This window comes from Mauremys mutica, chromosome 1 (assembly GCF_020497125.1).
Source record: "Mauremys mutica isolate MM-2020 ecotype Southern chromosome 1, ASM2049712v1, whole genome shotgun sequence".
Classification (NCBI taxonomy): domain Eukaryota; kingdom Metazoa; phylum Chordata; order Testudines; family Geoemydidae; genus Mauremys; species Mauremys mutica.
The window spans coordinates 66,209,388-66,340,822 of NC_059072.1; the positions used below are offsets into that span (position 1 = coordinate 66,209,388).

Here is a 131,435-nt window from a genome sequence, read left to right on the forward strand (position 1 = left end):
TTCTTTGTGGTTGACAAAACTGACATTTTCTGAAGGTGCTTTGCTGGTTTCTCTCATCTTTCTCGTGTGCTCCTTCTTCCTTTATGTCTGGATTTTTTCTTCACTGCAAAATGACTGGCCAAGATAAATGAAAATCTTTAGCTTTGTCTTTTAATATATAGTATTACACTGCTTTGCAGAGAAGGGGAGAAAGTAAGGTTACAACAACAACCAGTACGTTGTGGTAACTCACTGTGAGAGAATTGTTTAAAGATAGTTATGTTCTATCCTCCACAAAGTCAGAAGTACGCAGTTCTGGTTTTAGGGCCTTCATTATCACTGTACATTTGTTTAATTTATGTTCTGCAATTTTCCATTACAAAATGTCAAAGAAACAAAAATGATAAAGTTCACCTAAATAAGGCATATATATGTATTGTTTTTCAACAAAATCTATCCATTGCCCATGAAATATATTTGCTTTGTTCTGTATGATATAAAATGGCCACTACAGTCCTGATAAAATTTATTCCAATGTTTAAAAAAAGGATTACAATTGTGTATATTTTTTCTGTCTTTTGGCTAAAATAAAGTTAAGGTTCAGATGAATATCTGATATGTCCTCTGTGTGACTATGTTTACCGTAATAGGGAAATAAATTTGAGCTAGTAGGCCATTTCTGTCCCTTTTATCCTATATTGCTCATTCTACTGTATCATGACTGTGTTGTATGTGGAATTAGCATGTGCTGTATATGATTATATATACGTGGAACAGGCAGGTTCATGTTTACATCTCCGAATAGTTAAATTGTAGGATATTTCATTCATCCAGGAGTTCTTCCAAATATCTTCCAAGTATCCCTTGGAATTTCTGCCATTTTAGCTTTAGTCTTGGCACCCTCAGCCTCAGACCATACTTCAGGCCAAAGAAGGATGGACACTGTTTTGTCCAGTACCTACTATCATCAGACTAGAGTGAGCAATAGAACAAGACCTAAAAATTTCAAAAGTGTTCACTAATTTGAGGTATCTGCATTTCTGGATGAGCATCTTGACCCTGATTTTCATAGCTGCACAGCTCAAATGGGTCCCATTGTCTTCATCTGATGTTGTAGATGTTCAACATTTCTGCAAATCAGGTCCTGGATGTCTCATGCTGGGCACCCAACATTAGTATACGCTTTTGAAAATGATGGGTTAAAACTTCGCCTATTGTTTAAAATGAGAATAATTATATTTACCTACTTTAGAAGGATTCTGTGATGATAAATTAATTTATCATTCTAAAGTATGTAATCTCAGATTAAAAGTACTATAGACATTCAAAGTAATAATGATAACTTAATTTCATGTATTGTCCATATTGCAAAACGAACTAGGGCTGAAAATGATTCAGAATTATACTTTAGTATCTACTTTCTGGTCTATCTATGTCTCAGTGTTAATTAGTCCTAAAATAACCAACTATCCCCTGGTAAGAAAGTAAAACACCTGTCTTCGAATTAATAATTAAAAACATGAGTATAGAACATGATTTCCATTTGGACAAATTAAGGTGATTCTGAAGCATTCCAAGAGAATAGCCTTAAACAAAAAGAATTCATGATATAGCATATATCTTAATGAAAAACAAGATGGAGAGAGCAAGCTCATTATATAGGTTCTAAGTTTATATACCATTTAGGCTTGGCCAAGAGACCCACTTTTGCTGTCTTTAAAGCGAAACCCTCATACTGTAACAAACTTAATAACTGAGGGTCCAGTTGTGACCCATGGTACATGCCTAGGCAATGGACTAAGGGAGAGGGCAGTAAGATTTTTCCCTTTCATTTGGTGGGCTACCCGCATCCTGAGTCATAGTGCAGTGAGTCATCAAAGGTGACATGTGGGCCATGAAAGATAAATGGGGCACTGGACTAGAATTCTGGAGATCTTGGTTCTACTGCTGGTTTATCCACTGACCTATTGCATGACCTTGGGAAATCTCTGGGCCTGTGTTTCCTTTCCCACCCTTACTCAGTCTTGTCTATGTAGATTAAAATCTCATTGTGGTAGGAACTGTATGTTACTATGTGCATATGCAATGTGTAGCACAATAATGGTTCCAGCCTACAGGTATTCCCATAATATAAATAATATTATAGAGGGAGGCAAGTGAGTGGCCATGGCAAGGAATGGATGGAGCCTTGACTCTGTCTTCCCCACATGCCAGTGAACTCAGCTGTACCAGGTAAAGGACTGCCATAGTGAACCTTTCTCCCCGCACCCGCGGAGCAAAAGAGATTAGAGATCAAATTATGACTCTGAATTCCAATGCTTATTACAAAAGTTAATGTCTGAGTAAGAGCTTTTCCTTCCCAATCTCAGTTTTTAATTCTGCTTATCCATTGTGATGTAATTAGAGATGTGCCTGACCAAAATCCCATATATCAAAAAAATTCTTATATTTGGAGTTTCAAAGTTTGAGGTCTGAATGAGGCTCATCTGTTATAAGTGACCATATGGGGGATGGCTCAGGTTACTAAAAGTAGAAAATGATGTCTTTCACCTATAGGGTGCTAGTTCCAGTTAGACTAAGGTTAATAATGACCAAAAGTTACTAATACATCTGATAAGCAAGCATCTCAACCAGGTTATGAAGAGAAAGCAGAAAGCCTTCAAGGAATGGAAGATGGGGTGGATCTAGGGCCAACCCTAGACCAAATGGCACCCCAGGTGAGGAGTGTCTTTGGCACCCTCCCCCTCCATTTGTTAAATGTTTGAATACCTTCTTTTTTTTGCATTTGTAGCCTATTTCATTACTTTGATGCACAATTTGAATGCATGATTTATCCATGTCATATAAGACAATAAATTTGCATGCTAGGATCTGTAAATCTGTATTTATTCATGCCATATATAAGCAAATAAAAATTATTTTCCTCTAAGCTTATAGAAAGGTTTTAATTTTAAGAATAACTGAGATCTACTAACATCAAAAAATTTGAACTGTGCACCAGCATTGGATGGATCAGTATTAAATAGTGTTACAGTAGGTGATGCCTTAGAATGTTAACCCTGGTCCTTGCAAACTGAAGCACAGCGTCAGAGATCCAAAGACTGGCCAATGGCATTTTCAAGCAATAAAATAGCTAGAGATGTCAGTCTCTCATTGGCCATCGTAGATTGAAGATATGTTTTAATGAGCCTGAGCTTCGAAAAGCTGCACTCACCACTTGCGACTGTGACGGGCAGCAGAATCCTCAAAGCTATCCACACATTAGGAAACGCATCCAAGTGGAACAGAGAGGTCTACAGTCTAGATAAGGGAAATGTTATTGTGGCAAATGCAAATAGTGAGGAGGTTTTTCTGGCTAGTACAATAATGAAAATGTCACACCTTTAGCATCAGAGGATCCTGAATGGATCCACAGTGAGACAGGAGTCCATCCACTTGATAGCAAGGAGAAGCCCTGAAATCCTGCCCTACTGAGGGCTGATTCAGTTACCCTCATTGAAATCAAGTAGTACCTTTAAAAATATTTGAGTAGAAGAGTGGGAAAATAAATAAGCATGGATGGGAAAGGCATTCTGTTCCCTTCAGGAACTTTCTGGCTGACAGCTGCCATAATAGCCATTGGAAGGCCCTGAAAGGGGTCTTTGAAGAGGAAGGGAGGGAGATCTCCTTTCCTTTGGCCTGGGAGATAAGGGCTGGTTAATGAGGCTCTCAGAACCCCTGGTGATGTGTTGTTATATTCAAGATGAGGATTATATTCAGATTTGCTCCATTTCTAGCAGAACAGACCGGTGATTCAACCCACAAATCAATGAATCCCTGTGGATTTGTGCAAGGCAAGGAACTGTCATATAGAGGCCCCTGGCTTATACTCTGCCAGCCTTCCTGCTTCTCCAAGGAGCTTTGCTACCGGGAGCTCCTCTGACTGACTGTTGCTGTACTTGAACCTCCTTGATGGGGTTGAGGGGATATTCCACAGTGGGCAGAAGAAGAACCCATGCAAGCTACTGCTTAGTTTTCAGCAGTCGTTTGCCCTGTGAGAGCAAATGACAAGTTTTGAGGAGGGAATATGCCATGTGGAACAGAACACCCCTTGCCCACCTTTTCCCTACCTGTGGAAATGGATTCCTTTGGAGAATCTTCTATGGGGCTGAGGAGAATGGGAGAACATGCAGAAGAGCCACTTTTCTGCACCTTCCCTAACTAGATCCACAGGTTTCAGCACCACTCCAAATATAGTGTGCACCGGGGCTCTGAACTTTTTATCAGGTTCAGTGAAATATGTAACTTTTAAAACTTTCCTGACTAAAAATTGATGGCAAGCAATTTCTGATTAGCAGCCAGGAATACCTGAGTTCTAGTCCAAAGGCAGGCCACTAACTGACTTTGTTGCCTTGGGAAAATCAGTTTAATCTCTCTGGGCCTCAGTTTCCAACTCTAGAAAACATGAGCTTAATAATACTTACCAGCACCACAGCGGTGTATGAGGATTAATGCTGCACACATATTGACTAATTATCAATTTATGAAGAGCTACATGAGTACTAAGTATTTGTAATAAATCAGTTTGAGCTTCATATTAATTTCTTTAAAAATGGATGTAGTAACAAAAGATGGTTGCAAAAAATTGGTATATTTGGTTGTACCTGTTATATCCTTGGGGGCAGCCAGTTTAGGAAGAAATCACTTGAGGCCAGACAGCAGACAGCTAACAAAACTACCATTTTATTTACAGACACAGAGCTCACCCAACCGGCCGAAACAGGCTGGGCTATCCCCTAATAATCTAACTCAGTTGCCATAGCAACAAAAACCATGACAACCAAATACACAACATATTCCTCCCCCCCACAAAAAGAACATCCCCTAAATAAAACACACACTAGACTAGAGAAGGAGGGTAGACTGCCTCCATTCCCGGCTAAACCCTGGGGATTATTTTGCCCCATAACCGTGGGTTCGCCCTAGCTAAAGATCCAGCCGATGAGGAGGCCTTCTGTCTCTAGGTGGATTACGGCGAACTTCTGGTGTTGTTGCACCCGAAAGTACCATGGGCTCAGGGTCCGCAGCACGAACAGGTGAGGAGGTGGTATCAGCTCATGCTGGGCAAAGGGGTATCTCAGCCGCCGGCAGTAATGGAGGAGAACAGTCAGGAACAGGTGATTCGTGATTTGGTGTCTCACCAGAAGAGGTGAAGTCAGACCCCTCAACTGCAGATGTGTCCTGAGGACTGGCATGACCTGGCAACAGCTGATCTACATGTCGCCGCCAGGTAAGATTCTCTGCAGTCCGGACTGTGTAGGAAACAGGTCCTGTTTGAGTGATGATTGTGGCAGGGACCCATTTGGCTCTGGAAGTATAATTCCGAGCCAAAACTGGCTGTCCCGGGCTAAAGGTTCGGTCTTTTGCTCTGGGTGCCTGTCTGATGACTTGATATTGCTGCTGATGTTGCACAATTTGTCGGGGTTCAGAAGGTTTCAGCAGATCAAAGCAAGTGCGCAGCTGTCGTCCCATCATTAGAAAGGCCAGGGATGCCTGGGTCGTAGCATGAGGTGTGTTTCTGTAGGAAAGTAAGAAGGTATCCAGACGCTTTTGAATGGAGTGTTGTCCCCTTGCTGATTTCAAAGCGTGTTTCACTGTCTGCACAAATCTTTCAGCTAATCCGTTAGTGGATGGATGATATGGTGCTGAAGTGATGTGGTGTAACCCGTTTGCCTTCATAAAATTTTGAAACTCCTGAGAGACGAACTGCGGTCCGTTGTCGCTCACAAGTTGTTCTGGCAGACCAAAACGACTAAAGAGTCCTCGTAGTTTTTGGATAGTACTCTTTGCAGTAGTGGACTGCATTATAGAGACTTCTGGCCATTTAGAATGGGCATCTACTGCCACCAAGAACATGCTTCCTTCAAGGGGGCCAGCGAAGTCAACGTGAATACGTTGCCACGGGTTTTCAGGCCAGTCCCATGGGTATAGGGGTGCCCACTGGGGTGCATTCCTCACACCCTGACATGACATACAAGCTTTTGCCTTCTCTTCAATAGCACTGTCCAATCCAGGCCACCAAAAATAGCTTTGTGCAATTTCCTTCATGCGCACTATTCCACAGTGACCGGAATGTAGCTGTTCTAACATCTGTGATCTCAATGGTGGTGGAATAATGACAGGTCTCCCCCACAACAAACAACCAGATTGGACCGATAACTCCGTCCTCCTGGACATGTAGGTAACAAGGTCGGGTGAGACCGGAGAGGTTTGTTGAGATTTTCCATGCATCACCGGGCCCATAACTTGGGACAATACTGGGTCAACGCGGGTTGCCTTCTTTATCTGATTAGCAGTGATGGGTGTATTCTCTACCTGTTCAAAGTAGAAGATTTCCTTTTGGGCACTATCTTGATGTTTGACCGGCAAAGGCAACCTTGAGAGGCCATCTGCATTGCCGTGCAGAGTGGATTTCCGATATTTGATTTCATATGTGTGTGCTGAAAGTAACAATGCCCAACGTTGCATACGACTAGCAGCTAATGGGGGAATGCCTGTGTAGAGTCCAAAAATTGACATCAGAGGTCAATAGTCTGTGAGAAGAGTAAAGTTTCGCCCAAACAGGTACTGATGAAACCTCCGAATTCCAAAAACAATTCCTAATGCCTCACGTTCGATTTGGGCGTAGTTAGTTTCTGCTTTGCTTAGAGTGCGTGAAGCAAAAGCAATAGGTCTCTCTTCTCCCGAAGGCATAATATGTGACACGACTGCTCCCACTCCATAAGGGGAGGCATCGCAGGCCAATTGCAGGGGTAAGGATGGATCAAAGTGCGTTAGAACTTCAGAATTTAGCAATGCATCCTTAACTTTGTTAAATGCAACATCACAGGCTTCAGTCCACTTCCAGGGCTTGTTCTGCCCAAGGAGCTCATGAAGTGGTCTTAGCAGTGTGGCTAACTGTGAGATGAACTTTCCATAATAGTTCAGTAGTCCTAGAAATGAGCACAGCTGGCTTACATTTCGAGGTGGGGGAGCCTCCACAATAGCTTTAACTTTTGCAGGGGCCTTATGAAGACCTGCAGAATCAATGATGTGTCCCAAATATTCAACAGAGGGCTTGAAGAATTCACACTTGTCTTTGCGAACTCGTAGGCCATACTCTTCCAGTCTTTGTAGGGTAGCCTCTAAATTCTTTAAGTGATCCTCTTTATTTCTTCCAGTGACCAGGATATCATCCAGATAGCACTGAACTCCTGACAAGCCACACAAGATCTGGTCCATAGCCCTCTGGAACAGGGCGGGAGCAGACGTTATTCCGAAGGGTAGGCGACAGTATCGATAAAGCCCCTTATGAGTCACAATAGTCAACAGCTCTTGGGACTTTTCATCGATGTGCATCTGTAAATATGCTTGACTCAGATCAATCTTACTAAACTTTTGTCCCCCAGCCAGGCCTGCAAAGAGGTCATCGATGCGGGGAAGCGGGTATTGCTCTGCACACAACACTGGGTTGACAGTGACTTTAAAATCACCGCAAATCCAGACAGAGCCATCTTTCTTCACTATTGGAACGATAGGAGTGGCCCATGAGCTATGGGTAACTGGTATTAGGACTCCATTGGTGACCAGGCGCTCCAGGTCTGCTTCAACTTTTGGCCTGATGGCATATGGCACAGTTTGGGCTTTCAGATATTTTGGTGGACTGTCAGGTTTAATGTTCAATGTCACAGTGATTCCCTTCATACTTCCCAAATCATCTCCAAAAACAGCAGCATGTTTTCTTAGTATAGGGGTTAGACTGGTTTCTTCTTTAGTCATCCGGTGCACTTCTGCCCAGTTCAGTTGAATCTTCCTAAGCCAAGACCTACCCATTAAGGCTGGGTAGTTACCTCTCACCACAAACAGTGGCAATTTAGCAGCCTGTCCATTGAGCTCCACCTTAACATCAATAGTGCCCAACATGGGCACAGCTTCTCCTGTATACGTCTTCAGAACAGTTTTTGTTGCCTTAAGTGGAAGATGCTGTAGCTTTTCTTTATACACAGTCTCGGAGACCAGCGAGACGGCTGCACTGGTGTCCAGTTCCATGCGTATAGGTTTGCCATCCAACAACGGGGTTACCCAGTATTCATGTGAGCCCACTGCCAAAGACAAAACATGCAGTGGCACTTCCTCTTGCGATGAGGTGTCACCTTGATCATCCTGGGTCTGCTCTAGGGTATGCAGGGTTCCTCTTTTTGTCGGCCAGACCACAGGCCTCTTTTTCTTTTGTTTACAGGCACACTCAATGTGTCCCTTTTTGCCACAGTGTCGACACACCAGGTCTTTACACCAGCATTCTGATGCCTGGTGACCCAGCTTACCACAGCGGTAACATTCTTGACTCTGCACAGTTTTGTGGGTCGGTTCTTGTGACACTTTTTGCACCCTAGGGGATGCACCGATGTATTGCGCCTCCCTTGTAGCCAGTTCCATGGAGACAGCAGTATCAACAGCCTTCTGTAATGTAAGCTCAGCCTCTATCAGTAGGCGCTTCCGTATAGCTTCACTGTAGAGGCCACACACTAACCTGTCACGCAGGGCATCATTTAACATCTCTTTAAATTCACAGTGTTCTGCTAGCTTTTTTAAAATTGCTACAAATTGTACAACTGTTTCATCTTCCTTTTGGTCTCTTTTGTGGAACCTATATCTTTCAGCAATTACCAGTGGTTTGGGGGAAAAATGGGACCCCAGGATTTCCAGTGTCACTGTAAGATTTAGTCTCAGGCTTAACAGGGTATAGTAAGCTGCGTAGCAGGGAGTAGGTTTTAGCCCCTACAACACTTAAGAATATTGGCACCTTCTTCGCTTCTGTAATGTCATTTGCAATAACAAAAAGCTCAAAACGCTCAGTATATACATGCCACTGCTCTATATTCTCATCAAAAGATTCCAGTGGCCTGGTCAGAGTAGCCATGATTTTAGGTTTCACTTTCACAGTCAGTGCAAACAAGCAGGTTTTTTGTTTGTTTGTTCTTTACCTTGACTTCTACTTCCTTCTGTTACTGGAGCAGTACTGGAATCCCATCCATCGTCGCCACTTGTTATATCCTTGGGGGCAGCCGGTTTAGGAAGAAATCACTTGAGGCCAGACAGCAGACAGCTAACAAAACTACCATTTTATTTACAGACACAGAGCTCACCCAACCAGCCGAAAAAGGCTGGGCTATCCCCTAATAATCTAACTCAGTTGCCATAGCAACAAAAACCATGACAACCAAATACACAACAGTACCACACACACGCTGTTAATGAGGCACATGATCTCATTGGTGTGTGCTGTGGAATAAAACATCTGTAGTAAATTATTTGAAAAAGAGGCAGCAATCTCCCTGTGGTGGTTGCAAATGCCTATAGGGCATGGTCTTATCTGGAGAAACAATGTAGGAAGATGTGCATGTAAGAAACCAGTGTGGAGGAGTCTGTCACAAGGAGACATATGTTGTATGATCTTCCAGGAAAATCATGAGAACAGTAGAACTAACTTTACAAGTTGTGTGTGAAAGAAGCATAGCGGAAGAGGGAAAAGGCCTACTCAGTCACATCAGTGTGCAACACACATCACCAAAATAGAGGGAGACAAGGAGAAGCTGCTGAGGAGGTCAAGTTAAGATGGTCCAGAGTTTTAGTGGTATGAGTCTTTATGTGTAGATAAGAATGGTGCTGTTGGATACAATTATGTGGCACTTTTCCACCCATACTACTTCACATTCTACATCTTTCACTAGCCAGACAATGGCTTTAAAGATTCCTATCCCATGGCATGTTGCGGCACAAGTTTCCTTTCTTTATGCCATCACAGTTTCTGTTGCATCTCACCTTCTCCCTAAGCCTTTTGCACTACTTTTTGTGGGAGAGGAGCATATGGTCTAAATTATTATGATCCATATAAATCACAAAGACTAAAATTTCACTAAAATGGATCAACTATTTAGTTGTCCCACTTCAAGATAATAAATCACAGCAGCACCAGAAACCTTTGAAGGAATAAAAATTGTTGATTACAAAGCTATTGCTCACCTTGAGAAATCGGAAGAAATCTTCACAATGTCTACTAATGAAAAAAACTTAGAATGCACCAGGAAATAAACAGATCAACTTGCATAATATGTAGAGTCTTTCACAATAAGTAAAGTTACAGTATGAACTTTCAACCTAATGTTATTTATACCAGAATCAAAACAAGCATAACACATACTATATACCTATTATATGCAGTAAGCCTAATCACTAGAACAATTTTGAAAGGTTTACAAGATTACAAAGAGATAGAAATTCTCTTGAATATAAAAACACATCATGACGGGAGTCTTATTAAGACATCTTTGTTATGTCACAGGCCAAAGGAATGGAGATCCATTTCCCTGACTCTTCAAAGACCCTCTTCAGGGCTCTCCAGTTGCTACTGTGGCAGCTGTCAATCAGAAGGGCACAGATCCTCAAAAGTATTTAGGTGCCTATCCGTCTCGTTAGGAGCCTAAGTCCACTGTTTAGGCACCACTAACATTTTCAAAACCGCCACTCAGCTGCCACCTAACCCCATAGGTGCCTCAGTCTCCTAGGAGACTAAGTTTCTGCCAGTCGGCATTTGCTGTCACCTAAATCCTGACACTATCCCACAGTAATGAACAGCTCTGACCATTAGCCCATGCTAAAGCCCAGGAGATCCCTAAGTGGGATTCTCAAACTAGCCAGAGGATTGCCTATTTTGCAAGTGGGACCTGTTCCCATAGGCATGTTCTGACCAAGCCTAAGACCTGATGTCTGTCAAATCCTGCAGCAGGAGGAATGTAGGCCACCATTACGTAGGGGGGACAGCACAGCACTTGCACAAAAGGCTGAGCTGGGAGCACAGGAAAACATAGGACAAGCATGAGAGAAGTACTGAGCAGGAGACTGAGAAAGAGATGGTTTTGATGACTAGGGCAAGGGCCAGCCTGACTTGACTTAGGTGTCCAACTCCAGGAGAGGGTTTGCAGCTGAGGATCCTGAGTGGAGGGAGGTGCCTATTTTTGGCCCATCAGCCAAGTGCACCGGGCAAGCTGCCTAGGAGCCTATACCCTCTCTTCTTTCTCCTCAGAATTTCACTCCAGCTAGTTTGGCTGCTCCTCGTTCAGCTTGCTAGCTTCTGAGTATCTCTTTCCTAGGCACCCAACTCTCTCCATTCGTTGTATGGGGAGCCTGGGTGCCCAGCTTGGGGCTGAAGATTCCACTAGGTGGTGGGCCTCCTTGGCATTGGGTGTTACAATGCTGAGGGGAACAAACCTAAATACATTTGAGGCTCTGGGCCAGGTTCCTGAGGAGAGCAGAATGCCTTTCCCAGTTACATTTATTTCCCTGCTCTTCTAGTCAAATACCATTAAAATCGATACTGTACATAAAATTCTTAAAATACCAAAATGTATCCAAAATGCTTCACTAAACATTATCACAGCATCTGTGAAGAATTCTTGTCAATTCATTAGCTCAGCAAATGGTATATTTTCTGTACTTCTTCAGTCTCTCCAATTTGGCCAGATGGGCAAAAGTGTTAAAAAGAGTTGAAGTGCTTCACCTATTTCTTTATATGAGATATCAGACCAGTTCATCATCAAACAAAGAGAAATTACTTCAGTGCATTTGAATCTTAATACCTCAAGGGCTTCTTAAAACATAATGTGGCAAATCCTTCACTTTGCCCCTGCTACTTGGTCATCTCATATTTTAAGATGAGAATATGTCACTGCGACACTGCCGAGTAATTTTATTCTAATATGGCTCATGCAACTGCAGATCTCAATTTGTCATTTTTATCTGTGGTCACATATAATGCTGCTAGCCTCTAAATTTACTCAGCAGCCCACTGGACATGTTTTTAGGTCTCTAATTGTCTTTATCTATCTGCACAGGTGTCAACTTTGTCCTTTCCCTAGAGGGTTCTTCTTGACCCCCTGCTCTGCCTTTCAGACCTCGCCCCACCCCTGCTCCTTCCCACCCTGCCTCTTCCAGCCCTGTCCTTGCCTCTCCCACCCCATTTTGCCCCTGCCCTCTCTCCTCCCCTTCACCCCAGCACCTCCTGCATGCCACTAAACAGCTGATCCGCGGTGGGCGGGAGGCGCTGGGAGCAGGGCCAGCTCCAGGGGTTTTGCCGCCCCAAGCAGCCCAAAAAAAAAAAAAAAAAGCGGCCATCGCGATCTGCGGCAATTCAGCGGGAGGTCCTTCGCTCCGAGCAGGAGTGAGGGACCCTCCGCCAAATTGCCGCTGAATCCCTGAAAGTGCCGCCCCACTCCCGAGTTGCCGCCCCAAGCACCTGCTTGATAAGCTGGTGCCTGGAGCCGGCCCTGGCTGGGAGGGAGGGGGAGGTGCTGATCGGCAGGGCCTGCCGGTGGGCAGGAGGTGCTGGGGGGAAGGGGGTTTTCCAGTGGGTGCTCCAGCCCCGGAGCACCTACGGAGTTGGCACCTATGTCTATCTGTAAAGCCATATCTGTCAATTTTTTCCAGGTGAGGTTCTGAGCTCTTGGATGGGGTAGTGCTTCTGGAAGTTCCTATAAACAGGAAACTCTGGTATAGTTTAGATGGACTTGAAATATTTTAGCTGTTCCACTTAATATAAAAATTCCACAAGCTGGATAGCAGTCTAGAAATGAGGCTCTAGGAGCTGAACTCTAATGCAAGTAATGATCCAAAGATAGCTATTGACACTGCAACCATTTCTTTGAATCAATTTGATAGTAATACATGTCCTTTTGCTGTATAGAAGATCTTTGCAACAATGTCTTTAAAAATTTGTAGTGCAGCTTGAGGAACATCAACAATGAGTTTTTAGTAAGATTGTGAAAAGGAAAAAAATGAGCCTTTTTTCCCCCTTGATATGCAGCATAATATACATTTGCAAGGAGCTGCTGCATGTTCAATACCTTTGAAAATCAAGTCAACCTGGCAGCTTAAATGTGGGTTTAGGATCCTAAAATTAAGCAGGTGGGTTTGAAAATCTTGGATGCTCTCTTTAACATGAAGGTGGTTTGGGCAAAAATGACAGTTACTGGTATGTGAAGTTCCATCCTGATTTGAGTGGAGAATTCTTTACTTTGTGGTATTAACTTTGAACCTGTCATAGCAGAGAACTATACTAATGATAGTACGGAGTACGGAGGCAGGCTGGATCAAGATGGAGCACTGCAGGCTTCTTTGTGTCATTTCCACACCTGGCACTGTGCACTTGAACCTATTGTCTATGTAGCCCAGGTTGGGCAAACTTGTGCCCCTGCACTCAGGGGCTGCAGCTGGGACAATGTGAATGAGCGAGAAACACTGTATGACTGTAATGTCTAACTGGAACACTGTGAAATTCTCCCTCCTGAGAGAAGACAGAACCTATGACAAACAATCACCTCAGAGTGAGCCCCACAGGAGGTGATCCTATTACTTGCACAAAAGGGAAGCAACTGGTCTGTGGCCAATTCCCATTCCCTATTGGGGAAGGCTGGGAAGAGGCAGGCAGGGTGGCTCCAAGCCCCAGCACACCAAGCGCGTGCTTGGGGCGGCATGCCGCGGGGGGCGCTCTGCCGGTCGCCGGGAGGGCGGCAGGCAGGCCACCCTCAGCGGCATGCCTGCGGAGGGTCTGCTGGTCCCGCGGCTCTGGTGGACCTCCCGCAGGCGTGCCTGTGGAGGGTCCGCTGGTCCCGCGGCTTCGGTGGAGCCGCGGGACCAGCGGACCCTCCTCAGGCACGCCTGCGGGAGGTCCACCGGAGCCGTGAGACCGGCGACCGGCAGAGCGCCCCCTGCGGCATGCTTGGGGCGGCGAAATGTCTAGAGCCGCCCCTGGAGGCAGGCCTATGATAATGACTAGGCAGAGCACTAGTGAGGTTTACCATTATTTCTAATTTCCTTTAATAACATGTATTCAAAACATTAAATATCTTCAAACCAGTAAGTTCTGCATAGTTTCTTTGGTAACTTCCTACTTTACTCACCATTAACCTCCTCTTCGCTGCCCAATTTCCATTTTGTTTTTTGTTGTTGTTCTTGTTTTATGGTCTCATAGTACATTTGGTGTTATTCATAAAGCCTCAGCCCCTGGATACTTGTTGTTAAGTGAAACTCTCAGCCTTTTTTTTTTTTTTTAAGTGTAAGTTTTTCATTCTTATGGTTGCAGAGAAAGTCTTGAAAATGTGAATTTAGTATTGTCAGTCACAAACATCAAAGACTCATGAGTCTGGCCCCCCAAATTATGAAATTGTCTTAAAAATCATGTGATTTTAAAAAATGTAATAATAAATTTTAAATAAATAATATTTTTGTGTTCTTTTTATTTGCCTTGTTTTTGAGCCTTTATTGTTCACTTGTCACACTTTCATGCTTTTCTTTGTAATCACGAGGGCTAGAAACTTACTTTTTTAATGAAAGCAGAGTCTTGCATAATCACACTTGTCTCCAGGAACATAGGGCTTAAATTAAGCAAGACTGATAATAAAACCACGAGAGCTGGCAATACTGGGAATCCTAATGCCTCAAAAACCAGAAGACAGAAAGAATACAAAGGCCCAGATCCAATAAGGTATTTAAGCACCTAATTCCTTCTGAAATAATTGGATTTAGGCACTTAAATGCCTGTGAGGATCTGGGCCAAAATGTATTATTTTTAAAATCTTATGTTATTAAGACAAACTCATGATTTTTTTTAATGACATATGATATGTTAGAATGGGAAAAGGTATGAGAAGGGCAGCAAAAATGATGCGGGATATGGAACAGCTTCCATACAAGGAGACATTAAAAAGATTGGGACTATTTAGCTTAGAAAAGAAACCATTAACAGGGGATGGTATGGAGAATAGGGAAGTGTTATTTAGCCCTTCACATAAGAACTAGGGGTCATTCTATGAAATTAATAAGCATCAGATTTAAAACAAACATAAGGAAGTACTTCACACTATGTGGAATGTGGAATTCATTGCCGGGGACCTTGTCAAGGCCAAAAGTGTAACTGGGTTCAAAAAAGAGTAAGTTAAATTTATAGAGGATAGGTCCATCAATGGCTTAGCCAAGCTAGTCAGGGAGGCAAACCCCATGCTCCAGGTGTCCCTGAATTTCCAACTGCCAGATGCTGGGACTGGATGACCGGTGATGGGACGCATCACTCAAAATTGCCCTGTTCTTTACATTCCTTTGAAGCACCCGGACCATTGGTCTGATGCATAATGGCCATGCTTATGATTTTAGAATGCCTGATCATGGGCAATTTTATTCTGTCATATGGAGGTTCTTGTACCAGGCCTCATCACTATAGTATCTGAGCACCATCCAGATATGATGAGACTAATAGCTATCACATTTGATTCATTTGCTCTCTCATCCCCTGGCATACTCCTCCCGCCTTGTGTTTGACTGTAAGCACCGTTATTGCAACTGAATTCACACATGCCCACCCTAATGCAGGGCTCCTTGCAGACACTGGGTCCTGCCTGCGCCCAACCAGTTACACGAGTAGGACTTTAGATTCAGAGCTGTCTGGGGCAGGATCTGTCCCTGACCTGGAGTCTGGGCAGCCCTCCACCCCAATAGGGCGCCAGGCTAGGGCCTGCGAGCACTGCAGTATGATGCAGAATTCTGATTATAATGGGGTGGGTCACCAATCCCACCCCTCTGAGCAGGGCCGGCTTTAGGAAGTGCGGGGCCCAATCGAACAGTTTCGACAGGGCCCTGGCAGGGATAACTATATATTTAAAAAAAAAATGTAAAAAGCACACGGGGCTTGTACTCACCGGGCGGTGCTCCAAGTCTTCGGCGGCGGATCCTTCACTCGCTCCAGGTCTTCGGTGGCACTGAAGGACCCGCCGCCGAAGTGCCATTGAAGACCCAGAGCAAGCGAAGGACCCACCGCCGAAGTGCCGCCGAAGACCCGGAGCGCCGCTAGGTGAGTAAAAATTAAAAAGGCGCCTCTAGCCAGGGGCGGGATTCAAACTGGGCGCGGGGCCCGATCCGGGGGAATTGGCCTCAAGCCGGCCCTGCCTCCCAGAGTGGGGGAGCCTGGTTAGGGAACAAATCTCGAACCCGCGTGGGGTGACACACTCCCTGACTGGGGGGGGGGCGCTGAGAGAAACTCCCCGGCAGGCCTGCGTGACCCCCGAAGCCCGGCGCGGGCTCAGGCGCATCCTGTGGGGGCAGCAGCGGTAGCTGCTGCAGTAACCGGAAGTTCCCCGTCTCCTCCAGGAAGTGACGTTAGCTCCCCCTCCCCGGCGGCGGCGGCGGCGGCTCTAGACCCGGGCGCGGCGGTGACGGAGGCGGCGGCCCGAGGAGCGGGCGGGCGGGCGGGATCATGGCGGACGGCGTGGACCACATAGACATCTACGCCGATGTGGGCGAGGAGTTCAACCAGGTGCGCGCGGGCGGGACCGGTCCCTGCGCCGCCTGCAGGGCCGCGCGGCGGGGAGGAGGCGGCGCCGCCGCCGCCATTGTTGGTGTAGGCGCCCGGCCGTGGGTTTCCCGCGGAGCGCTAGGCCGCTAGCGCAGGCCGCATGCGCGGGGCCCGGCAGCGGGGGAGAGGGGAGGTCGCGCCGCTAACTCCGAGGGGGGGTGACGGGCCTCAGCCCGGAGAGCGAGAGCGGCCTGCACCGGGCGTCTGCCCCCCGCAGCCAGTCGGCCCGCTCCCTCATGGCGCCGCCCCCCTCCGCCTTGTGGGTGCGTGCGCGGGGGAGAGACCCTAACGCACCCAGCAGCAACCCCCCATCTCCGCACCCCGAGAGACCGTAACGCACCCAGCAGCAACCCCCCATCTCCCCACCCCGAGAGACCGTAACGCACCCAGCAGCAACCCCCCATCTCCCCACCCCGAGAGACCGTAACGCACCCAGCAGCAACCCCCCATCTCCCCACCCCGAGAGACCGTAACGCACCCAGCAACTGCCCCCCATCTCCCCACCCCGAGAGACCCTAACGCACCCAGCAACAACACCCCATCTCCCCACCCCGAGAGACCGTAACGCACCCAGCAGCAACACCCCCATCTCCCCACCCCGAGAGACCGTAACGCACCCAGCAGCAACCTCCCATCTCCCCACCCCGAGAGACCCTAACGCACCCAGCAGCAATACCCCTATCCCCGAGAGACCCTAACGCACCCAGCAGCAACCCCCATCTCCCCACCCCGAGAGACCCTAACGCACCCAGCAACAACACCCCCATCCCCGAGAGACCCTAACGCACCCAGCAACTGCCCCCCCATCCCCGAGAGACCCTAACGCACCCAGCAACAACACCCTCATCCCCGAGAGACCGCAACGCATCCAGCAACAACCCCCCCATCCCCGAGAGACCGTAACGCACCCAGGAACTGCCCCCCATCTCCCCACCCCGAGAGACCCTAACGCACCCAGCAGCAACACCCCCATCCCCGAGAGACCGTAACGCATCCAGCAACAACCCCCCATCCCCGAGAGACCGTAATGCACCCAGCAACTGCCCCCCATCTCCCCATCCCCGAGAGACCGTAACGCACCCAGCAACAACCTCCCCATCCCCGAGAGACCGTAACACACCCAGCAACAACCTCCCCATCCCCGAGAGACCGTAACGCACCCAGCAACAACATTTCCTTGAATGTTGCAGCAACAACACCCCCATCCCTGAGAGACTGTAACGCACCCAGCAGTAACCCCCCATCTCCCCACCCCGAGAGACCCTAACGCACCCAGCAACAACCCCCCATCCCCGAGAGACCGTAACGCACCCAGCAACTACCCCCCATCCCCGAGAGACCGTAATGCACCCAGCAACTGCCCCCCATCTCCCCATCCCCGAGAGACCCTAACACACCCAGCAACAACCCCCCCATCCCCAAGAGACCGTAACGCACCCAGCAACAACATCCCTGAGAGACCGTAACGCACCCAGCAACAACACCCCCATCCCCGAGAGACCGTAACGCACCCAGCAGTAACCCCCCATCTCCCCACCCCGAGAGACCCTAACGCACCCAGCAACAACCCCCCCATCCCCGAGAGACCGTAACGCACCCAGCAACTGCCCCCCACCCCGAGAGACCCTAACGCACCCAGCAACAACAACCCCCTCATCCCCGAGAGACCGTAACGCACCCAGCAACTGCCCCCCACCTCCCCACCCCGAGAGACCCTAACGCACCCAGCAACAACAATCCCCTCATCCCCGAGAGACCCTAATGCACCCAGCAACTGCCGCCCATCTCCCCACCCCGAGAGACCCTAACGCACCTAGCAACAACCCCCCCATCTCCCCACCCCGTGAGACCCTAACGCACCCAGCAACAACCCTCCCATCTCCCCAGCCCGAGAGACTGTAATGCACCCAGCAACAACTCTCCCATCTCCCCAGCCCGAGAGACTATAATGCACCCAGCAACAGCCCCCTATCTCCCCACCCCGAGAGACTGTAACGCACCCAGCAACAACCCCCCATCTCCCCACCCCGAGAGACCCTAACGCACCCAGCAACAACCTCCCATCTCCCTACCCCGAGAGACCGTAACGCACCCAGCAACAACCTCCCATCTTCCTACCCCGAGAGACCCTAACACACCCAGCAACTGCCCCCTCCCCAAGAGACTGTAACGCACCTAGCAACAACCACCCCATCTCCTCATCCCGAGAGACTGTAACGCACCCAGCAACAATCCCCCCATCTCCTCACCTCCGGGAGACCGTAACACACCCAGCAACACTTCCCTCATCTCCATATCTGCCTCCTGAGAAACTGTATTACACAACCAGCAACATGCTCCCACCTCTGTATCCCCCCAAAAGACTGTACACTGAGTAACAACCCCCCCATCTCTACATCCGCCCTGAGAGACTGTAGTGCACACACAGCAACTGTTCAATATCCCTAAAGAGAGAGAGAGACTGTATTATACACCCAGCAACAAATGCTCTCCCCCCCACCATCTCTATATCTCCTGCGACACTAACCCACACAGCATCCGGGGCGGTGGGGCTTGGGCTTTGGCCCTCTGGGGCGGTGGGGCTTGGGCCGGCTCAGGCTTCAGCCCTCCCCTCTCTTTCCCTCCCCTCCCCCTGGGGTAGTATAGAAGTTTTTGTCTTCAGAAGGGGGTTGTGGTGCAATGAAGTTTGAGAACCCCTGCTCTAGAGCAATACCCAACTCCTTTATCCCCATGGAAAGAGCAGCTGTAACACAGATGCAGAGCAATGTCCCATAGAGAGAGGTTGACACACACACACACACACCCACACACCCACCAATGCTTCCTGTATCCACAGAGAGAGAGCACAACTGTAACACACAGAGCAATGGCCTCCGGATATCCCCAGAAAGAGTAGCTTTAACACAGATATAACAGACAGAGAGAGTAATGCCCCCATATTCCTGTAGATCAGGGGTTCCCAAACTTGGTTCATGGTTTGTTCAGCATAAGCCCCTGGTGGGCCACGAGACACTTTGTTTATCTGAGCGTCTGCAGGTATGGCAACTCCCAGTGGCCACAGTTTGCCGTTCCTGGCCAGTGGGAGCTGCGAGAAGCGGGACGGGCCACTGCTTCCTGCAGCTCTCATTGGCCGGGAATGGTGAACCGCGGCCACTGGGAGCTGCGAGCAGCCGTACCTGCGGGGACACAGATAAACAGAGCGTCTCATGGCCCGCCTGGCGCTTACCCTGAACAAGCTGCGACCCAATTTTGGAACCCCTGCTGTAGAGTGATTGTAACACACAGAGCAACAGCCCCTGTGGGTTATTGAGAGACCAACTGTAACACACAGATCAATACCCCCCATCTCGATATAGAGAGAGGCTGTAAAAGACAGCAACACCCCCACCAACTCAACCTGAGAGAGACTGTAATATACACATAGCAACAACTCCCATCTCCATATCCCCAGAGAGAGACAGACAGAAACAGACACCCACCCACCCACCCACCCATCCTCAGAGAAACTGTAACACACAGCAAAATCTCTCCCATTTCCATATTGGAAATCCACTTATCCCTTGAAAGTCTGTAAAACACATGATTCCCACCAGCACCAAAGAGGGAGTAGAGATACTGTAACATATGCATGAAAATCCTTAGTCTGCAGATGGATAAAGAAACCATAAAACAAGCATGATTTCTTGCCTTATCCAAGGTCTTCTAGTAGGAGAGACTAAAATGTGGCAAATTTATCATCCAGAGGGAAGGAAACTGTAAAATATGCACTGCATTTTCTTGCACACTGCAAAAATTAATAAATATTAGGAGAGAGACTTGCACTAAGCAAAACTTGTCCAGTGAGTCTCGGGAAGGTGAGAGTTGGACCAGTCCCGAGACACTTGGGGTATATACGTTAACAACCCTTTTTGCCTCCTAATGATAGAGCTTTGTGCAAACACATCTACTTCTTTCCTGTATTACAGCCAGTTGATTTTCAGCTGTTTACTCTTATAGTTCTTGCTTTTTCTCCCTTTTCATTCATCTCAAAAAGTCTATTTGCCCTTACCAAAATTCATGTCATGTTCTTAACAGGTTTGCTGTAACCTAGTTACCATCTGTATTTACGTCAAATGGGCTCTGGCATTACCCTAGGTCATCATACCCCAGATTGCATTGTTTCTGCCCCAGAGCATGAGAAATTAAATAAAGTGGCCACCCTCCTGCAGACACTTGCAGACCCGCAGAGCTACTAATGCTCTGGCACTTGAGCACATCTTTTAGCAGGGGGAGGTTGATGTGGGTCAGAGAGGGAAATAGAGAAAATGGGGGATGATGGAGCAAGAGGGAAATAGGTGATTGTGTTGGGAAGAAGTTATGTTTTATTTGGGTGGTGGATAGAAAAGGAACAGAAGAGTGATTATCACAAATGTTTAAATAAACATTTAGACATTTGCGATTTCTTTAAATCAATTAGTCATTTTGGTGAGACTACATATTATGTAGGAGTGACATACAATAAAGTAAGCAGGCAATGGAGAAGAGTGGTTTGTTCTCTTAGGCCTTGTCTACATGGAAAAGTTGCACAGATATAACATAAGGTGTGAATTTGAACTGATGTAATGAAATCTGTGCAAAATTCTGTAGAAACACTCCAATTCCAGCACAAGAGTGCTTTCTTTGGTGTAGTTTAAGTTGGAACTGGTTTAAATTAAGCTGAAATACTCTTATGCCAAACAAAGGGTCCACACAGGGTTTGCACTTAGTTAACTAAGTCAATTTAATGAAACCAGTGCAAGCTTGTGTGTAGAGAAGCCCTCAAAGTGGGAACACTGTGGCTACAAATATGGTGCAGATACCACTTCCTTTCCACTGTGTGCTTCTGATCCCAATAAAGTGGCAAATGTCTAGAATGCTGTTTGATTTTATTCTGTCTTTTCTGGATAGTAGTACACCTCTACCCCGATATAATGCGACACGATATAACACGAATTCAGATATAACGTGGTAAAGCAGCGCTCGAAGGGGGGAGGGGGGTGTTGGTTGCGCTCTCCGGCAGATCAAAGCAAGTTCAATATAACGCGGTTTTACCTATAATGTGGTAGGACTTTTTGGCTCCCGAGGACAGCGTTATATTGGGGTAGAGGTGTACATATCCTCTCTTACGTTAGGAAAAGGTTACATACATAATTGCGTACTGCCTTTCTTTCTTAGCATCTAAATTGAGTCAACAGTGCTCTAATAGACACTAGCTACAAACAAATCTGCCAAATGAAAAACAAAGTATTAAAAAACAAAACAACCATCTCTGTTAAGTCTGAGGTTTCTTTTAATGTGGTAGTAATGCTGGAAATTTCTGCTGTGACTAATTAGATGTGGCTCTCAGGCTTCTGGCAAGCTGCCACATGGCCCAGGTTGTCTGTTTTCTCTTTGCTCCAAAAATACACACAAGCCATTGCTGCACAATTGCTCATGGGCCTACAGTAAATTCCGGAGATGTAGTGGGGTTCAGGTTGTTAACTCTCAGCTTCCGAAGACAGTCCCACGCACACAACTCCCTTAGCCAGCTGATAATCCTGTTAAGGATAAAGATCTGGTAAGCAAATGAAATTGAGATAATAAAGAAGTTCTCCCCAACAATGTTTAGTCATTTTGTCTTATATTGACTACTTAGCATAATCACACTGCAGAATACTAGGCCTTTTTGTGTCATTTTTCTCTAATCCCCATTTTTGGGGCTTTGTTCATCTCATTACAACTTTTAATTCATTCTTGTTTGCATTTTTTGACCTTGTCACAATGCTCATTTTACTTCCTCAGACTTTGCTTTTTTTTTTTTTAATCTTTCAGACTGCCTTTCTTATAAGGCACTTGAACAGTAATATTTTAAATTGCAAAGGTGCAAAGGAAAATACTGATCACTATCTTATTCACTTTTCCATTTCAGTTCTTCCAGATGTGAAGTACTTGTGATCATCATTCTTACTTCTACTACAGTAGTCCCTGGGTTGTCCTAATTGGGATTGTGTCCTCATTGTGCTAGGTGTTGTAGAAATTTATATGAGATGGTCTCTGACCCAAAAATCATACAAGTGGCATGATCAGGGTGATGACTGGAAAATCTGTTGCAGCCTCAATATGGTTAGCATTAATCAGATCTCCTTTGTAGTAAGCATTTTACACAGGAGCCAACTGCAAAGGGAACAGCTTGCTGTTGTATAAAGTGCTATGCTGCTGCTGTTGATTTAGATCACCTCAATGCTACAGGAGCCACTAGTTTAGGATGGGAACTGAGAAGTCCTGAAAGGGTTTATGAATCCATTAAGTAAAGGGCAACTCTACTTATACCCAAGTTATTACATACCTCTCATTTGTATCAGTGACAGTTGGTATTTTCACACAAGTTGGCAGGTTGAGGTAGAGACTATGTGGGAGTCTTGGGTTTATCTCGACCTGCTACCTTTTGTTAAAACTACAAACTGCCTTGTCTTCAATAGCATTTTGCCTCGGTTACCATGTGTTAGCCAACAAGAGTTAAGAACACATCTTTTCCCCTAGTGAAGGTAAGGCCCTTTACTCTGCCCTCTTCTGTTCTAGTAGAACTCACTCATCAGTTCCACCTGCTGATTGAATTATTTCCAGTTTCTCTCAAATCCCTTTATTAGCTTACCTTTGCTATATATGCATCATACTCTAACTCCCTGCCCTTGCAGTTAAGGCTCTTCCCAATATATTTTTTATGATTTCTATTATCATTACGCCTAGGAGCCCCCCAGGACCCCATACTGCCAGACACTGTTCAAACACAGAAGGAAAAGACAGTCACTGCCCCCAAATTGCTTAAAGTCTAAATATTAGACGAGACAGCAGATGGAAACAGACCAATTGTGGGGGACCACAAGGAAACAATGAAGATAATATTAATCAGTATGATAGGCTGTGGTCTAGCTCCCATCAGTCTTTCTGCTCTTCCCTCCTTTCACTTGGCCAAAACTGCCTACACATGTCATTTTGTTCCAACTCAACGCATTTTCTTAAATGTTATCCTCTGTGCCTGACTCCGTCCACCTTCAAGTTTCTCTTGAAAACAGATTTCTTCAAGAAGGCTTATAAACCCTAGCCTTCGCCTCTAAATTAAAAATAAAAAGTAATCCACAAGAAGCACGCATTCACTTAATAAAGGCTCTAAGAAAGTAGTGAATTTTTGTTGTTGTTCAGAAGTTGTGGCCACAGTTTAAGTTGCGGTTTTGATGCTGTCAGTTCAAGTACCATAATAAAACAAACAGGAAGAATAAAGACCTCCCATCTGAATGCCCCTACAAGGAGTCCAGTCCTGGGTGTACACCCACACATAAGCTCCAGCCACATTTGAATGAGTGGCTTTGCCACCTGTTGCGCAAGGTGCAACATCACTCAAATTTGGCCCTACTGATGAGCAGATGCAGGTTTTTGTAGAGGTGTCCACAAGGTAGCATGTGGTGGGGTTAGAGGGTAAAGGTGCCATCAGGACAGAGTTGTTAGTAGTGTCTTTTACTCTCCAACATCGGTTGGATAGCCCCTCTTCCCCAAGCCTTCAGTCCAGGGTGTGTGTGGGGCCTGAGCCTCTGTGCCCTGAGCTGGCCACAACTTGGAGACCCTTAGAAGCCCTGTGAAGGGACTGGCACCGCTGGGGCTCCCCTGTCCTGGCATCGAGCTCTTTGGAAGGCATAAGTCCCAGCTCCTACCTAGCTCCACTTACTGGGGCCTCCCCAAACTGGTTTCCCAGCACAGTTGTGCTGCTGAAGAAGGCAAAGTCTTTGAAGTTGTCTTCCTCATACATCACCATAGCCCCATCTCCTGCACTAGGTTGCATCGCTACTCACCTAAATTTTTCTTGGTTGTCAACCAAGGTCACAATACTAGTCACTCAAATTTGCCCCGGCCGCCCCTCCACCATGATGGAGGAGGGACACTAAAAGTTGCAGTGAGTATTAAAAGTTACAGTTTCTGCAACACAGTCACAGCCCACAATTTTCTTACTGTCTTACTTATAGTCAGCCTTATCGGACCTTCTGCGTTCCTGCAAACCTGTGGTTCGCTACCTTCTCTTGATGTTAAAACTGGCCATGGGGAGAGACCTGCACTGTTAGTGAGAACTGTTGTAATGTTCTTTCCTGCAAAATTCAGATATATTTTGGGGAGTGAAGGGGACTTCTTTTGAGTGTACATGTGCTTTTTTTTTTTTTCTTCAGTTTTGTGTATACAGTAGAACCTCCGAGTTATGAACACCAGAGTTATGAACTGACTGGTCAACCACACACCTCATTTGGACCTGGAAGTGCGCAATCAGGCAGCAGCGGGGGGGGGGAGGCAAAAACATTATAGTACTGTGTTAAACGTAAAACTACTAAAAAAAGGAAGTTTAAAAAAAAGATTTGTACTTGTTTCATTTAAATTGATGATTAAAAGCGGCATTTTTCTTCTGCAGAGTAAAGTTTCAAAGCTGTATTAAGTCAGTGTTCAGGTGTGAACTTTTTGAAAGAACAGCCATAACATTTTGTTCAGAATTATGAATGTTCGAGTTACGAACAACCTCCATTTCCGAGGTGTTTGTAACTCTGAGGTTCTACTGTACATGGACAATGCTGCTATCATAACCTTTTGGGTAAAATCTCCTCTAATAAGCTTTGGGTAGCCTTACTAGAATGCTATCACTTTGCCTTCAGAATGCTCTATTCAGACTCTTTCCTGACAGCTTTGGAAAACAAGTACACACTCATTTATACTTTCTGACATTCTTTACTGAATGTTTTCACCTTGTTTCTGCCCCTGTGATTCCCTTTTCAGAGTTTTTACACCCTAAAACCTGTCTTGAAAAGTTTTCTTTGGTGTGGTGTGTTGGGCTATATGGGAGGGCGAGTACCTATAAAACAAGGGACAACTGTGGTTGAGAGAACAAATAACCAATTGGACACTAAACATCTGATCAGAGTTGCATATTTACTACATAAAAAACGTTTTACAATGCCAACTAATGGTAAACTGCTGTTGGTGTGAACATTGTTTAAAATTTTCTTGCTAAACTATGACTACGGTTGGTACATGGTAGTTTCTTTATGCTCTCAGTAGGTTAAATTCATTCTTGTTCTTATTCAGCTGACTTTTTTTCAAAAGCTGAATTATGAAATTAAAGTAGGAAGCTGAGTTTGATCTTTAAGAGAGGAAGTTATGGTCCTTCCTATAGTGGAGATGAGATTTCCAGGTAAGTTGGAGAGCATGAGGGTGAGATTGTCTTTGTGTGCTTTAGTGCCTCAAATTGAAGGAACTGTTAAGGGGAAAAGAAAGGGGAGAAAACTTCAGTAGTCTGTGTTCTCATTTTCTCATTGACCTTGATTCTGCAGTGATTGGTGGATGCAGCAGGTCACTACCACAGTTTTTTCTACAGCAGAGCCTGGCGGCATATGTACAGTTACATTGTGAATATGTACTATTTTTGCATTTTGTATCTGAACATATACTGATGACTGTAGTCTTTTACAGAAGTAATTAGAAGATAAACTTGAAAACAAGAAATAGTTTTGAGACATACACACAGTTGAATAATAAAAGTAATTAGACAGGGTAGCTAACTTATGCTAACCATACAAGAGACTACTATAGTGTTATGAAGTAGGCGTTGAGCCAGTTGGTATTTAAATAGTTCCAGGCCCCTTGTAGTTATGTAGTCCACGAGAACATAGACTTTTAAAAAGAAAAAACACCCTAACACTTCTAAAATCTGTTTGCTATCATGTGACAGCACATGATGGCTTTGCCTAGCACCCTGCTGCAAATTTTTGGATGCACTGGTTATCTTTCTGACTTCCTCCAGAGAGCACAATGGAAACTGAAATAGAGAAAATGAATGGGGTAAATTCTGTACACTTTTTAAGGATTTAGATTGGTTTACAGATAAAGATGTTTGCTTTAATATTAAGATAAGGCTGTGTAAATCAAATATGGCTTATTGAAAAATAATTTCTTTGAATTTGGCAGGCAGTTCACCGTGTTATTAAGGTTTTGCCCTTGCTTGTAAGGTCTTGGGCAGAGACTGCCTGTTACTGAGTGTATGTACAGCAGCTATCACAATGGGGCATCGGTCCCTGTTGGGCCATCTAGAATAGATGCTACCATAATACAAACAATAAAATAATATTCACATATGCTCTTAGCTACAAGTCGATTTTTCTTAGTTATTCCACTTGTACATAATTTGGCCACTTTCTCAATTTTGTAATGTAATATTCTCCATATATAAGTACATGAAGCTGTTTCAGAAGCTTTAACATCTGAGGATTCATTCCATCCCCTGAAAAAAGATTGATGACACTGTATTGGTTGTATAGGGCTATACAGATCTTTCTATTTGTGATCTTTCAGGACCCGCAAATCCTCTCCATAAAGTAACAACACTGTGTGTGCAAACTTGGGATGCCGCTTGTGTAGGGAAAACCCCTGGTGGGCCGGGCCGGTTTGTTTACCTGCTCCGTCCGCAGGTCTGGCCAATTGTGGCTCCCATTGGCCTTGGTTCGCTGCTCCGGGCCAATGGGAGCTGCTGGAAGCAGCGGCCAGTATATCCCTCAGCCCAAGCCGCTTGCAGCAGCTCCCATTGGCCTGGAGCAGCGAACCAAAGCTAATGGGAGCCACAATTGGCTATACCTGCAGACGTGGCAGGTAAACAAACCAGCCCGGCCCACCAGGGGCTTTCCCTAAACAAGCGGCGTCCCAAGTTTGGGAAACACTGTTCTAGGGTGATGGCTTCTGCAATAACAATGAGACCCCCCCTGGTTACATAGCCTTGGACATCCAACAAACTATAGAGGACCTTCTGTGTGGTGGTCAGTTCTTGTTTTCAGGCAAGACTAATGAAACTACTTACGTTTAAAGCCTCTTCTGCTACCCTTTATGTCAGTATATAGCCCGACAACAGTAATATCCATGTCAGGTTTTATATGCAGGCTTGATATTCACCAAGGCAACATGATTTTTTGAGAAGGAAACACAAACATCAGAGACAGAGGTCCTTCAACTTCACTTTGAGTCAGCCAGCTTGTCCTCAGTCAGCTGTGTGGAAGCAGCCCATTTGACTTGTCCTTTGAGGACAGCCATGCAGTTGTTGGCAATCTTCCTACTATCTTCTCACCCCCTCATTTAGGGAAAGATTGTCCCATTTTCTCAGTGCTTGAGAAGCCATGATAATAGCCAACTGGATCCTAAGCACTACGAAATTGGGATATTCTATCAATTTCCTCTCCGTCCACCTAACCTTTTCAGGGACCCATCTCGTGAGTTAGTGTTTCTTCAAAAAGCTTCAGACTCTGTTCACTTTAAGGGCCATACAAGAAGTTCCCTATCAACACTGGGGAAAGAAGTTTTACTTATGATACTTTCTGATCCTCAAGTTGAAGGGGAGCAGAGGTTGAGACCCATATTGGACTTTTGAAATCTCAAAAAGTTCATCATGTACATTAGACTTCACATGGTTTCCCTAGCATCAATCCTAGATCAGTTACTGGTTTGCTTTCCTTCATCTTCCATGCAACGGTAGTGCCAAGTAATGGGAAGTTTCTGAGATTTGTAGTAGCAGGCCTATGATTCTATGAATACACAGTACTTCCCTTTGGCCCATGATGTCAGTGCTACATGTGTTCACCAAGTGCATTGTAGTGGTGGCGGCCTACTTGAGGAGAACAGGGATGCACGTCTTCCCTTACCTAGGCAACTGTTAGTGTGAGGGAGATCTGAGCATCGGGTTCTCCACCACATGGTTTATCATTTTGTCTCTTTGATTGTGTGGGACTCAGCCTGAAAAAAGGGAAAATCCAGATTAATCCTGACATAGAAAATAGAATTCATCTGGGCCCTTCTCAGTTCTATAGCTCAGACCTCTCCTCCACAAAGACAGTCAGGCCATTCAACTCAAGCAACTTTATTAGCTTTTCTATGGGATGTCCCCATTTGTAGGGCTGCTACTTTGTCCTCTGTGCATACCTTCACTCCTTATGCCATCATGCCTGCTTCAAGATCTAAAGCAAATTTTGGGAAAACAGTATTGCAGTTCCTATTTAAATAGTCTCTGCGCCCCATCTCCTAATAGTACTGTTGTGTGTCATCTGAGTACAACACACATGTGCAATCACTCAAAGATAGGGTTATCAGATAGCAACTGTGAAAAAACAGGACAGGGGGTGAGGGGTAATAGGCGCCTATATAAGAAAAAGTCCCAAAAAATGGGACTGTCCCTTTACAATCGGGACATCTGGTCACCCTACTCAAAGAAGAAAAAATGGTTACTTACCCATATTGTAACCCCTCTGCACCGGAGTCCTGAGTCACCATATTCTGGTGCAAAGGAACTCTCGGGGATCAGGGCAGCATTGCCCTTATATAGGCTTGTGATGGGCCATGAGGATGTGCAGAGTGTGTGTGCCACCTTGACAGGTACAGCTACGAAAACACTCCGGCTCTGACTGGGTGCACTCTCCAATGTAGAATACATATGTTCAACCACATCTCAAAGAACATCAGTTACAATACAGGTAAGTAACCTTTTTTTCTGGGGAAGATCTTGAGACAACACAGATTCATATGCCAGTAATACATGAACAACACCCAACTGTATGTCTTCATTATCTCAGATACAAACAGTGCCATCCCTTAGCTGTTTTAGGGTATATCTGCACAGCAAAAGCTGTGCAAAGACCAGCCTACTAGAGCTAGCTTGAATCTAGCTAGCACAGGTAATATAGCAGTGATGGTAGTGCACTCTGGGCTGCAGTACATGTAGTACAAGCCTGGCATGGATCCTGGGTATGTACTTGGCTTGCTAGCCCATTCAGAAGCTATTGTTGCACTGTCTTCATCACTGTTGTTACCCACACTAGCTGGATTTAAGCTAGCTAGGGTAAGCTGGCCATACACAGCACTAGCTCAGGTAGGTTAGTCAGTGCACAGCTTTTGCTATGTGGACATACCGTTAGTGTCAGCGAAGAGCAGATGACTGATACTAAATGTGGGCAATACAGAATGATGCTGGTCAGGGGCGGCTCTATCCATTTCGCCGCCCCAAGCACGGCGGCATGCCGCAGTGGGCGCTCTGCTGGTCGCCGGTCCCGCGGCTCCGGTGGACCTCCCACAGACCAGCCTGCGGAGGGTCCGCTGGTCCCGTGGCTCCGGTAGACCTCCACCGAAGCCGTGGGACCAGCGGACTCCGCAGGCACGCCTGCGGGAGGTCCACCAGAGCCGCCTGCCGCCCTCCCGGCGACCGGTGGAGCGCTCCCCGCAGCTTGCCGCCCCAAGCACGCGCTTGTCGTGCTGGGGCCTGGAGCTGCCCCTGATGCTGTTGGAGAGAGGATAATGCTTCATAGAACTCAGAACCACATTAACACCCTCTATGGGGTGGGGCTAGCTGGAATCTTCATTGTTACTGGATGCCCAAATAAATATGGCTGCTGGAAAAGAGCTCTTCTGCCTAAAGCTGGCCAGGAGCCTGCACCCCATGGTGTCAGTTTTGGAGTAGGCCACAATGATCCATGAGTTAATGACCTTCTGCATTTATTGTTGCAACATATCGTACCTGATTGTGGAGCACTGATGCATGTTGGTACCTCCTATTCTCTGCCTGTGGCACATAATAGTCTAGTTTCCAGTGGGCTATAATATTTTGGTCTAATTTCAGTTATGTTTAGTGTGCAGGTGCTGGGTAGTGTAGGCGGCATGTTATGTACAGGAGGTCCCTTCTGGCCTTAAACTCTTGACTCTCCGATTGTACCACATTGTCCAATTAGTTCAAAGTGAAATAGCTTACCTACTTAATAACATAGGTTGCTGACAGTGTATCACCCCAATGTTCTGCTCATTTCACTGGCTACCCACTGAACCAAGTCAAACTTGGGGTTTCAGTTCTGATCCTCAAAGCCCTTCATGACATTGGCATGAGCTGGTTTAAAAGCCGCTTCTCAGTAATTATAAACTCCCATGTCAGCTGCATTCCTCAGGAACTGTGGAACTACTAAAACATGTGAAGACTTATAAATGCAGGTGACAGAACTGAAAGCTGCTGGCCTAGAAGTGTGAAACTTGTTTCTGCAGGAAATTAAAATGATCTTGAACCTAATTTTCAGAACAAAGTGCAAAATTCACTACTTTGATTTAGCTTTCCTTCATTTAAAATAGCAATCAGGAGGGAAAGAAACAGAGACTTTTTGACTTATAGAATTTGTAAGACAGTTAAATACTGTGATGGTGCATGTGGCCTTCATATATTTACTGACTCAATTAATGTGTGGGTGAAGTAGGTATTTAAAAACAAAAGTTAAGATACAACAGAATTTTATATAGTAGAAAGGGGTGTATGTGGGGGAGATCTTGCTGTAAAATACAGAACTTTGGTAGATGTTTGCCGAGAGAATTTTGGAGGTTCATTTCATAAGGGAGAATATGGGTGTTTATAACTTGGTATTTTTAGTAGTTGCGCAACTGGCTCCTTTGTTTCCCGATGCTCTGTAATCTCCTCTTATGAAGAGTATGTAACCAGCTTTTCCTGCCCTGTGGTCTGGAATCCTGAAGTGGGGGAAAGCATCATGGGGAGTGGTTTAAGGGGAATGAACCTGTTATGCAAGGGTCTGAGGAGAGTTTGTTATGGCAGGGCCCTAAGGCAATGGTCTAGTCCCTGTAAAATAATTGTAATACAGGTAATGCCAGTGCTTTGTCACTCTGATTTTGTGGGTGAGAGACCAGTAAGACGGATGCTAACTTTATTTGCCAAGTTGTCCATTTATATGACTAAGTGGAAATTAAAAAATGTAAATGGCTGCATCAAAGGAGTCTTCAGTTTAGAGAAGATACTCTGGATTAGATCTTTTAATACATTTATTACTAGAGACATAACTAGGAATTTTTTTTTTATATGATGCTCCCTAATTGCAAAGAAGAGTGTGTTGCCCATTTTAATGGTAAAAGGTCTAAATTTTAAAAAGAACGTGGACTGATAACTCAATTAAAAATTGATTTATTTTTGCTCCTATCTTAGTCATTTCCCATTCCAACTCATATTGTGATGACACGGTGATACCAGGAAGTGGGATATAGCTTTCTTTGGAAACAGTGTTTCTCCTTTATATTAAGTGGGATCATTAGAGTATGAAGTGCTCCCTTCTTGACCCTTTATTGCAGATTCAGAGATCAAGTTTAGGATGTGATCTCTGAAAAGTTTGGCTGTATGTTGTGTTCATTGCCAGGACTCTCATAAAAGCTCAAACCACTTCCCCTATCAGTTTCTTTTAATAGAGGAAAATATTTACTTTGTTTTTGCATAAGAGCTGAAGTTTACATGCTGCTATTTTGCTTACCAGCATCATTAATTTCAGCAACATTCTGAGAATAGAATTTGTGTTCTCTTGTTTGTCTCTATCAGTAGAACAAAATCATTGTAGGATTAAGCAGTAACTATAGGCTTTTTGTTAATTTTCTGTCAGCTTGGTGGAATTTTTTAAAAAGTAGAAACCAGAAGGCAGTAACATCAGATTTATATACATTTGAATGTAGATCAAATTGGGACGTAAACTGGGAGGGATATACTGTTGTACTTCAGGCCCAAATGTGTCTGTCTTACCTCATGTGATAATTCTCTGGGACATTTAGAGCAGTATTTGTTTTGAATAAATATTAAGAGTATTTTAGGTAATATGTTATCTACAGCATATCTTTTTGTATTTTAGGAAGCTGAATATGGTGGACATGATCAGATAGATTTGTATGATGATGTCATCTCTCCATCTGCAAATAATGGCGATGCCCCAGAGGACCGTGATTATATGGACTCTCTCCCACCATCAGTTGGAGATGACGTAGGTAAAGGAGCAGCACCAAATGTTGTCTATACATATACTGGAAAGAGAATTGCATTGTACATTGGAAATCTTACTTGGGTAAGTGCTGGAATTCAGTTACACACATGCTTTTTTATTATGGGCAGTAATCTTACACTGATCAAATATACTCATTGTAGTTGACAGAATTTTACTAAAATATTTAACTTTCTGGCACACAATACAAGAAAAATCATGTACTGATATCTTAGAACAGAGAAGCAGGTTTTCTGAACATTTTAGTGAAAATCTTGGGGGAAGAATATAGTTTTGGGATGTTCATTAAAATGGAGGATATTTACAATATAAAGGTTCAGTTGTGTCTTGCTTGTAGAATAAGGTAAAGGTGAAAGGGGAAGCTTTCTGGGAAAGCATGGCAGGTTTGCCACCCTATTAGGGCTTAGGGGAAACTCTGAAGAGAAGGAATAGAATAAATTAATATTTTCTATGCAAAATTCTGAGTTCATGGTTGCTTCCTCTGCTAAAGCCTATACTAGTACCAGGAAAATGCTTCATACTTTGTTTTAAGTGTTTGATGTCAAATGTTGCAGTATCCTGATTTCAGGCTCTTTCCAGGTAAGTAAAGGAGATACTGATTTATCAAACACTTCATTTAAAAACTTATTTCTAGAGATGGGATTTTTAAAACACAGTGTTGGCCTAACTCTGCTTCCATTGAAGTCAATGGCCAATTGGCCAATGCTGAGTGTTTTTGAAAGTCCATATGTAACTTTAAAATCTGTATCGTTACTATTGACTTGGCATCTTAAACAGAACTATCTACAACATTTTGTGTTTACCTTCTTAAGGATTGTCAAGTTTTTCTTTGATTTTGTTTTTTTTTAAGTGGCATTAGATTCAGCAATGTAGTTTGCTTGCTGTGAGCCAGAAGGGTGTTGAGGGTTCTATACTAGAGCTGGTGGGGGGGTATATAAGGAGTTTGAAAACTTGAACACCCAGTTCCCTCTCTCTCCTGAAATTTAGGGGGGGTTCTGGAGTTAAAGGTTTTCTTTTTACTCCAACTCTTTCAGTACCAGTGCACATTTACAATCAGGGTGAAAGTGTTTAACTTCAGAAATGGATAATGTTCGACTTAGGTGTTTGCTTATAGTAGAGTCAGTTAGATGTTGATGGATGTCACATATCCATGGGCCACTGAAGTGGCTGATAAACTCTACTTTTCTTACTCTTTTTCTGTTTTGTTTTGTTTTTTCTCTGCCATCAGTAAGTAAAACAAAACTTCTTAGAATCTTGCTGTCTAAAGCTTCAAAAAAACCAGTAGTTCATGGTTCAGGCTTTTTAGTAAATTAAATTTCACTTGGGCCAGTTTTGGCACTGGTATAGAGCACCATGTATAAGGGATACAAGTGTGCTAACACACCTGAAAGTGAAACACACTAATGAAATGGTCTTGAAATCTGACCTGGTTCAGAGATGTAGGATTTTGGGCTAATAGTCTGTTTTTAAGAGGAAAAATTTGCAATCCTTGAGGTATAAAACAGACAGACAAAAAAAGTGACTATTGAAATTGGTCAGATTAAAGCCTTGCAGCCTTGAAAGTATGTCTTTGTTTTTCATAAAAACAAAACGTCTTCTAACATAGCTTTCTTTAAGATAGTGCATTATGTATTAAGGGTGGTAATGCATGTTAGGTGCTGTTAGTGCCATATGTGTTGTATTACACATCATTTGTCTATTCATATATTTTAGTAATGATCTTTATGAGAAGTAACTGTAAAGTGTCCCTTGAAATATTTTCTGGCCTTTTCTACAAACAGCCACAGAAAACATCCAGTGAGATGCACTATTAGATCATTTTCACAATAAAGTAAAAAGCAATAGTACAAACATACAGGATTAGACTGCTGTATTCTTAGTGAAAATTGGCATTTAATGTGTTTTGACATTTGAATATAAAAATATTTTGCAGTGGACAACAGATGAAGACTTAACTGAAGCAGTGCATTCACTGGGAGTAAATGATATTTTGGAGATAAAATTTTTTGAAAACCGTGCTAATGGCCAGTCAAAGGGGTAAGAATTTGTAATCCACATTTTCTGCTATTGGTCATTGATCTGCTGCAGTGAGGGTGAGTGGTCCGTGTTTTCCGCAGCTAGCAATGAGCAGTTTACTTTTGTTGGACAGCTAATGTCTAGCAAGGGTTTAGTACCTTATTGTTTCTCATTGACGACTAATTCAATCACAGAAATAAGTTCTAAAGACAATACTATAGGTTTCACTATTCCCTGAATAGGATTGTGATATTGGCATTCCTTATACATTCATTTTCTTAAATTTCAGACTGTGTACTCTTAATTTTTTTTACCTCTCATCAGTGTGAATGCCTTCTTATTCTACCTTTTGTCAAATCTGTTTTTTAAAACTTGATTTGTTAGCCTTTTATTTCTCCATTTTCATTTTGCACAGCTCTGCCAGTGCCTCTCAATCCCTACTAATAACACATCTCAGAATCCAGTAAATGGTTTTTTGTTTACTATAAATTGTCAATTGTGTGAGTTTTGTGCTGTGGACAAACTAACTATTTCAGTTGTGATTTAAACTATATTTGATTTAAGGTCTTCATGAATGTCAGGTTAACCCCCGTAACCCCCTTTTGGGGGGGGGGTGTGAAACTAAACTAACATTCAAAGTGCAGCTTTGATTAATTTATAATGAAAAGAAGAATCAGTTACCTAATGCCAGTTTTATCAAATACAGCTCAATGGTGGAAGATCACGTCCTTTGGTAAAATACCGATTTTTAAAAAACAACAACTTTTAAGCTTGACTAAATTTGATTTAGCTTCTTATAGTCTAGTTTAGTTATCTAAAACCTAAAATAAATTTCCTTAAGAAACCCTAATTTGTAGAGGAGGAAATATTCATTCTTTAATTTTGAGCTGCTTTGAAAGTCTCTGTGAGAGAGACAGCTTTCCTTAATCCATTTGTTGAGTTTCTCTCTGCAGTGATTCTTTCCTTAATGAGGCTTTTTAACCACTAAAAATGTGTTGAGAAATTGAAGTAAAGGGTCTAAATTTTGTGGACGTGCCAGCTAAACAGGTTCATACTGTATGGTTGAGCAGAAGAAAAGTTACTTTCCCATCTCCATTCTTTTCATGGGCATTTCAAATTGAATGGTGGGAAAATTGTAATTTTTAAGTTCATATTTACATTTAGCGTTCTTTTCTCATAACTCGAGAGTTTGCGTTATGATTTTTCAAGTATCTTTAAGACTGAATTAACCAAGTTTGTGGGGAGGATTTTTGTCAAATATTCTTTTGCTTGCCATGTATTTATCTTTTCTCTGGAAGGCCATCAGATTTTTCTGGTGCAAGAAATTGATGAAGCTTTTCACCCTTCTTTTTTAGGTTTGCTCTTGTAGGTGTGGGATCTGAAGCATCCTCCAAAAAGTTGATGGATCTCTTGCCTAAAAGAGAATTGCATGGGCAAAATCCTGTTGTGACTCCATGCAATAAGCAGTTCTTGAGTCAGTTTGAAATGCAGTCAAGGAAAAGTAAGTCTTCTCTTCTTAGTTGCATTGTAAATTTAAAAAACAAAGGTCCATGATAACATGTATGGTTCCAAATAGTTATGAAATGTTTATGGTTATGGAAACTTATCAAAAGGTGTCTGGGGCTAATACCTTTATGGATCTTTTCCCTATAATTCTTTGAGAAATACTATGTGCGTGAAAGCATTCATACAACCAGATTGAACATTAACAACTTGAACATTTGCAGACAAATTGGACTAGATTCTGATATCTGACTGAGCTCTGCTTGTTGCAGGACCTGGAATGAGATGGATGTCACTGCTCTGTTCTTCGCACAGTAGTTGGGCCATGGATTAGCTTTGAGCTGCCTGAGGGCTAGTATAACTGGCTTCTGAATGCAGTGGGCCCAAGGTGCTCTTCCATAGCATGAAATACTACTTTTGTTCTAGCCAAACCCCTTTCCTCATCTGAATTCCCTATGATAGAAAATGGGAAACAACAAGGTTTGATGTGTGGCTGACTATGCCAGTCTGATCACACCAGGGGAATTCTTGAATAAGTGAGCTTTGCTGGGGCTTTGTTCTGGTGGACCAATATAATGCAACCAGAGCAGGGGCCATGATTTGACCCATTAAATCCACTTCACTCCTTTTGAAAGGAAGGAAATTATCAAAAAATAAAAACTGCACAATGGGAAACGGTTTTACATGTAATAACCTTTTTTTTTAAAATAGTCAATGAACTTCTGATGTAAGTAAACATATTAATATTGTATCGTACTTTTTATTCAGATTCTATGCTTGGTTCCCTTCTCCACATGCAGGAAGAAAGGGAAAAAGGAACCAAGCATAGTGGCAGAATAAAAACAGGTATGATTTGCTTTATGGTCTGAACTTTCCTCTCCCTGGTGGCTGACAGCTCAAATCCACTTGTGGCTCTGGCCAAGAGAATGGCTTCTGTTTTCTCTTCTCCTTTATTATGTAGCAGCGGAGTCCCTAAAAGAGTTAGTTAGGCAGGCGTCTCCATGTTTCCAGGTCCTTTTGCAGGCTTCTAGGCTCTTTTTTTTTTCCCTTCCCTTTTTATCTGTTTAGTGAAGAGCCTAGATATCTGTTGTAGAAGCAGCTAGACATAAGAATAGCACCATGTGATCATCCACTTTTCTATCTGTGGACCCCTAGTTGTCTGCAGACCACATTTAGGAATCTTTGTTTAGTGGCCTGAGCATGGGACAGATGGTTAAGAGATTGAAATACAGTTGCCAAATCTTCTACTGATTTGCTGAAAGAATTTGGACTAGTCACTTAACTTCTCTGTGACTGTTTCCCTATCTCTAAAATAGGGAGAAGGAGGCTTTATAAAGCACTTTGAGAACTGTGCATGAAAAGTTCTATATAAATATGAAGGGTTAGTACTCAGCATTGCTATTGAAGACACACAGCAGTGCTACCTCTTCACCCCCGAAAAAACAAAACAAAAATGAACTCTCGGTCACAAATTGGGGGGGGGGGGGGACGACAAAAACCCTTCATGTTACAGAATGATAATATACTTTTGCTTCCCCATTGCAGCTACACAATCAGGCCAGATGTCTGGAGAAGGTAAAGCTGGTCCTCCAGGAGGTGGCTCACGTGCAGCGTTTCCACCAAATAACAGAGGACGAGGCCGTTTTCCAGGTGGCATTCCAGGTGGGGACAGATTCCCTGGACCTGCAGGACCAGGAGGACCACCGCCTCCTTTCCCAGGTAAAGACACTAAAACCTTTGTTTAATTTCCTAGCTTACCACTTTCAGTTTTTAATATAGCCAAATATTAATATAACACACTTTCTAATTTGTTTTGGGAATTACAGAGACCCAGGGAACTGGACTTGTTTACAATAAGTCTTTACTTTGTCACTGGAATGTAGAATTCTGTGGGAGCTCTGTATCACTGTTCAGCATAGGGAAATCCAACTTCTGATATCAAAGGGGTGTTTTCAGGCTCCAGAGAAGTAGGAGCATGAGTATAAACAAACTTGATAACAATATTATAACAAAAATCCTTAAAGTGATAGATAATTTTATTTAGTGTCACAATGTATATTTTAAAACACTAGTTACACTGACTCACCATTCTGCGCAGGCTTGACTTCGCTGATCTATTAGTTCAAGAGCAGTCACTGCAAAACAACACTCAAGCAGCACAGAGCGATTGTATTAGCAGCACGGTTCAGCGGTATTCTTCTTCGAATGCTTGCTCATGTGCTTTCCATGCTAGGTGTATACACACTGCGTGCACCATTGCCAGAGATTTTTCCCTCGGTGGTATCCTTTGGACTGCGTGCTTATATTCCAGTGTAAGGGGCACTGCTGCCACGCACCCTCTCAGTCCCTTCTTACCACTTGTGATGGTTGCTGGAATGACCCTGTGACGGGTTGGATCACAGAAACCCCCTTGGGAGCTGCCACCCGATGTGCCAGACTACTTCCACCCTTGCTTTCCCCGCCAGCTCAGGACTCCAGCACCCTGTCTGAGCCAGACACTCCCGTCTGGTCCAACAAAGACCCAGGGTCTGAATTACTTGCCCCAAAGCTGCAGGTTTACCTGAAAGCAGCTAACAGATGCCCAACTCCCAGTGGAGTCTAAACCCAAATAAATAAACCCAAATAAATCCGTTTTACCCTGTATAAGCTTTGTAAATTGTTCGCTCTCTATAACACTGATAGAGGGATATGCACAGTTGTTTGCTCCCCCAGGTATTAATACATACTCTGAGTTAATTAATAAGTAAAAAGTGATTTTATTAAATACAGAAAGTAGGATTTAAGTGGTTCCAAGTAGTAACAGACAGAACAAAGTAAGTCACCAAGCAAAATAAAATTAAATGCGCAAATCTATGTCTAATCAAACTGAATACAGATAAGATCCTCACCAGTTCCAGAATGATCCCTTTTACAGACTAATCTCTTTTTAGCCTGGGTCCAGCAATCACTCACACCCCCTGTAGTTACTGTCCTTTGTTCTAGTTTTTTTCAAGGATCCTGGGGTGGGGGAGATGGAGAGGCTCCCTCTTTAGCCAGGTGAAGACAAAATGGAAGGTCTCCCAGGGGTTTAAATAGACTTTCTCTTGTGGATGGAGACCCCCCTCCTCCTTCCCATGCAAAGTCCAGCTCCAGGATGGAGTTTAGGAGTCACCTGGGCAAGTCACATGTCCATGCATGACTCACAGTTTTTGCAGGTAGCATCCACTGTTTACATGCTACCTTGAATGTCTTCAAGTAGACTTCTTATGTGAATTAGAGCATTCCAAGATCCCCTTTAAGTGTTTCTTGATTAGGTACTTAATTTCAACATTCCTTTCTCCAAGAACTGACCAAATGCTCTACTAAGATTATTTAGAAATCAAGCCAGTACAGAGCCAACATTCATAACTTGGAATACAAAAATGATACATACATGCAAATAGGATTAATACATTCAGTAGATCGTAACCTTTACGGAGATATGTCACATGGCATATGCAGCATAAAACACATTCTAAGCATGTTTCCATAGAGCCTTATGGGAGGTACCGTCACAGACCCCTCTTGCTCCAGCAAGGCTTTCTTCCCTTTGGTTTTTGGATCATAGTTCAGTGCGTATATATAGTTTTTGTAATTAGTATTCGTGTACATAGCATAAATAGATATCTCTGTCATTGAGGGCCTCTTTTGTCCCAGGGCTGGGCATGCCCCGGTCCCTGGGCTTCAAGCCTTGTGCATCCTGTGGCAAACCTGTGCCTGTGAGTGACCTGAACTCCAGCTGCTTGAAGTGCTTGGGGGAGACTCAAGTGAAGGACAATTGCCGGATTTGTCAGGACTTCAGACCCCGCACTAAAAATAGACAGAGACATTAGGTTGAAGGCTATCCTCATGGAAGCCGCTTTCAGACCAACCTCAGAGCAGAGCCGCTCTGATTCGGTGCCATGCACTTCAGCGTTGGTGCAAAACCCTCCCCCGAGCTCTTCCTGGTACCGTTTACCGTCTTCAGATACTTGTATTTGCACCCCCTTCACCCCTGGTCCCTGGTGGTGTCTGCAGCAAATGAGAGGGACAGACAAGGCCAGTCAAGTGCAACCCCCAAACAAAAAGACACTAAAAGACTGAACCTTTTTGGAAGAAAGATTTAATTGACGGGTAACCTTCAACTACGTATCTCCAACCAGCAAGCTTTGCAGGGGAGATACAGTTATAATCTATGGGACTCCTTTGCTAAGTTTAAGGAATCCCTGCCCCAAGATTCAAGGCAGGAGTTCACTGCTCTCATGGAGGAGGGTAAGAACATGGCCAGGACCTCTCTCCAGGTAGCTCTGGATGCTGCCGACTTGGCAGCCAGGACAATGGCCTCTGCTGTCACCATGAGACATTGTTCTTGACTCTAGTCCTCCAGGCTTCCTCACGAGGTCCAACAGTCTATTCAACACCTCCCATTCAAAAGCTTCTCTTTTCTGGGAGTTGTCTGACACGAGACTTCATGGCCTGAAGGACTCAAGGGCCACCTTATGATCCTTAGGCCTTTACGTTCTGTCAGCTTCCAGGGAGCACTTCAGGCCCCACCAGCCACGTCAGTTCTCCAAGACAAGAGCCCTACAAAAGAAAAGAGAGAGGTTTAAAAACTGTGCTAACCACTTCCGTTCACCTTCAGCCTCCCATTCGGATTTTCAGAGGTACTCCGGAGGGCCCAACCAAGCCTTTTAAAGGTGTGCCCGAGGGTGCTGTATCAGTCACCATTTCGGATCTTCTTCCCCTTTTTTGTTTTTGGACCATCTATCCCTCTCCAGCCTAGCATGGTCATACGTAACATTGGACTGTTGAGTGCTGAGTACAATGTCTGTTATACTCTTCAGTTTTTATCCACCCATCCCTCCCATCCTCCATCCCTGTCCCTTTTCAGGGACCCTTCTTATGAGCAACTCCTCGTCTAGGAGGTACAATCCCTCCTACAAATGGGGGTTGTGGAGGAGATTTCACGAGACTTGAAAGGGAAGGGGTTTTACTCTGGTATTTCCTAATTCCAAAGGCCAAAGGGGACCTCTGGCCCATCTTGGACCTGCATCGCCTCAACAGATATCTCAAGAAACTGAGGTTCCGCATGGTTTCTCTGGCTTCCATCATTCTCTTCCTGGATCCAGAAGACTGATATACTGCCCTTGACTTAAAGAATCCATACTTTCACATTTCTGTCTTCCATGTTCAGAGAAGACTTACCAGGTTTTATAGTGGATCAACACCACTAACAATTGCCGTCTGCGTTTTCACGAAGTGTATGGTGGTAGTAGCCTCCTTCTTCAGACGGTGAGGCGTCCAGGTCTACTGGAACCTCAACAACTGGCTGTTGTGTCGGTTGCAGGCTCACATACAGAACATCATCAGGATGATCTAAGCCACCTGGTCTCCTGATAAACGAGCAGAAGTCAACTTTTGGCCTGGTTTAGAGAATAGAATTTATTGGGGCGGTTTTCGATTCAACCCAAGCCACGGCCTTCCTGCCCAAACCTGATTCCAGACCATGTCAGACCTGATATCCAGTGTCATGGTCCACCCAATTATGACTGCTCGTGCTTGCCTCAAGGCCCTGTGGCAAACCCCTTCTCTGCCCCCCCGCCCCCCCACATACACCTTAGGTATGGGACCACTGCTATGGGGGCACATGGTTGCATGTACTTACGTGGTCCAGCACGCAAGGCTGCGCCTCAGACCCCTTCAGATGTGGCTAGCATCAGTATATTCCCCGAGCAGACACCACTTGGACTCGGTGCTCAGGGTCCTTCTCATGGTCCTCCCCTTCCTGGACTGGTGGAAATCGGTAATGATGGAGGTTCTCTTTGTTACCCCTCAACAGTCGGTAGCTTTGATCTTGGACGTGTCAGACCTAGGGTGTGGAGCCCACCTCAACAACTTCAGAACTCAGGGCCTCTGGTCCCATGAAGAACTCTCCCTGCATATAAACATCAGGGAGCTCAGGGCGGTATGCTTAGCATGCCAAGTGTTCGTCTCCAGGTCTCAGGTGAGATGCTGCAAGTCCTGACAGAAAGTACTGGGGCCATGTTCTATATCAATAAACAGGGAGGGGCCAGATCTTCCACCCTGTGTCAGGAGGCCATCTGTCTGTGGGACTTCCTCACAAAGCACTCTATTCATCTCGAGGTGTCACATGTCCCTGGAGAATGGAATGTACTTGCGGATCCCTTCAGCAGATCCTTTTTCTCTCACAAGTGGTCCCTTCACCCAGAGGTCATCAGGTTCATCTTCCAAAGATGGGAGCTCCCCAGGTGGACCTGTTCACTACCAGGCAGAACAGGAAGTACCATCAATTTTGTTCCCTGCCCAGGCACAGCCCCGGCTCCCTCTCCGACACTTTCCTGCTCCTGTGGACAGATCTCCTATTTTATGGGTTTCCCTCAATCCCCATGTCCCTCGTAAAAATCAAACGGGACAAGGTGAGAGTTATTCTGATAGTCCGGTGTGGCCACGTCAACACTGGTTTGGCATGCTCCTGGATATGTCAGTAGCAACTCCACTCTCGCTCCCACTCCATCTGGACCTAATTTCAGAAGACCACAAACAGTTGCTTCATCCAAACCTCACCTGCCTGCGCTGAACTGCATGGATGCTGCATGGCTGAACCCAGAAGAACAAGCTTGCTTAGAACAGGTCCGACAGATCTTGCTAGATAGTAGAAGGCCTGCCACTAGGGCTACCTACCTGGCCAAGTGGAAGTGCTTCTCAATTTGGGCTTCTCAATGTGTGCTCTCTCCATCTCGATCTTCCCTCCAGTCTGTCTTGGGCAGTTTGTTCCACATAATGCAGCAGGACCTGGCCCTCTCGTCTGTCAAGGTGCACTTACCAGCCATCTCAGCCTTCTGCCTTCCAGTGAACAGCAGGTCATTGTTCTCCCACAAAATGACAGTACTGTTTCTCCAGGGGCTGAAGAGGCTCTGTCCTCAGCCCCGAACCCCTTCCCCCCTGGGATTTAAACCTGGTTCTATCAAGACTCACAGTTCCCTCCTTTGCTTTTTTAGCATCATGCCCCCTGCTATTTCTCTCTTGGAAGGTCGCCTTCCTGGTGGCAATGACCTAGGCCAGAGGGATCTCTGAAATCAAGGCCTTTATGTCAGAACTGCCTTCTGCGGTGTTCTTTAAGGAAAAGGTCCAACTGCGCTCCTATCCAACCTTCCCACCAAAGGTGGTGTCACCTAGGGAGGTAGTGGAATCTCCTTCCTTAGAGGTTTTTAAGGTCAGGCTTGACAAAGCCCTGGCTGGGATGATTTAGTTGGGTTTGGTCCTGCTTTGAGCAGGGGGTTGGACTAGATGACCTCCTGAGGTCCCTTCCAACCCTGAGATTCTATGATTCTATGATTCTAATTCCATAACAACCAAGCCATTTTCCTAACAGTCGTCTTGCTGAAACTTCACAAGAACTCTGAGGAATGGCGGCTTCACTTGTTGGACTTTAGATGTGCCCTTGCTTTTTATGTTGAGAGGACTAAACCCTTCCTTAGGTCCACACAACTCTTTGTTGCAATAGCGGAAAGGATGAGAGGGCTTCCTGTGTCAGCTCAGAGGATCTCATCCTATATTGGGCTTGCTCTGGCCACCTTAACTGCTCACTCCACAAGAGCCCAGGCTTCGTAAGTAGCGTTTCTCGTGCAGGTTCCAATCCAGGACATCTGCAGAGCCACAACCTGCTCGTTGATGCATACCTTCGCATCCCACTACACCAGGAGTAGGCAACCTATGGCACGTGTGCCGCCTTCGGCACGCGAGCTGATTTTCAGTGGCACTCACACTGCCCGGGTCCTGGCCACAGTCTGGGGGGGCTCTGCATTTTAATTTAATTTTAAATAAAGCTTCTTAAACATTTTTAAAACCTTATTTACTTTACATACAACAATAGTTTAGTTATATATTATAGACTTATGTTGAGAAGGTCTCTTTCTATGTTAAAATATATTACTGGCACACGAAACCTTAAATTATAGTGAATAAATGAAGATTCGGCACACCACTTCTGAAAGGTTGCCAACTTCTGCACTACACCATCACCCAATGGGCCTGAGACGGTAGTAGTTTTGGAACAGCATTGTTGCAGTCAGTATGTCTGTGAACTCCGAGCCTATCTCCTTGGGTACTGCTTGTGAGTCATCTAACATGGAATGACATGAGCAAGCACTCGAAGAAAAAACGGTTACTAACATTTGGTAATTGTTCTTCAAGATGCGTTGCTCATGTCCATTCCATGACCCACCCCCTTATCCCTCTGTTGGAGTTAACCTGCAAGAAGGAACTCAGAAGGGTGTGGCTGGTGGCACCCCTTATACCGGCGCATAAGCTCATGGCTCTTGAGGACATTTGAACCAGCCCAATGAATACCACTGAAGGAAAAATCTCTGGCAATGGTGTACCCGGCACAGACACACCTAACATGGAATGGACATAAGCAACACATTTTGAAGAACAACCGTTACGAAAGGTTCGTAACCATTTTTTCCTATTGCATATTAGCTTGAATGTCACAGCACTTGAGCTTTAACTCATGCCCTCTGACAGACCAGCTAGCTCGAGTTTAAAACACCTCTTCACTTGAACTAGAGATTTTTGTGTGTGGATGGGAGCTGATACTGCAGTGAAGAGAAACCCTCTGTGCGTTGTGGGGCAAGTTTAAGTATCTCTAATAAGTATGATCATGCAGCGAAATGAGTTGTCTGTAACATTCAGATTTAAATGAATACTCAAACTAAAAATCATTAATTTAAAAAAAGAACTGAAAGCAGATTTGGGTGCTACTCCCAGCCTTAGTTTTCCTTAACAATACTTGTGGATTTACAATCACTTTTCTGTATTTAAATGTATATATTTTCTTTCTCCGTGAAAGACCCACACAAACAGCAAGGTTAGCTGATTTAAATCTTTCCCAGTAGTAGCCTTTGGTGTTACTTGTATGAATAATAAGTGCTAGATTTCCAGACAGCAATATGACTTTAATAAGATATTAATAGTGTCCCTTTAAATGTTAATAGTCAAGTACTTGTTTGAACTTTATCAAATGATAATTTGCTTTTTCCAAAGGTGGGAATGCATAATCTCTCATGGACATCAAAATTGTTCAGTGAGACTTGCAAAAGTTTGGTTAAAATCTAATTATGGAAATAACTTTATTTTCCCATTTTTCTTTCAGCTGGACAAACTCCACCACGTCCACCTCTAGGTCCTCCTGGTCCCCCAGGCCCACCAGGTCCTCCACCTCCTGGTCAAGTTCTTCCACCTCCATTAGCTGGGCCTCCTAATCGTGGTGACCGTCCACCACCACCAGTTCTGTTTCCTGGACAACCCTTTGGTCAGCCTCCGCTGGGTCCACTTCCTCCTGGTCCCCCACCTCCAGTTCCAGGCTATGGCCCCCCTCCAGGTCCACCACCACCACAGCAAGGTCCACCTCCGCCTCCCGGCCCTTTTCCCCCTCGTCCACCTGGTCCACTTGGGCCTCCCCTGACACTTGCTCCTCCTCCACATCTTCCTGGGCCACCTCCAGGTGCTCCCCCACCTGCTCCACACGTGAATCCAGCTTTCTTCCCCCCACCAGCCAATAGTGGCATACCTACTTCGGACAGTCGTGGTCCACCACCAACAGATCCATATGGCCGACCTCCGCCTTATGACAGGGGTGACTATGGTCCACCTGGCAGGTGAGTGCTTTTAGCACATTTATTCCATGTAGGAGGCATCAGATTCTTTTTGGCTTTTAAGTAGCTTCTTTTCCACTTTCTTCATTAAAACATCTGTCAGAATGTTTTTATAGGTGTGGCAGCATCCTCAGATGCAGTGTCCTTCTCCTCCTCTTTTTCCCCCTTCAACTCAGACCTCTGTCAGCCTTCACTTTTTGTAATCTTGGTATCATTTTTGACCTTCTCCAGCATTTTCTATTTCTGTCTGGCACTACGTCTGCAATGGTTTATTTATGCTTTTGCCTCAGCTATATCTCTAGAAAACTTCACCTTCATCTTCTCTTACTCTATGTGGCAACTGTCTTCTCATGGCCTTCCCAAGTCCCAGGTCTGCAGACTCCATCCTATGCAAAATGCTGCTGTCCTTTTTCTTAACATTTATATAGTTCAGTATTTGTAAGTACAGTATAGTACAAAGAACCACGACTGTATCACTCTCATCTTCATGCAATGCCACTGGCCCCCATTTTTGTCAGGATTGGAATCCTTGTTACAAAAACCCTCCATGGATTTTCTCTACCTCTGGGACTTTTAATTTCCTTCCTCTGGCACCTCCATCTGCTTATCTAGTACCAATCTTGCTATAGTTGGTGCAAAATCCTTCTCTGCAACTCCTGCTATCTGGAACAGCCTTCCTGATTCTCAAATCTTATCTGTAATATCTCTTCTCCTTTGCCTATAACAGGGGTTCTCAAACTGGGGGTCGGGACCCCTCAGGGGGTCGTAAGGATATTACCTGGGGGGTCATGAGCTGTCAGCCTCCACCCCCAAGCCCCACTTTGCCTCCAGCATTTATAATGGTGTTAAACTTATAAAAAAGTGTTTTTAATTTATTGGGGGGGGGGTCGCATTCAGAGGCTTGCTGTGTGAAAGGGGTCACCAGTACAAAAGTTTGAGAACCACTGCCTATACCTCTTAGTTTCTTTATACCTCCACTGTTGTTTATTATCCATTGTATTTGTGTTATATTCTGTAAAGCATTTGGGGACAGTATGTAAGAAAGGCACTGTACAAAATGAAGTTTTATTGTATTTACATATAGATCTTATGAGTTACATTGGTCATACTTCCAGTGTGAGGAAGACATGTGTATTCTGTCATTTTATTTTTTCTGTTTCTGTTTGGACATTGGTTCTGGTTCTTCCAATTATGGAATTCATAAGTAAAAATCAATTATTTGTAAATGTAATGTTCATATAGAAATTGTATGGATATTTAGAGCATTTGGCATAATTACCTTATATATAATTGTAATAAACACCAGGTCTTTTCTGGTATCCAAGATTGAGGTTGTCCACAGTTCGTAGAAGGATGGGGGAGGAAAAGGGTGGGAGAACAAGACAGAACCACTGCACTTGCTGTCCAATATTTTCATTATCATAATTTCAAAATTACAATCCATAACTATTTAAATTGTCATTAATTATATATCATAGGCGTTTCACTGGAAATAACATGTCCATAAGAGAACAATTACATATTCCATTGTATTGGAGGCATACGAAAAATAATACTCAAAACTCAGGGAGGTATGAATTTTTAGACATTTCCTCTTATGCTAAACTGGCTATAGGATCTTGTTCCACTTCTTGCTCTTAAGAGGATAGCATTGCTTATCATTCTGCATTTTCTTTCTACCAGAATAACTAACACTATTTTAGTAATAATATCCAGCAGTGAGCCAGTTTAACAGTCTCATTAACATCATCCTCCAGATATTCTATATAACAGAGACTGGCTGATAGAACACTGCAGAATTGGATGGGAAATTTTTTATCCCCATTTTGTATAGGTTAATTTCCATTTCTGTGGAAACCAAATACACATGATCAATAAAATATTATTTACAGCATTCAGGGAGAGTACAAGAATTCCCTTTTACAACCCTAAGTGTAAGCTTGACCCTTTCTCCTTAAGATTTCTTGTTAAAACAGTAAATCGGAGCACCCTTGAACTTGAGCAGAAAAATATTGGAAATTAAAGCAGAAATAAAATCTTTGAAATGTTATTCAGGAGGTGGAGCATTAATAATGCTAGACCAAATTTACTTCATCTGCTGTATAACTTAAAGTCCTGATGTGATAGTTAGAGCAGGGGACTGGGAGCCAGGAATTTGAGTTCTAATCCCATTTTTGATACAAATTCCATCTCTGACTGTGGGCAAATCACCTGATTCCCCTTCGTCAGTTTCCCCATCTATACAATAGGGATAATACCTGCTGGTGTTATAGGTATGTTGTGAAGTTTAGTTACAATTTTGTACAGCATTTTGAAGATGGAAAGCACAATATAACTGCTTCTAAATCTTCAATATAAATGGATGATCAAAGATAGCTTAAGCACATTTACACAGCAGATGTTTTAATGGTAATGTACTTTTTTTTGCCTGCAAGTTTTGTACCATAAAACTTTTTAAAAAACAAAAACAAACACCCCCCCCAAAACCTGCTTTCTGTCCTGTTTGTCACTTTGCTTAAAGTTGCAAACTTGAGTTGTTGATAACTGCAATGCTATCTTCACAAGCTTTGAGTTACTTTTTTAAACTTTAGTTTTTTTAATTGCAGAGAAATGGATGCTGCAAGAACACCTTTAAGTGAAGCAGAGTTTGAAGAAATCATGAATAGAAATAGGGCCATCTCAAGCAGTGCTATTTCAAGAGCTGTGTCAGATGCCAGTGCTGGTCAGTAAATCTTTAGTGTCCCTCCTGTTCCATCCCACTAAAAGCAATTTTATATAATTTCTCCCTGGGAATCTTGGAGATGTGATACCACTGTGTGTTTAAAAAAAAAAAAGAAAAGAAAAAGAAAATCAGAGTGCCATCTTGATTGTAGATATTTCTTGTGACTGACGAACTATACTCAAATTAGATTTATATGGACACTTGCTGGATACAAACATAGACCATAGCTGGTCCACAGAAGTGGCTTCAATGGCTGTTGCAGAGCAGACCAGCTGTCAAAGGATAATAGTTTTACAGATAGATTTTTATTACATTTTAGTCTCTTTAATCAACTAACATCAAATTTACTTTCTTCTTTTCAGGGGACTATGGAAGTGCTATAGAGACCTTAGTAACTGCTATTTCCTTAATTAAACAATCCAAAGTATCTGCTGATGATCGTTGTAAAGTACTTATTAGCTCTCTGCAGGATTGCCTTCATGGAATTGAGTCTAAGTCTTATGGTTCTGGATCAAGGTAAAGCTTTCCTGTTTCATTCACTAGCTGCACTCTAAATAAACGACCTGTAAAGGATAGGAGAAAGGTGTTTTATCCTCATTTTACAGATGGGGAACTGAGGCACAGAGTAATTAAGTGACTTGCCTAAAGTCACACAGGAAGTCTGTGATAGTGCTAGAAATTGATCTTAGATCTCCTGAAACCTAATTGATTGTCCTAAAGACAAGGCCATCCTTCCTCCCCAAACTGACCTCTGTAGCCTCATTTTAAATGTAATTTTAATTAGAATTATATTTCTTTACATGCTGCAATAATAACATGTAAATATCAAAACAAAATTAATTACAAACTTGGGAACAGAGTAATATATAATCATGATTATGAATGTAGTTATTAAAATTAATTTATAAATTATACAAAATCAGTTATCTGTATTCTTGTCTAGATAATTGTAAATGGCAAGAAAATTGGATAATGTTCTTCTGTTATCATTATAATTATGTGTTAAGGCTAAGAGAAGACATGAGGGAAAAAGGCAGATTGAAGTCCATCAGGCTTCACCCAATACTAACCAGATATTCATATTTCTTCTAGAATTAACCCCCTATGGAATTTGGACAGATATTCAGTTTGTAGTCAGTCCAGATACTGTACTAATAGTGTAACTTACTGATATTCACATTCAAACAAATGCAATACCACTGTCCCCACAAACTTTCAATACCTAAAATGGCTGCCACATTTGCAGCAGCCATTTTAGGTTGGATGCATTCCCATGAGCAGCTGTCTTGTCATCCTCTCCTCAGTTTTTTTTACCTCCTTCCTTTCTCCTTTCAGTCCCCAATACTAGCACATCTCCTCAAATGGTAAGTGCAGGAAACAGAAAGTATTGTGCTTCATCTGCTGCTGGAATCCTCAAAAGTAAAGAAGAAATGGGTTTAATTTGGAAAAGTAGGAGTAGGGTACATATTCAGTATTCTTTGAATACCAAGTCTGCACTATTAAGTATTTGGTGGCTGCATGAAATAAAAAAACAGATTCACCCCCTCTGTGCACTATACACATATGCATCTCTGTATCAAAACAAACATCTTTTTTTTTTTCTTCTCCACATTCTTGCTTGCGCATTTTCATTTTATTAAACAGGCAGAACGTAACACACCTTAATTTTCTGGTGTTGTGTGTGTATTTTCAGTAAAAATTAATTAAGTAATTTCTTTTAGAAGACGTGAACGGTCAAGAGAGAGGGACCACAGCAGGTCAAGAGAAAAAAGCAGGCGTCACAAGTCCCGTAGCAGAGATCGCCATGATGACTATTACCGGGAAAGAAGCCGTGAACGAGAGAGACATCGTGATCGTGACAGAGATCGTGATAGAGAACGTGACAGAGAACGAGAGTATCGCCATCGTTAGAGAAGGTGGGCATTTCAGTTTTATGTTGTGTAGGGTTGATGGGTACTTGAATTAACAGTAACTACTTTGGCTTTGGGATTATTTATACAGTAAATATGTACACATAAGTGTAGTCCAGCAGTATGTATTGAATCCTTTCCTTCTTGTAGAATCTGAAGAGAACTTTGGTAAGTAATGACAGGTAACTATTTTGACTTGAGTGGGTTTTTTTCTTTTGCTAATTGCATGAATATATAATTTCTGTGGTGTGGTGTCAATCTTTTTCAGTTTTTATGGACGAGAGGATTAAATATGTTACTGAAAAGGCAGTAGTAAATCAGACTAATCAAAAGGAGTCTGTTCTTGCTTATCTAAACTCTGAAGATTAGGATACCCACAACTCTTAATCACATTTTGCAGTTTCATTTAAAGATTTAGAAATGTTTAAATTGTGATTATTTCATTGTAGGCAGTACTTACATATATAAAATCCGAAGGCCTAAGTCCCACAGAGCTAGCTAAGTTCTTATACAAGTGAATTTTCTGTTGGTTGCAATGAAAGTTTTGCTCGAGTAAGGACTGAAACAGGATGTGGCTCTTTCTTTTATAAAATGTGACCTCTTAATATTTCCTGGTCCTTGAACGAAATTCAGGTGTTGTCCCCTTTCAGTTTTCTGTGCTGCACAATTGGTGATAGAATTTCTGCCTATAATCTAAAGATTGGTGAACAAATGTAAACACCGGGAATGGGGTTTTTTAAAAATTATTTTACACTCACTAAATGTTTCAGACATCCACAGTCCTTTTATGGATTAAACTTTATTTAAAAAACCAACCAACCAACCTTGTAATTACCTGTAGAGTAGCACTTTGGGTAGACACTTAAAGAACTCTGGCTAGCCACTGAAAAAATGTCAGTGTAAATATGCAGTGACTATATAACTTAGTTGTATACACAGTTTGTGGAGCTTGAATTGAAATTGCTTGATTTTTTTCTTGAATTTGACAATTGAAACCAAAACCTTTCTGTGTTTGTCATTTGGAAGTCATAATCTTTTCCTATCTTTGCGTATTTAGAACAGTTCTTTAATATACTATGTTAAAAGTCCCACTAGGAAGAAATGTCTCCTGACTGTACTTTATTCTTATGTTTACCTTACAAATTTGAGAAACAAAGTTTTAATGTGGCATTTAGTCATAGAAATTCATTCAAAAGACATTGATATAGTTGGAGCAAAACTATTCTGAGAATCATGAAAATCTTAGTAAGCCTTAAGTAAAAGGAGTTATATAAGCCATTTAAAGTGAATGTCAGTTTTTCTTGGAACACCTTGTAGCATTTCTGTGCACTAGAGACCCAAGTCTTACCTTAAAACTTCTGATCCCACTTAATATTGGGACAATATGTATTGTCCTTGGTTCATGCATTCCTAGTGGCTGATCCATACAGTAATGGCCTATGGAAGGGGAATCAGAGGCAGCTGAAGTGAAGTTGGCAGTCTTAATATACCTTCATTGCTTAAGTGACAGTGGCCACGGTTTTACTTTGTACAGTGTACTATTTTAGTACAAACATTTCCTGGAATTGTAAAAAAATTATTCACCATGGTTGCTAAGCATAAAATGTCAGAACAAAAAGTTTCAAATTTACATGATTGAATGTGGTTTCTTTCATTAAAGCGGATTTTCCTTAGCTACCACAAATTTGTTTTTAAATGTACAGTAGAACCTCAGAGTTACGAACACCCCGGGAATGGAAGTTGTTCATAACTCAGAACAAAACATTGTGGTTGTTCTTCCAGAAAAGTACAACTGATCACTGAGTTAATACAGCTTTGAAACTGTACTTTGCAGGAAAAAAATGCTACTTTCTCTCTTTCTCTCTCTTTTTTTTTTTTTTGTAGTTGTCGTTTAACACAATACTATACTGTATTTGCTGCTGCTGCTTCTTTTTTTGGTGGTCTCTGGTACTTCTGGTTCCAAATAAAGTGTGTGGTGCACTGGTCAGTTCGTAACTCTGGTGTTCATAACTCTGAGGTTCTGCTGTATTTAAGTGCTACACGTAGGTAGTATTGTGTAGGAGGTAACCCAGATGAGCTGAATGATAGTTGCATTTCCAAGGCTTTCACTTCTTCAGTGGGAGATGAGTAAATTATATTAAATACTGTTAATTTGAAGTTCCCTAAATAAAAATTAAGATGGGAAGTTACTTTGGATGCACTTGATTGTTGAAGCTTTATATTTTCGTGTATTCAGACCAGGTGTCTGTATCATGGAACTTCTATACTAAGTATAGATATATTTTCTCCCACAAAGTGTCTGAGGGAACATGGTTGCATTTAGTACTTACCATAACACTGTTTTATTTATTTATTTATTTATATGCGTGCACATTTTAAGCATGCTGTGTGAGATTATCTGAATTATTATTTATTCAACTCTGAGTACACATGGGATTTACATATGCAACCTCCCTTTAAATTTGTGTGTTGTGCACCAGGACTTTCATTAGAATTAAGAGGGTTGAGTAGATATATTCCCCTTCATCAAGAGGAAAATATACTGCAATAACTTTATTTAAAGGACAGATTTAGTGAACTACATGCAAATGAGAAGTTGGTATTTTAAAAGATAAATTGTAAACAGTTTGTCTTGTTATTGTCCTTTTAAAGAAGGGCTTAATTTTTGTAGTTTTTGTTAAGTACTTAATTTCAGTAATCTTCTGGCGTGTGTTTCATTTTCACCAGGATATATGTTTTTATACTTTTTTTGGGGGTGGAGGAGGTTTGCATTAGATTTGTTTATGAATAGTAACCAAAGGTTCCCAGACACTTACTAAAATAATAGAAATACTGAGAGGAACATCACCCTTTATTGCTAGTGTTTTACAAGATAATGCGAGTTTGTCTGTGCCTAAAAGATATGAATGACAGTGGTTTTCCTCTCTTTATTCCCATGTAAATTTAGTAGTGCTGTGATACCCTACTGGCATATTTTAACAAAAATGTTAAACATGCTCATTTTAGAAGGGTTTAAAAGTTCATTGTAAAGTTTTGTATGCTGTGAAACATTAATCAGTTTTTTATTACTCATTTTGTCATTTGTATCTACTTGCATTCATATAGCGGGATTAAATTTGAATAATGTTTTATACAGTTTTATTGAAAAAAAAACAAATGTACCATATCAAATTTTCACACTTCTGTTTGTACATTTAGAAATCAAAAACTAAGTTGTCAAACTGACTTATGCGCTTTCAGTTAGGCAGTTGATCCTTATGTGCATTGCCAGTGTAATCTTGGCAAATACTTAATTTGAATGTTTTCCTGAAGTCTGTAACTTTTGCTAGCGTAGTGGTATAATTATTAATGTAAAAGTGCAGAACGGTGGTTGATTTTTTTAAAAAGTACAACTTGCTGATGTAAAATAATCTAGAAAATCAAGAACCTATGTGTTAATAATCAGAGGAATCTGATTTAAAGGAGGAGTAACACCAAAATGAACATGTACAAACAGAAAAGTAATGTAACTTCATCAACATTAGCCCCTGATTTTTAGAAAGGTTTTAGTTTAACTGGTGGTTCAATTATGTATTTCAGCTATTACTGTCCCATCTTAATCTCACTGTCTGGATTTTAATAACTTCTGAATGTTACACATTATTTCATTTTATGTTTTTGTTATTTGGATAGCTGTTTTCTAATTGTATAATTTTTTTTGCACAATTAAACTGAATTTGGAATGAACTGCAAAGAGAAAAGTACACAAACATTGTAATATTCAATATGTATGTAGACTTTGTGCTCCATTTTTCATAACTTATTTCTCTTCCTGTTCTCAGACCACTGTAAGCAAAATCCTTAAACCTTCTAGTGTACTTCTGGAGTATACAGTCCCAAAATAAAGTACTTGTGTCCATCTGTAGTAAAATAATCTTGAGCAGGGGTTCTCAAACTTCATTGTACCTCAATCCCCTTCTGACAACAAAAGTTACTACATGACCCAAGGGGGACCCGAGCCTGAGCCTGAGCCTACCGCCATGGGCAGGGAGGCCAAAGCCTAAGGGCTTCAGCCCCAGGCGGGGGCCTGTAACCTGAGCCCCACTATTCAGGGCTGAAGCCCTTGCACTTTGGCTTCGGCCCTGGGCAGTGGGGCCTAGGCTTCGGCCTTGAGCCCCAGCAAGTCTAATGCCATCCCTGGCAACCCCATTAAAAAGGGGTTGTGACCCACTTGGGGGTCCCGACCCACAGTTTGAGAACCGCTGATCTTGAGTATTAGTATCGCTTTAAAAAAACCAAAAAACTCACAGAACTTGTCCTTTCTGTGTCTGTAGAAGAATATTGTACTTGATAATACATTGTTACAGGTGGATTCCTGTTTTCCATGGAAAATAAAGTTGAATGCTCATAAGATTGACAAGCACTTCACTTGTTAAATGTCAGATAAATGAGCCTGTTTTTTGAAAACTTGCAATTAATAGAAAAATATTTATTTTGCAGATTGATTGTTTTATTATTAAAACGAATAACTATTAGCGTATCTCAAACAATAGTACTGTTCAGTGCCTAACTGTACTAAGCAATTTGGCATTGTTTCAGTGATAGTTAATTTTGGAGATATTGCTGCCATTTTTCTCAGATACACCTAGTCTCTGATTTTAAAAAATATTGTACTTGGGGAAACATGATGTTAATTTGGAAACTGAAAAAGATGGCAACAGCTATAGAATGTGCAATATTATGTCTTTCTATTTCCTTATACTATGAAAACTCTTTACGTCTGTCAAATTAATAGGCCCTCTTTTTGTAGAGCTAGCATTCCTCATAAGAGGTATCATGCTTTTTCTACATTTGGTTGAATTCATGAAACTCATTCTGGATGAGAGAGTGTAAAAGAGAAGCTGTACCTCAGTGGTATGCTCTTCCTTTTTTGCTTTATAAAATTTATTTTGTATTATTTGCGACTGCCTCAATGCTTTATGGGAGTGGGTAGTCTATCGTTTAAAAGTTTACAGTGCCTTTGAACAATTTCTGCACTTTCATCATCTCCTTCGGGGGTGCTCTGATAAAATATATGTTTGATTATTTTTTTTTTAAAAAGCAAAACTAAAATCTTGCTTATTAACTCTTTTCAAATGTATAATGGTATACCGTTTCTCAATCCTATTGGTATCTGATATATTTTTTTGTCTGCACACATTACTGCCTGGGTTTCATTATATTTCCATCTTCCCTACACCTTACATTATCTCTTTTCCCCTCAGCTGTACAGTCAATGTCGGACTGAAATTTGCACTGTGAAGCAGTTCCACAAGAAATGTATCTTTAAGGTGGCTGCTTTACATTTGAAAACTGTTAAAGGGTGGGCTGGATACAGTATTGTCCAATGAATGAATAAATTGGGTTAGGTTTTATCCTTTTGCTTACTGTGGTTTGAGAACTAAGTTTGTTTAAAAAATCCAACATATTTCCCTTTTTATGTTTCTCTGTGGCAGCTTGATCTGCCTTTCTGTGTCTTCCTCATACCTGAATGTGAAAGATACTTGCCTAACGGCTTTTTAATTTGTAAACTAAAACCTAGTTTCTTCTTTTCAAAGAGAGAAATTGCATTTTATTTTTTTTAATGAATCCTTATGAAAATTTTCTGTATTCTGTAAAAGGGTATATATTTCAGTATATTGATGTCATATTTTTAGTAGTCTGTTTTATTATAGGTAAAACACTGCAACATTAAAAATCTAATTTGTTAGGCAAATTGGTTAGAAAATGCAAATCTCTCTGCTGAACACATTTATGAACTAAGTTACCAGTTATTTTCAAAGAATAGACAATCTGGGATAATAGAAAAGGTTTAAAGTGACATGAAACTGGAGTTTGGGAATATATTTTCCTTTCATAATAGTTATTTTTGTGGAGTAGGGGTGGTTTTGGTGTCAACCTTAAAGTATACATTAAGGTTGAACAAAGGTATAAGGTAAGTACAGTAGTAATAGGAGAAGAAGCATAATATGTAAAAGAGTAGTGAAAGAATAGTAGCATTTACACTAATGATCAACAGAGCTGAATTCATACAATGTCTTCTGACTTAAATTCAGAAGAGCAAGTGAATTTAGAGTCATGATTGAAACTGTTCTCTGCTCACTCTGTCGCATGTAAGTGTTACTGAAAAATATAACACTTTTGGGAGGTATGTAATATTATGGACACTAGGTTGAGTTGAGGAATGAATTTCAGCCTTGAAACTGAATTTTTGTAAGATTTGATATTTGTGTGTTAATTAATGATTTTGTTTGTGTATAAAATAAGATAAAAGGAGAACTTTATTGCAGTACATGAACACGTTAGGAACTATTAGTATGTGGAATAAATCTGTATTTTTACCTCTTTCCCCCGTCCTCCCCCAAATGTGAATATATGATGATAGACTGTAACTTCCTTGAAATGGATACGTTTGGTTAGGGTATTGCATTTATTTAAAGGGCATATGCACATACAATCTTTTAAATATAACGATAGAAGAGAGTTGTCAGACTTTCATCTCATAGCTGTTAAAATACTTATATGGGACATGCAGAGGTTTAAAAAAAAATTTCAAGCTGCTACTGCAAGCTCCACCCAAAAAAAAAAAAGACCTGTTGAGCCACGTTAAAAAATGTATATTAAAAAATGAAGATATTCTCACTCTGTATACGAAAAACAAAAAAATGCCCAACACTGGCAAATTAAATCATTACATAAATATACCTTAAGAGGTAAGCAAAGTGTTTGAGACTACTTTTAGGTGATGTGGGGGGACGTAGACCAAGACCAAAGATTTAGCCTTAAGCTGGCTATTCTACAAGTAAGATATTTAATATGTGAGGAAAAAAATCAGTTTTATTAACAGGAACACTGGAAAACTCTTTACTGTATGGAAATAAGCAGTTCTTAGACAAAGAAAGAAGTGGTATTGCCAAAAGGCGTTGACTAAAAAAAAAAATTCAGTATGTAACCTTTTGCATTTCACCCTTTTTATAAGCTGTTTTGTACTTCAGTTTTCTACAAAGTAGAATGTTGAAAATGTTAATGCATACAGATTTATTTCCTACTATAGGAAGCATTACATCTAAGCTTGCTAATTAGCCAGAATATGTTGACAGGTTAGTTTTTTTTTAAATGAGAATTTATACTAGTTTGGGGAATTTTAGTGTTTTATGTTTTGTAATTTGTAATTTAGCTTCAGTATAATCTTGACAGTCTCTTAGAATCTGCATAGTGCCCTAAATTAAAAAGTGGTGATCCTGTACAGGTTCTTCAAAAGTACCTGTGATTCTTTATGAACTCTAGAAAATCTAGCAAACTCTCCCATTGGACTCAAACTTTTTATGTTAGTATTGTAAATCAAATTGATGCTTTTGGATCTGTTAACTGTCACTGTAGCAGTGCTGAAAGATCCACTATTTTTGCACAGCATTGTATTGCAAGAGCAGCAAATTCTGACATGCAGTCTCGCAGCTGTCATTTATTTATTTGCTCCTCTGAAACATTGAGATCCCTTGTTTGCATTAATAACTTGGCTTTCAATTGCAAATGTTTGTTTTGCATGCAGGTGACACTTTAGTACTACTTTTCTATTGAAAAATCGAGTTTTAAAAGCAGCTGTGGGGATCTGGTCTCTTGGAGGAGAGAATCCCCAAAGGAAGTCACTAGTCAATACATTTGTCACTTGATAGCAAAGTTCATGAATTTGAAAAGGTCTTCCAGGCACTAGTTCAAATTTCAGTGATTCTGCTGTATGCAGACTGTAGTATATAGATAATAAACTCTTTTTTGTTTATTTTATTTTATTTTATTTTTTTAAATCAAACATTACCGGTCATTCTGGGGGAAGGAAGGACAACTAATTATCTATCATCCATACAATACAAGTTTGCTACCTAATTATCTTGCACCATTTTAGTAGTACAAGAATCCTTATGACAGCTGTGCATTGGTGTGTGTTCATGAAATTGCTTCTCTAAATGTCTGATTTTTTTTTAAATGACCGGTTAATGTGTTTGGTTCTTTTAAGCAACTTGATTTAAATTCTTATGAAGTTGTTGAATGTAGAAATTGTGACCTATTGATAACGTACAGTTAACTAGTTGTGTTTTGTAATGGAATTTAAATGAAGCATCAGTGAATGGAATTATACCATCCAAGTATTATGTGAGCTCTACAATTATATTTAAACGAGTTGTTGTGATTCCTTTTAGATACATTGATTGCTGAAATAATTAGTCTAACTAGGATGTAGGGTGTTTTGTTTTTGTTTTGTTCTTGTGTGGGAAACCTGAATTCTCATCTGTATTGTATTTTTTTAAGCAAAGTGGGTTTTTGTAATTGTGACAGTACTTTTTTTAAAATCCAGAGCCCCTATTAATTTGTTAGTTTCCAAATTTTGTAACATTGGTATGAAGCTGATAAATTGCAGAAAATATTGTGCACTGTTAAATATATTACTAATCTGTAAAACACCCACTGCATTAAACATTTAGTGCAGTATTTAATTGTGAAAGAACCAGTTTAGAATTGATGTAAATGGGTGGGTAAAAATGTAAAGAACAAATCTGGTTGTAGCAGCATCATCCAAGTACTTTTCTTATTGACTCTTTCAGTATGAATACTTCAGGAAATGTTCTATATAAATGTTTCCATCATTCACAGAAACAGTAGCTATTTGTTTCTTGTGGTTTGGTACATTAATTGTTAAATTGCATTTTTTCAACTTTCTTGTACAACTATTAACCTTTAGTAAAAATAGATTTTATAGAAAAATTACACTTTGAGAATTTTCAGACAAACAAGTAGCTACTGCTTCAATATCTTTTATTTGTGTTAGATTACATTATGGTGAAGTAGGTGCACGACTTGTGTATGTATAGTTAAGCCAACAATTTTTCTGTGTATTATGGGGACTAGCAAAATCTACATCACAAATTTTGACACATTACAGCTGAAGGAAGAGGAACACCTTGCAAAGACAAGAAACATTCTTCATGGAAAGATGCTTGTCCAGCGGTTTGCTTCTTGTGATTGAACTGAGCCTGTAAGGATTCATGGATAAAATGAACAGGAATAGATCTGAATAAAGCAAATCTGCATACATGGTAACCAGTAGCTCTTTTACTTTTTTATGTTGCTTAACTGTTTTATTTGAGGGAAACCTGTGTGATTTAAAACTTATAGCTTTTGCAACTTTATTACTGGTTATATACATTTGGCAATTATAATGTGCAAGCAATTGGAAAAAAAGTCAAGTAAATCCTTGTTTTTATAGTAGTTTGTTCTTGTTAAAAATGTTCATATGATAATGTCTGTACACAGCACCACTTTGATTACAGTAGATGTAGTGTTGTAATAAACTCTTTAATGGGGCTGATGTGTAAAGCTGTTCAAGTTATTTGATGTTTACACCTCAGGGAAAGTCTTATGTTCAGCAATATTTAAAGATAATGATTCTATGAAAACATTTATACTGTCTTTAAAAAGCATTGCAATACAGTTTTTGCATATGCATCAACCTAATCTTGCGTTCAGTGACTTAAAAATACTAATGCCACTCTTTCACACTTGTTTTTGATATACAAATAGGTGATTACACAAAGGCTTTAGTAATTTGCTTTTCCAGCAATTTTTACATAGATGGCCTGTGAATTTGCTGAAAGGCATGTAAAATTGTAAAAACTGCAGTTTGACATTCTGTGATCCACATAGTCTGTCATTGTTTTGGGGAGAGGAAATCCTAGGTTGATGATTTTAGTAAACTGAAAATTGTCTCCTACAACATGCAGCTGGACTAAGACACTACAGTTTACATTATTTTAATTTAAACTCTTAATGTTGGGGAAATGCTGGCCTTTTTGAAATACAGCTGCAGTTGTTTACGGTTTTATGTTAATAATGCTTGTGTTTGTTTAGGTTTTCCAAGGCCATAGGCAGTCTGTACATAGCTGTATATTAGAAAAATGTGACCGATGAAACCAGTCATGATGTTTCCACTTTTTCAGATAATATGGATTCCAGTGGGCTTGGTATTTTCTTAAAACTGGGGTTTATTCACACATCTGTGTAAAAGGGGGACGGTACACTTGTACATCCCTTGTGCACTGGTGGGGAATATCTTACTGCCTTAACAAAAAGTGAAATAGATTTAGTCATGAGGTTTTGCAAACTTGTCTAAAAACAATTTATTGGAAGTTGGAATTCAAACATTTTAATATCAGAGTATGAACTAAAGAATGAAAGAAAATTTCAAATGACTAGAATTTGTTCTAAATTTTATGAAGGATAAAAATTAGAATAATAGGAAGTGTGTATAACACTTGGCAAATTTACAATTTGCTTTTGCAGACTGGCATGGATGTTCATTCTTAAAATATAGTTTGAGTCACTTTAATAGATTAGTCTGAGAAGTTTTCACTTCTTATACAGATAGGTTGCAGAGCATGTTTTAACGTTTTAAGCTAAGTTTCAAGACCTCAGTGGCTTCAAAAGGTTCTCTTTAACACAAATCATTGGTTTATTTTATAACTTAATTTTATGTTAAATATTAAGGCCCTATTCAGGAAAACACATGCTTATGTGCTTTATTGAACTGGGGCCTATGTCCTGTGCAACTGCAAAAGCTTTATATAAACACTGAGACTCTTAATTTAATTTTTGTCATCTACCATCACGCTAGATTTTCTGCAGATAGGCTGATACTATTGGACTTGCCCACATGCCTCTGCACATTTTCATTTCTTAAATTCTGTACCTCAAGTTCTCATGCACGGGATTATTGGTGTATGTCAAACTACTTGCTTTTGACTTTCAGATGTTTAACCCTGTTTAAAAATGAAAACTGACTTTTAAAACTTTGTATACTAAACATTGTATCAAACAAGTCACATGACTTTTTCCTGTTTTTGTGAGTAGGTTGGTTTTAACTAGTTCTGATGTAACTTCTTAGCTTTCTTAACAAACATTGTTTATTTTCTGTTACTTGTAATAAGTTTAAGGGAAGAAATAACCTGCATATACCTTTACATGGGAAATAGCTAATACCGAAGGAGCAGCAGGTAAGTAATGTGTCCACATGGCTAGAAAGCTTAAACCCAGAAAAGAAGTATTTTTTAATTTCATCACTAAAATTAAAAAAAATTAAGCAGGAACCAAGATTTTGTTCAATTTAGTTATCTGAAATTGATGAATGATACTGTTACTCTTTCCACATTGACTATCATATCTTTTCCCTTCCTTGTCCTTATGTAGAGACTTCCATTGCTGGCAATGGAGGCACCAAAATATCCAACAGAAAAGTTAAACTTTTAATAGAAATCTGTCTGGCTTGTTGGTGAGGTCCTAATATATGAGGCCCCTAATTTCTACCTTGTCTCAATATGTATATAGTTTGAGAGGTTAGATAGCAATCTGATGTATCTAGTGACTAGATGGATTATCTCTTCATTGTGGGTTTACTTTTGTCAAATCTGTTCTGGTTTAAAGTGAAAAGATCATGTGTGTATAAAAATAATCCAAAAACCCTTACAGACGCCAAAAAGGAATATGTCCCATTATACGTTTCATGTGTGTAATTAGATCTGCAATGGAATTTGTATCATGCTTCAGTTTATTAAGCAGTACTGAAAATTTTCTGTGCCCTCTCAGGAGATGTCAGTTTGTTAGTTTACCAGCAGGTGGTGATGCACCTGGATGATGCATTAATTTTTCTTGAAGTGTTCTTTGGTATCCAATTGTATTTATTCTCCTTCTGTTTGTGAAAGGACAAAATAATCTGTTAGGAAGTACATGATATTTTGTATGTGGGCATTCATAAGTAACATTTTAAGTTAACATGATATGGCTCTTGTCCAAAGGATTAAACGGTTACCTGAAATAATGGATTTTTTTTAAAGCAACAAAAATAAGAATACTTTTACAGTCAGGTTAGCTAAGAAAGTTAGTCTGCTTTCTAAAAAGGTGTTTTTAAAGACCGAAAAACAGTGGAATATATTGGGGAAACATGCACCTTTTGCTCTCATTCCCTCTCTGTTCTTTAATGTGCCAACAACTTAAATTCAGATTGTATTACACAAGACAGGCATTTGTCAATTTTTTTTTTAAATTACATAGAATTTGGCTCTCAAATGGCTATTGCATTTGTGTGTGTATGACAAAAGATACCTTATTAAATTTAGGCTTTAACCTGTTTATGAGTGGATGTTCTGATTTGGTTTCTTTGTTGAGAGTATTGAGGTTTGTGGATTTTTTTTAATGCTGTATTTTTTCAATCTGATTATGCTTAGTTGCATACCCAAGTCCTTGTAAATGTTTTCCCTAGCTACATGTGGTTAATTGCAGATTTAAATGTTGTATATATTTGTCATTTGTGTTTCTAGTAAAAATACTGGCATTCTTTTTAGAAATACCTTATTTCTTTTTTTTCCTTTCCTTCTGTCAATGTACAATTTACTGACTTCTTTTTTTTTTTTTTTTAACTAATTTTATTTATGGAATCTTATGCCCCTTGCATAAACTGTTTATCAGTGTGTTTTGTGTAAACTAGGTTATGGACTTAAAACCCTGGCTTTTTGCTAGGTAAGGTACACTGTGTCATATAGCATTATATAAAAAAAAGTATATTTAATATTTCATTTACACTTGAAAGGCTTAAGACCCTCAATTCCTTTGCATTGAACTTCAAAAATAAAAACTTCATATTCTCATAGAAGAAAAGTAGTGATCAGAATATACAGATTTCCTGTAGCAGGCAGTATGTCTTTTGACTTTGGAAAGAAGCAGCATTAATTTTTAGGATGATCAAAATTATTCAGGTAGTGGGTGATATTATATGTCTTTAGTGTAGTGAAATGATTTTAGCATACAAGGCAAGACTGAATGTGCATTATTCAGAACCTTTGGTAGTATCCTACAATTTAGGTTTTTTTACAGTGGGATAACTCGTGATGAAAAGTTCCGTATTAAAGATTCTATAATGTTTACAATATTGATAAAATGGCATCTTTTTAAAATAGGGATGGTCTAAAGGGTCATCTTAGATCCAGATCAATTGTAGGCTCTGCTTAGAGGCTGAACAAACACAAAGGTTGTTTTTTCATGGAAATATCCATGGTCATATGTTCTCTCAGGATTTTTCCTGTGTTGGATCAGACATATATAAAGGGCCCCTCTGGGTTTTGAATCTTTGAGGCCTGTTGAGATTTGGAGGTTTGAGTCCTTTCCTTACCCCCAGTTATAACTAGTTTAGTTACAGGTGCTAACTGGCAGGTAGTCAAATGTATAGTTTATCTCCTTGAAATAAGGAGAAATTTCATTTGAAATTTCCCAACCAAACATGATAGTAACATATACAATAATCTTAAATGTATAGACTTCATCATTAATAGAATTGTAATATAACCAATTAATAGAGCTTGTTGACACCACAGCCCCTTGTTTAATGTATTTTGTGTAGAAAAGATTTTTAACTGTTCATATTGTTGTCACATGTTGTGTTGTTAAATAACATTCCCATGACATCCTATAAAGCTGAGAAAATAAGGGGTATGCATTCTGAATACATGTGATGTCAGATTCAGTTTGCTTACTATTATTGATGTCTTGAAAAAAAATAGGTAGTGTTAGAAAGGAGAATAAATTCCTTTTTGGGAAATTTACAAAGGGTAACTAGCACTGATGACTCCTTCAGCCTTTAAAGGTTATATGGTCTTCCTGTACTGTTCTTCTCCCTGATCTCCATTCTACTCAAAGGTGCAATTGTTCAAGACATAATTTTAAAGTGTGACCTTGGAAATTTTTGTATTAATAGAAATGCAGACTTATTGCATTGCAAATTGTAAACTGATTGGTGTCTATATGAATGCCTGACTCAAAAAGGTTTTTATGAATAGTAACCACTTCCTAATACCAGCAGGCCAAAGAGTGTCATAAGGTATTGAGTTTCTGGAGACCTAGATTTCTCAGCAAGGTAAGGTGCATTTCTGAATACATTTTCAATTGAGGCACCTAGGATTCTAAATTAACTTTATTAAGACTCATTCCTTTTTCATGTTATGCTTGGAATTTTACATTAATTTTCATTTTTTCATTGGTTTTCTTTTTTAATTACCTTTCTTCCAGCCTTTAGAAGACTATTTAGCAATTTGCTGTCCAACCTTTTTGTTGGTCTTAAACTGCAATACTAGTTTACCTTGTAATGAAGAAATAAAATTCAGTTTTTATTAAAAAACAAAAACAAAAACCTTTGTGTGTCATTTTTATTTTGTCTAAGATTCTTACAACAGTCAGCATGTCACATTCTATCAAACTCAGATATTCAGACAAATATAAAAGTAATATTGTGTGCGGAAATAGTTGACTAAATTCTCTTCTAGAAATATTTTCATTCCTTGGCCAACAGTTGCCCTTTTAATTTTTAATAGCAAACACTTTTCTGCTCTTCTTTGGAAGAAGAAAAGTGAGAAACATTCATTAGCCTAAGTAGGACAATTTGATATTGGTAATTTCTAATACCAGAAGGCACCCATTTTCTCACCATTTAAAAAACCTGTGGTTCACTGTGTTTCAGACTATGAAGAAAGGATAACTTTAAATATTTGCATAGCTTGCTTTGTTGTCAGGGTGTTCATTTTCTTCCTTAAATTAGTCTATATTATTCAAAAGCAAAAATGTGTGTATGCTATATACTGTAGTTTGGCACAAAAATCTCTGCTACCTGGCTTACACTAAACAAACTAAGCCCTATCCTTCGTAATGCTGAGGATCTGTTCACCAGTTTGTCAGCCCAGGAAAGCTTGAAAGGGGAAGAATTGCTGTTCCCTGTGTATAGTTTTGCTGTTGGACAGTAAAGCTGTTGTCATTACAATTGAGATTTTGAGTCTATTGCTTGCAGTGGTTGCTCTGAAAGTGATGTGTTTGACATGGTTCAATTAACATAGCATTGTCCTAATGTTGCACTTTGCAGTGTTGTCAACTTTCATGATTTTATTTTGAGTCTTGTGATACCGGGTATTTTTTTCTTAAAGCCCCCTCTCCTGCAGTCATATGTGAGAATCTCAGCTTTCATTTAGAAAAAACAAAAATCCCAACTCTCATGGTTGCAGAGAAAAGGTTAAAAATGGGACCTGAATGCACCCCAAAGACTCAGAAGGCAAACAAAATGAGCCCCAAGGTTTTTTATTTTATTTTTTTATTTTTATTTGTAATTGAATGCCTGAGGTTGGCAATACTGTGATGCTATGTATAGGAAAGACATTCAGAAACTCATGAGTTATTTAACTTATGCTTACAGCTCCACATATGTAATGAATGAACATAACCCTCCTGACTGCAGAGGTCCAAGTATAATGGGTCATATGGTCGCAAGAGGCAAATTGAAACATTCAAGCTAACTCTGCTAGGAGCAGGCTTTTGCTACTTCTGCCTGATTTATATAAGAGAATCTAGTGGGAGGCAAGCAGTTCAAGGAGGATGTTTCTCCACTTAAGCTGCATCTAGAGAAACAATTAGTTTAAACCAGAGGTGTCAAACATAGGGCCCACAAGATCTTTTCCTCCTGTCTGCAGCTCCCTCTTCCTCCTCTAAGGCATCCAGCCTGCACAAGCTACACTTCAAAAGAGCCAGAGCCTGGGAGGAGCGAGATTGCGCCTGACTGGTCACAGTCAACTGAGCTCTCACCAGATCTCGAACAGAAGTTTCCTTCTCAACTTCTCCCCACTTGCTGCCACTGTTGAGCCATGCAGCACCAGGCCCAGAAGAGCAATTGCCTCTCACTCCCTCTTGCCTCTTCCTGCTGCTCTAAGCAGCTCAGCCTTGTGGAAGAAAGCTGCCTCCAGTGCTGTAGGGGGGGAGGGTCTCTTCACCCCACATCTCCTATCCTCCTGCCCAGCAGTTAATTCTCTCCCATCTAAGCCAATCCTGTCCCCCAGCCCTGCCATCAATTCTGCCCCTGGTCCCAGCCTCATCTCTGCAGCTCCTGGGATTCTTCCCTCACCAGTCTATTTTTGGAGTGAGGGAAGGAGGCTGCAGCAGGTATCCGCTCTCCCCCTTCTCAGCCCAGTGTTGCAGGGAGGGAGAGGGAAGCGGGGAAAGAGTACATCCTTCCCATTGCTCACAAGAGGGAAGGGGGAAGTGGAGCACCTGCCCTGAGTTGCTGGGCTCTTTCTGCTCCCTCCTGGCTTGAGATTGGTGTGAGCTCCTGAAGCGCGGGAGGGAGAGCAGCTCTACCTCTGCAGCTGTCCTGTTTGGCTGTTCTTTCCAAGGAGGAAGGTAAGTGGGGAAAGCAGCCAATCAGAGGGAGTTTTCCCTGAGGCAGTACTAAAAATGTGTGCCTCAGCAACGTGGCTGACTTAGAAATTTTATTTCCTGGGTCTGTGAAGAAGCTATGTGTGGCTCAAAAGCTTGTCTCACCAATAGAAGTTGGTCCAATAAAAGATGTTACGTCACTCACCTTATCTCTCTAATCTATGGAATCCAACCAGAAGGGTAAATGGCCCTCACCACAGAATAAGTTTGACACCCCTGGTTTAAACCATGAATCTTTAACCATCAGCATTGTCACACATGGAGTATTGTGGAACGAAGTTCTCACAGCAACATTGTGAGCATGAATTGCTGTATAATCACAGTATCAGAGGGGTAGCTGTGTTAGTCTGGATCTGTAAAAGTAGCAAAGAGTCTTGTGGCACCTTATAGACTAACAGACGTTTTGGAGCATGAGCTTTCGTGGGTGAATACCCACTTCGTCAGATGCATGTATAATCACATTTGCATTCAGAAATTGATAGTACTGATATCTTCTGCTTGTGTGTAATGAGATTTTTAACAACAAAGATGAACTGGATAGAGTGATTCCAAATAAAACTTTAAACGGGGAAGGGAGGAGCCCTGTAGTTTCCTTAGGTCTTTTTTCAGTGGTGTGCAGACAGGGCTCTAACCTTAAGGTTTGGCATGGGACAGAGCCATGACAGGTGCACAGAGGGCAGCTGTTGCATGACTGCTGTAAGGTTAAAACTTCAGGCTTGACCCCTCACATAACTAATGTAGTTCAGAATCCATTAATTTCACAGTTAAAGGCAGAATAATACCTTCAGCAGCTCTGGTCTGACACCCAGTTGGCTTCTGTAACTAAATCCTTCTCTGACACCGCCACATGGTGAAATTACTCATGCACTTTGAGGTCAGAAGAGACTGTCCGACTTTCTGCACATTGCAGGCCACAGAACCTCGCCTGCCCACTCATGTAACAGACTCAGACTCATAGACTTTAAGGTCAGAAGGGACCATTATGATCATCTAGTCTGACCTCCTGCACAATGCAGGCCACAGAATCTCACCCACCCACTCCTGTAACAAACCCCTAACCTATGTCTGAGTTACTGAAGTCCTCAAATCGTGGTTTAAAGACCCAAAATGCATGGTTCTCTTTTCTGTCCTGCCATTTGCCTTCCCACCACTCCTTTCATTCCCTTTTTTCTGCATTGGAGCACTGCAGGACCTCCTGGAACATGTCGTCTTTGCTTTGTCTTGGGCGTTTTCTTATCTGGTGGAGATGCTCGGTTGGGGTGTGGGGGGTGTTCCTGAAGGCCACATCTGGCAAGTCCTCAAATCATGATTTAAAGACCTCAAGTTACAGAGAATTCTCCATTTACACCAATTTAAATCTGCAAGTGACCTATCCCCATGCTGCTGAGAGAGGCAAAAAAAAACCCCCAAAACAAACCCAGGGTCTCTATCAAACTGACCTGGGGCAAAATTCCTTTCTGACCTCAAATATAACAATCATTTGGACCCTGAGCATGTGGGCAAGACCCACCAGATAGACACCTGGGAAAGAATTCTCTAGTAACTCAGAGCCTTCCCCATCTAGTGTTCCATCACCGGCCCTTGGAGATACTGCTGCTTGGCTACATGCTATTGTAGGCAGTCTCATCATACCATCCTCTTCATGCATTTATCAAGCTCAGTCTTGACGCCAGTTAAGCTTAAAAAGCTGTTCCAGAAGGAATTGAAGGCCTTTCAGGCAAAAGCAGAATTGAGAGAGAGAGACCCTTGTTTTCTGATAGAATTAAAGCTTTGCTGGACATGAAGAAATTTAAGAAATTTAACTTTTACATTTCTGAACTGAATCTCACAGTTGGAATTATTACTAGGATATTATCACTACACCAATTTAACCATACATTCCTTCATTTAGTCTAACGCTGAATGGCATACAGTTGTGCTAAACATATCTAAAAGCTTAAATAATAATAAACAGTTACTACCCCCATAACACTACTTATAAGAGGTTTAGACCTGGGGGTGCTCAAAGCCATGTTGGCTGGCTCCAGGTTGGGGTGAAGCAGGTACTAGTAATGAACTTTCAGAGTGTACACTTTTATACCTTTTAACAAACAAGTGTTGTTATTGCCGATAGCTAAGAATCAGTTTGGGGAAGTTTTAGACTGGACACTTTTTCTTAGGCCTGGAGTAGACAAGATTTACAACTGGGCTCCTCCCTTTCTGCAAGGCTTTTTCTCTTATCAGTTACCTTCCAAGTCCAGTTTTTACAATTAAGCCACATTCTACAAGGCTTTCCCATAACTGCTAGCACAGGGGCGGGCAAACTTTTTGGCCTGAGGGCCGCATCGTGTTTTGGAAATTGTATGGAGGGCGGGTTAGGGAAGGGGTTGTGCCCCCCCCCCACCCATGCTTCTCGCCCCCTGATATCCCACCCCCGGGACCCCTGCCCCATCCACCGCTCGCTCCCTGTCCCCTGACTACTCCAAACTCTGTCCACATCCCTGCCCCTTGACCACCATCCTGAACTCCCCTGCCCTCTATCCAACCTTCCCTGCTCCCTTACCATGCTGCCTGGAGCACTGGTGGCTGGCGGCACTACAGCCATGCACTGCACAGCACAGAGCACCGGATCAGGCCGGGCTCTGCAGCGGCGCTGCCTCAGAGCTTGCAGCCCTGCCACCCAGAGCATTGCGCCGGCTGCAGGGTGAGCTGAGGCTGCGGGGGAGGGGGAACAGCAGGGGAGGGGCTGGGGGTAAGCCTCCTAGGGAGGAGCTTAGGGGCCGGGCAGAAGGGTCCCGTCAGCCGGATGTGGCCTGCGGGCCGTAGTTTGCCCACCTCTGTGCTAGCAGAACATTCACCTTACACAAAGGGCAAGGCGTATTTTTTTAACCGAAGCTTTTAACCCTTTATGTACCTATCTAATCCTCTGTTCACTTTTCTAGAAAAAGAGGGGACTCCGTGCAGAAAAGGAGGGCTTCAAGAGGGATGATGGGACTCTACTTCCTTTTAAAGTGAGAAAACTCCCTTACCCTGCTTTAGTAGTTCTCTTAGTAGCAATGGCTGTCAGAAGCTGGCTACTGTTGAAGACAGAAAGCCGGAGTAGATGAACCATTTACCAATATAGCAATTTATATGCTCTTGTGGAGATGACCTGCCACTCTGTTTTCTAACACAAATATAAGAACAGTGGGGACCCCCACAAATCCTATGGCAGCCTGTGTGCAGAGGCAAAATCATCGCTCCTCCTCCTGATGACCTCAGGGTCAGCTTCAGTGAAACCACTTTGAGCTCCCTCTTCCAGAGCTGCTATCCTGCCTCTCTTGTCACTGGAAGAGCGGGGCAGAGAAGTCAAAGGAAGCCTCAAAACTCACTACATAGAAGCAGGCCCTAGTTTTTATCGGAAGTTCCCTTACCTGCACCCTCTGATGCATATGAGGCTTAATTTTTTTCTAGGTGGTGTCCCTCAGTCTCCCAGCTGCTCCATAGAGGTGGGGGGAAGAATACTTGTGTTCCTCTGTCCACCTCCCCACAGAGCCTCTCGGGGCTGTTGATATCAGAGGGAACATGTGGTGTTTGAAGCAGTATTGTAGTTTGGACTTATCCACTCCACAGGACACAGGGAAACTGCAGAGGGCAAAGGCCTCAGTCTGCAAAAGGGAAGAAAAGTGGAAAATTAATCAAGGATCCCAAATTGGGTCGATCTCTGGTTGAAATGATTAAAAAGGATGAGAGCATGGACACTCACCAGGACCCCTGCTCTTAAAAGATGAATCCAGCCCCGTGTCTAGAGCAGGGGTCGGCAACCTTTCAGAAGTGGTGTGCCGAGTCTTCATTTATTCACTCTAATTTAAGGTTTTGCGTGCCAGTAATACATTTAAACATTTTTAGGAGGTCTCTTTCTATGAGTCTGCAATGTATAACTAAACTATTGTTGTATGTAAAGTAAATAAGGTTTTTAAAATGTTGTATATAAAGCTTCATTTAAAAATAAATTAAAATGCAGAGCCCCCTCAGACCGGTGGCCAGGACCTGGACAGTGTGAGTGCCACTGAAAATCAGCTCAAGTGCCGCCTTCAGCACGCGTGCCATAGGTTGCCTACCCCTGGTCCAGAGCACACAACTCAAGTGAGGTCTGCAATTCACATTGTTTCTTGCAAGGTAAATGAAGATGTGGTTTCTGGCAGACCACTGGAAATTTTTTAATCAAGATTAATTGTTTTTTTTAAAGAGATGCTTTAGTGCAAGCACAACTATTGGACTTGATGGAGGAATTATATAAGAAAGTTCAATGGCCTATGTTATGCAAGAAGGCACACTGCACTGTCACAATGGTCCCCATTTGGCCTTAAAAATCTATGAATCGGCTTTGCGAAAAGCTCTCAATCGTCCATCCAAACTTTGCTATTGAAAAAGTAGGTGGGTCTTACATTTTCCAAGGCATTTGCACAGCATGAAAAATTGTTTTATTTCTCACATATATTTTGGCTACATAGAAGTTACCTGAAAACATAGCTGGGGTATTTTTTTATTATTTATTTTTTTAAAGAACTCGTGTTGTGTTCTGTGCTGTACAAGAATCAGCTACTGGGACAGTCATATGAGGAGTGTTAACCCTGTGGGAAACAGACACAGAACAATACTCACTAGGGGAAGATAATTTTGGCTGAGACACTTTGGACAGCTTGGAGGGATGGTATCAGAGTGGGAACAGAGGGGTGGTAAGAGTACCCGAGGTGGGAGATCAGATTGGGAACAAGTTTTGACTGTTGGGATGGGATGGAAAGGAAAGGTCAGATGTCCAAAATGCATAGAAGTGTCTTGATTTAATGACAGCCTGGAGGGGCGGTGAGGAGTTGTCAGAGAAGGCGCAGAATGTAAACCTGAGAGATGAGGTGGATGGTTGAAGGAGGAAGAGTGGAGGGCTGAGGACGAAAATAGAGCTCTGTTTTGATCAGGTTGAGTTGGAGCTGGCACTGAGCCATAGAAATTCCCTCTACCTCCTGCTTATACACAGCATGGTGTGTGCCAGATTAGGGGGAAAAAAATCCATTAAACAGGTGTTAATCCGGGTGTGTTTATATTGGTGCAGCAAAGGATGAGCACACCCAGACCTCCAGAATCTGCCCAAAGACATTTTTTTCATTACACTTACAGAAACTCTCTGCTGCTGTTGGAGTAAAGCTAAAGAGTAGTTCTTCCCTTCACCCATTGATGGGAACTTACTGCCATTTTTTTTTTGCTGGTCCTGTTCATCACTTCTGAGTACGTCACAGAAAAACACTGCATTCCCTACTGCTTCCCTTCAGACTGCATTCATTGCATGTCTTGCACTTCTGCATCTGCTCAAAGGGAAACTCAAATTGGGGGAACATGGAGGGTTTGTCTACTTTACAGAGCATGACCTACTGCAAATGATGGATGTTAACGGTGGATGTAGCTGAACCTATGAGGACTATTTAGCAGCAACTGTAGACAAGGTCAAACCATGTGCAGCACTATTTCCAAAAACTGTTTGTCTCTGTTCAGCAGTGGTTCTGCCACGCTAAGCACCAGGTCATTTTTGTAACAAAGATAATCCCCTAATATTCTTCAGAATTGGGGGGGGGGGAAGCAGTCCAAATATCCCACACACTTACAGACTATTTTAACTAACAGCCTCCTACTGCCATCTAGTGGCTAAAATTTTGCTTTTAAAGAACAATAAATAACTCTACACTGAAATTAACACTTGCTTTTATAGAATTAAGATCACTGTGAGTTGCAGAGGGGGAGCATTGAGCTTGTGCCCCCTTTTCCTCTAATGCACTCCCCTTATTTTTCTTGGGTTTTTATTATGTAGAAAGGAGACCTATATGATTTTTTGAAAACCTGCATTCACTTAAATTTAAATCTTTTCTGCTTTAAAAGCCATTATGTTGATGAGACAACGAGTGAAAGTGTGGCTTCAGAAGAGACTTAAAGTTGAGCGCTGAGAGGGAAGGGATTTTTAATTGGACTATTTGAAATTTTTAACACCTGTCAGTGTTTGGGAGAAATGTTGTCATTTACACATTTGACACCCATCTGTAAGATCCCAAGAGCTACTCCAGCAAAAACCAGGCTTGGACCTGGTTTATACTTAAAAATTAGGTTGACACAGGTACCATGCTCATAGGTGTGAGAAATTCACCCCCCTGAGTGTTGTAGTTAAGCCAACTTAGATATCGCTAGGTCAACTAAAGAATTCTTCCATTGACCTAGCTACTGTGATGTGGGGATGTGGATTACCTATAGCAGTGGAACAATCCCATTTCTCACTGTAGGAAGCACCTACTCTAAGGCACTATGGTGGCATAGCTGCAGTGCTGTAACTGTACCACTGTAGTGCCCATAGTGGAGACGTGGCCTTGGTACTCCTGATCTATCCCAGTTTTAAGACATCAACCTGACAGTCACCTCCTCTTCTCTGTCCTTCCCACTCTCCTTAGAAAAGCCAAACAAATACGAGCTAAACCTTTTCATGCCTTTATACATCGTACAAAGTTCATTTCTTAGTCTACATTGTAAAAAGCAGCTGTCACCTTTTGATCACTGTGCTCTTTCAGGTTTATCTGCATAATGTTTGAGAGTATGTTGATAATAGTATCTTTCATGCTGGAATGATGTGCAAATTAGATACAAACAAGCATCACTTTGTCACTGAAATACGCTTTTCGAGGTACAGAACCGTATAGACAGCAGGAAATGAAATTTTTGGCTAAGGCTACTGTGGCAAACACTTACTTTTACAGAAGATGATATGGGATTGGTAGACGTGTGTAGAGGAGACAGTACTTCTGTCTGAAAGAGTTGGCCATTTAAAGATACATGCTCGTGATTCCAGAGAGTCTATGTATTTCAAACCCGATGGTTAGAACATGAGGCATCCCCTTTCTTTGTTTAACCATCTGCTTACTAGTGACAGAAACAGAACTAGCCACCATCACCCTTTACAAATTTCAGACTGTGCTTTACTCAAATGTGTGGCTTTAGCTGGATGTGTTACAGCTCTTTACTCTGCAGAAAGGGGGATAAAACAGACCATTCATGGGTCAAGCTGTACAAGTCTCAGACTCCCACCTCAGAAGGCTAATTGGTGCTTGTACATGATTAAAACTGCAGTCTCACCTTTGTAAATCATGCTTCCTGGAATCTTTCCAACACAGGAGTTGACAGCAACCCATTCATTTCAAAAGCATGTACTGTAGAGGTAACAAAGGGTGCTCAAGTCAAAACATTAGTGTCTTAAAATAAACTTTTGGAAATAACGTGTGAACTAATGTTTTTAAAAGTGCTTTGAAATGCTTATCCTGGCACAAAAGGATAAGAAGGCAAATGTCTTATTACTGTTATAAAAATAAATGGAATCTCCCATCTACACCAATTTTCTCTATGAACAAAGTTCTATCTTCTCCTTCTGGAGCTGGAAGCATTCCTTCCAGGGATTGGCAATAATTGTACTGTATTTTGGAGACCAGAGAAAATCATATTGTGTATGACTGATCCCCAGTGTGAGCCCTACTTTTGACAACTGGCCCCATTTAATGAAGTTACTTGGAAAACCAATTATGCTTTTTATTCTAAATGAATCTGAAAATAAAACTGAGTTACTTCCAGATTGTTGTTTTAATTCAGCATTTATGGTCATAATACTATTAACCAGTTTGGCTTAGTATTTGTGAGCGGCTCCGATACCTCATTGAAGAGCCAGGCAAGACTTAGGTAAAATCGCTTTATTTAAAGAGACAAGTGGCATGGCACCAAAACAAACACTCCCCCCCTCCCTAATTAAAGTAATAATCTGCTAAAATGTATCACAGCCTATCAGGAAAGCTGGCAGCCTGAAGTTCAGTACTGGAGCCATACTTGTGATATCTCTAGCTGTGCCTAAGCCTTGCTTTGAGAGGGCTCTGGGCCTGTTCCGATTGGTTCTCTTTCTGCAGCCCTGATCCTGCAGTGAGCTATGCAGGGGTCTGCCCACATGGAGCTCATCATGCAAGACCAACACCTGGGAAATTGGTCATAAGGCCCCCACACAAACAAATTGAAATCTTTCTCCTTTATTTAAAAAAAAAACCCTCCAATTACCTCCCATTAAGCAAGTATGCTTGAGTTAATGTAAAAATAATTCTGAAACCCACAGTCTTCAATTTTCCTATTCATAAGCGAAGAGGCAACAAAATGATAGGCCAACTCCTGACCATCAGAACCCAACAAGTGTAGGGTTGGGGTGGATATTGCCTCCATGGGCCTGGTCTACACTGGGGGGTGGGGAGATCGATCTAAGATACACAACTTCAGCTACAAGAATAGCGTAGCTGAAGTCGACGTATCTTAGATCGACTTACCTCCCGTCCTCACAGCGCGGGATTGACTACCGCTGCTCCCCCGTCGACTCCGCTTCCGCCTCTCACCCTGGTGGAGTTCCGGAGTCAACAGGAGCACGTTTGGGGATCGATTTATTGTATCTAGACAAGACACAATAAATCAATCCCCGATAGATAAATCGCTACCTGCCGATCCGGCGGGTAGTGTGGATGTACCCTTAGGTGTAGAACATTTCAGCCTCTGTCTGCGTCTGTTACAGGGAGCTCCTAAACACAAGGAGGACTGCTAGAGCAAGAAACAATTACTCTAGCTCTCAAGGGCCATGCTATGACACAAACAAACATTCAGTCACTGTGTAGCAAACAACACGGTACAGTAGCTTTTAATAATCAATCTTTAGTTCACCCCCCTTCGCTGGATAGTGCATAATTGACCTCTTAATATTTACTTTTCCCTAGAAATAAGCCTTTCATATTCAAAATTCCCTTTAAGAGTACAGAGCTTCAAAAATATCCTCCTTTCCCCACTGCAGTCCCTGTCTCAGGGTAGGAAGTTTTGTGATTACCCTGGGTCACAGCAAACAAAGCATGTATTGGACAACAAACAAACGGAGCCACCCACATGTTCCTACTTGTACACAGAGCAGAGTAGCCTTGTCCAGGAGAATTGCCCATTGTGATGACAGGTATTAGTAACTGAACAGCTGAACTGCTGCTGAGCACTGTTTAACAGAGACCTGTGTGCTTCCTGTTCCATGTATCTCTACTGCTTTCCCCTGGGAGTCATTGGGCATGTTATTTACACTATGCCATTAAATCAAACACAAAATACCAAGCCACTTGCCTGTTTGTATCTCATACTTGCTTTATACACGGAAAGGCCTATTTGATCATTAAAATCAAGGCCGGGGGCCTTGGCTTTGGCATTTTACAAGTAAATGTAGATGGATGATTTCGCTCAGACTATTTGCAGATCTTAGTGTTTCTAATAAATCAGCTGCCAGGGGCTGGACTGTGCCTAACTCCTGTACGAGGGTGGGAGATCAAGTGCAGCAGCCCAGAAGGGGCTCAGAGGAAATAAGTCCATCGGTCTGTTTTCTCCTGCCTTTCCCCCCTGCCTGCTGATAAACTAATTTGCCTATCTGCAGAAAGAGTATGCTGATCTTGCCTGTGGAGTGGGGCATATATTTCCCAGCCTGCCAGGGAGGCCAATAGGATTGCCAACTTTGGTTGGATGAATTCCTGGAGGTTTCATCACAAGACATTATCTTTAATTAAAGATAAATCTTTAATTCCTGGTGACTCCAGGACAATCCTGGAGGGTTGGCAACCCGTGAGGCCACACACTACCTGCCATTCTCCCTGGTGTAGTGTTGCTCTGTCCCACTGTCCACCATGGAGCTGTGCATATGAGACACAATCTGGTCTGTAATGGTTACAGAATCACATCCTGCCGCGATGTACACCTGCCAGCAGCACTTTTCAGTCTCATTATGCAGAAGTTCCATTTAATTAAGGCCTTGTTTCTCTACAAGTCCTTTTTTCTCTCTCTCTTTTCATCAGCCCAATGCTAGTATCTCCATCAGTCCCTGACACTTATTGCTGAGCGGTCTGTCACTTTTCATGTGATCTTGCCATTTTTAATCCTAGCCCGCACTGAACATGTGTGGTTCAAATACCACATTTCAACAGCTTTTACCAGGAGTTTTCATGCTGGAGGTAGCCTTCAAACTACCAATACATCCATTTCGTGCATTGTAGCTCTTAATTATCAAAGATTTGTGAGTAGTTCCAAAAAAAAATTGAGTCTCTCTCACCAATCTTCTCCCCACACCGTCACCCCGCAGCAACGCGATAATGTGGCTGTGACATGGCCTTTTTCTCTAAGGTAGCGTGCTGATGACAGAAGGGGAGGGACTTGATCACTTTACTGTGGGGCCAAAGGAGAAACTGAGCTGTCCCAAATTTAATACTTATTTTGCAAAAGAAGTTTGGGGAAATGACTGATCCGTGTACTGAAGCATGGGCGAAGCCCCCTTCGCTCACAGCTGTGCATGAGGAACTGCAAGGAGAAGTGGTGCACTTTTTAACGGAAGTTTTAAATTCCTGTGCCTACTTGGAGTAGCCAGGCCATGCAATATGCACAGGCAATTGTGGGGAGAAATTCTCACCTCTCTGCTGCTCAATGGCTGCAGCAGCCTTCCCTGCCTTTATATTCTTGTCCCTGTTGTGGGAGGATCCTGTGATCCACATGACAGTGGATTCTGGGATCCTATCCCTGCAGAGCAGGGCTTTGCACTGTGCATGAAGTGCACCCCTCAAATCCCCTTTCTTCCCATGCAGTTGAACTGCATCAGTTCTGCTGCCAGAGGATCTCTCCATTGCCAGAGAAGCTCGGATTGTCCTAGAGTCTGCAAAACAGGGTCTATGGACAAACCTGCTGTAATACACCACATTGACCCTGTGGTTCAAGAATAGCCTATGGATCCGGGGTGGCTGAGGAATTTACCTGCCACTCAGTTTACGTGGTTATTCTGAAATTGCATGTGCACATTAAGACATTCTACTGAATGCTGCTGCAGTTCCCCCTGGGGCTGACCAGCCTCCACAAAGCTGACCAAAGTGGGTTCGCCCCCATATAGATTCTTAATGGTGTGACAGTAGGTTCATGTGGCCATTGTGAGATGAATTGTTCTTTCTTACATCCTTCTTTCAGTCAATAAATGAGATCACCCTGTAGCTGAGTGGCAACATTTTTGGCACTAAGCAACAGGGAGGTGGGGTGAGCATGATGTTGTTTAGACTAGACAAGCCAGAGCAAAGAGCAGTAATTTCCCAGCAAATGCTATCCGTGTCAGACTCAGATATCAGTGAAAATTATAGGGGGAAATGGAACCATAGCTGCAGCAGCAGTTTGGTATGATGCTGCTGCTCGTTCTGTTGGGCCATCAGAGCAGTAGCCATACTTGCACTAATGCAGCTTTTGCCCTGGAGTATGGCGTAGTGTCCACCTGTAGTCTTTTCATGGGGACCAATGTTTGGTTGCCATTCCTTATCGGTGTGCGCCGGTCTATCATGATCACCCTAGGGGAGTGAGCTTATTTATGTTCAGATGAATTAACATGTCAGAAAAATCCTTCTTTCCCAATTTGAAAGAAAGCATCATCTTTTGTGCACCACCAGCCCCACTTTCTGGTTCGGAGAGCTGCCCAGATGCTTGGTCTTCCTATTAAGTTTGGTAAATTACACCTATATCTGTGGGCAGCCACACTCTGAGGTCTGGATGTGGAATGGCCACGCTGGAAGGGAGCCAATGCTGAGGAATATATCTTATAGCCCCCTAGGCCAAGCCTTCTGGCTTTGGTCCTTTGGTGATAGTGCTCAGACAGAGGCACGTTCTTCTTTTGGGAATGTAGAATTGTCCTTGCTGCTCTTCACTTTCTTCATGTTACGAGGAATGATTCTTATGCCACATCAGATCAAGAGAGACCTTTTCAAGAGGTCATCTCTTCCCCCCTCCCCCCATTGGATATCATAATCTATGTGTGTCACCAATAGCAGAAAAAAGAAGTGTGAAAATTCTACAGGGCAGTAGCCCCAGGGCCATGCAAAGAGTGACTATATCTATAATATGAGGCTTCTTTATCATCTCTACTGCTGGGGAGGAAACAGCCGCTCCCAGGCCATGAAATTACAATCTAGAATCTCAAAACATGGGAGACTAATAGGCACTGATTATTTTCTGACTATTTCAGAGAGAGAAATGAAATGCAGTCTCCTTCCAGAGAAATGTGAATTGAAATGGCTCTGATCCATACAAGGGGTAGCTGAAGAAATACCATCTGACTATTGCCAACCAATCCACTTAAGGGGGAAAAAAAGTGCCTTGAAATGTTTGTTGCTGGCAAACACACAAGAAATTCACATTCTCAACTTGGACATTAACACGTTTCATGTATACAGAAGCTGCAGTTTAGCTTGAAAAAGATATTTCAGGTATTATTAATTTTTGAGTTTGATATTTGGTACAACTCTACAGAAAACTCAAGGTGACAGGTGGAGATTAGCCTGTTTCTTCAGGGGTCATTTATGCTTTTTTGTCTGCTTGGCTATAGCCATATTTATTATTTCTAATCCACACCTTGCTGTAGAACCATGCGTCAAAATCCTGATCTTTCAGAAAACAACCAAGAAAAACAAGCAAAAAAAACTAATAACCTCCTTTCTAGCTTTCATGGCAGTAAAAATACCTTAAAAGTATGCTCAGTGGGAATCAGTTCAGTGGTGTCTTCCGGAATCTGCACACAACCAGAAACAATAGCTCTGAGAGGTGTGAACGTCTCCATTGTTCTCAATGGGATGTTAATTCTGAAGCCTTAAGATGACATTTAAATGTTAACATTGTAAATTATTTTAATGGAGGATCATTTTAATAGAAACATCCAGCCTATTTCCTTACCCCACGTTTCCAACCTCCTACTACTGCCTGAGCTGCAACAAGCACCCAGCTGCCCATCCCTCCAGTTCTTTCCTGCCCGATTCTCCTGTTTCCCTCTTGACAGTTTCTACAATGTAGTTGTGATGAGCAGGAGGGGGTCTGCAGGGGCTTGTGGGAGCCCTTTGTTAAAAGCAGGTGGATTTTCAGGTCCAGGAAGGAGAATTTTGGCTTTCATTAAAAATAAAAAGTGAGTCTTTAGGCCTTCTAATTGTACAGATAACCTGGAGACTATAAATTGATGTACAGTAATTGCTAGGGTAGAAAGGAATAAACAGCTTGGTTCATCTCTGAAGATCCTCTCCTGCCCCCCATACACACATTTTACTGATGTAAAATGAATAAATAAAGTATAAGTGGGTGGATGTATGGGGTGTACCTGAATAGTCATCTTACTAATTCTTCCCAAAATATTTACATCATCCCTGCTGGTGTGCTCATAATGAAGATAACTCAGTGACCCAGGCGGGTATTTATTTCACTGGTCCTCCTCCAGAATGATACAGATGCTTGTTAAAATGTTTAGCTGCCTTTGAAACTAGGAGCAAGCCAGCTGATTGATTGATACTCAACAAGCTCCTATACCTAAAGTTGGGTGACATTTTTTGGCCAAAACTTTTTTCAGGGAAAAATGCTGATTCAGTGGCACCAAAGTGTTTTGCGAATTCGTGTGGATTTCACCAGATTGTTCATTTTAAATAAATACAAACAAAATCTCAAAGACTCTAAATGTCTCATTTTCTCATTTTCAAAAGGCAACTTTGATTTTTTGTCTTGCAATGATTTTTTGTTTCAAAAATTCCTTTAATTTTATCTGAAAAAATCAAGAACATTTTAAAAGGGTTGAAATCAAACAAAACATTTTGTTTGATCAAAAATGAATTCTGTTTTACTTTTCAGTTTGCTGGAAATTTTCATTTTCTGTCTGACCCAAAACCAACTTTTTTCCACTTTTCAAAATTAGCAACAAAACAAACAAATCCATTATTTACCCTGTGCTAGCCACACCCAAAGGCCTGGTGTGAACGCTGCTCGGGAATTCCCCTCCTACATCCTCCATCATTTTGTTAAATCCTCACATCCCCCAATCCTTGCTGGCTACTCCCTGGTACACCAGGGTGGGAGGTAAACTTAGTGCGGCTGCACAGCATGGGAATCTAGAAACCCTCTCCTCTCCCTTGATGCCTGCCTTCCCAGCCTCAGCTCAGAATAGGAAGAGCTGGTATAGGAAGGGCCTGGAGCTTACATCACCACACAAAGAACATCCACTCTCTAATCTGACTCCCATCACAGGCAGGAGATACCCCCTTCCTGACCCCAATCAGCCACCGGAGACCCACTCCCACACCTACCCCCCCATGTCAGAGAAGAGCCATCTACTTTAAGAAACAAAGGGGACTCAATTCTCAACCAACCATCAACACAGAAGGGACAGGCTGCAGGACATCACCCCTGCCTACCAGAATTGCTGCCATCAAAGGCCACAGGACAGCCACCTGCATCATTGCTACTTCTGTCAGGAAGAGCTGCCAGGTAGGGGAACCACCTCAAGGATCCTTCTATGAAATGGCGGGTGGGGGAAACTGTAGTGACTCAAGAGGTGGTTGGCCAGGAAAAGGGTGGTGGTGGAGTTTTGTATCGATGAGAATTGTTTGTTGGGGGAAAGGGTGTAGAATTGAACTTTTATGTTTGGGGGCATGGAGAGGGTGTTTACCCAGGGAATGGCACACTTTTGAGGGAGCCCATTGTTAAAATATTGGCAGCACAGCCCTGCTTCTGAAGACCTAGGAAGAGTTAACTGTAATAATTTATACTCCAGTCAGATTGCAGTGGGGTGATTCCATTCTGGCTATCTACGTTCAGCTAGAACTCGCAATGGACACAGAATTCTTCACTGTTGTGCTGCTGTGCAGTGTCTCAAGGTTTTCAGTGCCAGCTGTGGCTGCATTCAATGGTGGTTGCAGTGTTCTCTGATTACACAGTTTTATAGCTAGTCTGCTGCTTTGGCTGTTTGGAGAAAAACACTATATAAATATCTCTCACATACAAAGACTCAAAGGTCATATTATAAATGACCCCCCAAATCAACATTTAAAACAACAGATTTGGGGTATTATCTTCACTAAATTGCCATGGTTGACATTTTTCATACTTCATGAACTTAGGAATTCCTGAACAACATTGTTTAGGGCTCTCCTGTCTGGCCATACAGTGTATGGAAAAGAACTCTTCAACTTTGGGCGAGATCATCAGCAGATGTAAATTGGTGTAGCTCCATTGAAGTCACTGATATGTTCCAGCTGAGGGTCTGGCCCTTGGTCTTCAGCGTTTCGGCCAGCTTGGGAAAGGAATAGCAATGCTGTGCAGAACATGCACTTAGTCCCCACTGACAGAGAGCTGAGGAAAGGGGAAGCATCTTGTACCAGTAATCCCTTTGGCTGCACTGGTGCTGATGGCCTCTGAGGAGAGGCCCCATAGATATCAATGTGAGTTAAGCACCTAAGTACCTTACAGGATCTGGGCCTAGGACTCCCAAGTCTTTAGAATATTAGGTAGGCGGGAAAATGTGAAAGGAAAGATCTTGTGAGTCCAAAAATGGCTTGAAGGATTCTGTTCTCTCCCCACCCAAGAATAAGCTGTGATTTGTACTGGAGACAGTACTGAACCTGATATTACATTGGCACAAAGTGGACTAGAGACACATATTTTTACACCCAGCTTGGCAAACTTCTGCAGTGCTCTGTTAAAATCAAACTGTTGACAGATGAATGAGGAAACGAAATAATGTATGTTTCTCTTTCGGTAACAGAAAACCACACATTTTTTACAGGGAGTCAGAAATACTCATTTTGGATTTCCCAAGAGGGCTTTCTTCATAGTGCTGCTCTCTTCCCTGTCTGTATTTGCACAATTCTCCTGATTAAGATGAAAAACAATACAGTACTGTTCTGGGGTGAGTTTTGTTTTCCCATCATCTATAAATTGCATGTGTAGTAAGGTACAAATCTGGGCCTGGAGGCTAAGACTGAAGCATCTTAGCTGTATTTGTTATGTGGAAACTGAGGCCCACACCACATACAATCCATCTATGGCATTTAAATGGCTCCCATCATCGAAATGTGTGAGCATTGCATACCACCTCCATGAGGTACGGAACAAAAGCACACACAGACCAAACAACAGAGGAAATCTCTGGCAGAATGGGGAATTGAACCCTGGCTGCCCAAGCCAAGCCCTAACCACTGGGCCATCCTTGCTTTCAGAATAATAAAGAACAAACCCTAAATGAAGGAGTCTCTAGTCCATTTGAATTTAGTTTTAGCTTTAGGTGTTGGGATTTTGCATCTCATCACAGTTCATAATCCCCTCATTTGGAAGGATTATTCCAGGGGAAAAAAATGTTGTTCAGGTGAAGTTAATGCTGCCTGTACATATCAGCAACTCCAGTGCAATAAATCCCTACAAGCACCTTGTTACTAGCCAAAAGAAATAGATAAACTCCGGTAATTCAGGGAAACTCAGACACTGGAAAGTGTGGAAAATCAAAGTTAAGGTGCCCAAACTAGATTCAGCTCTGGATCTGTAGGCTAGTACATGATGTACTCAGTAACCTAAATGTGATCTTTTGTACTACACAGTGACAAATATATATACACCCTTCCCCAAATAATGTTTTTTTCTGAACTTCTGCTTTTATGGTGTCCAATTCATTTCAGGTTTTTAAATAAAATCTTCCCTCTCAGACCTATTTTATCAGTTTTGAAGCTGATATTCCTGTGGTTGGGTATTCTAGCTGGAGTGGTCTAAATCAGGTTTGTAATAGAAATAGAGTGACAACATTAACTACAGAGTGGCTATTGTCATTCTACAGTGTTACAGAAACAGAAATCTCAGGGTCTGAGCCTGTAGTATTTATACAGACAAAATTCCCATTCACATTTTTTTTTTAATTTACAGATCAGAGTCTCCAAAGTACTATACGGATTTTAGATACGATGTGCAGGCCCTGTTGGTATCAGTGTAAAGGGTATTAGTGCCCTAATTTAGCACACATCCATATAATAAAGGTGTTCTCCCACCACTGGAGAAAATGATATATTATAAACTATTCCCTTAGGGTATAGAAAGCCAGTCATTAGTGAGACTTATTACTGTAAGTCACAAAATAGCACTTGATCAGAATAATAATTGTACCTAGCAGTTATACAGAGCATGTCATCTGTAGCTCACAAAAGAGGTAGGTATAAATATGCCCTTTCTGTGTATGGGGAAACTGAGGTGGGGTGAAGTAACTTGCCCAAAATCACCCTGCAGCCCAGTGGAGGAGTTTGAACTAGAATGTAGATCTCCTCGATCTCAATCCAGTTCGCTGTCCACTAGACCACACTGCAGCTCCAAATACATAGCAGACTTTACAAATGCCACAGTGAACTATGAGATAACCTTTTAACCCAGCTATCAAAGTATTTGTAGTTTGTCATGCAAACCTGATTAAACAAAACATTTTGAAGGTAACAGGATTTTTAGAAACATGCAGATTATATTGGCTCTTGCCTATTCGTTTTTCCAGGAACTCCATACACTAATCCTGAATTACAAAAGCCAGTCAGAGTTAACCAGCTATGCATTTCCTTTATAAAATGCCTTAGAGTGACTCCAACAATGTGGGTAAGTCCCACAGGACAGATGCTGCCCAAGCTTCAAGGCTAACTACAAAACTCACTTCTTCAAACTAGCCTTCCCACAATCCCAGCACCAAAACAAATACAATGGAGCAGTGAGAGAGAATTTTGCACCCTTCATAATTTGGAGAGACCTTAGACACCACGTAGTGACAGACATCATATAAGAATGAAATAGGTAGATTGTGACATTGCAAGCTTGCTCTCACTGTTACAAGGAGCTTCACCTCTGGAATAGAAAAACCACCTTTCCAGAGTGAGAGCATGGTTTAATTCTCATGCTAATTAAAACCTTTACCTCTGTCAAGACTGCAAAGAGTGGGTCAGTCATGGTGGTGGGATTTGTGCAGGGGATATGGATGAATGTCCAGCAGGTACTGATCTCAGATCATTAGCTCTTTATAAGCCACTGTAGCAGCCATCGGATGGTAACCACGTCTGGCCTGTATGTCCTGAGTCAGAATTGTAGCAGGGATCTAGCAATAAAACACAGGTGAGTGAGCTAGCCAGTTCCCCATGGCTAAGTGATTTTAACCTCTGGGCAGTGACCCCAAGAGTACTGAGAAATGTCCAGGCTGCTCGTGGCCTGTTTCCACTTCACTCAGGAAGTGGAGACTTTTCAAGTGTGGAGGAGAGGAGATTACAGTCTCACCAGCCTCTCTCTTTCCTTTTAGTCTCAGTGGTAGGAGCCTGGGTTTGCTACGCTGCCAGCATGAAGATTTTGCTAGTCCTGGGGCTTCTCCTCCTGCCTCTGGCTGCTCATGGGAAGTTCTACGGAAGATGTGAGCTGGCAAGAGCAATGAAAAGGCTTGGGCTGGATGGATACTGGGGCTACAGCTTGGGACACTGTAAGTCTGCTGCCTTGGAGGAGATGTCCATGTGATTCAGAGGGTGGGCAGGTGATTTACCCATTGAATGAATCCTAGGCCAGGGGTCGGCAACCTTTCAGAAGTGGTGTGTTGAGTCTTCATTTATTCACTCTGATTTAAGGTTTTGTGTGCCAGTAATACATTTTAACATTTTTAGAAGGTCTTTCTTTTGCTGCTCCATCACTTCAGGAGCTCCCCAAATCACCTCTAGTCCCATCCCAGGGCTAGCAGGGTTCTCAGGACAAATTTTTGGTGGCCGTAGAGTGTGGCCACCAACTCTTACTGGTGGCTGCGCTCATATTTTTTCCTAAAATACTTGATTAACTGTAGGAGAAACAAATAAATATGCACATTTACACATTCAAATCATTGTAATTTATTTATTGCAAGCTAATAAGTCTGTTGTGAAAAGTGATATTAACAAACATACAAGTATCACTTTTCACAGCGGACTTACTCAAGGCCCTGGCAAGCCTGGGGACGAATTAAGCCCTGGATGAGGGGGTTGGGAGGCAGCAGGAGATGGGGTGGGTTGGTAGGTGGATGCAGGGAGGCAGCAGGGAGTTGGAGCCTGAAGCCCTGTGGCCAGATCCCAAAGTCCCATGGCTGGGGGATGGGGCCTGGGGATGGAGTCCGAAGCCGGGCGGCTGGAGCCTGGGGTCTGCTGCTGCACAGCTGGAGCCCAGGGTTGGAGCCTGAAGTCCTGTGGCAAGAGCTTGCTGCCCCACCACCCCTGGGCTGAAGCCCAAAGCTTGAGCCCCACCGCCCCTGGGAAGATGGGGAACTCACTGACTGCCTGCTCCTCCAGCATTGTGCCCCATATGTCTCCAAAGGGGGACGGAGCCCAACCCCTGCTAGCAGCGCCAGTAACCAACACCAAGGTGGTGCATCCAGGAGCAACAGGGAAGGGCCACTACTTTGCCGCTTCCCTCCCCGCACCATGCCTCCACAGCCCAGGAGGCTGTGGCTGCAAGAAAAGCCCCTGGTTGCCGCATGCTGCACGGCGGCTGCATTTGAGAAATGCTGGGCCAAGGTGTCCACTATGCCGACTGGGCATGTCGCCATATAGCCCTTCACTTCGAGGCATACCTTGGTTGCCAGGTAGGGTCACACATCCCTGTGGATACACTGGAGATAAATGGGTGTCCCTGCCTTGTCGGAGGATTCTATGAGACTGGTCCAGGTATTAGTCTGACTGCACCTGGAGTCCACCAGGCCCATTACCTGGGTACCACTGATCCTCACGGGGAGCAGAAGATTGTCCAGACCTCTCTTCCAAGCTTGGGGGCTTGCAGTCCATAGCTACAATCCATAAAAAGTCACTCTCACCTGAAATGTCCTTCTTGTCCACATTCAAAGCATGGGCCTTTTGGTGGGTTCTTTCCTGTAGCCATGGAACCTCCAGTTGGCATGTACCCCTCTCCCTGGAGCTCTCGGACTCTCCTTCATGATGCGTCAGGGCTTAGGTCCTCCCTCTGGCCAGGGGTATTTCCTGTGGCATCGGTCTGACCAGTGGTCCCCTGTCTCCTTTCCTAGCGCAGCAGCCTCCAGGATTTGGGGACTTACTCCCAGGGTTTTTGGATCTCAGTGTTCAAGTTATCAGGTCTTCCATATAAGTGCCAGGCCATATAATCTTCCATGAGTGTCACCGTGTCCAACAGTGTGAATAGCTGATGGCACTTCACCCAGTCCCTTCCCCTGGTGGGGAGAATCTGGGTGAATTGTTCTATCATTATCATCTCTGCCACTTGTACCTCCATCTCTTTCTTTGGGTTCAGCCAGCACCAGCAATGGCCCCATAGATGTTGGGTCACCACTCATGGCTGGGGGTCTGGGGGGCTACTCCTGTTGAAACCTCTGTATGTCTTGGAGTTGATTCCCAGTTGCTCGACTATGACCTCCTTCACTCTGGCATAGTCTAGCATGTCCACGGGGTCCAGGTTTCGGTATGCCACTTGCATGGAGCCGGTCAAGTATAGGGCCACCAAGGTAGCCCAATCCTCTGTTGGTCAGCATGCCACATAGGCTACCCATTCAAAGGTAACCAAGAAGGCCTAAGAGTCATTCCTGGGGCCCACCTTCGTGAGCCTTATGGATAGTCCTTCAGGGAAGTTGTATCTGCCTGGCCCAAGCACTGTGGTATTAGATGCCCTGTGAGCTTTATTAGTGCTGCCAGCTGTAGGACCAGATGCTCCTGTTGTGCCTGGTGCTGGACTGCCAGTTCTCATATCTGCAACTGCTGCTGTTCTTGCTTCTGCTGGACTGCAATCTGCTGCAGCATCTGCTCCTGTTGCAGCTGATGTTGGACCGCCTGCTGTTGCTTGCTCTCCAACACCCACTTTAACAGTTTTTATGTATCCATGATTCCTTGTCTTTATAATATTCTTAGCTCCCTGTTGGTCCTTTTAACAGAACCTGGTTGTTGCCTGCATTCTCCACCATATGTCAGGGGTTGGCTGAATGCCCTGGGCTGGCAGTACAGTCTAATGGCAATAATGCCTGCTTGCAAGAGTTAAAAGGGGCTGATTCAACTAGCAGCAATATCGGGGGTAGTGTCACCTAGCAGTGAGAGTACAAGGGGCCACTTTGCTTAGCAGCACTATCAGGGGTAGAGTCACCTAGTGGCGAGCATGGGGAGGGGAACCCGGGCCCTCCCTACTCTGACCCAGGGCCCTTCAAAACAAGGTATCCTGTTACAGGGTTCAGTTCCTGATACCACCCAAGCACATTTCCTGGGTCACTTCCTACTCTTGTCCCAGTCACTCTGGCACAGTGGTGAGCTTGAGCCAGTTCGCACCGGTTCGCGTGATCCGGTTGTTAAATTTAAAAGCCCTTTTAGAACCGGTTGTTCCAGGACAACCAGTTCTATAAGGGCTTTATTTAACAAAACCTCCGGTGGAAGCTCACTTCCCCCTCCTCTCCTGCTCCGCCCCCTTTCTCCTCCCCCTCCCCTGCTTCCCGCGAATCAGATGTTCGCGGGAAGCCTGAACAAGCAGCAGGCAGGGAGGCAGGTAAGCTGGGGCGGGGGAGGGGAGGTGCGGCTGGGCGGCGGGGCTCGGCTCCGTCCTGCCCCGGGGTCGGGCCGGCAGGGCGGCGCGGCGGGGCTCGGCTCCGTCCTGCCCCGGGGTCGGGCCGGCAGGGCGGCGCGGCGGGGCTCGGCTCCTGCCCGGGAGTCAGGGTCCCAGCCCCAGCCCAGGCAGCAAGGTAAGGGAGCAGGGAGGGCATGTTGGATAGAGGGCAGGGGAGTTGGGGAGGGGGGTGGATTAATGTTGGAGCAGTCAGAGGGCAGGGAACAGGGGGATTGAATGGGGGCAAGGGTCGGGGGGCAGTCAGAAAGGAGCAGGGGTTGGATGGGGCGGTGGGGGGCAGTTAGGGGTAGGGATTCCAGGGACAGTCAGGGGACAGAGAGAAGGGGTGGTTGGATGGGGTAGGGGCCCCGGGGTGCCATCAGGAATGAGAGAAGGGGTTGGATGGGGTGGCAAGGGGCAGTCAGGGGACAGGGAAGGGGGATGGATAGGGCATGGGGGGGCTGTCAAGGAACATGGGGGGGTTGGATGGGACAGGAGTGGGGGGGGCATGACCCCTCATGGGGTGAGGAGGAGGGAACCGGTTGTTAATATTTTGGCAGCTCATCACTGCTCTGGCATCATCCCTGGGGTTGGAAGTGGGGTTCTTTTTGTGTCCCTTCTGCTCTGTCTCCAGCCACTCCTCTGATGGCAACAGCAAGTCATGCTTTTCAGTTCCCACGGTCGTCTGGCTTCCCACGGTGCAACTAGGAGGCTTAACCTGGTGACTTGGAGTCCCAGAGGCTTCCTGGCAGGAGGCTGCTGCACACAACTGCTCTCCTCAGTCAGTTTAGACTGAGCTGAGCTGCTCCTCTATGAATGCTCCCTCCACTGGGAGCAGGCCCAGCAGAGGTGAAGGGTGTGTGGCCTCTTGTACCCAGAACTGCTCATTAAACTCTGCTTTACCAAGGAGAGTTTGATATACTCTGTCACAATCATCTTGCTATTTCTTCCCCAAATCCTTACACCAACCCTTGCTGGTGTGCTCATAATGAAGATAACTCAGTAACCCAGAGGGGCATTTATTTCATTTGTCCCCCTCCAGAATGATACAGCTGCTTGTTAAAGTGTTGCGTCCCCTTTGGAGTTAGGAACAAACCAGCAGATTGATGATGCTCACTCAGGAAGCTCTTACACCTAATGTTGGGTGAAATTTTTCAGCCAAAACTTTTTTTGCGGAAAGATGCGGATTCAGTGACCCCAAAGTGTTTTGTGAATTTGTGTTAATTTCGCCAAATTGTTCATTTGGAATAAAAACCCCAAAACATCCAAAAAACTCTAAATGTTCCATTTTGACAATTTCAAAAGGCAACTCTTTGATTTTTTGCTTTGCAATCACTTTTTGTTTCAAAATTTCCTTTATTCTTATTTTAAAAATTCAAGAACATATAAAAATGGTTGAAATCAAAACAAAACATTTTGTTCGATCCAAAAGGAATTTTGTTTTACTTTTCAGTTTGCTGAAAATTTTTCATTTTCTCTATGCTCCAAAACCAATTTTTTTTCTACTTTTCAAAATTGGAAACAAACCAAAAAATCCATTATTTGCCTTGCACTAGCTACACCCCAAGTGCCTGGCTATGGCTGTGAGCACTGCTCAGGGGAATTCCCTGTTACATCCTCCAGCACTTTGCTAAAGCCTTGCATCCCCCAATCCTCGCTGGCCATTCCCCAGTATATGAGGATGGGAGGAAACCTACTGCTGCTGCACAGCATGGGAATCCAGAAACCTTCCCCTTTCCCATCCGACGCCTTCTCTAAAACTCCCTCAATAAAATCTCGGGAGAAATGAACCATTCCCAGAAAGGATCTAAGAGCTGTGACATCTGTGGGAACTGGTAGTTTAAGAATCAGCTCCACACTCTGTTGATCAGGGGAATGCCCCTTCTGTCCCAAAATCACTCCAAAATAGTTTACTTGTTGGGACCATGATTGAGCCTTTCTTTAGATTTACTTTAAACCCAGCTTCCTGAGTCTTTTGTAACACCCTGTCCAATACTTCCAAATTCTCTTCCCTGGGGTCTGAGTGCAAACCAGGATGTAATTCACATAAGAAATCACACTGTGTCTTTCAGGCATTCTGTCTTTCACTGATCTATCGCTGTACCTACTCTCATCACTACCATTTGCTTATAGAGCTGCAGGAAGCTTCCAGAAACTATTACCATGCTCCTGTACAAAATCATTCAAGCTATTTCCCCAAATCATTTCCAACTTTTCTTTCTTTCCAGATATTCCCTTTCCTTCTAACGTATCTTCTTACCCAATCAGGCTGTCAGCCCGAGCCCTGAATCAGTAGCAGAATGTAACAATAAATCAACTCATGGGCTACAACATGGAAAATTACAGATTGCGATCCTGTTCCACCTTCCCTTTCCCCTAGTGCAAACAAACAAACTACTTGTACCAATTGTCCCCTCCTCTCCACCACTCCTGGCAACTGGCTCACCAGATCCATTACCCAGGGTTTTCAGAACCCAAAGCAGTGGTAACTTAATTTAACTTAACTGTTTCATTCCAGGTGGTGTCAGGAATAGATCAATGGGAACACAGCGCTTCCGGCTAATGAAAGAGTGATACAAGTAAGTGTGCGCTTATTTAAAACTACTATTTGTTAGATTTAAGCACACACAGACATAAGCAATAGGTTTAGAACATTCCAAATAATGAGCTAAACTCTGAGATGGTATTGAGTGATGAGCAGCAGGTCAGCAATGGCCAGGTGCTTCCCTGCCAGAGAATATGGTTTTGGGAAAAAGTCTCTCAGGATTGCTTCAGAGAACTGCTCCAACGTACACTCCATTATCTAGTCTTTTTATAACTAATTTTTACAAAACTCATAGCCCATTGTGACCCCTACTGAGTCATCACTTCTCCTAACTTCAATCAACTACTTATTAACAAAACATTCCTAACAATCCTAGCTATAAGCTTCTATATCAAAAGCACCCAGCTCAAGGTCTCCATCCACTTATTTTCTTTCAGTCTCATAATTTGTTGACGCTTTTCTCCCCTCCTCCCATCACGATAAATAGAAACTGCAAGCTTGCAGCTAGTATTCTCCAAACGCCCTGCTTATGCAAATTAACCCTTAACTATGTGGTGTTCTATTTTATTACTTCATGGTGGCTGAATAAACATAATATTGGTGCAATTAGCATAATCAAATTCTGGAGTAATACACCTCTCAATTCTTGGGTAATACAGCCACTGGAGACCCATTCCAACACCTAACCCCCTATGTCACATAGACAAGAGCCATCAACATTAAGAAACAAAGGGGACTCAATACCCAACCAACCATCAACACAGAAGGGTCATCACCCCTACATATCACAATTGCTGCCTGCAGAAGCCACAGGCAGCCACCTGCATCATTTCTACTTCTGTGAGGAAGAGCTGCCCTGTAGGGGAACCACCTCAAGGAGTCTTCTATGGTGGGTTGGGGGAAAACGTGGTGACTCAGGATGTGCTGGGCCAGGAAAAGGGTGGTCTTGTGTCAACTAGAGTTGTTTGTTGGGGGAATGGCACACTTTTGAGCGAGCCCATTGTTAAAATATTGGCAGCACAGCCCTGCTCCTGAAGACCTAAGAAGAGTTAGCAGTGATAGTTTAAACTCAAGTCAGATTCCAGTGGGGTGATTCCATTCTGGCAATCTATGTTCAGCTAGAACTCGCAATGGACACAGAATTCTTCAGTGTTGTGGTGCTTTGTAGTGTTTAAAGGTTTTCAATGTCAGAGGTAGCTGCATTCAGTGGCGGCTGAAGTGTTCTCTGCTTAGTTTTATAGCTAGTCTGGTGCTTTGGCTTTTCTGGAGAAAATCACTATATAAATGTCTATCACATATGAAGACTGAAAGATCATACTACAACTACCCCCAAAATCAACATTTAAAATGACAGGCTTGGGGTATTATCTTCACTAAATTGCCATGGTTGACATTTTTTAAACTTTCTGAAGTTAGAAATTCCTGAACAACATCATTTCTGGCTCTCCCATTTGGGCATACATTGTACGGAAAAGAACATTCCAACTTTGGGCTAGATCCTCAGCGGATGTAAATTGGTGTAGCTCCATTGAAGTCACTGATTTGTTCTAGCTGAGGATCTGGCCCTTGCTCTTCTGCTTTTGGGCCAGCCTGGGAAAGATTGCACTAGATAGCAATGCTGTGCAGAACATGCACTTCGGCCCTGCGGACAGACACTTGAGGAAAGGGAAAAGCATCTTGTACCAGCAATACTTCTGGCTGCACTGGCGCTGGTGGCTTCTGGTGAGAGCAACATAGATTTAAATGGGAGTTAGGCGCCTAAATACCTTTGAGCATCTGTGCCTAGGACTCCAATATCTTTTGGATAGCAGGTAGAGAAGAAAATGTGAAAATAGGAAAAATCTTGTGGCTCCAAAAATGGCTTCAAAGATCCCCTCCTCTCCCCATCAAGGAAGAACCTGTGATTTATAATGGAGACAGTGCTGGACCTGGTATTACACTGGCACAAATGGGACTAGAGATATGTATTTACATCTCCCATTTTGTAAACTTCTGCAGTGCTTTGTTAAAATCTAACTGTTGACAGACGAATGAGGAAATGAAACAAAGTATGTTTTTCTCTGAGTAACAGAAAACCACACGTCTTTGCAAGCGGTTAGAAATGCTAATTTGGGATTTCCCAAAAGGGCTTTCTTCATAGTACTGTTCTCTTCCCTGCCTGTATTTGCACAATTATCCTAATTAAGATAAAAATCAATACAGTAGTGTTCTGGGGTGGGTTTTTTTCTTTAACGTCTATAAATTGCATGTGTAGTAAGATAAAAATCTAGGCCTGGAGACCAAGAATGGAGCATTTTAGCTGTATTTGTTCTGGAAAAACAGAGGCCCATAGCATCCATCTATGGCTTTTAAATGGCTCCCACCATCAAAGTATGTGAGCGGCGCATGCCACCTCCATGAGGTAGGGAGCGAAGGCACACAGAGACCAAATGACAGAGGAAATCTGTGGCAGAATGGGGAATTGTGTCCCCAAGCCAATGCCCTAACCACTGGGCCATCCTTGCTTTCATAATAGTAAAGAACAGGGTGCAGGCTTTGGGAGGGAGTTTGGGTGAGGGAGAGGTGTGAGGTCAGATTCTGGAAGGAGTTGGGGTGTGCGGTGCAGGCTCTAGGCTGGGGAAGTGTAGATAGCACCAGGGCCCTAATTTAGCACACATCCCTTAATAAAGGTGTTCTTCCACCACTGGAGAAAAAGATATAGTATAAACTGTTCTCTTAGGGTGTAGAAAGCCAGTCATTACTGAGACTTATTAGTGTAAGTTTCAAAATAGCACTTGCTCAGCATAATAATACCTAGCAATACATATACAGAGCATATAGGCCACAAGAGAGGTAGCATTATCCCCTTTCTGCATATGGGGAAACTGAGGCAGGGGTAAAGTAACTTGTTCAAGGTCACCCAGCCGGCCAGAGGCAAAGCTTGCACTACAGTGTAGGCCTGCTGGATCCCAGTCCAGTGCTCTGTCCACTAGGGCACACAGCATCTCCAAAGACAGCAGAACTTACAGATGCCAGAGTGAACTAGACAACCTTTTAACCCACCTACCAAAGTATTTGCAGTTTATCATTCAAAGCTGGGAGCTGCAGGGAGGGGCTGTTGCTTTAGCTGTCCAGTGTGGCAGGAGGAACAGCTGAGAGCGGAAGGGAAGGGCCACTGCTTTCGGGAAGGGTGTGACTTGAGCTGTTCCCGGTTGTTCCTCCCCAATATTAGCATGCACACGTCGTCTCTAGTCTCAGTGGTAGGAGACTGGGTTTGCTACGCTGCCAGCATGAAGGCTTTGCTAATCTTGGGGCTTCTCCTCCTTCCTCTGGCTGCTCATGGGAAGATCTACGAAAGGTGTGAGCTGGCAAGAGCGATGAAAAGGCTTGGGCTGGATGGATACTGGGGCTACAGCTTGGGACATTGTAAGTCTGCTTCCTTGGAGGAGATGTCCATGTGATTCAGGGGGCAGGGAGGGAAAGAGGATAAGTTGACAGGTGCCAGTTTTCCAGTCAAAAAGGGGACCTGGCAGTGTCCAGTCAGATGTACTGACTGGAGACCAAAAGTCCGCTTACCACGGAGGGTGAGAGTGGGAGGGGAGGCGCTGGGTCATCAACCTTCAACAGCCCCCGCTCAACCACGGTTGCCTTCTAACTGCAGACAGGCGGGAGGTAGGCTCTGAGTCCAACTGCAGCTCCTTTCCCAGCCCTGGAGCAGAGGGAGCCCAGCTGTGAGGGAGGGAGGATGAGACAATCCAGCAACAGGGAAGAGGGAGAGCAGTGAGAGGGCGAGAGAAGAGTGAGTGGGGGCAGGGCTTTGGGGAAGAGGTGTGGCTGGAGTGGGGCCTCGGGAGTTTGATTTTCAGCAATTAGAAAGTTGGCATCCCTACCCCAAAACACTTCCTGGTGTTTCCTTCAAAGATATTGGCCCCATGTGGTGTTCATATGACAATCAAAAGTTTTACATGTAGAATGTTTTTTTTCTTACTCTTCATATTTAATAAGGATTGTGAATCTGATCAGATTAAAAGGAAGCAAAACTACCTGTGTGTACTTTGTACTAAATAATCATTTGCATCATCTACAAATTGGTGATACAGGGGCATATTGATTCACATTCATGTAAAATATCAACCTATGAGAAGTTTTTATCACCAGAGAAAATACATCAATCTGTGTGTGGTTATTTTTTTTAAACGGAACCTTCACAGGGGTGTGCACAGCAAGATACGAGAGCGCCTTTAACACAAGTGCCACGAACTACAACCCTGGTGACCAAAGCACTGACTATGGGATTTTACAAATCAACAGCCACTGGTGGTGCAATGATGGCAAGACTCCAGGAGCCAAGAACGCATGTGGAATCCAGTGTCATGGTAGGTGCAATATAATGTTCCCACAGGTAACACTATGAGCGGGCAATTCTGCCCTTTTACACCAGTGTGAACCTATGGCATTGCAAAGTTAGAACTGAAGGCAGGTTTTGTTCCTAGTAGCCCTATATGAAAAAAATCCAACCCCTTATTCTACAGACAGAAGGGCGCGGTTTCAATGTATGGGGATGTATGTGTGCTACAAAAGGGGGTTCCCAAAGGATTTTTCCAAAAGGAATAGTGTTCCTTTTTTCAGACTTTCTTTTTTAGAAATTGATTGTTCCTTCCTAAATGGAGTACTTTGTCTTTATTGAATTTAATCCTATTTACATCAGATCATTTCTCCAGTTTGTCCAGATCATTTTGAATTTTAATCCTATCCTCTTTTTTAGGTTTCTTTAATAAAAACAGTTCCCTTTTGGAGATGCATTTAGTACTTACCAGTTATGTTGATTTCAGGACACTTAACTTTGTTCTTAGAGGATGAAATTCACTGCTATGTGGAATGCCAGCACAAATGCTGGTTCCTGATCTTGCTTGGTTTTAAAAATACACATTTTAATGTTTATAATTTAAAGAGACACAATCAACTTGAAAATCTAATCCACTTTAAGGAAGAATTTAAAGTAATTTCAAGTGCTGCAATTTCCCTTCACCCACCCCCTGCCATTTTTCAAACTTTTACAATCACTACTTTTTATTTTATTGTATTTTTTTGGACTAGTCTCCTCTGTTGCTGTGTGACACTCACACAATCAACATAGGGAACTATCTGTCTGACTATACAGAAAACCAGCAAAATAGCTATTCACAAAGGGTAAAACCAACCCTTTTGGAGAAAGTTAGGTAAGACCCTATGTCCTGTGCTAAGACATATTTCACCCAAAGAGCTGTCAAGGGCACCCAGTAAAGAAGATGGAAAAAATACCAAACAATATTTTTCGTCATTTCTTTGAATTTCTAGTGGCTCTTAGGTGCTACTTGTAGTAATATTTGGTTTGAAATGTTCAGACAAGGGTGTGATATTGAAGCAGATGGTGTGATATCCCTTTATAGTACTAGAACAAAATTTGCTTTGAAATAAGATCATTACAGTAACTCCCCACTTAACATCCTCTCGCTTAATGTTGTTTCGATCTTACGTCCCTGCTCAATTGCAGAACATGCTCCATTTAAAGTTGTGCAATGCTTCGCTATAACATCGTTTGGCTGCCTGCTTTGTCCATAGCTGGCAGCCCCCCTATCAGCTCCCCTATGCCCCCCCAGCGCCTCCCACCTGCCAGCAGACCCCACAGATCAGCACCTTTCCCTTCCTTCCCGCACTTCCTGCCTGCAGCAATCAGCTGGCTTGCAGCATTTCGGGGGAGGGGACCGAGGACTTGGTGTACAGGCTCCTCCTCCCTCCCCTGCCTCCCGAACACTGCAAATCAGCTGATTGCTGTGGGCAGGAGGAAGGGGATGGAGGGGGAGCCTCCGTGCCCAGTCCTCACTCCTCTCCCCACCCCTCCTGCCCCCTGAACGTCACTGATTGCTGTGGGCAGGAGGGAGAGGGGAGGAGCGAGGATGCAGCACACCTCCCCCCTCCCTCCCTTGCCTCCTGCCCATGGCAGTCAGCTGGCTTGTGGTGTTCAGGAGGCAGGGGAGGGAGGGGGAGCCTGTGCGCCGTGTCCTCCCTCCTGAACAGTGCAAGCCAGCTGATTGCCGCGGGCAGGAGGCAGGGGAGGGAGGGGGAGGAGCGAGGATGTGGCTTGCTGAGTAAAGGGTCAGGGGGAAGAAGAAGTGGGTTAAGGGTGGGGGTTTGGGGGAAGGGTTGAACCCCCCGCCCCTTGCGCTTGCAGAGTAGGGGAAGCTGCCGCTGCTGCTGCTCAACGTGCTTCTCCTAGCCTACAGCACCTTCAGCCTCCTTGCCTCCCTCCTTGTCTCCAGTGCCAGTGGGCTGTGCACCTCCCAACTATAGTACTCCAATGTACTGTATGGCAAAAAAAAATTTCCCTGGAACCTAACCCCCCCATTTACATTCATTCTTATGAGGAAATTGGATTCGCTTAACATCGTTTCACTTACAGTCACATTTTTCAGGAACATAACTACAATGTTAAGTGAGGGGTTACGGTATATATCAAACACAGCAAAGAAAGCCAAATGAAAGCAGAACTAGACAGAAACTACAAAGAGAGGAACATAGCAGTTGCCATATTGATCAGACCAGTGGTCCTGTAGTTCAATACAATGTCTCCAGTTGCACTGGCGAGTACCACATGCTTCAGAGGAAGGTACAAGACACCTTGCAGTAGCTGGCTATGGTATAACTAGCTCACAAACTGACAGCATTCTAAAGCTAGGACCCAGTTGTGAAATAACATGATGCTTGACACCATCACATTGTTCATTCTGCTCATGTGTTATATCCCTTTCCCCCACCCGGGGTCTGTCTTTCCATTCAGATTGTAAACTCTTCAGAGCAAGGACATCTGGTATTCTATGCTTGTACAGTGCCTAACACCACTGGGCCCCATTCTTGGTTGGACTTATGATGCTGCTGTAATCAACTTGATTAGTAAATAATAACAATCAATAAAATCTAATTTCAATATCAATTTAGGGTGACTGATTGAAAAAAATGAAGGGTAAAATGTTGATTTTTCTTCTCCCTCCTGTTACCACTGTATTTCTTTAGAGTTAATGACAGAAGACATTACAACGAGTGTAAATTGTGCAAAGAGAGTTGTTCGCGATCCCAATGGCATGGGTGCATGGTACGTTTAAAACTCTTACAACAACTAACAGTGACATACTTGCATGTATACTTAGGGGGAGGCTAGTTAAAAGAGAGAGACTACAATCTTCTTTTGGATAAACAAGCTTGTATAGAAGCAATAAGAAGGTTGATAATATATTCGTGCTTATTTATTAGCATATTTGAACTCAGAACTTGTAAACTAAGAGTTCTCACCACAATACATTTATGGACATTCAGGATTCTCAGTTGTAGCTATGATCAAGGTCATCTAGACCTTTAGAGCAGCAGTGGAGATAACACTCAGATCTTCCTCGTCCAAAAACTCCTACCACTTGGACTGGAAAAACCTCTAGGGCTTATGACATAGTTTATCGGTTTTGATTCAATTCAGTATAGGGCAGTGTCGCTGTGAATGGGAGACTTTCCCATCTGCTCTAAACAACAGTTCAGGTGTCCTTATGGCACCTTAGAGACTAACAGATTTATTTGGGCATAAGCTTTAGCCCACAAAAGCTTATGCCCAAATAAATTTGTTAATCTCTAAGGTATTACAAGCACACACACTCTTCTGCTTAGAGAAATGTATTTGATGAGCATCTGAGATTCCCAGGAATTCAAACACCAATGTGACAAATCCAGAACCATCAAGGAGTTCAAGATTATGTCTATGCTACACATCAGGGCCACTTGATCCTGCATACGACACTGGGGATAGAACTTAAATCAACTTTCTCCAGAAGCTGTAGCTAAAAGGCAATGAGCAGTAGTTCTGCAAATACACCAATCCTCTGTGGCAGGACTAGCAGCTGGTAAGTGGGCCTTTTGAAAATCATTATGGCAATATTTTAGGAAGTGTTGGTAGACTTGAGATTGATTCAGGCATGATCCAGGATGCAGGATCCAGCTGGCCCATGCAGAGTAGGCAGGTGCTGTAGCAGAATTGGGTCAGTGGCAAACTACTTGTTATATTATTTTTGCTGTCTGCACAAATATTAACCATGTGCATACATTTAAAGCAGTTGGTATTTTTCTTGGGAGCTTTTTCGCTAATTTATGAGTTTGCCATAATCAATTAACATGATTTTTAACTCACCCAGGGTGGCATGGAGAAATCACTGCAAAGGAACAGATGTCTCCCAGTGGATCAGAGGTTGCCAGCTGTAAAGTGTTGGGGTTTATTTATCCCAGTTTGGTTCCCTTGCAAATTAGCAGGGATTTGCATAGAGCAAAATGTTCCCTCCACTTGTTTCCCTTTTACAATTAATCGTGTTCAAAATAAAACAAACTCAAGAAAGTTTAGTGCAACTAACTGGTGAAATGCAAATATTTTACTCCTTGCTGGTAAGTCTGTGGATCTTTCCATGTGACCAGCTGCAGTAATTTATTTTGTGTTCTGCACAGTGTAAAAGATCTTTTTTTCAGCTCTATATTATATATACACATCAAGATAAGTCAAATCTGTTTTTCCTGTGAAATCCTGCTACTATTTTGTTCTGCTAATTATAGTAATACGTCATCTTGTTTGCGAGCTTATATTCATTACAATCAATAAAATTACTTACTTTGCACATAGTTTTTGTGATTATTGGTTAATGTAGAAGAGAAACTGAATTTGAGATTATGAACTGGGGCCCACTGAAATCAATGTAAGTTAGGAGCCCAAATACCTTTGAAGAGCTGGGCCTAGCACTATGAAATAAAGAGTATGAGAGAAGTGCATCATTAGGGAGTCCTAAATATTTTATCTCAACTATCATAGTTTGTAAACACATGGTGCAGAATTGTAATCTGTTATATATAATTACATTCCAAAACCATGAATTTGGGTTTAAAAATTCTGTTTAGGTTCTTACTCAAATACGCTGATGTCACTCATCACATCATTTACAACAACCCAAGCCCTTAAAAGCAAAGCAATGAATAGTTAGCAACACTGGATATCTTACACTGGCCACATGATGCTGGTCCCAGTTTAACAAGGTATTGAAGCACATGAGTCATCCATTGAGGTCAGGGGGAGAGGAGAAGGACTCCCAGCACTCCTGCAAACCCAGCTAGCAGATGCTCCCTTGGAGACTGATACCAGCTGGCAGAGTTAGCTCTCCACTGTGTTGCCAGAATTCTGATCAGCATGTTGTGGTGGGATCCCCACTGACCACGTGGTGGAACCCTCTGCCACTGCTAGGGCCTTGGGCTGGGACCTGGTGGAGTAGGGTGGCCCAGGTTCCCCATCGCCTGCTGCCAACCCTACCCCTGGGGTGACAGCCTCCCCACCTTCGGCCAAGAGGCCTGCATTTGTCGGCTGTCTCTCTGAGCCAGAATGTCAGATGCTAGACTGCTTCCTGCTCCTCCCTGCCCAGAGGGCCAGAGCTCCGAGACTGCTGGCTGCTCTGCTCTGCCTAGAGGGTCAGAGCCCCTAGATTGTTGGTTGCTCCACACTGCCCAAAGGGCAGAGCCCCATGACTGATGGCTGCGCCACTCTGTGTGAGGGCCTGAGCCCTGGACTTCTTGCTGCCTGCCCCCTGCCTAGGTGACCAGGACAGTGGAGCATGCTAATCTCCCTTTGAGCCCATCTTTCCAGAAACGCAGGAGAAAGGGGGCCTGCGCTCCCTCCGAGCCTGACAGGGAGGGACAGCCACAACCTCCTACATCTCTGGTGAGAGCAACCGCCTGCTCCCATAGATTTAAATGGGAGTTAGGTGCCTAAATATCTTACAGGATGTGACCCTAGGAATCCAAAGTCTTTAGGATGGCAGGTAGAGAAAAAAAATATGAAAATAGGAAAGTTCTTGTGGCTCCAAAATTGGCTTGAATGATTCCCTCCCCCAGAACCATCAAGGAAAAACCTGTGAGTTGTAATGGCATTAGTCACATATATTTTTACACCCAGCTTGGCAAACCTCTGCAGTGCTCTGTTAAAATCAAAGTGTAGACAGATGAATGAGGAAATTAACTTTTTTTTTCTTTACAAAAGGATAGAAATATTAATTTAGGATTTCCCAACAGGGCTTTCTTCCTAGTGCTATTCTCTTCCCTGCCTGTATTTGCACAATTCTCCTGATTAAGATGAAAGTCAACACAGTTCTGGGGTGGGTTTTGTTTTTAACATCTATCAATTGTATGTGTAGTAAGGTACAAATCTAGGCCTGGAGGCTAAGAATGAAGCATTTTAGCTGTGTTTGTTATGGAGAAAATGAATCCCATACCGCATAACAATCCATCTATGGATTTAAGAAGTGTTCCTGCCTTTAACACTCAGATGCCCAACTCCCAATGGGGTCTAAAACTCAAATAAATCTGTTTTACCCTATATAAAGCTTATGCAGGGTAAACACACAAATTGTTCGCCCTCTATAACACTGATCGAGAGATATGCACAGCTGTTTGCCCCCGCTGGGTATTAATACATACTCTGGGTTAATTAATAAGTAAAAAGTGATTTTATTAAATACAGAAGGTAGGATTTAAGTGATTCCAAGTAGTAACAGACAGAACAAAGTGAATTACCAAGCAAAATAAAATAAAACATGCAAATCTAAGCCTAATACAGTAATACAACTGAGTACAGATAAAATCTCACCCTAAAAGATGTTTCAATAAGTCTCTTTCACTCTTCCTAATCTGGCCACAATCCTTTCCTCTGGTACAGCCGTTGTTCCAGCTCAGGTGGTAACTATCATGATGGCTTTCCCTTTTCTCTGTTCCACTCACTTACATGTCTTTTGCATAAGGTGGGAATCCTTTGTCCCTCTGGGTCATCCCCACCCCGCCCCTTCTCAATGGAAAAGCACCAGGTTAAAGATGGATTCCATTTTAGGTGACATGATCACATGTCACTATAAGACTTCATTACCTACTTGCCAGCACACGTGTATATAGGTAAAACAGAACCATCTGCAGTAAATTGGCCTGGTTAATGGAAGTCATCAAGATTCCAAACCACCATTAATGGCCCACACTTTGCATAATTACAATAGGCCCTCAGAGTTATATTTCATATTTCTAGTTTCAGATACAAGAGTGGTACATTTATACAAATAGGATGACCACACTCAGTAGATTATAAGCTTTGTAATGATATCTTACAAGATATCAAATTAGATATTCAAATTAGTTGAAACAATAGTAAAGAATAAAATTGTCAGACACATAGAAAAACATAAACTCTTGAGCAATAGTCAACATGGTTTCTGTAAAGGGAAATCGTGTCTTACTAATCTATTAGAGTTCTTTGAAGGGGTCAACAAACATGTGGACAAGGGGGATCCGGTGGACATAGTGTACTTAGATTTCCAGAAAGCCTTTGACAAGGTCCCTCACCAAAGGCTCTTAGGTAAATTAAGCTGTCATGGGATAAAAGGAAAGGTCCTTTCATGGATTGAGAACTGGTTAATGGACAGGGAACCAAGGGTAGGAATTAATGGTAAATTCTCAAAATGGAGAGGGGTAACTAGTGGTGTTCCCCAAGGGTCAGTCCTAGTACCAATCCTATTCAATTTATTCATAAATGATCTGGAGAAAGGGGTAAACAGTGAGGTGGCAAAGTTTGCAGATGATACTAAACTACTCAAGATAGTTAAGACCAAAGCAGATTGTGAAGAACTTCAAAAAGATCTCACAAAACTAAGTGATTGGGCAACAAAATGGCAAATGAAATTTAATGTGGATAAATGTAAAGTAATGCACATTGGAAAAAATAACCCCAACTATACATACAACATGATGGGGGCTAATTTAGCTACAACCAGTCAGGAAAAAGATCTTGGAGTTATCGTGGATAGTTCTCTGAAGATGTCCACGCAGTGTGCAGAGGCGGTCAAAAAAGCAAACAGGATGTTAGGAATCATTAAAAAGGGGATAGAGAATAAGACTGAGAATATATTATTGCCCTAATATAAATCCATGGTACGCCCACATCTCGAATACTGTGTACAGATGTGGTCTCCTCACCTCAAAAAAGATATTCTAGCACTAGAAAAGGTTCAGAAAAGAGCAACTAAAATGATTAGGGGTTTAGAGAGGGTCCCATATGAGGAAAGATTAAAGAGGCTAGGACTCTTCAGTTTGGAAAAGAGAAGACTAAGGGGGGACATGATAGAGGTATATAAAATCATGAGTGATGTTGAGAAAGTGGATAAGGAAAAGTTATTTACTTATTCCCATAATACAAGAACTAGGGGTCACCAAATGAAATTAATAGGCAGCAGGTTTAAAACAAATAAAAGGAAGTTCTTCTTCACGCAGCGCACAGTCAACTTGTGGAACTCCTTACCTGAGGAGGTTGTGAAGGCTAGGACTATAACAATGTTTAAAAGGGGACTGGATAAATTCATGGTGGCTAAGTCCATAAATGGCTATTAGCCAGGATGGGTAAGAATGGTGTCCTTAGCCTCTGTTCGTCAGAGGATGGAGATGGATGGCAGGAGAGAGATCACTTGATCATTGCCTGTTAGGTTCACTCTCTCAGGGGCACCTGGCATTGGCCACTGTCGGTAGACAGATACTGGGCTAGATGGACCTTTGGTCTGACCCGGTACGGCCTTTCTTATGTTCTTATGTTATTAAGAGACCTTTTGCATGAAGCATTTTCCAGTTACATTAGCATATTTTCATAAAATCATAAAGAGTGCAACGTCACAGTCGCATAGCCAGAAATTCATGTAGAGCGGAGATATGGTGAGTTGATACATGTCAAATGGTCATTTTAACACACGCCGCAGGTAGATGGTTAAAAATCGATCGAATACTGTGGAAAATTATGTTTCTTGGTGCCAAAGAATAAAGAATAAAGTCTTTCAGCATCATAAATCCAAAATGTGAGTATCTTTAAGCATTATTAAACCTTAGTGTTATTATTGGGCTGTATAATTATGAACTTTTCTTTGTTATAACTGGTTCACATGTAATAAATAAGGTCCATGAAAGGAAAGTAACAACGTTAACGCTTAATAGACTAGAAAAGTGATGATGTCACACTCCAAGCGGATAACTATGAGGAAGGGGATTACTTTCCAAACAACCGGTGTCGGGTTATAACGTCGAAAAAGGTCATTTTGTTTCCATGTAAACACTGTAACTAAGTGTTTTAATAGGTAAGCGAGTGTATGTTACTAATCACTGATCCTTTAAGCAGTAAAAAGATGTGTTGAGATGGCTGCAATGTGGTTCAAATCGCCAACCATGTGGTGTGTCAGCCATCCTTAATGCTATAATGCTTGCAGTCGGGAGCACAGTACATAACAATATTCAAATGCCCCATGGCAGAAAGAGGGAAAAGAAAACTCTCAGGAGCTGAATATCGTAAACGAAAGTCTGAGAAGGAAAACGATCAAGCAAAACAGCAGGGATCCTTCCTGAAATATCTCCACTTTAATCCAAATAAAGATGGAAGCAGTCCATCACAACATCCAGATACAGGAATTTTACTTGGAAAGGTTAGCTCACATCTGCATGAAAGCAGTTTGTAACATCAAGATGAAGGTATAGTACTTCGAGATGAGGGTAGCTCACATCCACAAAAAAGCAGTTTGGAAACTCAAGATGATGGAAACTTACTTCGAGATGAAGGCAGCTCAGAGCATCAAACTGATATGGAAGTGGAGAAAGTGTATTCACCTTCAGAGAGACATGCAGAAATTAAAGAAAATGAACTAGAAGGAAGAAAGGATGAGGAAGTTAAAAACAAGTTACAGTATGGGACCCAGCTTCATGGCCCAGATGTGATGACAGTGTGCGGCAAATTCTCGTGGAGCATGGACCCAAACAAGTTCATGAATTTCCCTTCCCTAAGGATGGAAATAAAAGAAAATTCTCTGCTCAGCATTACAAGAGAAAACACATTAATGGGGAAGAAATTCATTGAAACTGACAACAATATTCAACATCAAAGGACTCTGTGTTTTGCTTTTGCTGCAAGTTGTTTAGAAATCAAGCAGTTGGTACATCACTTACTGAAAATGGTTCAAAGGACTGGAAAAACGTATGTTCAATTCTCCCTTCACATGAAAGAAGTACAGAACATTTGGAATGTTTTCAAAATTGGAAAAAACTTGAATTACGATTGAAAAAAGGATAAACTATTGATGAAGAAAATGTACGTTTGATCATGGAAAAAGAAGAATATTGGCAACAAATATTAGAGCATCTGATTGCTTTAGCGAGAGTTCTCAGCGGGCATAATTTAGCATTCCGCGGCTGTGGTAGAAATGAAAATTTTCCAGGTAATGGAAACTTTTTAAAATTTGTTGCATACCTAGCTTTGTTTGATCCAGTCATGAAGGAGCATCTATGTAAAATAACTGATCATGAAAGACAGGTTCATTATTTAGGAAAAAATATGCAAAATGAACTGATTCAAATCCTAGCAAATGCCATTAAAAAGAAAATTGTAGAAGCTGCCCATTCTGCAAAATACTTTTCAATAATACTGGACTTTAGAACAGATGTGAGTCATGTCGAACAAATGACAATGATCATTTGTTTTGTGGATATGGAAAAGTCTGCAGGTTTGCCGCCCCAAGCACGCGCTTGGCATGCTGGGGCCTGGAGCCGCTCCTGGGGACAGTCAGGGGACAGGGAGCAGGGGGGCTTGGATGGGTAGAGGGTTCTGAGGGGGCAGTCGGGGCAGGGGGTCCTGGGAGGGGCTGGTCAGGGGATAAGGAGCAGGGGGGGTTGGATGGGGTGTGGGGTTCTGACGGGGGCAGTCACGGGGTGGGGGATGCCGGGAGGGGGCGGTCAGGGGACAAGGAGCAGGGGGGTTGGATGGGTCAGGGGTTATGAGGGGGGTAGTCAGGGGGCGGGAAGTGGGAAGGGGCAGATAGGGGGTGGGCTGTTTGAGGAGGCACAGCCTTCCCTACCCAGGTGTAGTGTAGTAAATTTCTCCCTGTAGGAATGTGCTACTTACAGTGTACTACTTATGGCTGCCAATCCTGGTGCTCCACAAGTAGCACATTCCTATGGGGAGAAATTTAATACACTACACTAGCGGACAGAACCCCAGACTGGCAGCAGGCTCCTGCCACCTGGGGTCCCAGCCGCCGGCCTCGCTCAGCCCACTGCTGAGAAGAAGGAAGGAGGCCCCACCCAGGAAAGTTCCCCTCTGTGAGGTTAACAGGGGGGCTCCAACTTGTTGGGCCTGTGGGGAACTGGGGCGCAGGAAGAGGGAGTGCCCTCAGTGGACTCGCAGGGCCCAAGCTAGCCCTGAGGTGGTCAAGAGTGGGCACTGACTGTGCCTCCTCTGCCACAAGGGGAGCCAGGGAAAGCGGCATAGCCCATGGAGAAGGACGGGGAGGCTGGAGGACCATGCCAGGTCCGAGACTGCCCCAATGGAGGGGGTGGTGATGACCAAGGCCCAAAAGAGGGGATTGTCAGGGGCAGAGAGGCTCCAGACAAACCTGGGATCCCATGGGGGAGCTAGAAGGCCTACCGTGGGAACCCAAACTATGAAGGAAGGGAGCCAGCTGTCAGGGGCGGCTCTAGGAATTTGGCTGCCCCAAGCACAGCGGCATGCCGCAGGGGGCGCGCTGCCGGTCGCCGGTCCCGCGGCTCCAGAGGACCTCTTGCAGACGTGCCTGCGGAGGGTCCGCTGGTCCTGCGGCTCTGGTGGTCCTCCCGGAGGCATGACTGCAGAAAGTCCACCAGAGCCGCCTGCCACCCTCCAGGCAAAATGCCGCCCCAAGCACGCGCTTGGCGCGCTGGGGTCTGGAGCCGGCCCTGCCAGCTGTGCCTCACACTGGAGAGTGTGCAGCAGGAAAGGGATGTCCTGTGGGCCCAGTTGAGGAAGAATCTGGGGAGATAGACTCCCTCCCCTGGAATCTTAAGGGGGAGGAAGTGTAGCATAGTGGTTACCCCACTCTTGCTCTGAAGGGCTTAAAACAGCCCTGGGAGAGGGTTGTGGCAGAGAAAGCAGCTAATAGGCTTATTGAGGAAGCAGCTGCAGCTGGGTCACGCCCCAATCAGGCCCTATATAAGAGGCTGGGAGCCAGGAGCACAGCAATCTCTCTCTCTCTCTCTAGCTGTAGAAGGAGATGGACCTGGCTCTGGCTGCAGGGACCTGAGCAGAGTACTGAGCGGGGCTGGGGAAAGGCAGAGGAGCTGGGGAGGCTCCAGCCTGGAAAGCCCCAGGCTGCGGCCTAGCAGAGGGCCCATGGGGGTAGGCAAAGGCTGCAGGTCCAAAACCCCTTGCCTGTGATGACTGGCTTATACTGCAGGCTGCCCCAGGGAGCAGGGGCTAGTTGGTGACTGGCAGTAGCCTACAACTGAGGTGAGGTGGGGATAAGGGGTGGGGGTTCCCCAGGGCAGGGAGACCCTGAGACTGAGGAGTGTAATGGCAGGGGGCAGCACCCCAGATAACAGGGCACCGGAGTCCAGGGAGGGATGTGGGGGCCCAGCGGCAGTGGGACACCAGGATGCAGGGGGTGCTCTGGAGGCTGGATGAGCTAATTCCTGAGACGACCAGCGGGAGGCGCCGCAGGGGTGAGTCCCACATTGCTACAAGCATGAAATAGCTGGAAAACTGGATCTAAAAGAACTAGTGACTGAATTTTCAAAGCTTAAAGCAAGAAAAGTAATGTTTTAAGAGCACAGAGTGTTTTTTATTCAGAGGGTTTTGTAAATAAAGGTTAAAGTTCATTGAAGAGTTTTCTTATTTCTTTCTATATTGGATGTGGTGATAATGGCAGTTAAAGCAGGACAGTATAATGGATGATTTTGGATTTGTAATAATAAGTATAATTAACATTTTAATGCATTTTTATTTGAAATTGGACTGAAATATCATCTAGCTGTCGCAGGGCCGGCTCCAGGCACCAGCGGAGGAAGCACCTGCCTGGAGCGGCACATGCTAAGGGGCGGCACAGTCTGGGTGGCTTTTTTTTTTCCTTGGGGCTACCAATAGGGCCTGCTCATCAAACCTAAATTTGTAATAGCACTTTGCAGACCCTGACATGTTGCTTCCCGTTATCTGTAAATTAAAAAAACAAATTAATGTGAATGTGAATTTTGTCAGTGTAAAATCCACAGGCTCAGACCCTAAGATTTCTGTTTCTGTAACACTGTAGAATGACAATAGCCACTCTGTAGTTAATGTTGTGACCGAGTTTCCATTACAAGCCTGATTTGGGCCACTCCATCTAAAATGCCCAACCACAGGAATGTCAGCTTCAAAACTCAGAGGGGTAGCCGTGTTAGTCTGGATCTGTGAAACCTGCAAAGAGTCCTGTGGCACCTTATAGACTAACAGATGTTTTGGAGCATGAGCTTTCGTGGGTGAATACCCACTTCATTGGATGCATGTGGGTTGCATCCGACGAAGTGGGTATTCACCCACGAAAGCTCATGCTCCAAAACGTCTGTTAGTCTATAAGGTGCCACAGGATTCTTTGCAGCTTCAAAACTGATAGGAGAGGCCTGAGGGAGAGGGAAGACTTTACTAAAAAACCTGAAATGAATTGGACACCCTAAGCCAGTGGTGGGCAAACTACAGCCGGGGGCCACAACTGGCCCTCCAGACTTTTTAGTCCAGCCCTCAAGCTCCTGCCGGGAAGTGGGGTCCGGGGCTTGCCCCGCTCTCGCTCTCCAGCTGGGGAGCGGGGTCTTGCCCCACTCTGCACAGCTTCTGGAAGCAGGGGCATGTCCCCCCTCCAGCTCCTATGCATAGGCAGGGGTGGCCCTAGACTAATTACCAGCAACTGGCATCCTAGGCGAATCATGCAATCGACGCCCCACCCCCAAACCCCAAGGGCATTTCTAGGGGGAGGGGAACCCAGAGGCTGAGGATGGCTTGGAGGTCACAGAAGCATGCAGTCAGGAGCTCTTTTCTACCCTGGAGGAGCCTAACCAGTCACAGCAATTGGATCTTGGTGAAGGGCAAACAGGAAAGGAGGCCCCTGGTAAGTAGATCTGATTTGGGGAATTACTGAAGCGATTTGCTGGGGGCAGGAGGGTTGCAGAAATCAGGCTTGTCTCCCACTGCATCATAGGCGCCAACTGCGTGGGTGCTCCAGGGCAGGTCCCCGCCCTGCTCCAGCTCACCGCCGCCTCCTCCCTAGCTCTCAGAGCTTGCTGCTGCAAAACAGCTGCACCATTGCTACACACAGACGAGCCGCATAGGGGCCAGGATGGAAGCCACAGTCTTGGAGAAGACAGTCCCTTGATTCCCTGCTCACCCTCAGCAGCAAGATATCTTCCATAATGATCACATCTTGTGAAAAGTGTGGGGACAGGAATGATTATCAAGCCCTCCCCATAGTGCTAGCTTGCCCCAAGAGCCATGTGCCCAGTGTACAGCAGGGTCCTGGAAGAGTGATTCACCCTGCAGCTACTCACCATTTTGGGGGGCTTGTGGCTCATGTGTGCTTGCCTGGGGTCAGCCAGTTAGTGACACGTGTGTGATTACTGGCTGTGTTTTAAAGCACAGAATCAGTGTTATCTGTGTTGCAAACAATACTGCTTCTGGAAAATGTTGCATTTCAATTTCACAGAGATGACCTTGGGAGACCACCCTCCCATATTGGCAGCAGAACGGCTGTGCAGAATTAGAAAGTGGCCACGAAGAACTAAGGAGGACGTTCTCCATGAGGTTCTGATGGACTCCGTCGCTGAGAAATAGGAATTGAAGGAGTGGTGGGAAAACGAGACTAGGGACCGAAAGGAGAACGCGGCACACCAGAAAGAAGCCACGGAGTGGCTCTTAAACATTATGAAGCGCCAAGTGGACACGCTCCAGGCGATACTAGCTCTTCAAATTGAGCAGCTCCGCGCCCGCCCTCCCCTGCAGGAGTTTCACAAAACTCTTTCCCATGCGCCTCCCACACACTGTCACCACACTCTTATGAACCTCCTGGCTCCGCTCTCTACCTGCAGCATTCTACTCCTTCCTCTCCACAGTCCAGCACTGTGGACACCCACTGCATTCAACACCCATCCCTCTACAGTCTACAGTCTGCCCCTGCTGAAGTACAGCACCCGCTGCATCATACCCCAGAGGAGAAGGTTGGGTATGGTCCCTGGACATACACAAATCTGTAGCCGTCCCAGGAATCCTCCTCCTCTCGAGACCTTCCTTTTCCCATCCCCCTCCCTGCTAATGAATTTTTTCATTTGACTCCTCCAGTTGTTGTCTTTTAATAAAAGAAGTATGTTTGTTTGAAAGCAATCTTTATTCTATTAAGTGAAAGCAAAAAGAGCACTACAAAGCAACATACAATTATGTAAAGGCCCCTTCTTGCATCATGTGCACCAATCACCTCCTAGCATTACAAGCACTGCACTCCCAAGCACAGCAACAAATATTAGTGGCTTTCAGCCTCAAAATGCTGCCTCAAGGCATCCCTGATCTTTATGGCCCTGCGCTGTGTCCCTCTGATAGCCCTGGTCTCTGGCTGTTCAAACTCAGCCTCCAGGCACTGAGCCTCTGTAGTCCAGCCCTGAGTGAAACTTTCACCCTTCCCTTCTCAAATGTTATGGAGCATACAGCACACGGCTATAAGCATAGGAATATTGTCATCGGCCATGTCCAGCTTCCCATACAGGCATTGCCGCAGGCTTTTAAACAGCCAAATGCACACTCAACAGTCAATCTGCACTTGCTCAGCCTCTTATTGAACTGCTCCTTGCTGCTGTCAAGTTGCCCCGTGTATGGCTTCATAAGCCATGTCATTAAGTGGTAGGTGGGTCTCCAAGGATCAAAAGGGCATTTCAACTTCCCCTACGGTGATCTTCTGGTCCAGAAAGAAAGTCCCTGCTTGCAGCTTCTTGAACAGGCCAGTGTTCCAAAAGATGCGTGTGTCATGCACCTTTCCGGACCAGCCTGCATTAATGTCTGTGAAATGCCCACGGTGATCCACAAGTGCCTGGAGAACCATAGAGAAATCTCTTGCGATTAATGTACTTGGTGGCTAGGTGATCTGGTGCCAGAATTGGAATGTGCGTAACATCTATCGCCCCTCCGCAGTTAGGGAAGCCCATTTGTGCAAAGCCATCCACAATGTCACACACGTTGACGAGAGTCACAGTCCTTTGGAGCAGGATGCGATTAATGGCCCTGCACACTTCCATCAACACAACCCCAAAGATCGACTTTCCCACTCCAAACTAGTTAGCGACTAATCGGTAGCAGTCTGGAGTAGCCAGATTCCACAGTGCAATCGCCACACACGTCTCCAACGACAAGGCAGCTCTCATTCTTTTGTCCTTGTGCAGCAGGGCTGGGGCAAGCTCATCACACAGTCCCATGAATGTGGCTTTCCTCATGCGAAGCAATGCATCATGGGGCATTGGGACTGGACCCCGCAACCCCCTCCACCTTCCCACAAGTCTTAGTGGCAAAACAGCGCTGCAAGGGCCGCAAGTGTGAACCACGCTATTGTGCAGGCAGCTGTCAGTGTGAATACACAACAGCAGTTTTCCTTCTGCGCTCTCTGAGTGGCACTGTAACTTCTGGCGCTGTAACTTTGCTAGTGTAGACGTGCCCCAGGGCTGGCAACAACCACCACCAAGACAGCCTTCGTCACATGGAAGGCATACTTCACATTTTTAAACCCAGTCATCTTCCCTAGAGCTGGAACACGCTGCTCCACAGAGGCAGGGTCTGGAGGCAAAATCCACAGCCCCCCGCCACAGATTAAACCCTCAGAATCCACAATAAACTGTGGTCTCTGTCCCACTGGGCTGGCCAGAGGACAGACAAAAGCCTGCTAAAACAAACAAAATCCTGAAATTAACCCCACAACAAACAAAACCCCAAACCTCATTTCCCAACAAATAGAAACACAGAGAGAACAGCAAACCACACACACTCTCAGCCTCCCTCTCAAACATCCCACCCCAACAGTCCTCTCAGAGAGAGAGAGAGACTGAAGGAACAGCTGAAAGCATGCGGTGGCTGACCTGGAAGAAACCTAACGGAGGTTCTTGGGTGAAAGGTGCAGCGTCCTCTTGGCGCTGTAGGCAAAAGAACCTGTTTCCTGCTATTTGATTTCTTCTGCATTTGAAGATACAGGGCTTTGTACATTTTTTGTAAATAAACTGCCTCAGAGAAATACCTGACTATCCACAATTTTTGCCCAACCGGAGCACCGACAGGGCCCAAGACTTTGACTAGCTGCTTGGGTCAAAAGGGGCAACGTAGGGAGCCAGGGTGGCTTCCCTCCGAGCCTGAGGGTAAACAGCCACTCTCTCAACCTGAGTGGGCGGGGCCAGGCCAAGCTTGTTCCGCCCCCTGGAAGGGGAGGGGTGGAACAGGAAGTACAAAGGGCGGGGCCCTTAGCTCAGTGAGAGCAGCACCAGGGAGGGAGGCAGATGCAGACTGCACGCTGCTCCCTTCAGACCTTGCTGCCACCCCAGGGGAGGCCCTGGACCAGGGAAAACCTGAGCTGGAGGAAGGACGGGGCTCACCAGGACTGCCTGCTGCCGAGTACCCCGAGAAACTGGAAGAGCCTGAGCCGGGGGGAGAGCTGGAGCTGCCAGCAGCGGTCTACCCGGGTGAACTGGAGGAACTGGGTCCCGACAGCGCTACAGGCTCTTGCTGGCGCTCCCCTGACTGAGGGGCGCGCTACAGACTCTTGCCGGTGCTCCCCTGCTTGAGGGGCGCGCCACAGACTCTTGCCGGCGCTCCCCTGCTTGAGGGGCGCGCCACAGACTCTTGCCGGCGCTCCCCTGCTTGAGGGGCGTGCCACAGACTCTTGCCGGCGCTCCCCTGCCTGAGGGGCGCGCTACAGACTCTTGCCGGCGCTCCCCTGCCTGAGGGGCGCGCTACAGACTCTTGCCGGCGCTCCCCTGCCTGAGGGGCGCGCTACAGACTCTTGCCGGCGCTCCCCTGCCTGAGGGGCGCGCTACAGACTCTTGCCGGCGCTTCCCTGCCTGAGGGGCACGCTACAGACTCCTGCCGGCGCTCCCCTGCCTGAGGGGGTGCTACAGACCCCTGACGGCGCTCCCCTGCCTGAGGGGCGCGCCGCAGACATTCGCCGGCGTCCCCCCTGCCACTGATTCTCCGAGACCGGGCGGGGCTCAAGCCAGCCAGGGAAAGACTAGCTCACCATCGCCCGTAGCGGTGGTAAACCAGGTGACGCAACTTACAAGTGGCACCTGACTAGGGACCTGACCTTATCCCTGCTGGAAGGGATTAGGACCACGAGGCGTTTGACACCCCTAGGTGGAAGATGGAGATAGAGACGCTTATTAAGTTCCTGGCCGAGAGTCAGCAGCAGCAGCAGCAGCAACTCATACAGCAGCTGGGAACCCACCAGCAGCAGTTACTTCAAACCTTGGGGGTCCAGCACCGTGAACAACAAACCCAATGCTTCCAGCAACTGGCCACCCTGTGGCCGAGCCCCGGTGGGGTTCCACCAGGGGGGGCAGCTTTGCCTACCCCCCCTGCTCCACCAATCCGTCTGGCCAAGATGGGGCCTGAGGCTGACCCAGAGGCTTATCTGGTGACCTTTGAGCGAGTGGCGGCAGTAGCCGGTTGGGCACCGGACCAGTGGGCGACCCTCCTTGCCCCCTTTTTGACGGGGCCCGCTCAGAAGGCCTACCGGGGGCTCCCAGACGATGAAGCCCGGATTTACGCTCGAGTGAAGGCAGCCATCTTGGATGCTTTCGACATCACCCCGGAGACCTTTCGACGACGGTTTCGGGGAAAGCTTTACCCTCCGGGCGCCCGGCCCCGGGCCGTGGCCCAGGAATTAAAGGATGCAGCTGGCCGATGGCTACAGTCCGAGCATAGAACCGCGGCTGACGTGACGGAACAGATCGTCCTCGAGCAATTCGTGCACCCGACTCCAGGAAGGGCATGGGTGTTGCGGCACCGACCTCAAACTCTGAGTGCGGCCGTCACGCTTATGGAGGACTTTCTAGCGGCCGAGGCCCCTATAGGGCTGGCCGCCCGGCCCCCAAATTCGGGACCGGGCACTCAGAAACTGGAAAGGAGGGCCAACTCCAAGGCTGAGACACCACCCGGTGCTTGATGGCCAGAGGGCAGCGGGACCTCTTTTCCCCGATGCCCAGAGGCTCCGCCACATACGGGCTCGGGACGCTGGACCCGACCCCCAGGACCTGTCCAAACCCACAGCCTCCCTGGTGCCCCCACGCGGTTGGGGCGCCCAGAGGTAGGACCTTACTTTCGGTGCGGCGAGTACGGCCATCTGCAACGAGACTGTACGGCGATGGAGTGTGACTTTGGCCGCATGTACACTGGGGAGCGCCGAGCCCGCCCGCCTTCCGTGGCCAAGTTGACGGCTCCCATGGACGTCGCCGGGACCCACGTGGTGGGTCTAATCGATTCGGGCTGTGGGTAGACTCTTGTTCGCCAGGCGCTCCTTCCAGATGCCGGGCGGATCATGGGGGAGGTTCGGATCCAGTGTATACACGGGGACATGAGACCGTACCCCACGGTTCAGGTCCCTATCACGGTGAATGGAGCAACCCAGTTAATGAGCGTGGCAGTGGCCCCATCTCTGGCCTACCCGGTTATTCTGGGCCGGGACTGGCCAGGTTTCGTCGAAGTGCTCCGATCCTTATCCCCGGAAGAGGCATTTGAGGGAACTTCCTCGGAAATCAACATAGGCCCCAGTGCGCGGGCCGACCCCGGCACTGCCCCGTTTCTCATGCCCGGGCAGAACGGCCAGGGGACGGGGCGCCCCCCTGAGGACATTGTGGATTTTAGCCGAGATCAAAGGGAGGACCCTACCCTACGGTTTGCCTACGAACAGCTGGCACGGGTGGAGGGGGACGTCGTGGAGGCCCAGCGGGCTACCCAATGGCCTAGGTTTGAACTCAGCCACGATCGGCTCTACCGCGTGGAGCGAGATCCTCAAACCCAAGAGGTCCGGACCCAACTCGTGGTTCCCCGCCTTCATCGGCGGGCCGTCCTGAAGCTGGCCCACGACATCCCGGCCGCCGGCCATTTAGGCCCGGAGAAGACCGCAGCTAGGGTCCTGGCCAAGTTCTTCTGGCCCGGTATTTACCGCAAGGTAAAGGATTATTATATGTCATGCCCGGACTGCCAACACGCTGCGCCAGCAGGGGTCCGGAAGGCCCCTCTGGTCCCCTTACCAATCGTGGGCGTTCCCTTTGAGCGGGTAGCGATGGACTTGGTCGGGCCCTTCCCAAAAAGTCAGGCAGGCTATCAATATATTCTTGTCGTGATGGACTACGCCACCCGCTTCCCCGAGGCCGTCCCCTTAAGAAGTATCACCGCCCGCACTATTGCGGCGGAGCTCGTGAAGATCTTTGCCAGGGTGGGCCTCCCTCGGGAGATACTCACTGACCAGGGAACCAACTTTACCTCTAAGTTGTTCCGTCAGGTGTGTGCTCTGCTAGGGATTAAGAAACTGCAGACCTCGGTCTACCATCCCCAGACTGATGGGTTGGTCGAGCGTTTTAACCGGACCCTGAAGGGAATGTTACGACGCTTCCCCACCCAGGACCTCCACCAGTGGGATCAACTACTCCCCCCTTTACTACTGGCAATTCGGGAAGTTCCGCAGGCTTCCACGAAGTTCTCTCCATTTGAGCTCCTCTATGGGCGACGGCCCTGCGGCGTGTTGGACCTCCTAAGAGAAACTTGGGAACGCACACCGTCCGCAACGCAGGGCCTCCTGCAGTATGTCTTACAACTACAGGAGCGGCTCGCCCGGGCGGGTGAGCTTGCTAGGGAGAACTTAAACACAGCCCAGAGAGCCCAGGAGCGGCAATATAATCGGGGCGCCCAGGCCCGAACATTTGTACCAGGGGATCGCGTCCTCCTCCTACTCCCCTCGGAGGAATCAAAACTTTTTGCCCGCTGGCAGGGCCCGTACGAAGTCCTTCGCCGGGTGGGGCCGGTCACTTACGAAATCCGGCAACCTAGCCGCCGGAAGGAAAAGCAGATTTATCATGTAAACCTGTTGAAACCCTGGAGGGAACGGGAAGGACTACTAATTGCCCCGTACCCCCCCGAACTGGACCTGGGGCCACAACCCCCCGAGGAGTCTGAAAGTGGTGGGCCCCAGCTAGCAGAGACGCTCACCACTGAGCAGCAAGAACAAGCTGCCTGTTTAGTGAAGGCGTTCCCCAAGACCTTCACCACGAAACCCGGGCGGACTACACTCGCCTACCATGCGATCCAGACCGACCCAGGGGTGATGGTCCGGGGGACGACCCGGCCATTGCCTAGGCGAATGCGGGAGGCCGTGGAGGAGGAAGTCCAGGCAATGTTGGAGCTGGGTGTTATTGAGCGCTCCCAGAGCGAATGGCGGAGCCCTGTCGTCCTTGTCCCCAAGCCAGATGGCAGTTGGCGGTTTTGCATTGACTTCCGGAGGGTCAACGCCGTTTCAAAGTTTGATGCCTATCCAATGCCCCGCGTGGACGAGCTCCTTGATCGACTTGGGGAAGCCCGTTATATCACCACGTTAGATCTCACTAAGGGTGTAAACGGGTCGACTCACCGCCGCGGCGCCTCCTACTGGTTACTCCTGGCATCTAGCTCAATCCAGCTGCGGAGCGCCCTCTGCAGGCTGGTGATCCACCTGCTTTACTATCGGCCCCGCGTCCCTCCCTGGACCGGGTGCCCTTTTAACTATAATTGGGGTCTCCTCCTCCCAGGGGAACCCCCACCCTACTATCCCCACTTTGCCTCAGTAGTGGCCACTGACAGTCATGGTCTAGCCCCACACCCTGGGGCAGACTGCAGCATCGGCCCACTCATCACAGGCAATAGGGGTTTGGACCTGCTGCTTTGCCTACTCCTGGGTTGTCCCTTGCAACCCCCAGTACCTCTTGCCCTTTGCTAGGCCGCAGCCTGGGGCTTTCCAGGCTGGAGCTTCCCTAGCTCCTCAGCCTGTCCCCCAGCCCTGCTTCACTCTAGGTGCCTTCTCTTCTAACCCTAAGCAGCCAGGCCCATCCCTCTCTGAAGACAGAGAGAGACTGTCTGGGCTCTGGCTTCCCTGCTTCTTATAAGCCCCAGGGCTTCAGTTTGGGGGCGTGGCCTCCAGCTGCAGCCACTTCCCCAATCAGCCCAGCTCAAAGCCCCTTCCCAGGGCTGTTTTAAAGCCTCACCAGGCGGGAGCGGATAGCCGCTCCGCTACAAAGGGGTACTGGCAGATCCCCTTGGAACCCCGATCCAAGGAGAAGACCACGTTTGCCACCCCTTCCGGGCTCTACCATTTCACCCGGATGCCGTTCGGCCTCCATGGGGCCCCGGCAACCTTCCAGCGGTTGATGGATCGGGTTCTACAACCACACACTAAGTACGCCGCGGCCTACCTGGATGATGTGGTCATCTATGGCAGCAACTGGGAGGAACATCTCAACCAGGTAGCGGCTGTCCTCCGGGACCTTCGCGAAGCCGGTCTCACAGCCAATCCAAAAAAATGCCAAATCGGACGGGAGGAAACCACTTACCTGGGGTACACCTTGGGTCGAGGACTGGTACGGCCCCTCATCAGGAAGGTCCAAGCACTCCAGGAATGTCAGGCGCCGACCACGAAGAGACAGGTGCAGCAGTTCTTGGGCTTAGCTGGTTACTACCGGCGGTTCGTACCCCACTTTGCAACCATTACGGCCCTTCTGACGGACCTCCTGACTAAAAATAGCCCCCGCCGAGTGTGCTGGTCTCACGACTGCGAGGAGGCCTTTCAAACTGTCAAAGCCCGCCTGTGTAGCGAGCCAGTACTCTTCAGCCCGGACTTTCGTCGTGACTTCATCGTTCAGACCGATGCCTCCACCGTGGGGCTTGGGGTGGTCCTCTCGCAGGAGGTGGACGGGGAGGAACACCCTATTGTTTATCTCAGCCAGAAGCTGTTCCCCAGGGAGCGGAACTACTCCGTCCTTGAGAAAGAGGCCCTGGCGGTTAAGTGGGCCGTGGACGCCCTCCGCTACTACCTCCTTGGGGCCCCCTTTACACTGATTACAGATCATGCACCCCTGATATGGCTCAATAAGATGAAGGACACGAATCCCCGGCTTCAGCGATGGTACCTCACTCTACAGCCCTACGCCTTTTCGATTCGCCACTGGGCGGGACGGGACAACGCCAATGCGGACTTTCTATCCCGCCTACGGGAGGCTGGGGATGCCAGCTCCGAGGTCCGGGAGCTGGATTTGAGGGGTGGGGTATGTAGGGAGCCAGGGTGGCTTCCCTCCGAGCCTGAGGGTAAACAGCCACTCTCTCAACCTGAGTGGGCGGGGCCAGGCCAAGCTTGTTCCGCCCCCCAGAAGGGGAGGGGTGGAACAGGAAGTACAAAGGGCGGGGCCCTTAGCTCAGTGAGGGCAGCACCAGGGAGGGAGGCAGATGCAGACTGCACGCTGCTCCCTTCAGACCTTGCTGCCACCCCAGGGGAGGCCCTGGACCAGGGAAAACCTGAGCTGGAGGAAGGACGGGGCTCACCAGGACTGCCTGCTGCCGAGTACCCCGAGAAACTGGAAGAGCCTGAGCTGGGGGGAGAGCTTGAGCTGCCAGCAGCGGTCTACCCGGGTGAACTGGAGGAACTGGGTCCCGACAGCGCTACAGACTCTTGCGGGCGCTCCCCTGACTGAGGGGCGCGCCACAGACTCTTGCGGGCGCTCCCCTGCCTGAGGGGCGCGCCACAGACTCTTGCCGGCGCTCCCCTGCCTGAGGTGCGCGCCACAGACTCTTGCCGGCGTTCCCCTGCCTGAGGGGCGCACTACAGACTCTTGCCGGCGTTCCCCTGCCTGAGGGGCGCGCTCGAGACTCTTGCCGGCGTTCCCCTGACTGAGGGGCGCGCTACAGACTCTTGCGGGCGCTCCCCTGCTTGAGGGGCGCGCTACAGACTCTTGCCGGCGCTCCCCTGACTGAGGGACGCGCTACAGACTCTTGCCGGCGTTCCCCTGCTTGAGGGGTGCGCTACAGACTCTTGCCGGCGCTCCCCTGCCACTGATTCTCCGAGACCGGGCGGGGCTCAAGCCAGCCAGGGAAAGACTAGCTCACCATCGCCCCTAGCGGTGGTAAGCCAGGCGATGCAACTTACAGGCAGCAATATGTACAGACGATTTTCAATGATCCCCCTATACTTGTACATATGTACATTTTAAACTGTTACAATATGAAAAAAGTAGTGGCATACAATGACTATTTTTCCTATAAAATGTGGCCAATTTTCATGAAAATTTAAACAAAATTCAGACACACTAATTTCAAGCATTTCCTATTATGCTGTGAACATTTCACAAACTGCTAATATACAGCCCTCTCCATTATAGAAACTATAGGTGAAATCCTGGGCCTATTGAAGTCAATAGGAGTTTGCTCTTGATGTCAGTGGAAATGGGATTTCATCCTGTGGAATTAATTCAGGCCTGCCAGTGTAAGCCAGGGCACAGGATCTGTCATGTGAGAAAATCCTGGGGTAGGAGTTGCAGCTACATAGTGACAAGCCCTGGCCATGCAGAATTGAAAAATACATTATCCCCTTTCCACCATTATGGCCATATCTACTCCAGCTTGTTTGATCCTAAGTAGGGTGACCAGACAGCAAATGTGAAAAATCAGGACAGGGGATGGGGGGGATAATAGGAGCCTATATAAGAAAAAGACCCCAAAATTGGGACTGTCCCTATAAAATCAGGACATCTGGTCACCCTAATCCTAAAGAGAGTTAAAGTATGTCTACACAGCATTTAAACACCCGTGAGTGGTTTGTGTCAGGTAACTTGAGCTTGTAGGGCTCAGGGTGTGGGGCTGTAAAATTGCAGTGTAGAAGTTTAGACATGGGCTCCAGCCAAAGCCCAAATGTCTCCACTGCAATTTTACAGCTCTGCATCCTGAATTCCATGAGCCTGAGTTAGCTGACATAGTCCAGCCATGCAGACATACCCTTCGATTTTATGTGGAAGAGGGACAGAGGGGCTCCTTGTCCACTTTATATTCTGGACATGCACAGCTGCTATGTGAAAGAGAAGGGAGATTTGCTGCTTGCAAAGTTGGCAAGGCATTTGATATGCTCAGTGTCATCTACAACATCATCCCCCAAGACCTAGGTGGCGCAAATGTATGGACTTCACAGCTGAACAGTTAGTAAAGTGGGGTTAGATTAGCACAAGGTGCTGTCACAACACAAATAATAATAAATAAAGCATCAGCGATTCAGAATTGCAGAGAAAGATATTTGCTTTAAAATAATTTTATAATAATAATAATTATTATTTATAATAATTATAAATATTAATATAAATAAACAATTTGAATCCATTTGTTGGATTATTTCTCAGGTAGTAATGTATAAATGACACATTTAATTCACATTTAATAGGGTGATTATTGTAATAGTGTGGGGAGAATCGAACAGTTGTTACCAGTTTTGGCCGTTACGTTGGGGTACGCTCGTTTATTAGTGTTACTCTTTGGGGGGGGAGGGAGTCTGTAAGTCTATCAATGTACTGCTTGTGTCACTTGTGTTTTCATATGGAGCTCTACTTCTGCCTTCTGCAAGTCCCCTCCCAATGGAGCTATCCTGCAGGACCTAGGTTCCCTAGGGCTGGATTCCTCCAGCCCCAGAACCAGATGAACACACACACACACACACACATTAACAGAGCAAGTCTGAGCGGACCGGGTCAATCAGCACTGTCAAGCTGACTCCTTATATGTCTCTGGACTCACTGGGCTGGATGAAGCAGCACTTTCAAGCTGCTTCTCCTTATATGCCCCTGGGCTCCAGGGACTGGGTCAAGCAGCACTTACAAGCTGTTATCCTTATGCATCCCAGATTCAGCATGTCCCTGTTGCCGGCCCAGAGGGCCTGAGGACAGCAACAGTTGGGGTTCGTTGCCCGGTGTGCGTCATACTAATTAACACACCAGGGTGGAGAAGCAAACCAAGTTTATTTGAGCCCAAATAAGGTGCCAGGGAGAAAAAGCATTCTCAAATCCTGCACACCCGCATGCAGGCGGGGTTCCAGCATTTATACCTTAAGCTGTTTGTGTAAGCCTTTTGTTTTGTTTTTCCCCTCACCCCTCCTTTCCCAATAGCAGTTACTTTAAACATTACATTTTAGCATGTTAGAAAAGTTCCCATTCGCATGCTTATCTTTGGCCTTGTCGGCCCAGGCGCATGTAGACTTTCCCCCTTTCTATCACTACCGCTTTTGCTAGTTTGAGCGAAGCTACAGCTGTTAGCTGTTTGCTAGAAAAGCTGTCGGTTACACATTTTGCTTTTAGGCTGTTAACATTTAGGTTGGTTGAAGTTCACAAGATGGAGTTGCTTTGGCTCACGTAGACCCAGAGCAGGGGGGCTTCATTGACACTCGTGGTCTTCCACCCCCCCCCCCCCGAGTTACCTAGATTTATGCCTAGTGACACCAACAACTCCCCCCTTTGAGAATACTCAACAAACTTTTGGTGAGTTTTCTCAAACTTCGAGGACAAAAAGCAATGAAGCTCTGCAGAAATATTTACAACTGCTCTTTTGAGATTAGTCACCCCCAACCCAGGAATGAATGCATGGACAAAAGAGTGGAACCTTGTTCATTTAACAACTAAGGGATCGGGGCACTGACTATAAATCAGGTAGGTATACCAAGTGGTTTAATTTCCCAGATGTCTCGGTGAACAATTCAGTCCCATATGCATCCTCCCCATGGACCCGGCAGGATTCGGTATGTGGGAGCCCACACCCACCCTAACCAGTCCATATGCTTGGAAGGAGCACTGTGAATGTCCACACTTTCATCCAGAAAGTGTCCAAGTATGTTTCCATGACCACAGATCAGATGGTACTCCTGACGTGTCTGTAAGGGCAGTGGGCCAAGTCTGGTGCTCAAGATCACTCGTAATGGCCATCAGCTGGTCATTCAGGAAATCCTGAATTTCTAAACATACTAGATCCCACAGCAATGCCTTCCCAGCCTCAGTGATATTCAATACCATCTCTGTCAGTAACTTCTGGGTCATAGAACTAAGGGTGGAAATGACATGTAACTCACCAACTCCAGCCTGTACTTAAGATAGCTGAGCTTCAAAAATAAGGCTAGTGGCCTTTTCTAGTTGGCCCAATTTCTTATCATGTTCTTGGCTTTTAAGAATATTCCAAATGGCTGCTGCACTATTGGCCCTAGCCCACAGGGTTCTGGTCAATTCTCCCTTTTTCCAGAGGAAATAACCCAGGTTCTCTGTTGTTCTAATCTAATGGCAGCCCCTTGTGAGCAATTTGGGTATGTAGAAGTGATCTGAAAACTGGATAAGGGCAATGTCATTTAAAATCCAATTAGGGAGGGCAATACATGCTGAAGGATTTATCCAAAACACAGGGTGCAGCCTGTAGAATAAACCCCAAAATCCAATTAATACCACATTCCCAAGCATGGGTCCCACAAATTTCTTCCTGCCAGTGTACAATTCTTTGTTTCTTCACCAGGGTCAGTTCTTAATGTTCTTTTTGGTCAGGAATTCCTGGACTTTGGCAATGTCAGTGGAGTGAGTGTTTCTTCTTCTTTCCCAAAACAGTTGTGGTTCAGCATTCTACAGGGGAGAGGTTGCCAGCACATCACCCTGTAATGGTTTTGCTTTTTCTAGAAAAGTTTAAAGGCACAGTAGATCTGTCAGTGGACAAGGGAGAGGTTAACGAGCACTTCACCTTGTCCTTTTTTCCCTGCTGTCCAGAAGGCACAGTGGAGCTAGAAGGAGAAATAGGCTAATCATCAGTAGAAGAATTCTCCTGATGTGGAGGGGTCTTTTTGCAGTGAGAATCATGGGTCCAGGCAGTCAGTCTTTGGCACTTCACAGCGGGGTCGGTAGTCAGCAGGACTTAATAAGGGTCTTTTCAGCATGGAGTCAAAGCAGTCTTTCATTGGTGGACCTTTACATTGATCCCGTCTCCTGGTTCCAAGGAGTGGCAGGGCTGCTAGGGTCTTTGGGTAGCGCTTCTTTACCTGTGAAAAAGAAACCTAACACATTTCATTAGTGCCTGTCAGTAATTTGTAGACTTTACAGCTGCTTGGGCACATTCAAGCCCCCCTTTTCTTGGTTGTTAGCCAAGTCTTAGCTGTGAGCAGTGTCCTTGAATGGGGCCAGCGCCTTATCCTTAGACTGAGCATGTTAGCTATTTTTTTTTCAGTTAACTCATTCTTTTTTCTTTTCCCTTCTTGGCTTTTTTAACCTACAAAGGAAACTGTTACTTTTTACTTATACACCTTTTTTTAACAATGAACACATACACATTGCTGTTATACAGTACATTAGTTTTATCTAATGTATGCCACATATACCCTTTTACGGAAATAACCTTATTACAGAGCTTTGGAACAACAAGCCAGGACAAGCACACCCACTTTGATGAGTTCATTTAATACAACCTCTAGTTCAATAGCTTTCCACCATCCCCAGCCCTCTGGCTAGAAGTCTGAGGTAGCCAGAAGGATCCCATGTACAATATGGGGAGTGGGTTGACTTTTCATGTCCTTGCTTTTAAAGACTGTTGGTATGCAAATTTTAATAATAATTGTCAATTAAAAGATTTGGCCAATGAAGTTTTTTTTCTCCTACTTAAGGAAATGTATTAGACTTTAGTATATCACATTTTTCTGATGTATCCAAACACTTTGTATTCTAAGTTGAACAAAACAAGTATCTGCATTTCAATCCAACCCTTCCGCTTGATTTCAAACCAGACCATCCCATGAAAATATTAAACACAACAATTCTGGCCACGAGACAAACACCACAAGACAGAACATAGAACACAAAACATAATTTTTACTGTGCCAGTAAATCATGGTACGTTGAATGCTGTTCAGCTGGCATTAGTTTTCTTTGATTATCTGAAAGACAAAAACAGAGGTCTACCCCTTCTGGGCAGTCAATCATTACTTAAAATATACAAATACCCTTGTTGATTTCAGGCAAAACAGGGGAATTACCCCATATTTTCTTGTATGTGTTTTACAGGCAGCCCAGGTTTCAGTGGCTTCTACCTTATCAGTTAGATAATTTGCATTAATACAGATGCTTTCTGGCTTGCTTTTTACTTTTAACTCCTGCTTTTAAACACTGAAAGAAACCGTCACCACTTACAGTGCACTTAGAGCCTAATACAATTTTAATTACATAGCACTGTATACATTCTTCAACTAATTCAACAAAATTGTTCATAGCCAAATGATTGCAATCTAATAATTTCTTTGCCTGAATTTATTTACAAACATTTTAAAGACACCAAGAAATTTCCTCTTTAGCATTTTTACAAAGTTTAACTGCTGTTCCCTCCAGCAACTACAGAGTTAACTCTTCACTCTCCTTTAAATCACTTGCTCTTCCCTTAAATCACTTGCTTGTCTTTCAACAGCCACTTACCAATTCAAATCACCATTCCAAATATCCTCCTGAGTATTTGAAATCCCCATGCTTATACTTACTTACTCCTTCCTTCCACTACACCCTCAAAAGTTTCCAACCTGTTCTCCAATCTCTCTGTCCGTTGCCTGCCCGCCTGGGCCCAATCCTGCTTTTCTCGCTGAACCGTCCCTTCCATGGGCACCAACTTGTTCCACTACCAGTTTAGCTAGGAGGGTGGGCTTCTCAACTAGCCCCCACCCTTCTGGTCTTTTCCCTAAAACATTTTTACTCACAAGACTACCCGAGTCCTCCCTTGTGAGGCTTGCCACCTGGGCAAAAATACATGGTCATTGGATAAAGACCATTTACTTAACATATAATCCAAACCCCTTTAGGGGGTTTACCCAGAGACCCACCCATTTGTCTGCTGACACTTAAACAGAAAAGAAAATTACACAGAGAGCAGAGGGAATTACAGTCTAAGCCAGATTTTTCCTACTTCTATTACATTGTCCGTTACAGGGGACAGGACAGAAGGATCTCAATACAACCTCAGAGCTTCATCGCACACAGGGCTTCCACCCTGAGGAATTACGAACGAGAAGTTCAGTTCCGCCCACACACCTAACGCCCAAATGAACAGAGCAGAAAAACAACAGTTAAACAGAACAGAACCAGAACCAGATAGTGCACCAAAACCAGATAGTGTTTCCTTATTCTATTAGGGCTCACCTTTAATCATAAAATCCTTAACATATAACACCAACAGTACCAAACAAAGCAAACATAAAATAACAAGGGTAAAACAGATAGATGGTGTAAATTCTGCAGGGCTCCCCCATTCTCAATTGCTCACCAAACTGTGACAAATTTCTGTTACCAATTTATCCCTCGTGTCAGGTGATCAGGCTGACACTGCAGGAGGTTGGGGGAAGAAAGAAAACACACCATATAACCAAATTTTAAAGCTTCATTAAGAATAATAAAACAACAATGGAGAGTGTTGGGAACGCTCCCACATCACTCAGGAAAAATATGAATGCTCCAAGCCTTAAGCCACTTTAATACTCACACATGTCCAGACTGGCCACGTCTGAGTATAACGTTCAGAGAAGGGGAATAGGTGGACGGGAGATTATCCTGTATACAGCCTGTTCAGAATTTCCAACATGCTTCCACTCTTGGGACGGCTGTTCTTTTACACCCTGGAATCTCCTGCGGTGTCTTTTTCAGAGATTCCAGTCCAGGTCAGCTGCCTGTGGCTTCTCCAGCGTCACCAAGTCACATCGGCTCCGGGGTTGCAAAGACTGTTGGATCTCACTGGACAGTTAAGCTTTGCAAATGCAATCTCAGTTCTGTAACTTGTATTGCCTTTGGTTTGCCTGTCTCTATTTTTCCACAGCCAGCTGGGGCCGAAAGCAGTTTTTCTTTGTACTTAGCATAGTCTGCGTTGATTCTTGACCTTGAACACAGAGCAACTTTCTCTTTATCTCTGGGCCAGGCTGAATTTCAAATTAACCCGTTCCTAGACAAATTGCTCACACTGTGTCAGAGGCTTTTCTTTGGTGATTAAAAGCTCCTCTGAGATGTATGATCTTATCTAGATTGAAGGTACCTTCTAATGGGCATTGTTTAGATGGATCTTCACGTGTGTAAAGATTCCAATTCTCTAAACACCTGCAGGTTTTAGGACCATAATGTACGTACATGTAATATGCTGGGGTACCCTTAGGGGGTGAGGTGGAATATTTAGACTGTCCCTTACCCATTTTCCACTTACACACACAGAGAGGGTGCCCTGTCCACGCTAGCGGCTCATAAACTAAGGATCTCTCCCTACAGGGTACTCACACAGGAGAGACTAACGAGGATGACCATGACTCTCTTACACCTCCCTTCAGCAAAGAGCGTCGGCTACTCTCTGGGAGATGGCGCCGCTTACTCTGATTGCGTCCAGTGAGATGATCAGACTGTCAGTAGCCCACAAGGAAAGGAATGGGGGGGGAGGGAAGATGGGTTCACACACTCCTAGACCCAGGTAGCTTCCTCGCCGGATGATGCCAGGCCAAGTCAGTCCACTGTGGGTCGGATCTCCTAAAGATCCACTAGTTACCGGGCTTGTGTTAGAGTAGTCCTGGTCACGAGCTTTCGCTTCACAGGGCACTCTGGGCGTCTTCCGGTAACAGTCACTCACACTGGTATACACACACACACCAAGGCCATTATTTCCTATTACCACGATGCATCTTATCTTGCTGCAAAGTCAATAAGTTCAGATGGCATGAGCCCAAAAGAGACAGACGTCCCCGCGGACAGTCCTCCTCCCAGTGCAGCTCTGGGGCATATGATGGGGGATTTTTATAAGAGCTCTCCATACAAACTAGAAAGCATTCTAAGGGCATACACCTTGCCCTACCGGCCGTACCCTGTCCTTGCCCCATACCACGGGCTTGCCCTTGACCCACTATAGGACGCTCTCTCGTCTAGTGGGAATTACAACGGCTGGGCGTCCCCAGCCTCAGGCAAAAGTCTACACCACTGGACTGTTCCTACCTTATCCACAGGACCGGTTCCTCACCGTCGCCTGCAACAGCTTCTCCACTATCTGAGTGCATTGCACCGTTGTGTCTTCCAAGGTCGGCCTGACGCGTCTCTGCCGAGGCTCCCGGTAAAGGCACTGGTGCGCGCTGGGCGTCGGCTGTGACCATCGTCCACCGGCCATCGGAGGAGTCCGGGCAAGGCGCAATTTTGCCTCGAGCCCACCCAGGGATGCCAAAACTGTTGCCGGCCCAGAGGGCCTGAGGACAGCAACAGTTGGGGTTCGTTGCCCGGTGTGCGTCACACTAATTAACACACCATGGTGGAGAAGCAAACCAAGTTTATTTGAGCCCAAATAAGGTGCCAGGGAGAAAAAGCATTCTCAAATCCTGCACTCCCGCATGCAGGCGGGGTCCCAGCATTTATAAGCTAAAGATCCTTTTTGTGTAAGCCTTTTGTTTTGTTTTTCCCCTCACCCCTCCTTTCCCAACAGCAGTTACTTTAAACATTACATTTTAGCGTGTTAGAAAAGTTCCCATTCGCATGCTTATCTTTGGCCTTGTCGGCCCAGGCGCATGTAGACTTTCCCCCTTTCTATTACTACCGCTTTTGCTAGTTTGAGCGAAGCTACAGCTGTTAGCTGTTTGCTAGAAAAGCTGTCGGTTACACATTTTGCTTTTAGGCTGTTAACATTTAGGTTGGTTGAAGTTCACAAGATGGAGTTGCTTTGGCTCACGTAGACCCAGAGCAGGGGGGCTTCATTGACACTCGTGGTCTTCCACCCCCCTGAGTTACCTAGATTTATGCCTAGTGACACCAACATCCCTATCCCCACTCTCACATCACAATTGTACTGGCAGTAACCTACTTGATGATCAAACCCCACAGTATTTGGGGCACTGCAGGGATCTTTAGCTTAGGTAAAAGAAGCATTGCTGTAGAGTGATTGGGAGAAGCTAAAACCACAAAAGAGTAAAGTTCAGCAAGAGAGAGAGAAGCAATCAGCTTAACCATACAAGTTATTTATTGAATAATAGTGATAACTACACAAGGAGGGCTAAACCAACATGACATACATTATTAAAGGTTAATACCTAAGGTAGAAAGGAAAACAGAGAGAGAGAAAGAAGGGGGATCTCACCGCTCCTTGAAGCTTGAACTGGTTGGGGTTCCCAGGTGATGGTGGTAGCTCAGGGTCCTGAGGGTAGGAGACAGGCAGAGTACCCAGCACGATCAGTCAGGAGAATATGGAGTCCCAGTGGAACTGATGCATAGTTTGGATCTAAGCATCAGAACACTGACTGGAGGGTGAGTAGGGATTTTTGTAGAGAAAATACAATGGTTCAAGGGAGAACTCTAGATTTGTTTATGGGTAAACTGATGACTCAAGGGTTTTCTTTAGGCTAAACAATAAGAGCTGATCACTCTTGGCTATGGGTGGTGTTTTCTTCCAGGGAGCTCACAATGCAGCTAGGCTGCTTCAGTATTTTGGATATCATGCTCTGAAAACTGCTGAGCTGGGTGTGTGCAGCCGTAGGTTCATTAGCATCTGGACCAGAGATTCCCATGATGCAGTGCTTCCCTGCTTTTTCTGGTCCCAGAGTTCAGTGCGGTTCGCTGTTCTCCATTCTGTATGCAAATTGAAATGTCTCCCTATCCCATCTTTCATGCAGATGAGGCTAGGGGAGTTGTCTCTATTCTTCATTCTGTATGCTAATGGCGATGTCTTAATCTTGTCACCCTTGTCAGGAGGAGTCTAGGTGTGTCTCCCAATGCCCTTCACGGCTCTCTGCAAGTTTTTTCCTCTGATGGGTTTTGGTTTAAGCAGAGGCTGGGGGGAGGGGGGTGTCTTTCCTGAGTCAGGCTGTATACTGCACACTGGTTCCCCAAGAACACAGACCTGACTGTATTACAGTATTGTTTAGTTCCTTAAAGAAAGCAACAGTTGAAACATTGCAACATTTTGCTAAGTACAATTCACTGAACTATGTTGTAAGGCAGGCGTGTTAAACAGACTTGCCTACAAATCAACAGGACAAATATTTAGCAATCACACTGTTTCAACAGCTCTGTGATTAGTTGCATATTTATATAACTGATGCATATTATATTGAGACTTGATGGTAAAACTGATTCATCCCCTTTCAAGTATGATATTAAAATTGTCAATCCACCCAACGACATCCATTTTCATTTTTCATTAAAGCAGGTTTGGCATCACTCTCAGTTGTTTCACATGAACAAGGACAGGCTTGACTTTCTGTGCTTATCTTCAAGTGCACTTTTGAGTTCTACTGTAAGAAAAGGACTTTAGTAAGTTTTCATTGTTATCATGAACAGCTTTTCTTTTAGTTTGACTATTTTACGTGGACAATATTGCCAAGTTAACTATTTTATAATTGTGTATGAATATACATCAAGAGTAATAATTAATGTGAAACCTGTTTTGCAACCATCAATGGCACAAGTATATTTTGATTGCCTACCAGAGGCTGGTTTCATTAAAGGGCAAACAATATTGCACTATACATTTTTAACATATTCTGAAGCAGTCACTCACAGTAGGTAATTCTTAGAGCATCTTTCACTTTACAGTAACTTCTCCCTTAACGTTGTAGTTATGCTTCTGAAAAATGCGACTTTAAGCAAAACGATGTTAAGCGGATCCAATTTCCCCATAAGAATTAATGTAAATGGCGGGGAGATTAGGTTCCAGGGAAATTTTTTTCACCAGACAAAAGACTATATTTTATATATATACAGACACACAATATAAGTTTTAAACAAACAATTTAATACTAGTACATAGTGATAATAATTGTGATGCTTGGTTGAGGTGGTGAAGTCAGAGGGTGGGATATTTCCCAGGGAATGCCTTACTGCTAAATGATGAACCACCAATTAGCTGATCCTTCAAGGGTTAACTCGTTGTTAATGTAGCCTCACACTCTACAAGGCAGCACAAATGGAGGGAGACGAGACAGCATGGCAGACAGAGACAGAGACACACATCCCTTGTGTGAGAGAGAGATGCGCATTGCTCCTTTAAATATGCTGACTCCCACTCTAAGTACACTGCCTTTTGACGTAGATCTGGTCTCCCCAGACCAATGCCCTAACCACTGGGCCAGCCTTGCTTTTAGAATAATGAAGAACAAAGCCTAAGTGAAGGAGTCTCTAGTCCATTTGAATTTAGTTTTAGCTTGAGGTGTTGGGATGTTACAACATCTTATGAGAGTTCATAATCCCCTAATTCGAAAGGTTTATCCTGGGGGGAGGGGAAAGTTGTTGAGGTGAAGTTAATGCTGACTGCACATATCAGCAACTCAAGTGCAACAAATCCTTACAAGCACTTTGTCACTAGCCAAAAGAAATAGATAAACTCAGGAAATTCAGGGGAACTCATACACTGGGGAGTGTGAAAAGTCAATGTTAAGGTGTGGAAACTAGATTCAACTCTGGGCCTACAGGTTCGCACACAGTTGTACTTAGTAACCTAAATGTGATCTCTCTTCACGTTATTTTACTACAGACTGGCAAATATACATATATACCCCAGGAAGAATGTTTGTTTCTGAACTTCTGTGCTTAGAGTGTCCAATTCATTTCCCTCTCCCTCAGGCCTCTCCTACCAGTTTTGAAGCTGACATTCCTGTGGTTGAGCATTTTAGATGGAGTGGCCCAAATCAGGCTTGTAATGGAAACTCGGTCACATTAACTACAGAGTGGCTATTGTCATTTTACAATGTTATAGAAACATAAATCTCAGAATCTGAGCTTCTAGTTTTTACAAAGACAAAATTCACATTCACATTTAAAAATCAAAGGGGAAGTAACATGTCAGGGTCCGCAAAGTGCTATCGTGATTTTAGGTTTGATGAGCAGGCCCTATTGGTGTCAGTGTAGCAAGTGTCAAGGCTCTAATCTAGCACACATCCCTGTAATAAAGGTGTTCTTCCACCACTGGAGAAAAATATAAAGAGTTCCCCTAGGTTGTAGAAAGCCAGTCATTATTGAGAATTCTTACTGTAAGTTACAAAATAGCACTTGATCAGAATAATAATACCTACCAGTCATAGAATGCATATAGGTCACAAGAGAGGTATCACTATTCTCTTTCTGCATATGGGGAAACTGAGGCAGGGGTGAAGTAACTTGTCCAAGGTCACCCTGCAGCCCAATGGCAAAACTTGGACTAGAATGTAGATCTGCTGCATCCCAGTCCAGTGCTCTGTCCATTAGGGCACACTGCATCTCTAAAGACGTAGAAGAATTTACAGATGCCACAGTGAACTGGACAACTTTTTAACCCACCTATCAAAGTATTTGTAGTTTATACTTCAACAGTAGTATGTACCCAGAAGCCTCCTACTGGAAGACAAACCCAAGAAAGAAACCAACAGGACTCCATTGGCCATAACATACAGTCCCCAGCTAAAACCCCTACAACGCATCATCAGGGATCTACAACCCATCCTGGACAATGATCCCACACTTTCACAGGCCTTGGGTGGCAGACGAGTCCTCGCCCACAGACAACCTGCCAACCTGAAGCATATTCTCACCAGCAACTGCACACCGCACCATAGTAACTCTAGCTCAGGAACCAATCCATGCAACAAACCTCGATGCCAACTCTGCCCACATATCTACACCAGCAACACCATCAAGGACCAAACCAGATCAGCCATAACATCACCGGTTCATTCACCTGCACTTCCACCAATGTAATATATGCCATCATATGCCAGCAATGCCCCTCTGCTATGTACATCGGCCAAACTGGACAGTCTCTAAGGAAAAGGATAAATGGACACAAATCAGACATTAGGAATGGCAATATACAAAAACCTGTAGGAGAACACTTCAACCTCCCTGGCCACACAATAGCAGATCTTAAGGTGGCCATCCTACAGCAAAAAAACTTTAGGACCAGACTTCAAAGAGAAACTGCTGAGCTCCAGTTCATCTGCAAATTTGACACCATCAGCTCAGGACTAAACAAAGACTGTGAATGGCTTGCCAGCTACAAAACCAGTTTCTCCTCCCTTGGTTTTCACACTTCAACTGCTAGAACAGGGCCTCATCCTCCCTGATTGATCTAACCTCGTTATCTCTAGCTTGCTTCTTGCTTGCTTATATATACCTGCCCAAGGAAATTTCCACCACTT

The 131,435-nt window shown here is 44.3% G+C and overlaps 2 protein-coding genes across 7 annotated transcripts; both read left to right on the plus strand.

The window, feature by feature from the left end:
• The first annotated feature begins 16,238 nt into the window (after positions 1-16,238).
• CPSF6 (cleavage and polyadenylation specific factor 6) lies at positions 16,239-86,316 on the plus strand. Of its 6 annotated transcripts, XR_006572262.1 has the most exons (14): positions 16,239-16,357; positions 32,113-32,322; positions 34,193-34,296; positions 35,631-35,776; positions 37,324-37,497; positions 44,951-45,455; positions 46,931-47,023; positions 48,059-48,174; positions 48,537-48,690; positions 49,896-50,090; positions 80,502-80,741; positions 82,018-82,161; positions 84,565-84,738; positions 86,301-86,316. XR_006572262.1 is itself a non-coding variant. In XM_044978599.1 (12 exons), the coding sequence occupies exons 1-10, from the start codon at positions 16,298-16,300 to the stop codon at positions 50,083-50,085; spliced, it is 1,752 nt and encodes a 583-aa protein (XP_044834534.1). In that variant the 5' UTR covers positions 16,239-16,297; the 3' UTR covers positions 50,086-50,090; positions 50,235-50,252; positions 59,038-64,326. The 6 variants fall into 6 exon arrangements, 5 of the variants coding, with proteins under 5 accessions (XP_044834534.1, XP_044834533.1, XP_044834536.1 ...); XM_044978599.1 differs by lacking the exons at positions 80,502-80,741; positions 82,018-82,161; positions 84,565-84,738; positions 86,301-86,316 and adding exons at positions 50,235-50,252; positions 59,038-64,326; XM_044978598.1 differs by lacking the exons at positions 80,502-80,741; positions 82,018-82,161; positions 84,565-84,738; positions 86,301-86,316 and adding an exon at positions 59,038-64,326.
• Positions 86,317-93,526: 7,210 nt separating this feature from the next.
• Positions 93,527-99,032, plus strand: LOC123343511 (lysozyme C-like). Its single transcript, XM_044978604.1, has 4 exons — positions 93,527-93,777; positions 94,563-94,727; positions 97,402-97,480; positions 98,562-99,032. Exons 1-4 carry the CDS (start codon positions 93,585-93,587, stop codon positions 98,626-98,628), a joined length of 504 nt encoding a protein of 167 aa, XP_044834539.1. The 5' UTR covers positions 93,527-93,584; the 3' UTR covers positions 98,629-99,032.
• Positions 99,033-131,435: the final 32,403 nt, after the last annotated feature.

What these genes read in the sequence shown, in the direction of transcription:
- CPSF6 (XM_044978599.1), top strand. Translation starts at nt 16,298, where the DNA reads ATGGCGGACGGCGTGGACCACATAGACATCTACGCCGATGTGGGCGAG. An exon ending in TGGGCGAGGAGTTCAACCAG is followed by an intron (nt 16,358 to 32,112) that starts GTGCGCGCGGGC and finishes TTTGTATTTTAG; the next exon opens with GAAGCTGAATATGGTGGACA. An exon ending in TGTGTCAGATGCCAGTGCTG is followed by an intron (nt 48,175 to 48,536) that starts GTCAGTAAATCT and finishes TCTTCTTTTCAG; the next exon opens with GGGACTATGGAAGTGCTATA.
- LOC123343511 (XM_044978604.1), top strand. Translation starts at nt 93,585, where the DNA reads ATGCACACGTCGTCTCTAGTCTCAGTGGTAGGAGACTGGGTTTGCTAC. An exon ending in GGGCTACAGCTTGGGACATT is followed by an intron (nt 93,778 to 94,562) that starts GTAAGTCTGCTT and finishes GAACCTTCACAG; the next exon opens with GGGTGTGCACAGCAAGATAC. An exon ending in CCCAATGGCATGGGTGCATG is followed by an intron (nt 97,481 to 98,561) that starts GTACGTTTAAAA and finishes TAACTCACCCAG; the next exon opens with GGTGGCATGGAGAAATCACT.